This window comes from Scyliorhinus torazame, chromosome 16 (genome assembly GCF_047496885.1).
Source record: "Scyliorhinus torazame isolate Kashiwa2021f chromosome 16, sScyTor2.1, whole genome shotgun sequence".
NCBI lineage: Eukaryota > Metazoa > Chordata > Chondrichthyes > Carcharhiniformes > Scyliorhinidae > Scyliorhinus > Scyliorhinus torazame.
This window is the reverse complement of record NC_092722.1, coordinates 43,423,317-43,567,495: the sequence shown is the minus strand read 5'-3', so window position 1 is coordinate 43,567,495 and position 144,179 is coordinate 43,423,317.

The following is a 144,179-nucleotide window of genomic DNA, read 5'->3' as shown; positions in this document are numbered from 1 at the left end:
CAAAAACAATATCAGTGACCCCATGTCCATTATTTTGCAGGATCACCATCTGATGAGGCCGGGCCATCCGGAATTGCTAACCCCTGCCACTCAAGATACCACCTTGGAGGAGAGCTCCAAGGAGAATACTGATAATGTGTTAGTACCGGTCTCCACAAATGGTTCAGGGAAGGGCAGTGTCAGTCCTGGGAACACTGGCAGTGCCAACCTGGTTGGCAAAGCCAGGATGCCAGGTACAGTGCCCTGGTGCCAGGGCAGCAGTGGCAAAGTGCCAGGTTGGCACTGTCATGGGAAGCGGCCTGACGGAGCCACGATCATGAAAGGGGGGGTCAAGAAGGTAGAAAGGGTGGGAAGGTGAAGGAGCGAATGAAGGGGGGCCATGAAGGGTGGGAGGGTGCAGGGAAGGTCCTGAAAGGAGGCGGGGGGGGGGGCTGAAAGGGGGAGGATTGAAAGGGGTGAGTCTGAAAGGGAGACCCTAAAATTGGGGGTCCCTCAGTGGCCTCAGAGTGGGGTATGCTCATTTGTTTGGGTGGGGGTAGAGGTGGGGGTTGCCCACATGGATTGGATGGGTGTGGGGTAGGGTCACATTCATGCCTGGGTTGTGGTGGGGGGAGATCTCAAGCTAACATTTAGTGATGGTGGAGATTGCCTCTCGTGGGTCGAGGGTTGGGGGTGTTGTCCATGTCTGCCGGGGGTTGCATTGTCCGTGGGTGGGATTGTGGGGGATCCTCAACCTCATTTTGCAATTGGGGAACCCTTTCAAAATAGTGCCTCAATCCCTGAGGAGCCGGTCCGGCCGCCGATTCTAGTTCCTCTCTCCAGAACAAATTCTGTGGATTTACTGGTGAAAAACTCCCCAAGTTTAAAAAAGAATCACTCTGCCAAACCCGCCCATAATGACAGAAAATCATTTTTTGGGCGATTTGCGCCCTTAATTTCTAGACCCGTCAGCTTAACATTAATGGCACCAAAAATAATGGAACCCTTAGTAAAAGAGAAGAGAGAAAAATATCTAGAAACCAAAATTATAATAATGAATAGTCCTGATGGATTTCAAAAGGGAACTAACCTTACTGAAATCTTTGAAGAGGTAACAGAAAGGGTAGACAAGGGGAGATGTACTTTATTTCTAGATTTCCTAAAATCTTTTGATACGGTGCCATGTAAGAGATGAATGAATAAGATCAGGGAGTGGGGAGTTAGGGGAAAAGCAAGAGAATGGATAGTGAGCTGCCTGCAAGATACAAAGAAGAGCAAAGGGATTAAGTGTAGGTGTAAAAGTGGCAGAGCGTGAAAATCAGAGTCTCAGAAAGATCAGTGCTGGGTGCACTGTTCACAATTTACAATAGTCTTTGAATCAACAATTTTTTTAATTTGTGGATGGTACCAAATTGTGGGGTGGGTCATTGCTAAAATGGATAACAACAAGAATTAAAAGAGGTTAATAAATTTTTAGAATGTGCCTATAATTAGCAAATGACTTTCAACATAGGCAAAAGTGCAGGATTTTACATTTTGGTCGGAAATACGCCGGAGGGAATGGGGGTCCATTACAATATCCCACGTGATGCAGAGTGAAGGAACCAGTTCAGGGCGGCACAGTGGTTAGCACTGTTGCTGCACAGCTCCATCGTCCCAGGTTCGATTCCCAGCTTGGGTGACTGTCTGCGCGGAGCCTGCACGTTCTCCCCGTGTCTGCGTGGGTTTCCTCCAGGTGCTCCAGTTTCGTCCCACGATCCAAAGATGTGCAGGTTAGGTGGATTGGCCATGCTAAATTGCCCTTAGTGTCAAAAAGGTTCGGTGGGGTTACTGGGTTACAGGGATAGGGTAGAGGTGTGGGCTTAAGTAGGGTGCTCTTTCCAAGGGCCGGTGCAAACCTGATGGGCTGAATGGCCTCCTTCTGCACTGTAAATTCTATGATTCGATGATCATAAGATAGGTGAGCAAAATTACAAAAATGAAGCTGGGCTTACATTGTAGAATAGGCGACAGACCTGGGGTCGCAGCAGATTGTAGCAGCTGAAAGAAAGCTGCAGGAAGAGGGGTGGGGGGTTTGGCTACAGCCAGCATTTTAAAAAGGTTGGCAGAGTGGAGAAAAATTCCTTCAGATTTCCATGAAAAGAGGAACAAATTGCTGGCCTGATCGCCAGGGAGCCAGCCAAAATCGCAAAAAAGCGTGCAAAAAAAATCAGAGACAAAGAACTATCAGCTGCAGAGGCAACCTGAAGTGGGGAAAAACCAGTTACTGCACGGATCCCATTCAAGGGGCAATGCCATTAAAAGCTGCAACTGCTGCATAGAAAAAACAGACGTGGCCAGAAAATTAGAGGAGCAAGACCCATTTTGGATAAGGAAATAGCTAAATAGCTAAACCAGAACCAAGAGTGTGCGTCTGAAAGAAGATAATTTTTAGGTTGCAGGAGAATGACAGGATGTAATAAGGAATCAGAAGAAGTATAAACTGACAAGTTTTTAAATTTGTCTTCAGTTCATTTTTTAAAAAAAATAATTTTTATTAAGGTTTTCATAAAATATCAACAACAAAATGAAAAAGGAACCCAACAGGGTTAAGTACAAAATATAGTCCAAAAAAGCAACCCTCCATACCCCCCTCCCCCTGTACATAAATAATAAATTAACACCCCGACTTAACACAAAGCAAACATAGCAAATATATACATCCCCTCAGACCACCTCGTGTAAATAAACAAAAACAAAAATAAAGTAAACTCCCCCCCCCCTCTCCACCCCCCCCCCCGCCCCCCCCCCCCCCCCCCCCCCCCCCCGAGTTGCTGCTGACATTGACCAATGTCTACCGTTCTGCCAGGAAGTCTAAGAACAGTTGCCACCGCCTAAAGAACCCTTGTACCGACCCTTTCAAGGCGAATTTCACCCTCTCCAACTTAATAAACCCCGCCATATCGTTGATCCAGGATTCCACGCTTGGGGGGCCTCGCATCCTTCCACTGAAGAAGAATCCTTCGCCGGGCTACCAGGGATGCAAAGGCCAGAATACTGGCCTCTTTCCTTTGATTCATTTGTGGGTGACGCACTTCACAACCAATGTATCAATCAATATTTGATAATATTTGATGAAATATTAAAAGGCTTTGATGGATATTTTAAACTCCTAGTTGTGGAGGGCACAAAGCCTAGAAGAAGGTCTCGCACATCCCCAATAAGGTGCCATGGGCAACAAGAGACCCCAGAGTGAAGATAACAGAAGATCCCAGATTGAAGGAGAAAGAAGACTACAGAGCGAGGGAGACAGAAGACCCCAGAGGAAGAGAGACAATATTGATGTAAACCACAAGATGGTTGCCAACCATGTTCGCGCAGTGAAATTCACAAGCCAAAAAGTTTAATGTAGAAGAAATAAATGGCCGAGAAGCAGTCAAAAGGCTTACAAATAAAGTTTTTTGAAAATTCTGACAATACTGAAACTGTGACAGCAGCTGGCAGGAATGAACGAAAGCTACCCGAGGTAACTGGAAAGAAGCAAAACATGCAAAACGTCAATGAAAATGTTCTGCAAGAAAATGTTTATCAGAGCTAACTGGAAAATTTGAAGCACAATATTCAAGCTGAGTATATACCTTTGTAAACACATGACAAACTGAAGTTTTCAGTGAATCAAGTTGTTAGCGTTCTGAACAAACAAATTTTAGAGGCAGAGCCGAGGTACCACAAAGAAAGAACGAGCCTCAATCCCACAGTTGGCAAATCAAAGTGGGAGTTGGGAAAACCCAAACATGCGTGTGGCAGAACAGCAGGCAGGAAAGGCGCACAAAGATGTTGCAACCCTCAAAGACTCCTTGTTGCCATGAAAAAACATGAGAAGCTAAAAAGCACATTGAACATTTCTTTCAGAAAAAAGCTGCATCGGCACTATCAGTAGCAACAAAGCAATACACTGAAGCTCAGAGTGAGTTGGCAAGAGGTCAATAAGAAAATAAACAGTTGAAAGAACAATTGTTTGTCCTTCAAAATCGAATGCAAAAGGAACGAGTAACCATTCAGCAACATAAAGAAATGAAGACCGTCTTAAACAGCAGCATGGAAGAACAGCAGAGGAAACTCGAGGAGACCCTGCGGAATTACAGCAAAACTCAAGATGAAGTAAGCGAGCTTTGCAAAGAAAAGGAAAATCTGTTGAAGGGCCTACAAATGCTACAAGGATCCTTCAGGTCACAGATTGTTCCTCTGGAAAATTCCGAAGAGTAAGAAAACAAATTTAACGTCTCGCTGCACAAACTGAAGCGCCAGTTGGCAGGGAAGACTCAACAACATTCCATATTTAAAACTAAAAGAAAAAGAAGATCCAGCTGAAATTAAAAAGAGGATGCATTGGAAGGAAATAACTTTCCAAGCTGTCACTGGACAATGAAACCATGAGTACCATAATCACAGAACTGAAAGAAATTAAGACTTCGCTGGAGACAGACCTGGCCAACAGTGAAACAAGAATGAGGGGCAAGGAGAAAGTTCTGTTGCAGCCAGAGAGAGAAACGATCAAAATAAGATTGGAAAATGTAAACCCGACACGGAAGCTCAAGGAACCCGAAGAGGAAATAGCACTGGGTGTCTCAGGCATGTTGAGAACTGAAAATGCTGGATAACTCAGCAGATCTGACAGCATCTGTGGAGAGCGAAGAAAGCTGAGGTTTTGAGGCTGGATGACTCTTTTCCAGAACTTTGACAAAGAGTCATCCAGACTCGAAGCGTTAGCTCCATTCTCTCGCCACACATATTGTCAGACCTGCTGAGATTGCCCAGCATTTTCTGTAAGTGTTTCAGATTTCAACATCCGCAGTCATTTGCTTACACATAAAGTAGAGTCTGTTAAGGAAAACTGGTCAATGTAGAGAACTAACTTTCACATACAGATGATGAGTTTGATGTTGGAACTTCATTGTGAAAAGAGCAAGGAAATTCTTGAACTTCAATCCAATCTGAAGAAATTAAAGATGAGGGGGTGGATTCTCCGCTGGTGAGATTCTCTGTTCTGCCAGCAGTGCACCACCATTGTGGGTTTTCCCATCGGCATGGGGCGGCTATAATGGGAAATCCCATTGGCCAGCGGCGGAACGGAGAATCCCGCTGCCAGTGACGGTGCCCCGCCAAGAGACACTCGGTTGGGGAGGTGGAGAATTCACCCCGAGATGTGCAGTGTGGAAGGGCAAATACAGACTTTAAAAGCAGAAAAGGAAAATCCTGAGAAACAGATTGACAATCGAGCAAGTAATAATCAGTGATCAAAGAAGAAAGGCTCCGAAAGGTGAAGTTGTTAAATGTCTATAACGATTTTGTAGGTAACTCTGAAACACCGACTTCTGGGTCGTCATTCTCCGACCCCCCGCCGGGTCAGAGAATGGCCGTTGGCCGCCGTGAATCCCGCCCCCGCCGAAGTCTCCGGTACCGGAGATTGGGCGGGGGCGGGAATTGGGCCGCGCTGGTTGGCGGGACCCCCCGCTTAATTCTCCGGCCCGGATGGGCCGAAATCCCGCCCAGAAATTGCCTGTCCCGCCGGCGTAAATCAAAGCTGGTATTTACCGGCGGGACCAGGCGGCGTGGGCGGACTCCGGGGTCCTGGGGGGGGCGCGGGGCGATCTGGCCCCGGGGGGGGTGCCCCCACGGTGGCCTGGCCCGCGATCGGGGCCCACCGATCCGCGGGCGGGCCTGTGCCATGGGGGCACTCTTTCCCTTCCGCCTCCGCCACGGTCTCCACCATGGCGGAGGCGGAAGAGACTCTCCCCACTGCGCATGCGCGGGAAACTGTCGGCGGCCGCTCCCGCGCATGCGCCGCATTTCCGCGCCAGCTGGCGGGGCAACAAAGGCCGTTTCCGCCAGCTGGCGGGGCAACAAACGCCATTTCCGCCAGCTGGCGGGGCGCAAATCCCTCCGGCGTCGGCCTAGCCCCTCAATGTTGGGGCTCGGCCCCCAAAGATGCGGAGCATTCCACACCTTTGGACCGGCGCGATGCCCGTCTGATTGGCACCGTTTTTGGCGCCAGTCGGCGGACATCACGCCGTTGGGGGAGAATTTTGCCCCTGAACTCACCAGAATAGGTTCTGAGCTGAATGATGAGATTCGTAAGCTTGCAAAACAATTTGAAAATAAAACAGCGAACAGATGTTTGGCTGAAATTGTGAAACAAGTGGAAATGAAGATTCTGTTTGTGAAATAGCAAACCCAGCAATAGCATGGCTGACACCACGGAAAAAGATAATTTGAGTCCACTCTAGGAACGAACGGTGCCTGAAAAAGCAGACGGGTTGTTAAGAAAGAGAAACGCAACACAAAGTAGCGCAAAAAAGAATCAAATGGTGTTAATCCAAGTGCCAGAAACATAAAGTACCACCACCATTGATCCAAACATGAGTCGGAGACGTAGAAGAACTGTCAAGCCTCAAGGTAGTCTGAATTTATAAAGTCAGAGGCTTGAGGTGGGAAGAAGAGATAGCAAGTAAATATTGTGTTGTAAATAGCTATACTTGGTCAGAAGGGAGGAAAGTTTTCTTTTGTAAAGAAAGAGGGATGTTGTGAGAGCCTGCATGCCATTATAACATAAAGGTGCTCAGCACAGCAAGGATTAACATGGGACAGCAGAGTAGCACCATCCACGGTATAATGTATAAAGTCACATGGTAATGGACTCGGAAAGCAGTCGCGAACGAACCTGAATGGGAGCAGCACCATGTATGACAATAAACTGGGATCTGTACATAGTTTACGATTACCAATCAATGGTTCATCCTTACATGTCTCAATATCTCATCAATGAGACACCAAATGAACCCATTACACAATGGAGAGTGCCAGCCACTCTTATATAGGAGTTATAGAAATGCAAGCCTTTCTTTTTTTTTCTTTATTGCTGACATGGCTTACACATAGTTCCAGATGCACAGACAGCAACCTAAGAGACTGGCAAAAACTGACTAACAGCTTTGAAACAATTGACAACACGAAACAACATAATATTATGGAAAAGCAGCCCTGAATAAAGGGCTATGGTGGAGATGACTGCTTCCAAATGACTGATATACGTTAATTCCTTCTTGTTAACTTGGGTCTCAGGATTCTTGCTGGCATTTTGAGATCACATTAGTCTGTTTCTTGTGGGGAAATAACATTGCATGGCAATTTACACATTTTTGGAAAGGCGTAGATGGATTCTGACTCCTGGACTGCAGCATCGCTCCCCCTTTCCCAGGAAATGGTGATTTTCCACGACTTGTTATACATTTTCTAGCATTTGGAAGTGCATTTGAGGCTGAAAATTGTCCATTCTTGAATGGTGATACAAGGCTGAATTTCAGATATTTAAATAAAACTGGTTATGAGCCTTAATTGACTCCAGATTTTCACACGATTAGAACTTGGGAAACAAAGAGAAACGATATGAACTCAGCTGTCACAGTTCAGTACGACAATAATGTAAACAATAATGAATTAAAAGCATGTAACAGAATGCAGTTATTGAAGCAGACAGAAAGAACATTATAATGGAAAAGGCATTGATGTAGAGAAAGTAATAAGTTGCACTTCTGCAGTGTTCACCAGGAACATTTTACACTGTGTTTTCCAATTAAGGTGGAAAAACATGATAATTAATGAAAAGAATAGTGGAAGAACCAAGTAAACACTGAGGGTAGGACTTTAAGGATGGTGAGCGATCGGTGCTCGCCATCCCACGGCTCGGTGTGTAACGTGCAATCGCTGACTCTCGAACTCCTACTGCCATTTAATACTCAGTTGAGCATTGATTGGCAGTGGGCTGGACTTCAGTGCGTATCTGGAAGGAAGTCCCACTTTGCCATCTCTCTCACTCAATAAACCCTCTCCCCGTCCACTACCTTCTCATCAACCCAACCGTTCGTCATTTCCCTTCTCCTCCCATCCAATTCCATCCCTGCCTCGAACTCTACCTTTTCCCACCCCTTGCTTTCAATTCACCCACTCTACATAGTATCAATTTTCCCTAGTCTGCTCCTGCCCAATTTCAGTGACTGGGATTCTGTTTGTGCTCCCGTGTCACTTCCATCAGAGATTGCTAAATTTGTACTATTGGGGCAGGAGGATGATATCTTCTGACTGTTCACCCATGCGAGATCTTCCAGTCCCACCAACGGTGCACTCCTGCCATGGGTTTCCCAGCTCCATGGGGTGGATCCAACAGGAAATCCCATTTACTTTGATGGGGCCAGAAAATCCTACCGCTGGTCAACAATGGGCTGTCTCCTGCCATCTAGAAATACACGCACGGAGAGGCCAGAGAATCACGCCCACTGTTTCCAACAGAGGTGGGAATTGTGGCCTTCAAAGCTGGGCGTGTATGAAAAGGGAGCAGAGCTCTGAATATTCATCAATCGCTGAACATGGGAAGACCTGGATGAGTGGGATGACGGTTGCTAATGTCACTGATTTCTAGACACAAGTACAAACTGTGCAAACTGTTAAGACAGGGATGGTTTTTCAATCTCTCCGCTTGGCTGGTTTAGTTCAGTTGGCTAGACAACTGGCTCATGATGCAGACCAAGTCCAACAGTGCGGGTTCAATTCCCATACCAGTTGAGGTTATTCATGAAGGCCCCACCTTCTCAACCTTACCCCTCACCTGAGGTGTAGTGATCCTCAGGTTAAATCACCACCAGTCAGCTCTCCCCCTCAAAGGGGAAAGCAGCCTATGATCATCTGGGGACTATAGGGACTTTACTTTTATGGGCGACACGGTAGCACAGTGGTTAACACTGTTGCTTCACAGCACCAGGGACCCAGGTTCGATTCACGGCTTGTGTCACTGTCTGTGCGGATTCTGCATGTTCTCCCCGTGTCTGCGTGGGTTTCCTCCGGGTGCTCCGGTTTCCTCCCACAAGTCCAAAAGACGTGCTTGTTAGGTAAATTGAACATTCTGAATTTTCCCTCAGTGTACCCGAACAGAGGCTGGAGTGTGGCGTCTGTCATGGGGATTTTCACAGTAACTTCATTGCAGTGTTAATGTAAGCCTACTTGTGACACTAATAAAGATTATTATTATTGTTATTATTATTTAAACAATATACTGCATTTCAATTCTTCCTGCCTGTGATAACCCTCACAAGTCCCACGGGAATGACCTAATAGATCTCCCTTTGGGGGCTTGTGGAACTCCCCCGCTGATGAAACCAACACTTGAAAGCCGGCTGGATTGGGGCCGGCACAATCGATAGGCCTGGTTGGGACCCATGTGCTGTGTGCCACTGTGTGGCCCTTTCTTTGACTAGACAATGAACCTGTGTTTGGATCACTTTTTTCAGGTCTCCTGACGCTTTTATACTGCCAAAGTGGACAATTTCACATTTTCCCCCATTATACTGCATCGGCCAAATCTTAACCCAGTAAACCTGTCTATATCTTTTCCAAGCTTCTTAAGTCCACTTTCCAACCTATTCTCCTACCTATTTTTGTGTCACCAGCAAATTTAGCAACACATTCCGTCTCTTCGTCCAACTCACTGATCCAGACTGAGGCTCCAGCACTGATCACTGTGACACCCCATTAGACATAGCTTGCCAACCTGAAAATGACCCATTTATCTCAACCCGCAGCTTCTTATCAGCTAAATAATCCTTTATCATGCTATAATGTTACCCCTGCACAACAAACTCTTATTTTGTAATCACTTTATCCAATGCCTTCTGGAAATCCAAATTCACTACATTTACAGCTTCCCCATCATCCACGTTGCTGATCACTTCCTCAAAGGACTCCAATAAATTACTCAAGCTTGATTTCCCTTTCACAAAACCAAGTTGACTCTGCCTAATTTCAAATAAGATTTTTTAAATGAAACAGAATACCCGCAGGCCTTGTTCATCATGGCCGGGGGTTTCAACTAGGCCAACCTCAAGAGTGTACTGCCAAAATTCCACCAACACATCTCCTGTCCCAACAGGAGCCCCAAGATTTCTCTTAAGATTTCACAAGCATCTGTTCAAAAATGCATATGGGAGATCAATGATGCCTTATTTAGCTAGACTCACAGTCTCTCTCGTGGTGCCAGCCAGGCTGAACTTTGTCCTATGTCCGGTTACCACTGGTGCAGGGTGCCATCATCAAGAGCTCCTGAGAAGCAACCACTACAATTCATCAATAGGAAAGTGTTCCACTCTCTCAATGTATAGCTGGTCTGCAACCACCAGAAGCAGATAATGCACGTAAGTGCGGGGTACCCTGGAAGCCCCAACAACTAGACAGGGTGCTCTTTCAGAGATTCAATGCAGACTCAATTGGCCAAATGGCCTCCTTCTGCACTATAGGAATTCTATTATTCTATGACTCATACATCTTGAGTCACTCGCAGGTGCCTCAGATCTTCAAGGATCCTCAGTACATCTAGAATTGGCTTCTCGGTGACAAAGGTTACCCGCAAAAGATGTGGTTGATGACACCCATTCAGGGGCCACAAAGTGCATTCATTCTGCCACACGCTCATTGACTGAGCAGACCATTGGCATTTTGAAGATGTGATTTGGATGTCTGGATAGGTTGGACAATGTTCTCTAGTATTCACTCCAGAAGGCCTCCCTCATCATGATTATTTACTGCGCCCTACACAACCTGGTGCTGCAAAGGGTGAGATGCCTTTCCATGATGCCAAGATGGGTGAGTTGCATGTGTCCTCTAATGATGAGGATTTTGTAGGTATTGAGGATGATTATGGCGAGGAAGCTGAGGATCCAGCAGAGGCCCGATGAGGCAGACATACACACAAAATGATAATAGTCACCAAGTTCCAGGAGGATGATGACAAAGAGCTGCACTCCTCTTTCACCAGTTACCAACCACCCTGGGTCCACCTCACCACTTTCATTGCTATCATCCTCATCTCAACAAACCACTTCAACACTCTGGCATCACAATGTCCTTATCCTTGGAAGGTGACATAGCCTCAGGAGCGCATGGCCTTTCTGCAATGTGACAACAATTGGAACAGGTTGTTTGGTGAGCAAAGGTTAGATGGCGCAGTCTCTTCAATCCTCTTGTCAACACTTTATTGACTAGGGCAGCCTGCAAGAGGCTGGAGCAGCACTGCTATCTTCTATGCACTCGTGGCAGTGCGGCTCCGAGGTGACAAGGCGCCCCAAGGAGGTCAATCTTCACTCAGCAGATGTCGCCTTGATGTGGGTGGTTGATTTTGATTCCGCACCACAGTTAATTTCACATAGACAAATGTTTGAAACCTCTTCATCATCCCTGGTGCTCAGCGTCACAGACTTCCTCAGGGAACGGTTGTCTGTAACTCTCAGTGAAGGATGCAAGCTGTAGTTCAGTTCACCATTCAATGGACCTCAAATATCACAAGCAGCATATTCTGATATCTATCTGCCTGCCATGAACATACCTCTGTGTGGAGTCTCCATATTTTCCCTGATGACTGGCCATGGCACTTGTACTCCAGGAAATGATGACCTTATGATAAATGTACAGAATTGTAAGGGTTAATGTTATGTGCAAATCAACCACTAGAGGGAGCTAGATGCAGAACTATATAAAGCATCAATGCTAAGCCTTCTGGGAGTGGGTGTTGAGGAGAAGGCTAGAAGACAGACTGTAGGAAACATTATGTGAGTGAGAAGAGATCATAGTTATTGTATTGTGAAGAGATTAGTAGTAGTTGAGTGTAGATTGTATGTTTATTATCAACTGTTTATTATATAGAAGTAAGTGTCGAATCCAATTAAGTAGTGTAAATAAATCTTTAGCTTTGTTTCATATAAAAGCTAGTTGTGGTCTTTGTGAACACTACGCCAACCATCGTCGGATTAGAACCGCAAAGAACACCACAACTCCATCCCGGTCTTTAGGACCCAAATTATTGACAATAAAGAACAAACATCAGGTGTGTTGAAGACTTACTGTGATCCTTTCTCAGGCCTACACAACTTCATCTGTACAGCCTGAGATATGCACACGGAATCCAGGTACACTTATGCTATCCTTAGTTGCACATAACCATTTTTATTAACCACCTGAGAGACGCCAGAGGGTTACTGTCAGGTATACTAGCCACTCCTTATGGCCCAGCACAAAATCTTTCCATCTCCACGTCAGCCATCTGCGGCCTCTGCACACAACTCCCAGTTCACACATTTTAACCATCTAGCAGGAAAGGCAAGGACCAACATGAGTCAGCTAGGTTTAATGCTCAAAAAAAAGGTTGGGAAGTCGGGTGCTAATCTTGGGGTGATGTATAAATGTAGACGCGGACATAGAATCATAGAATCCTTACAGTGCAGAAGGAGGCCATTCGGCCCATCGGGTCTGCACCGACCCTCTGAAAGTGCACCCTACCCAGACCCACTCCCCATTCCTGTAACCCCACCTAACTTATGTGACACTAAGGGAAAAATTAGCATGGCTAATCCACCTACCCTGCACATCTTTAGAATGTAGGAGGAAACCGGAGTTCCCGGAGGAAACCCATGCAGACATGGAGAGAACGTGCAAAGTCCACACAGACATTCGCTCAAGGCCGGAATTGAACCCTGGTCCCAGGCGCTGTGAGGCAGCAGTGCTAATCATGAGAAACATGAGATAATACTGCAGGCAAACAGAAGTGTAAAAGAGCTTAGGTTTTGGCTTTAAAGCCAATGCATATTCAGATTACATGCAGGACAGTTAAAAGTGCCCATGCCCATGAGTGTCGACATTTCATCATCTAAGAGACAAACTGATGTCAATGTCAAGGCATCGGGGACTAAAGCAACCTCCAGGTTCTAGACTGCTGAGTCATCTTCAGATAAATCTTTGATACAGATCTCAGAGATTCCTTCGCCAAGTGCAAAGTTCTTAGAGGCTGACCCTTCATTCACACTGTAGCTGATGATAAGGATGCCTGCCTTATGTACGTGCTGAGTACATCTATCTCAGGGCTTAGGACATGATCTTTATGGGAGGTGAGACGAAATGAAGATGTCAGCGTGTACATATGAGAGAATCAGCGGTAATGTCCCTTGTGATGGTGGCATGTGGGATCCCTTGTGGACTGTAACCCTGCGAATGCCAGATGGGCTTGTGAGAGTGAGTGCTGAGAGTGAGGGGACTTACCCTGGTGGAGCAGATGGGATCATTCACCCTTTCTCTGCACTGGATGGTGGTCCTCTTGTGGACTGAGTTAGCGCTGACCTCACTGGTGACCTGCTCCGAAGTCGGATTGGGGAGGTTGGTGAACCTCCTTCTCCCGTGACTTGCGACAGGTGATTGTAATTGTTTTGAGTTCCTCCCTCACTTTCACCTCTTCATTTATAAGTATTTATTCCTTCTCCAGTGAAGACAGACAGAAAATATCTGCTCAACAGTTATGACATTTCCTTAATTTCCATTGTTAATTCCCCATTCTCACTCTCTAGAAGACCTATGCTCCCTTTAATTACTCTTTTCCTTTTTAAGGTGTTTACTATCTATTTTTATATTTCTAGCTAGCTTTCTCTCATAATCCCATTTTTCCATCCTTTAATTTTTAGTCATTCTTTGCTGATTTTTAAATTCTGTCCAATCTTCTGATCTGCCACTAACCTTTACAGAATTATTGTGTCAGCAGGAGTCCGCACGAGAGACTGAATCTGTTTGTTTTGAACAAGAGACTAGTCGGGCCTTCTCTGCTCTGATCCCGCTCGGGCTGAGCTTTTATGTGGCGTTGATCGCTCTGCTGATGGGGCCCCGCCATACTCAAAGACTCACGGGGAGACTATTTGGTCTGACCCCGTAGGCCTCGTGCAGGTTATTACAAAAATTCTATGCCTTTTCCTTCAATTTGATAGTATCTTTAACTTCCTGCATTAGCCAAGGGTGGTGCAACCTTCCCCTGGAGTCTTCCTTTCTCACTGGAATATACTTATGTTGAGCATTATGAAATATCTCCTCAATTGTCTTCCATTGCAACTCTACTGTCCTATCCTTTAACCTAATTTACCAGTTCACTTCAGCCAGCTCGATCTCCTTAACCTGTTTGAAACACTAACCTGAGGGTCACTCTTCTCACCCTCAAACTGAATGCAAAGTTCAGTCATGTTCTGATCATCATGAGGTTCCTTCACAATGAGCTCATTAATTAATACTATCTCATTGCACATTGCCAGGTCTACAGTAGCCTGCTCTCTGGTTGATTATAGAAGGTGCTGCATTAAGAAATTGTCTCAAAGTCACTCTATGAGCTTATCTTCTAGGTTACCTTTGTAAACCTGATTAATTCAGTCAACCTGTAGATTAACATCACCTTTGATTATTGCAGTACCTTTCTTACAAGTCCCCATTATTTCTTCCTGCATACTCTATCCTACAGTGAGTTTACACAAATGTAACATGTTAGTATTATCAGGTGAAACATTTGAGGAGCCTCAGGACCTAATTTCTGATGTGTTAAGCTAATTAATCTACTTACTACAGGTTGTTTATATTTTGTCATTACAAATTGACATTAGTAGTGAATTACCTTGCAGTCTCTGACAATACTGCCCTGACAGATCAGTGTTAATAATAGGAACTATTACATGCCATGTGACATAGCAATTGGGTGAAAACAAGAAGCTGTCTAAAGGAAGGGTAAAAAAGACAACAGGGATTATCGTTGGCTGTTTTACCAAGAAGAGCCTTCAAGGCTTTGGCTGTGTTTAACTTTGGTGGCCAGAACCCAGAGGACTTGAACGACCATGGTTCTGAGAAAATGCTGGAAAATCTCAGCGCGAATCCCAATTTGGGCCTCTCCTGCGATGCTCCCAGGGCAACGAGATCGGCGGTGGGCTCAGTGGGGTGGCATAATCGCACCCTCAGCATTCCCAACATGAAAGCAATCAGCTTTGTTTATTGACAGCCCAAATAGTCTGACCAAAAACTGTCTCAGTGAGGTACCAGCCAATGATGAAAGGTTTCCCTCGAATGTCACTCCCTTGTCCGAAGTAAGGGTCTCAATGGATTCTCTTCATTATAAGTTTTTGTATCCTCGCCAGTTTTGGAAATTGCAAGCGGATCGCATGACTATCTGGTGTTAATGAGACTGTCCATCTTTCTCATGATCTCACTCCCAGGGTGCTCAGCACAGCTTCTGGATCAAGCAGCTTGTCTGAGTGAATCACCCTTCGCAAAAAACAAATCTCTGGAAGAAATGTTAAAACAATTACCGCTGCAAAGAATTAAACAAAAAATCCTTTCCAGCCTCAGGGCTGTATGGGCATAAACTATCGAAGTGATACACTGATAGGCGGCTGCTCAGAGATACTGTTGCAGGTGTGATTCAAGATATCAAATTTACTATGATGCTGCACTCAAGGTCTGTGAACAACATGTTATCCCACCTTGTAGAGAGGGCCACTTGAAATAGCGGCAGTCCCAGATTCAGCACTCAATGCATAGGTGGAAATTGCAAACATCAAAAGCACAAGTATTGCCTGGGAAGGGAAAACTGTTGCCTGTGAAGAGCAGTGGGCTTCAAGTTCTATGCCAAGGCTTGAGCACAAATTTAGGGCTGGTACTGAGGGAGTACTGCCCTGTCAAAAGGTCCCATCTGCCAGATCTGACATTAAATTGAGGCCCCATCTGCCTGTTCAGGTGAGCGTAGAAGATTCCATGAACCTATTTTGAGAAGGAGCATGATTATCCCTAGTGTCCTGGCCAATATTTATCCCTCGTGAATATCACCAAAACAGATTATCTACTCATTATCACATTGCTGATTGTTTGGAGTTTGCTGTGAGCAATTTGGCTGCAATGTGTCCCACATTACAACAGTGACTACACATTGTTGGAGGAAAACTGCTTTGAAATGCCTGTAGGTTTGCCAACCCTCAAGGACTGTCTTGGGCTCTCCAGGAATGAAAAATCAGTGTCCTACTGTGAGTAACCTGGAAGAAAAATCCTTGCCGCATTTGAAAATGACTGTGGCCGAGAAGTGTGACTCATTTGCACCCAGTTTCTCAGTTCGAAGGGTTGCATTTTAGTTCTAAAATGATGTCCATAAAAAGTTTGCCCACTTCAAGGCTATTTTGGTGAGACTGGGAGCATTGGACTGATGTATATAGAAGGTGCAAATGGTGTTAACACTGATTTGATGCCAGTGTTGCCCTTCTTGAAGTTCAATGTTCCAGTTAGTGTCATCCCTCAAATGCAAATGGAGTATTTGTCCTGCAGCAGGAAGGACCTCCCTCTTCCGCAACCCTCTCCCATCCCCATCACACTTGTGCTAATTAAAGGATCATCAACTACTTTCAGGTTAGTTGTTGATTGTTTTCTACTGGCTCTTACTGCCATTGTATAATTGCTTGCTGGTATCGAGTGCTTTTTACAGTTACTAAAGTCCACAGTGCACATACTGAAGGACTTTGAACTGACTTTAGGTGTCCCGTGAAAAAGACCTTCTCCTACGCATGGCTGCAGAGGTATGCCTATCCCTTGGACTACAGTTAGACAGGAAGATTAAGCAGAGGCAACACAGAGCAAGACAAGCTGCCGGAAGAGGGAGGAGGAGGATCAGGAGGAGTGGAGAAGGGCTCTCAGCAAGAGGCCATATTCAGCCAGCATGTTCAGGAAGCAAAGTACCACCTGAACCTCAGTAGGGAACAGTGTGTCAGACTTCACCAGGTAGATCCTCACTGAAATCTGCCACCCGCTACGGCCAGAACTTCAGCCTCAGAGTAGGGCAAGGATGGCATTGCCAATGGCTGGGAAGGAGACTGTGACCATGAATCATAGAACCATAGAACCACTACATTGCAGAAGGAGGCCATTTGGCCCATCGAGCCTGCACCGACCCTCTGAAAGAGTACCGTACCTAGGCTGACACCCTCGCCCTATCCCTGCCGCACTACAAGGGTGTGGCCCTGGGGTGGCATTAACTGCGGGTCTAGTCCATGGGATGGAGGATGATGACAACCCGCTCTGCGATGAGCTCTGGTGCTCCACATCTGACTCCTGCCCACGGTACCACTTTCCACCGTCCACCTGGGTGATCCCTGCATGCGACTGGCCATTTCATCACATCGGATCCCTGGGGGGCGGTGGTTGGGACAGTTGGGGTGGGAGAGGGTTGGGAGCCCAGCCCACCCACAACATCCACCCATCCACCCCCCACACCCCTTTTCTGGCCAGCCCAGACCAGCCGACCCCGCACACCCATCTGACAGAGCACCAAGGCAGGTTGTAACAGTGTGAACGGGTGTTTAACGTGTACAAATATATACAGATTTGCGCCCTAGCCCCCAAAACTAAACTGTGCCCTGCACCCGTGCCAACTTAACTGGGTCTATCTTTCTGGCCTTACGGGCTGTGTCTCGATGGATCTTCAGTTGGTACATCAGGAATGGAAGTGGCCTGCTGTGATTCCTGCCCTGTAACCTGCGTCTCCGTTGGCGGCAATCTTCTGGGGTGGCCAGGATGGGCCTACCTGCTGCCCGGGCGCCCCAGGTGGCATGGAGCCATCCTGTTCTGCCCGTTGCCCACCAGATGCGCCAGGGACAGGAGGAGGGTGTGTCCCTCTGTGTCTGTGCCATGCCAGCCGGCGCCTGGGCAATGCTGCCGACGTTCCCAGCCATGGCCTGTTGTGGCTGGGCCACGCTCAGGAGCGCCGCTGCAATGTTCAAGTGATTCTGGCATATGGCTGCCTGTGAGACGGCAACTCTATCCTGGGCCTTAGCCAGCACTTGCAAAGAATTCCCTAGGCTTCGGACATGCTGATACAGAGCCAAAACCCTCGTCCCCCCAATGTCTCCACCATGGACATCATCCGTGCGGTGTTGGCCTGGGTGGCATGCACGGTCGGCACCACCTCCTGCTCCGTTACGCGGTTGGACTTCTCCAATTGTACCTGCAGGTGCTGGATGCTCACCGACAACCCCTCATGTAGTCCCAGGCTCTGCGACTGCATCTTCACTATGGATGGAACTGTCCATTGCAGAAGACCGAAACCCGTCTGGACGTCAGATTGTCCCTGGGGTCGGCACGCCCTCTGACCGTCTGCCCCCCTTGGGTGTTCCTATCCCCACCTGATGTACCAGAGCAGCTGTGTGGTGAGCACCAGAAGTTGTCCCAGGAGCCTCTTCACTAAAGTGCCCAACCGAGGTGAGTGTCTCTGGGATGGTGGAGGATGTTGGGCGACAGCTGTGATGGAAAATTTGCATCATCCCCAGACTCAAGCTCCGTGTGTCTTGGGTCTTGTGTCGAGGGCTGCCGACCGTGCTGCTGTCCGTGTCACTGCTTGGCACACGGGGGGGGGGGGGGGTCTCAGGCTGTGGTACTGGCTGGGGGCAGGGGACACCAGGCGACACCAGCAGGACCTCAGGACGCAAGACAAGACCCGTGATTATATCGCAGGCCGGGGGGAGTTGGGGTGGAGGGGGTGAGGGTGGTGTGGGGGTGAGGATGGTGTGGGGGTGAGGGTGGTGTGAGGGTGAGGGTGGCGGAGATGGTGGGGGTGAGGTGTTGGGGGGTTTGATGCATGTGGCTTGGGGAATGGCAACTCAGCGGCATCTCACTTCCTTGCTGCGGCCAACCTCCACCCCGGAGACTGCCCTTTCCTCTGGGCTGCCGACCATGTCCAGGGCCCTCCCCTCCGCTCAGCCACGGCGAGGGGCCGCAGGACCGGTGGTTCCCCTCCAGTTTTCTCCCGCTCCCGGCGGTTATGGGCAGCCTTCTCCTAAGATGGGAAGGGACGGAAAACAACATGAAGCCCAGGGGGTGGATAGCTGGTGGCCTCAGTGGCCAGAGCACCCAGCAATGGAGGCCGGTATGGGTGCTGGCATGTGGTGCAGGGTGGGGGTTCTGCCACCCTCCTGGTGGGGGGTGTGGCGGGGGGGGTTAAGGGTGTGTGGGATGGGGGTTGGTGCCAGGGGCACAATACGGCCCACTCACTCTGGCCGCCGTGAGGAAGCCGCGCAGTTTCTTCCTGTACTGTAGGCCGGTCCGGCTGGTGTTGCAGGTGGCGCCGACTGTCCCTGCCACCTTTGCCCAGGCACGGCGAACGATGGTGGCTGGCAGCCTCCTTCCCGGGCCAGGGTATAGGGTGGCCCACCTCTCCTCCACCACGTTCAGCGGGGTCTCAAGCTCGCTGTCTGTAAATCTCCGCCAAAGTATCCAGCACAGCGTCAGAGAACCTTGAAACATGCTCACTCCCCGTTGCACTGTACTGCACTCTTCTTCCTCCTCAGGCTCTCTTCCACAAACAGTCCCAGCACCTATACCTCTTGTTTAATTAGTGAAGGATAACTTTAAGCGGTGCCAGCCTTGTATAAACATGGGTCCCTATTGAGGTATTCAGCCACTCAGCAGCATATTTGGCACTGGCTCCTCATGGCAGTCATGCAAATGAGAAAGTATCACAAAGTTGGCACACTGGAAGCAACGGGTGCAGGTTAATCAGAACTCACAATCCCTATGCTCGCTCTTGGGTGCTTTTGAATTTTGTTTTCTTCTTTGAACACTCCTGTTTATGAGCTCTATCAATATGGGCGATGGCAGACAGGCTGTCTGACAGCGTGACTAGACACGGAAGGCCATGAAATGTCCGCAACCAGCATTGGAAACCTAGATATAACCCCACAAAGCACTAACCAATAAACTAAACAACAGGATGCATCTACTCGAGGAAAAACATGCCAAGCCCAACACAGTGAATATGAGAATGCGACAATGAGAAGGTCATGCAATATTCCAGCTCACTTGTTTGTAAACCTAGAAATGCGGGGGTGAGGATTTCTCAGCCGTCAACAAAGTGAAGACTCTGGCTGTGTTTGAAATGTAAACACGCCTTCGGCGAGTCAGCTGATTGCAATGGAGGACTGGAATTTGGCAATGCGGTGAGGCTTAGAAGTACATCGGCTTAACTAAGCACAGGCCAGCTGGATCATCTATTGACCGCATCTGGGGTTGCTTTCGTGATGCACTATCAATTACCACAAAGACGAGAGTAGTGGAATAATCGAGGCTTTATTGAGCAAAGATCTTGTGCCTCCTGTAGCTGGAACCAGAATGGCTGCAGCACCGGCGAGCGCACACATTTATACGCCGCCTACTGGGCGGAGCCAGCAGGCAGGGATTTACCCATGTACCTCTATTATATGTGTCTTACCGTAATACATATAATACAGCTAGTGGTGACTATCACATTCCGTAAAATTATCTGGATTCTTTGGACACTGTTCCTCCAAGGCATTGGGAAATAAGGGTCAAATATCCCCATTCGAGAAGGAAAACCCTCAGTGGAAATTGTCCCTGGTCACAGGACACCAAGTATCGAATGAAGAACAATTATTGAACCCAAAGCACAGTCCAGCGAGCTGGGGACACACCCATCCACTCCAGGTACGGCGGTTTGGGCTTTGTTTGTGTTGGATATTGCACAGTAGGACTGGGAGAGGGGGCAGAAATAACAGGGCAGGTGATAATGGTTGGCCAGGGGCAAAATAATGGTTCCTGAAAGCAGCTGCTTTATTTCATTATTAATTTTGTCCATTCCTCCTGCAACAACTTCTCACTCACAGATGGTGCTCTCTCACTGCTCATGCCACCTTTGACCTTTGCACAGGGCTTTTCTTCGAACATGTTGCAAAGATAAACGTCTATTTTTCTTCTGTGGCTTCAACAGCATGATCAACCACGTAGAATGCAGACATCACACTGAGAATCTCCCAGCGTTCCTTGTGAAGGGGTGAGTTGAAATCATTAACCCCCCACTTGTGAAATTTCTTTGCCGTTTGGTTCATCCAAAATTCTAACCCACTCAAGGCCCGATCTGGCATTCTTTCTCAAAGGATGTAGCACGCAGTGTGAAAACCATGCCCCAGTGGTTAATTCTGAAATCACTGCTTTGAAAAAAAGTCAAACATGAGCAGTGATTCATGAGATGCTCAGGGATATGGGAAGAGGTTTGGGACCCATGGGGTGTGAGTTTGAGTTGCAAAGGACTGCTTGAAGAGGTGCTACAGATGCTTACGCCCACTTTCCAGATCCGCGCCACACCATCAGCCACTCCCTTCACAGTACACATGGCATTCTGGGAGGAGAAGGGCGCTCATGGGGACATCCCCAACTCCGAGTCAGTGGTACCCTGGTGTCAAACCAGCTGCTACAATGGCGATCCCTAATTTGGTCAACGTTAGTGCAACAACAGATTTGATTAGTATCGCACTCAATGAAGATGGGGTGTTCTTCTACAAAATGGGCCTTGACGATAGCTAGCTGAAGGGCCATTTCAACAAGTGGCCAGCCAAGGCTCCTTAGGCAGCACCTTCAAAACCCTACCGTCTATAAGGATAAGAGCAGCTGACGTTTGGGAACACCACCACCTGGAGGTTCCCCTCCAAGTCACTCACCATCCTGACTTGGAAATATATCGCCGTTCCGTCACTGTCATTAGGCCACAAATCCTGGAATACCCTCCACAACAGCATTGTGGGTGTACCTATACCTCAGGGACTGTAGCGGTTCAAGAAGGCAGCTCACCACCACCTACTCAAGGGCGACTCGAGGTGGGCAATAGATGCTGGGCTAGCCAGCGACACCCATATTCTGTGAGCACATTTTTTTTAAAGTTGCAGCTGAAGTTATTTTTTGACTGAGGGAAAGTTGGTGGAAGTAGGAAGAGGAGGAGGCAGGAATGTGGAAACCCGGAACCCGTATCAGTGGACGGGACTATGGGGGAGCGGAGCGTGAAGCTCTTATTCCACAAGAACTGCTTTCGGGCCCAACAACGTGAAAGCAAAATATGGATGCTGGAAATCTGAAATATAAAAACACAATTCCACAAATACTCTGGTCAGGCTACATCTCCAGAAGGGGAAGCGGAGTAATGCTTCAGGTCGCCTTTCATCAGTGCTGACTGCCCCTTTGACCTTCCTGAAATGCCTGTCTTATTAGTGCCTTTGCCTGTCCCAGCAATCCCATTCAGGGACTCCCATGCTTAGGTGGTAGAAAGCTGCTGACTTCCACTGGGAGAGATTGCAGAGAGCCTTCCAGAACGATCTCGAGCAGCTCAGAGCCTTGGGTGCAATGTTGAATTTACAGCATAAGCTAAGTGAGCAACTGCTGAGGGCTTCACAGGGGCTTCTAAATATGACAAAAAAGGACTGAATTTCAAGTTTTACTTATTCGATTTAAAAAAGAGATGAGGAAAAGACTCTGTAAAATGAACATTTTGATTCTGATAAGACAAAAATAAATGTATGTGCCTACTCACTTATCTGTCGTATTGAGTTTATAAATCTGAGCAGAAATAACTATCATGCATATCTGTGATGCCCCCTTTTTCCTGACCTCCAACATTCACATGATCCAGTTAGACACTTCGATCACTAAACAAAAGTGCCTTCCATAGCTTTTTCAATGCAGTAATAAATTACTGAAAAAAGAGACATGTCGAAGCTTTTTGTCTTGCACTCAGCATCACACTTTGCAAGAATACAACAAAAATGGAAAACAAGGGGCGGGATTCACCGTTCCTCGACGCCTATTTCGTAATCGGCGATCGGGCGGAGAATCCCTTCTGACTCCGAAATCGGGGCGGTGCCTGTTTAACGCAGACTTTGTATCCTCCGCCCTCACCGAAATGGTTTCATCGCGTCGCGCGCCGCACATCGTTGGGTCGGCGTGCCACCTGAAGGCTCTTCCCCAATGCTCCGCCCCGGATGGGTCAAGTTCCTGACCGCGCGGTTTGCGTGTGAACTCAGCGGTCGGGAACCCGGTGTGGCGGCTGCAGACTGTGTCTAGTGCTGCCACAGTCAGGCACGAGCCGTGCTACTGGCCGGGGGTGCTTCCGTGAGGGCTGGGGGGGGGACTGGTGGGAGGTGGCTAGGAGCTGACCAGTGGGGCACTACCTGGCAGATTGGTTCCGCGCATGGCCGGCGCCATGCATCACGGTGCGATCGGCGCAGGTCATCGCCGTGGGCATGCGCGGCCACAGATCCGGCCATTCTCCAGCTGTTTTTACCGTGGGAGCCGGGAGTTTTACGCGCCGGGGTTGCTAGTCCCTCACCAGTCGCAAGATCGGTGAGGGGTCGGCGACGATTTTTCTCACATAAAACGCCACAGTTTCTCTGCATTCAAAAATGGTGAATCCAGCCCAAAACCTCTGGTGGCGACCAGGAGCTGAGCTGTCACACACAAGGAGGCTCTCTCATATAAACCTCCTATTAGACCTTGCTAATCCAGCAAATGGGCACCAGAACTACCAAAACATACCCCCCAGCTTAATTCCCACCTACCACTCGGCTGACAGAGAGGTCAGCGGGCTGGGGACTCAAAATTGAAACAGTTCCTCGAAGGGCTGGGCATACCAGTTGTGGGGGAGGAAAAGAGACAGGGACTGGAAGCGCCACTGGGACCTGTGGAGACCATGGAGTGCATTCATTCCATGCAGTCAGGGAAGGCACCGGGATCGGATGGGTTCTCGGTGGACTTCTATAAGAAGTTCACAGCAACACTGGCCCCACACCTGTGGGAGATGTTCAATGACTCGCTGTCAAGAGAGGTCCTGCTGCCCGCGCTGTCAGAGGCCTCAATCACACTGATCCCCCCCAAAAAAAGACAAAGACCCGATGGAATGCGGGTCATACAGACCCACGTAACTCCTGAACACTGATGTCAAAGTCCTGGCGGAAGCTCTGGTGAGGCGACTGGAGAGCCGCTTGTCAGAGGTAATTGCGAACAGTCAGACAGGGAACAGCAGATGCCTGCTGAATGTGATTATGACCCCACCATTATGACACCAGAAGTGATCACCTCCATGGATGCCGAGAAGGCCTTCGATCGAGTAGAATGGAGGTACTTCATGGAGGTCTGGGTTTGGGCCATTGTTCACCTTGTGGGTGAAACGGCTGTACTGTTCTCCCATGACGAGCATATGGATGAACACCACCAGCTCAGAGTATTTTCGGTTGCACAGAGCCATGAGCTGGCATGCCCGCTGTCCCCGCTGCTTTTATAATAATAGTAATAATAATAATCTTTATCATCACAAGTAGTACGGTAGCACAGTGGTTAGCACAGTTGCTTCACAGCTCCAGGGTCCCGGGTTCGATTCCTGGCTTGGGTCACTGTCTGTGCGGAGTCTGCACGTCCTCCCCGTGTGTGCGTGGGTTTCCTCCGAGTGCTCCAGTTTCCTCCCACAGTCAAAAGATGTGCAGGTTAGGTGGATTGGCCATGCCAAATTGCCCTTAGTGTCCAAAAAAAAAAGTTTGTGTTGGGTTACGTGGCTTACCTGCTCCTCTCTGCCCCTTGCCAGCATGGGCAAGCAGAGTTTGGAGCCTTCTCGGGATACAAATTAAACCTGGGCAAGAGCAAAATCTTCCCGGGCTAGGATGGAGGTGTGGGCTAAGTAGGGTGCGCTTTCCAAGGGCCGGAGCAGACTCAATGGGCCGAATTGCCTCTTTCTGAACTGTACATTGTATGATTCAATGACTCTATGATTCTATGATAAGTAGGCTTACATTAACACTGCAATGAAGTTGCTGTGAAAAGCCCCTAGTCGCCACATTCTGGCGCCTGTTCGGGTACACGGAGGGAGAATTCAGAATGTCCAATTCACCTAACAACACATCTTTCGGAACTGTGGGAGGAAACCGGAGCATCCGGAGGACACCTTCATAGACACGGGGAGAACGTGCCGACTCTGCACAGACAGTGACCCAAGCCGGGAATCGAACCTGGGACCCTGATGCTGTGAAGCAACAGTGCTAACTGCTGCGCTACTATGCCGCCCATTCACACAACAATGGAGCCATTGGCCATCATTCTTAGATCAGTGAAGGGGTGGATGGGCATTCAGAGTGGAGACAGGGAACACAGAGTTTCACTCTACGTGGATTACCTCCTCCTCTCTGCCTCTTGCCAGCATGGGCAAGCAGAGTTTGGAGCCTTCTCGGGATACAAATTAAACCTGAGCAAGAGCAAAATCTTCCCGGTGAACCCCTATGGGAAGGAGCTGCTGCTGTTCAAACTGACGCAAACCACGTTCAGGTACCTGGGGATCCTGATGGCTCATGACTGGGATGGCTCCATAGGTGGAACCTGTCCAGCCTGGTGAGGAGGTGAAGAGAGACCTATGGCAATGGGACTCGCTCCCAATGTCCCTGGTAGGAAGAGTGCAGATGATAAAAATGAACGTGCTCCTAAGGTTCCTCTTCTTATTTAGATTGCTCCTGATCTTCATCCCCAAATCCTTCTTCTCCAGGGTGGACAAACTGATCATGGTCTTCGCCTGGGCTGTAAAAAACCCTAGGATATGTAAAACCGTCCTACAAGAGGATGGCGTATGGAGGGGCTTGGCTCTGCTGAACCTCCTATTGTACCACTGGGCAGCGAGTGAACACACATAGGGTGCTTGTGTGGCTGGGAGAGACGGAGACGGAATGGATACAGGTAAAGGAGATCTCCTGTACTGGGACGTCCCTATAGGCACTGGCTACCACCCCACTCCTATTCTCAGAAGCCAAGTACTCACGCAGCCTGGTGGTAGCAGCCACATTAAGGACCTGGAACCAACTCAGCCTCAGTTGCATCTGTTGCAGACCCTATCTGCAGAAACCAGGGACGGATTCTCTGGTCCGCCAGCCATGTGTTCCTCGTTGACGCGCCCTCGCCGGTAGCGGGATTCTCTGTTCCCGCCACCTGTCAATGGAATCTCCCATTGTGGCTATGCCATGCCGCCGGGAAACCTGTGAGCTTGGGTACACAACTGGAGAATTCCGCCGGCGGAGAATCCCACTGCATAGATTTGTCCCTGCGAAAATAGACACTACCTACAAAGCGGGGCTGACAGTCAGAGACCTGCACGTGGATGGCAAAATGGCAACCCTGGGGGGACTAGCAGAAAAACTTCAGCTCCCAAAAGGGAATGACCTCAGTTACCTGCAGCTATGTAAGGAGACTACAATGTTGCCCAGATACCTCGACAAACCCTACTGGATAGGCTATTAGCTCAGGACGAACAAGGGGATGCTAAATGTGCTGATACATTTGGACGGCAGTTAGAAGAGGTAAGGACCTCACTGGACGAAACACGAGAAAGATGAGAGAAAGAACTGGGCATGGTGGCACAGTGGTTAGCACAGTTGCTTCACAGCTCCAGGATCCTAGGTAAATTAGCATGGCCAATCCACCTGACCTGCACACCTTTGGACTGTGGGAGGAAACTAGAGCTCCCGGAGAAAACCCACGCAGACACGGGGAGAACGTGCAAAATCCACACAGCCACCCAAGGCCGGAATCAAACCCGGGTCCCTGGCACTGTGAGGCAGCAATGCTAACCACTGTGCCACCGTGCCGACCACCACACATACATCTATCAAGATAGCGGATACAGATGTGAATATGATCACTACACCTGAGAATATTACAGAGCCTGAAATCCTAGTTGAAGGAAATAGATATACAAAGTCCAATGATCTTGTTCTCTGGAGTGCCTTGACTGAGGATGATATTTCATTCTGGACAGAGAAAGGTCTCTCAGATTGAATGCCAACATTGGATTGACCCATTTGAGAAATCGAAGTGGCCATTCACAAATCAAATAGGATGTTGTTCTAGAGGGTCTATTTCATTCAACGAAAGTTAATGGTGAGAAATACAATCGAGAGTGGCTGGTGTACTCTCCAACAATCGGTTGCGTTCACTGTTTGTCTGCAAACACCTCTCAACATCATTGACAGCACAGGCGAAGCCCCTGTAGGAATTCAAAATCACCAGAGCTCTGAGGATCGTAGAAGAGCTTTGTTTACATATCTGATGAGGCAATGTGGGTTAACCTTTGGATTCACACCTGAAGGAACACGTGAAGTAGGAGTAAGACTGCTGAAGGCATGCACGTGAACGTATCATTGTGGTTGTGTGCGCAACAGTAGAATCTGGACTTGGTTTTAGAGGAGGCAATGAAGAATTTGCCTCACCAGATAACAGGAACTTTCTTGGTTTGATAGAACTCATGGCGAGGTTGATCCATTTGTTGCCATCCATAGAAATCATTATAAAAGCAGTGGACCTGGAAAGCCTTCAAACTTGTCTGAAACAGTAGGTGATGAACAGATAAAAGAAAATTACTGCGGATGCTGGTAGGGCGGAAGGGTAGCAAAATGATTAGCGCTGTTGCTTCACAGCGCCGGGTTCGATTCCCGGCTTGGGTCACTGTCTGTGTGGAGTCTGCACGTTCTCCTCGTGTCTGCCGGAGTTCCCTCCAGTTTCCACCCACACGCCCCGAAAGACGTGCTTGTTAGGTGAATCGTGTTATGGGTCCGGGTTTACAGAACCCCAAAGTGTTTCATGGAGTTCAACCGACCCACAACTTTTAATAGATTGTGGTGTGGGAAGCACACGGCGTACTCTCCAGGTGTGATACAGCAGAGATGGACAAATGGTTTTTAAAACAAAACAATGTTTATTCTATGAACTCAATGTAACCTTTAAAAATCAAACATTGAATATCTTAACATCCATTACTTCAAAGATAACCCCAAAAGACTACAACACTAAATAATCCTTCAAACTGTTCCTTTAAACATCCAAAAGGCTTCAAACCTTCAAAACAGACATGAGGTTACATTCAATATATTTATAGTCTTTGGATTTGCAGACATCAACAGACCAGCTCTGTGTTCCTGCAGCTCTCAGCAAAACACACAGACACTCCCAGCTTTCTCCTCAAATGGCAACCAAAAGCAGAAATGAGCTCAGCTCCCCCCACCCTCTGACATCACTCCAGTAATATGATCAGCTCCATTTCTTAAAGGTACATTGCTTAAACATCCATTTCTTAAATGTACTCTCACATAACAATTGGACATTCTGAATTCTCCCTCAGTGTACCCGAACAGGCGCCGGAGTGTGGCGACTAGGGGATTTTCACAGTAACGTCATTGCAGTGTTAATGTAAGCCCACTTGTGACAATAATAAAGATTATTATAATAATTATTATCTGAAACAAAAGCAGAAAATGCCCGACAATCTCAGCAGGTCTGGCAGCATCTGTGGAGAGAGAAGGGACTTGTCGTGCCTGGATTACACTTTTAGGTGATGTACCCGTCCAGTTTATGGCTGAAAATGAAAGAGGATCTATTTTGGATGGCCGGAGAAAAACAGGATACTTCAGTTTGTCAGTTGACTCCCCATCAACTCTTCCCCGTGTTGATCAATTAACTGTTATTGTAAGATATATGTCACCTGGTGATGATTTTCTCATTGAACGCTTTTTAACATTACTTTCTAGGGGCTGGTTTAGCACAGTGGGCTAAACAGCTGGATTTTAATGCAGAACAAGGCCAGCAGCGAGGGTTCAATTCCTGAACCGGCCTCCCCGATCAGGCGCCGGAATGTGGCAACTAGGGGCTTTTCACGGTAACTTCATTGAAGCCTACTTGTGACAATTATTGCGATTATTATTAAATTAGAAAATGTTTGTGGCGAAAGTATGGTCAATATGGTGCTGGATTATCTGGGGAATTAGTTGTGAAGTTAACTTCAGTAAGTGCAGTAGACAGTCACATGACAATGCAGCCAACCTGGCAGATAGGTACAATGTCATGCAGCAAAAACCTCCAGAGAGAGAAAACGAACGTTGGACATTCACTGAATCTTATTGGCTTTGTTGCAGTTGGTTACTGCTTAGGTGCAATACATTTCTGGCTGTTGTGTGACCAATGTACTCATTCTCCTCTGTGGCTGCAAAACGCTGGTCAGCACTCAAATCATTTTTGGGTCCTGATTCCACCGAACCAAAATATCTCTCTGACATTAGGTGGGAAGCACTTGCAATGGCTACTTCGGCCAGAGCCGTGAGTTACGGTTCAATTATTGATACTCCAAACAGCTTCATGCCGCTGGAAAAGAGTGAAGGAGAGAAGCTGGCATGCAGCAGGAGTAAATGGAGGAATTAGAAGTTGCATACATGGAATCATTTGTTAGATCAGTTCCACAAAATCACCCAAAATCACCCAATCCCTCCAGAATCCATGGATAGCCTTTCGTGCATGTGCAAAACTTTACAGGTCTTTTGTGAGGGCCACGAAGAATCCAGCACGAGTTGAAGGATAGAAAGAAATAACATTTATTTACAATAACATATAGATACAACAGCAGCAGCAACTCCCTTGCTGCTCACTCCCCTCTGAGGCCGAGAAAAGAACAACGATGCGAAGAAGTGTCAGTTGGGGCGGGAGCCTGTTGAATTGCGTGCACCTTCTCTGCGACTGGGTGCAAACCTTCGCGGTCCACCCAATAACCCAGGTAGACTACTTCCTTCGCCTGAAAGACGCACTTTGTGCAACGTAAATGGACTCCAGCCTCTGAAAAGCGTTAAAGGACAGCCTCCAAATTTTCCAAATGTTCCTGCTCCGACGTCCCTGTAATCAAAACGTCGTCTAAGTAGATAGCGAACACTGTAAACCTCTCAAGATGCCCTCCATGTGTTGCAAAATAGCGTAGGCAGAGGATACCCCAAAGGGCAACTGTATATATTCATACAGGCCTGGTGTGTATTAATAGTTACATATGGCCGGGAGGCAGGGTCCAGCTCCAACTGTAGGTAGGCGTGACTCATATCTAATTTTGTGAACGTGAGTCCACCTGCAAGCTTCGCATAGAGATCCTCTATGCGAGGCATTGGATATCGGTCGAGCCGGGAAGCTGTATTCACTGTAAGTTTATAGTCACCGCACAAGCGAACTGTGGCATCTGGCTTAATTACAGGTACAATTGGTGCTGCCCAGTCAGCGAAACGGACAGGCCTGATAATACCCAAGGTCTCCAAATGAGTGAGTTTCCCTTCTACCTTCTTGAGCAAGGCGTAAGGCACCGGGCGCGCCCGGAAATAGCGCGGCGTGGCTCCTGGTTCGATTTGGATATGGGCTACGGCCCCTTTTATTTTCCCCAAACTGGGCTGGAATACATCTGGGCACCGTCCTAGCCCCTCAGTCAACCCTCCAGAACCTGTTTGCCGCAAATGGCGCAACCAGTCCCGACCCAACAGGCTGGGCCCATGGCCGCGCACCACGATAAGTGGAAAACGCCCCTCCTGGCGTCCATAAACAACAGGGGTCATCGTAGTTCCTGCAATGTCCAATGGTTCCCCCGTGTAGGTGGCCAACCTGGCTTGTGTGTCGGTTAATGTAAGGGTCTGTATACCCAGCTTGCTGTGGTCGAATTTCCTCTAGGCGATCACGGTGACCGCTGAGCCAGTGTCCAACTCCATCACAAGCAGGTGACCATTGACCCATACTGTCACCTTAATGGGGGCCACACGGGGAGCTGCCACACAATGCAGCTGCGGGCAGTCGTCCTCGGGAGTAGTTGCCGCAGGTTCATCCAAATGGAAGGTACGGCCCCTGTGCTGGCCCCAGTTTCTGTCGGAACGACAGCGCCTCTGGCACTCCCAGGACATGGGGTTGGCGCCGACATGGTCATGGCTCCTCATCCATTGGTTCTGGAGAAGGCTCCCTTTGGGGAGGAACGCCCGACGGCTACTGGCGTCAACCCAGACGTCGCCTCGCCCAAGGTACCGCAGGGGTGCGGGGAGACGCTTTTGGACAGAAGGGGTTGCATCCCAAGGTGTGCACCTCCATTCCCTGTAGCTCCTGCACTCCCTGTTCTGCGCTCTCTCGGGACAATACTATTTGAATGGCCTGTTGAAAAGTCAATGTTGGCTCAGCTAACAACTTTCTCTGGGTGGCCGCATTGTTAATACCGCAAACCAAATGGTCGCGTAACATTTCAGACAAGGTCTCACCATAGTCACAGTACTCCGCAATCCTGCGTAGCCTCGATAGAAAATCGGCAAGGGATTCTCCTGGGGTCCTCTCAGCGGTATTAACCCAGTAACGCTGGACTATCGTGGACGGGGTTGGGTTAAAATGTTGCCCCACTAAGTTCACAAGTTCATCAAATGCCTTGGTGCCCAGCGCAGCTGGGTATGTAAGGCTACTAATCACCCCAAACGTATGCAGGCCGCAGGTGGTGAGCAAAATTACCACCTGGCGCTCGTTTTCGGTGATGTTGTTTGCCCGGAAACAGTAACGCATCCGTTGTGCGTACTGGTTCCAACTTTCCAGCGCAGCATCAAAAACATCCAAACGTTCATACAGAGGCATGGTGTATCGAACAAAAATCCAGGGAGGTGGCTTCAGCAGCGTAGACAGCTATTCACTTTAACCCTCATCGCCAGTTTTGTGAGGGCCACGAAGAATCCAGCACAAGTTGAAGGATAGAAAGAAATAACTTTTATTTACAATAACATATAGATACAACAGCAGCAGCAACCCTCTTGCTGCTCACTCCCATCTAGCTGGTTCCAAACTGGCCAGATTTATTTCTGCAGGGAATCTGTGATTTCTCCACCCCCCTCATTGGGGAAGCTCATACTCCCAAAGGATTGTGGGATTGCCATTAGTCCCCAGCCAGTGGTAAGCAGGCAGGTTATTACAACGTCACTCTCTCACTTCTTGAAAGAAACCTGAGAAAGTAATGTGTGGTGATGGTGGGAAGGAGAAGGGGTAGAATGGGTTAGGATGGGGGAGAAATCTTGTAAGGGGTCTAGATTGAGGGCTATGGTGTCGGCAGCATTGCCACTGGCTCTGAGTAGGCATTCAGAGAGCCCGGTGGTGCAGTCCACGGTGAAGATATGGAATCAGTTGAGGAGGCATTCTAGGGTGGAAGGGATGTCTGTGCTAATGCCGCTGTGCGAGAATCATGGGTTTGAGCCGGGGGGGGGGGGGGGGGGGGCCTGGGGGTGGGGATAGTGTGTACAGGAGGTGGAGGGAATTGGGGCTGGCCAAGGTGAGGGATCTCTAATTAGAGGAAGGGTTCGCCAGTCTGGAGGAGCTAAGGGAGAGGGTAGAGCTGCCGAGGGGGAGTGAGTTCAGGTATCTGTAGGTCAGGGACTTCGCGCGAAAGGTCTGGAGGAGGTTCCCTCGGTTGCCGGGATACACTCCGCTGGAGCGACTGCTGCTTCAGGATGTGGAAGGGGAGGGAAGAATTAGGGATATATACAAATGGCTGGGGGAGCAGGGAGGTGAGCGGGTGGTGAAGATCAAGGCAAAATGGGAAGGAGATTGAGAGGGGAGATCAATTGGGGAGCATGGAGTGAGGCACTCTGTAGGGTAAACAGGACCTTCTCTTGTGCAAGGATGAGCCTGGTACAGTTTAAGGTGGTGCACAGGGTGCATATGACTTAGGCGAGAATGAGTGGGTTCTTTCAGGGGGCAGCAAATGAGTATGAGAGGTGCGGGCGGGGACCAGCCAATCACGTGCACATATTTTGGGATTGTGAAAAATTGGGAAGATTCTGGGCGGGAGTGTTCGCGATCTTAGCCAGGACAGTGGAGGGGGGAGTGGAACCGGACCCTTTGGTGGCGATATTTGAGGTTTCAGAGAAGCCAGAGCTCATGGAGAGGAGGAAGTCCGATGTCGTGGCCTTCGCCTCTCTGATTGCACAACGACAAATTCTACAAGAGCGGCGGTCGGCATCGCCACCTGGGGTAGCGGCTTGGTTGGGTGACCTGTACGACTTCCTGCGATTGGAGAAGGTAAAGTGTGAGTTAAGGGGCTCTGCAGAGTGGTTTGAGAAAAGATGGGGGATGTTTGGGACTGTGTTTGAGGAGCTGTTCGTCGCAGGGGAGGGAGGGGGAGAGGGAGGGGGGTGAAAAAGGGTGAAAAAAGAGTACAGGCAGTATAGTTGATTGCTGGGAAGTATGTTTCCCGGGGTGTTTATGGGTTGTAACCTGTTTTGATACATGACTATAATAAAATACATTCTTTCAAAAAAAGAAAGCTGAGAAAACTTTGATGACATTGAACTCAAAGCAAAAGAAAACCAGCCTGATGTAGGTCACAGGAGCGCAAATAAAAGGAAAATAATAAAAGAAAGTCAATGATGGGGATGCACCGACTGCCGATGAAATGCTTTCTCCAAGAGACAAGTTTTGAGTGAAATTCTTTATTCCTATGATGGGTGCATTTGAAACCAACATGAAGAAAAGAGCAATAATATACAAACATTTTGAAAAAACTGTGAAGGCGTAAAGCTTCTTCTGAAAGATTATCCTGATGCTGCTGATCAGAGAATCAGAGAATCCCTACAGTGCAGAAGGAGACCAGTCTGCCCATCTGAAAGAGCACCATACCTAGGCCTGCTCCCCCAACCTAACCCCGTAACCCAGTAATCCAACCTAACTTTTTGGACACTAAGGGGCAATTTAACATGGCCAATATACCTAACCTGCATATCTTTGGATTGTTAACATTCTTGAAGAAATTAAACACTTCCAAGCTGACATCAAGGAAAGTTATTCAGTTAAAGGAACATTACGCCAGCAGGACTTGTATCAAGTCATCACTCTGTAGCAAGGGCAAATGATAAGACTGAAGCATTGTCCCCAGGGTCATAGTTGTCAGCCTTCAGCAAATTTAATTCACTCCACATTTATCAAGAAATGGCCAAAGCACTGGATGCTACAATCACCCTGACAATATTCTGGCAATACTACTGAAGATTTGTGCTCCAGAACTTTGCTGCACCGCTAGCCAAGCTGGTCCAGTACAGCTACAACACTGGCATTTACTCAGCAATGTTGAAAAGTGCCCAGGTATGTCTTGTACGTAAAAAACAGGACAAATTCAACCTGACAAATTACTGCCCCACCCGTCTACTCTCAATCATGAGTGAAGTGATGGAAGGGGTCATCAACAGTGCTAGCAAGCGGCATTTACTTAGCAATAACATTTCCACTGACACTCAGTTTGAGTTCTACCAGGGTCACTCAGCTCCTGACCTCATTACAACCTTAGTTCAAACATGAACAAAAGGGCTGAATGCCAGAGGTGAGGCATTCAAGGCAACATTTGATCGAGTATGGCATCAAGCAAGGAGCCCTAGCAAAACTGGAGTCAATGGGAAGCGGGGAATATTCTCCACTGTTTTCAGTCATGCCTAGCACAAAGGAAGATGGTTGTGACATTTGGAGGTCAATCATCTTAGTTCCAGGACATTATTACAGGAGTTCCTCAGGGTAGTGTCCTAGACCCAACCACCTTCAATTGCTTCATCAATGACCTTCCTTCCAACATGAGGTCAGAAGTGGGGATGTTCACAGATGACTGTACAATGTTCAGCATCATTCGCGACTGCTCAGATAATGAAGCAGCCCATGTCCAAGTGCAGCAAGACCCGGACACTATCCAGGCTTGGGCAGATAAGTGGCAAAAACATTCACATCACACATGTGCCAAGCAATGACCATCTCCATCAAGAGAGAACTTAACCGTCACCCTTGACATTCAATGGCATTACCACTGCCGACAACATTCTGGGAGTTAGCATTGACTAGAAGCTGAACTGGACTAACAATATAAATACTCTGGTTATCAATGCAGGTCAGAAGATAGAAATCCTGCAGCGAGTAGCTCACCTCCTGCCCCCCCAAAGCCTGCCTACCATCTACAAGATGCAAGTCAGGAGTGTGATGGAATACTCTCCACTTACCTGGATGAGTGCAGCTCCAAGACAGTGAAGAAGCTCGACACCATCCTGGACAAAGCAATCCACTTGAATAGCGCCCCATCCACAAGCTTTCACTCTCTCCACCACCGACACACAGTTGCAGCCGTGTGTACCATCTACAAGATGCACTGCAGGAACTCACCAAGGCTCCTTAGGCAGCACCTTCCAAACCCACTACCACAACCATCTAGAAGGACAAGGGCAGCAGATCCTTGGAACACCACTAACTGCCTCGTTCCCCTCCAAGCCACTCACCATCCTGACTTGGAAATATATCATCATTGATTCACCGTCACTGGGTCAAAATCCTGGAACTCCCTCTCTAATAGCACTGTGGGTGTACCTACACCACATGGGCTTCAGCGGTTCAAGGACGAAGCTCACCACCAAATTCTCAACGGTGATTAGGGATGGGCAACAAATGCTGACCTAGCCAGCAGCGCCCACATTCCAAGAATTAGTATTTTTTAAATCCAAGGGAAAGTCTGTTGGCTTTACCGCGTGCAGAAGCTCTTTCTGAATCTAATGGTTCAAGCTAATCGGGGAAAAAGGTCATTACTGCAGCTGAAAACCATCATGAATGAACTGGAGACAGCAATCCTGCAAGAAAAGCTGTCTGCACTAAGCATTTTGTGCACCGAATATGATAAACTTTGTTGCTTATCATTTGAGGGCATCCCCAGTGACATTGCTGCTAAAAAATCATTTTAAAAATGTTTCAAGTTTTGTGTAGGTTTTATTGTAGCATCTATTTACTGAGTGTCGACCTGTGTAATTGCTCTTGTGTTACTGTAGATTTCATGCTCATTAAGAAATCTGTAAGTGTTTCAAAATGCAAATAGGCTTTTTGCAAGATATAGAATTGTATTATTAGTTTTTCATTGCGCCTCGCCTATGTATACTGTAAGGTTCCTTCCTGTTTGTTCCTGTTTATTCCTTGTTTAGTCCCTTCTTTCCCCTGTTTTTTATTTCCGCTGTTACATTTTTGATCCATGGATGTTTATTGTGACTTTAAGGCAAAGCCGCTGTGCTGTTCCGGACTGACGTTAGGGATGACTCGGAGTGATTGATTTTGCTGGGGGCCAATGAATGCACCCAAAAGCCGGTGTTCTGCCCGTTAACATGTGGTGATTGGCTCTGTTCGCAGTGAAATGGCTCAGAAACCTAAAGAAGTTTCAGTTTTGGCTTTTTAGCAGCTAAGGGAGAACAGTTCTCTCTTCCCACTCTGTTTTTCCAGACATAACCAGCAAATTCTCACGAAAAGGTCACTGTGGGAACCAACTCTCTCTCTCTGCAGAAAAGGGCTGATTCCAGGTATTGCAAACTGCAAGGAAGATCATTATGGGCTATAGACCAGAGACTTCAATCCACACTCATACTGTGAACAAAGTGCACTGAAAAATTCATCATCTGAAGCAAGGACATTTATCTTTGGACCCTAACCCTTATTATTTGTACCCCTTTCTGTGTTTATCTGTTTTGTGTGTGTGGATAGAGGATGGGGCAGTTGAAGGGAGAAGTCGGCTTTAGCTTGGTGTTAAGCAGCTGTACTTACTACGTATTTCATATTTGTTCTTGTTATATATAAACAATAATTGTGGGCATGATTCTTCGGCTGTGCCCGCCCGCTGACCGTAAATCACTGCCCAAGGTCAACTGACCTTTGCCTGGTCCCCGCTCCGTCCGTGTCAATCTTGCGGTGGGCACGGCCGAAGAATCCAGCCCTGTGTATAAACTTACAAACCTGATGACTGTAATTTTTGAACAGCCAAGGGCCAAAGAATTCTTAGTTAATGTTAACTTGTGTTGTGACCCCGGGACCTGGGGGGCTGGAATTGACTGCGCACTAGCCCAAGGTGTCTGTGGTATTATCAGGTATTGCAGCACCCGAGAGGCTGAAGTCCATTGGTTAAACCTGGGGGTTTACCATTGGCTGTATAGTGTGTAGCTCCTCCCTGATAGGCGGGGTATAAGAGTCGGTGCCGTCCCAGCAGCCCTCAATCTGTACCTGAGCTGCTGGGGAACAGTTCTAGTCTATTAAAGCCTTCAGTTATGCTTTAACCTCGTCTTTGCAGTTATTGATCGTGCATCAATTTAATAGACTACAACTTAAGTTGAAAGGATGGATCTCCGAATCAAGCCAGAGTGTCTGCAACTCAGTCCCCACGCGGCGAACTCAGCGGTGATTTTCAAGCACTGGCTGGCATGTTTCAAAGGCTACCTTGAGACGGCTGGAGGCATACCCTCGGTAGAGCAGAAACTGCACCTCCTGCACTCAAGGGTAAGCCCTGGGATCTACACCCTCATCGAGGAGGCGGAAGACTTTGATGCAGCAATCGATCTTTTTAAAGGAAATTATATCCGCCCGGTAAATCAGGTCTACTCACGTCACCTGCTTGCAACAAGATGACAAAGCCCCGGGGAATCGTTGGAGGAGTTCTACCGCTACTGGTGCTGGACAGAAGCTGTGGCTGCCCGTATGTTTCGGCAAGCGAGCACATGGAACTCCTAGTCCAGGATGCCTTCGCAACAGGTATGAGCTCCTCAGAGATCCGCTAGCGTCTTTTAGAGAAAGACACCCTGGGACTTAGAGAGGCATGGGCCCTGGCAGGGTCCATGGACGTTGCCTCCAGGAACGCACAATCCTATGTGCCCGACTGTGCGGCGGCCCCCTGGGCAGCGTGGAATCCCGCAGCGGCAGCCCCACAGGCCTTCCCCGTGTCCCCGCAGGCCTGCACTGAAAGGCGACCCGACAACTCCGCTAGGCCCCGCTGTTTCTTCTGCGGGCAGGCAAAGCACCCCCGCCAGCGCTGCCCGGCCCGCACCTCCATCTGCAAAGGGTGCGGCAAAAAGGGCCAATTTGTGTGAGTCTGTCAGGCACGAGCGGTGGCCGCGGTCTCCAGCGACGATTCCGGACTGCCACAGCAAACTTCTCCCCGGGCCCCTGGCGGCCAGCAATCACCGCCACCCCCGTATCCTAGGGTCACGTGCGGCCCATGGGCATCGCCATCTTGTTCCCCGGACACCACGCTGGATGGATGGGCGCCGCCATTTTGTTCATCCCCGACCACCATGTGCGAACCATGTGAGATGTCATCTTGGATGGGGCCCCAGGATCCCAGCCCGGCCGACTACACACTGCCCGATCAAAACTCACAACTCCTGCGTCTGGCCTCGGTGACTCTGGACCAAAATCGCCCTCGAACACTCTCAACAGCAACAACGACGGTCTTCATCAATGGCCAAGAGACGTCCTGCCTGATCGACTCTGGGAGCACGGAGAGCTTTATACACCCTGACATGGTACGGCGCTGTTCACTTTTTACCCACCCTATAAATCAAAGAATCTCCCTGGCCTCCGGTTCCCAATCAGTGGCGATAAAGGAGTTCTGTCTGGCAAACCTCACAGTCCAAGGAAGGAAATTCAACAATTTCCACCTTTATGTCCTTCCGCACCGCATCGCGGCTACACTCCTGGGGTTGGACTTCCAATGTAACCTGCAAAGTCTGACCTTCAAATTCGGCGGCCCTATACCCCCCTTACTGTCTGCGGCCTCGCGACCCTTAAGGTCGACCCGCCTTCCCTGTTTGCGAACCTCACCCCGGATTGCAAACCCGTCGCCACCAGGAGCAGACGGTACAGTGCCCAGGACCGGATCTTTATTAGGTCAGAGGTCCAAAGGCTACTGAGGGAAGGGGTCATTGAAGCAAGCAACAGTCCCTGGAGAGCCAAAGTAGTGGTGGTAAAGACCGGGGAGAAACATAGGATGGTCATTGACTACAGTCAGACCATCAACAGGTTTACGCAGCTGGACGCGTACCCTCTCCCCCACATATCGGACCTGGTAAACAGGATCGCGCATTATAAGGTCTTCTCCACAGTGGATCCCAAGTCCGCCTACCACCAGCTACCCCTCCGCACGAGCGACCGCAAATACACGGCTTTCGAGGCAGATGGGCGGCTCTATCATTTTTTAAGGGTTCCCTTCGGTGTCACTAACGGGGTCTCGGTCTTCCAACGCGAGATGGACCGAATGGTTGGCCGGTACGGCTTGCGGGCAACGTTTCCGTATCTCGATAACGTCACCATCTGCGGCCATGACCAGCAGGACCACGATACCAACCTCCGGAAATTTCTACAGACCGCTAAAATCCTTAACATTAACGTACAATATTGATAAATGCGTATTTAGCACCGACCGTCTAGCCATTCTCGGCTACATAGTGCGAAATGGAGTTATAGGCTCCGACCCTGAATACATGCGCCCCCTCATGGAGTTCCCCCTCCCTCACTGCCCCAAGGCCCTGAAGCGCTGCCTCGGGTTTTTTAGTTACTACGCCCAATGGATCCCTAACTACGCAGACAAAGCCCGTCCCCTGATCCAGTCCACAACCGTCCCCCTGTTGATGGAGGCCCGCCAGGCCTTCAGCTGCATCAAAGCAGACATTGCAAAGGCCACGATGCATGCCATCGACGAGTCCCTCCCCTTCCAGGTCGAGAGCGATGCGTCCGACGTAGCTCTGGCCGCCACCCTCAACCAAGCGGGCAGACCTGTGGCCTTCTTCTCCCGTACCCTCCATGCTTCCGAAATCCGCCATTCCTTGGTCGAAAAGGAAGCCCAAGCCATCGTAGAAGCTGTGCGACATTGGAGGTATTACCTGGCCGGCAGGAGATTCACTCTCCTCACTGATCAACGGTCGGTGGCGTTCATGCTCGATAATGCACAGCGGGGCAAGATAAAAAATGACAAGAACTTGCGGTGGAGGATAGAACTCTCCACCTATACCTACGAGATCTTGTATCATCCCGACGAGCCTCATGATGCCCTATCCCGTGGCACATGTGCCACCGCACAAGTGGACCGCCTCCGAGTCCTCCACGAGGACCTCTGCCACCCCGGGGTCACTCGCTTTTTTCACTTTGTTAAGACCCGCAACCTGCCCTACTCCATCGAGGAGGTCAGGACAGCCACCAGGAACTGCCAAATCTGCGCGGAGTGCAAACCGCACTTCTACCGGCCAGAGAGGGCACACCTGATAAAGGCTTCCCGTCCCTTTGAACGCCTCAGCATGGACTTCAAAGGCCCTCTCCCCCCCTCCGACCGCAACATGTACTTCCTGAACGTGATTGACAAGTACCCCCGGTTCCCATTCGCCATCCCCTGCCCCGACGTGACCGCAACCACCACAAGGCCCTCCATAGCATCTTTGGGTTCCCCGCCTACATACATAGTGATAGGGGGTCCTCCTTTATGAGCGACGAACTGCGTCAATTCCTGCTCAGCAAGGGCATCGCCTCAAGCAGGACGACCAGTTACAACCCCCGGGGAAACGGGCAGGTCGAGAGGGAGAACGGAACGGTCTGGAAGACCGTCCTACTGGCCCTACGGTCCAGGAACCTCCCTGTCTCCCGCTGGCAAGAAGTCCTCCAGGAGGCCCTCCACTCCATCCGGTCATTGCTCTGTACGACCACCAATCAGACACTCATGAACGTCTCCTTGTCTTCCCCAGGAAGTCCTCCTCCGGGACCGTGCTCCCGACCTGGCTAGCGACACCCGGACCCATCCTGCTCTGAAAACACGTGCGGGCACACAAGTCGGACCTGTTGGTCGAGAGGGTCCATCTGCTGCACGCTAACCCCCCATACGCCTACGTGGCGTTCCCTGATGGCCGACAAGATACGGTCTCCCTACGGGACCTGGCGCCCGCTGGAACCCCACGCGCACCCCAACCACCGCCCCCCCCCCCTCCGCAGCACCTCACAGGAGGATCAGTCCTCCCGCCGCTCCTGCCTGTGCCCTCCCCCCCACCGACGCCCCATACAGGCGCCCCCCTCCCAGGTCAACCGGTTTCCCCACCAGCGCCGTCTAGGGGTGACGAAGCTGCCATGGAGGCCGAAGCCACGCTCCCGGAGTCGCAGACGCCTGGACCCCCACCGGAATCACCACCGAGGCCCAGACAATCCCAGAGGATGACCAGGGCACCCGACCGACTGATTGCTTCATGTTAACCGATCTGTAACTGTAAATAATAAACACTGACTGTATATATCTGCCATGACTGTAAGTATCCTCTAAACACTGTAAGGAGGTATCACGGTACCTCCATATCTGATCATACCATGTTGAATACAGTTGTAGCCACTGGCCACCACCCCCGCTGGACTCTTTTTTAACAGGGGGTGAATGTGGTATTATCAGGTATTGCAGCACCTGAGAGGCTGAAGTCCATTGGTTAAACCTGGGGGTTTACCATTGGATGTATAGTATGTAGCTCCACCCTGATAGGCGGGGTATAAGAGTCAGTGCCGTCCCAGCAGCCCTCATTCTGTACCTGAGCTGCTGGGGAACAGTTTTAGTCTATTAATACCTTCACTTATGCTTTAACCTCGTCTTTGCAGTTATTGATTGTGCATCAGTGTCATAACAATATATGGAAATATAAAGCTATAATATTTCTATTTTCATTGTTCTTTCTATTGGAATAATGCACTTTTTTTGGCACTGTTATGGGTCCTCTTAAGCGTTAAAATCTGGCCCTGCTTCGGGGCGAGTTTGGGGAGCAAGGAGGTGGTCCAACTGCATCTATTTGGCATGGATTGTAGCTGTGTGTGTGCTCGATACAGCTCACAGGTAACAGCAAGGACACTGGCGGAGCAGCAGTGGTGGGAGGGTGAAATTCAGAGAGAGAATAGCAGGTTTGTGATCTATGGCCACCTCACCAACCCTAATAATCTGATGTAGCACAGATTGCTGGATTGCTGGGAGAGTGTAATGGTGCACTTACACAAACTTCATTGGAAACAGAAAAGGTATTTATTGATAAGAAAAACTGCACAGCAGCCATCCCTAATCTGTTGTATGTCTTTTGCCTTTTAGAGGACTCTGCCCCTTGGAATGATTACCCACTCTGCATTCCAATTGGTCTCCTGTGCCAGGTGTCCCTTACTCTGCTGTGTTGCCCTTAAAGGGACAATCACCACAAATTGCCGAACCGTTTAACTCCTTTATACAACCTTCAATAACTAAGTTACTCAGTCCTAAACTCTAACTAAACATTATTTATTGAGTTGGACAATTAGAAATCGAACCTTTGAGGGCAGCGACATAATTCTGTGGTCTGAGATGCTTCCACAGGATTGACATTAAGAGGAACTGCAAATAACGGGTGCCTCTTCTGTCACAGGCAGCTCACTGTTTCCACTGAGATATCTGTTATGTCGCTAACAGGTCAATCAGATACTTTGGTGCTTACAGGTCCAAAAATATTTCTTGATGGCAACACGGACTGCTGAGACATCTCTCTACTCATCAGGTGGCCAATGTGTTTACGAACAATCCGTCTCCCCATGTCTACTTGTTATGTAAGGGGTCTGGTTTTAGAGACAAAGGTTCCTGATCTAACTTAATCCACTATTCATATTATGACACCATACTTAATATGGGTTATTTATGTTTCAGTGGTGATGGCTCATTAATAAGATCCTGAGGCTTGTGTGTTTAAAAAGAAATACTTTTATTGGTGGACTTTAACTCTGTAGAGTTCCAAATATGGTCTTGCATGGAGTTATTCCATGCAGGCTTGTTTCTTACCGACTTCAGTTGTGGACTGTTCTCTGACCATGTGACTACATACATTTCTCGGTGGGAGGTGCCACTCTCTAGTCCCACGTTAACCCTTGCTCTGCCTGTAACATATATGTTACAATGCATGCAGGCACATACCATCGCAATACAACAATGTCTTGACAGTTCTTTCACAATCATTGTCTGTCACGTGTGAAGGAATGGTCATGGCACTCTGTTTCTGGTACTTAGGTCATGTGATAAAGTTTCATCTCTTGCCAGCATTTCGACTCGGCATCTTTTTCATCGACCATTTTATCATATTGGTTCTAGTGCTTTTCCATTAGCGTGACCATTTCAACAATCTTGTTCTGGCATGCAATCTCAGTTTCTTTCTCTGTCTGAATTGCTGATTCTGCTGCCAATTTCAATGTTTCACCTCGTCAGTTAATTTCTCATGGCCAAGCTTCCCTTCTTGAAGCTCTTATTCTCCTGATTCAATTATTCACTGGACTTGTTCTTATTTTCTAGTTGCCATTTCATGAAATTCAGCTTATTCTCCTTTGTCTCGTTAATTTCGCCTTCTTAATTATATTTTGTATATTTTGCAGTTTTTTCTCAGTTTAAAATTTGCTGTCGGACATTTGTTGGTTTAAAGTCTTCTCTGGAGCTTTATTTCTTTTTGATAATTCCGCTTTATGTTCAATAGTTCCTAGCTTCTTTTGTTTTGAAATTTCTGCATTTCTTCCAAAGGAAATCCATCATGTTCTTTCTGGACATGTACATTTCACAAATGGAACCTTCATTTCTACTTGTCCTAAATTCAGTCAGACCCTTTTGGCTTTGCTGTTGAAGCAGAGCTAAACATCTCTGATGAAGTGTTGGCTTGTTTCCATTCTGCAATTCTCTCATTGTTCTTCTTGTAGGGTCTTTCATTGCCCTCCTTCTGAAATCTTTAATGCCTCCTTCTGGGGTCTTTCAGTGTCTTCCTTCTGAGGTCCTTCATTGCCCTCTTTCTGGGATCTTTCAGTGCCCAGCTTCTGGCATCTTCTATTGCCTCCTCTTTGAGGTCTTTCTTGCCACCTTTGAGGTCTTCCGTTGTCTCCTTAGGTCTTCTGTTGCCTCTTCCAGGGTCTTCATTGCCTCCTCTGAGGTCTTCTATTGCTTCTTGCTGGAGGTCTTCATTGTCTCCTCTGAGGTCTTCAGTTGCCTCTTGCTTGAGTCCTTCATTGCCTCATCTGATGGCTTCTGTTGCAGCTTCCTTGAGCTCTTTGTTGTCTATGAACCTTTTTTGAGAGATACCACCTGGGGTCTTCTCTACTTTTCCTGTCCATTGCCATTTGTTCCTTCTTATGGTTGGCACATAAATGCATTGCCTCTTTAAATGTATTACCTATTTAAATACACTACCGCTTTAAGACCACCATCATTTTTCCTGCTGTTAGCCACTGCTGGGTTTCTATGTGTGTTTTCCCCGCGTTTTTGCAGTTTTTGCGCAAACCTGGTTGCTCGTTTTTGAATGTTTACAAATTCACTTTTACAGAAGGAAAGCCTTTCTGTTGATTTATTTTTCTTCTGGCCATTTGGTGCGTTTTTTTCTTCTTCTTGATGTGCCTTTTTTTTTAAAATCACGTTCGCTGGCACTCAAGTTCCCATAGGGCAGTTGTTTTTAAACAGGTTCATTTCTTTTTAAAGTTTGGCGACTTCTCTGCTTTTCAAAACTTCAGAACTTCTCTCTTTGAAATCCACCACTGCAGCGATTGCTACCATACAACCCCCACAGGCTCTGCTCAGATCAGGAGCCTGTCAGTTTCAGCCTCTTGATTTCCGCGTGCTTCTGGACACCTCGCTGCAGTTCCTTGGGGCAATTTTCTTCTTCACTTAAAGCCTGTTTTCTGTGTGCTCGTTTTTAAAAAGAACTTTGCAGCAACTCTGTTTTGTATTTAACTTCAGTTCTTTTTCTAAACTTAAAGGCACAGCTCTTGCTTCGCAGGGTTTTTTTCTCTTGATTTTGTTTTTCTCTATTCTTTTCTAAACTTTTGACTCCCCTGGCCAATTCTGGTTTGTTCTGTATCTGTCTTCAAGGCCTGGCGATATCTCAACATCTGAAATAGACTTATTCACCCAAAGAGGGACACTCGGGTGAGTACTTTTTTTTCAATCTTCGATTAAAACAGGATACTGACAGGTGTCAGGCCAGAGGCAGTGTCATGATAATTTATCCTCGTCGCCAGATGAAATGGTGCACTTTCACAGACATTAGAAATATAAAAGGTATTTATTAATAAGAAGACCTGTACAGGAGCCAGCAGTCACACAGCTGCCCTGATCCAGTACATGTCTTCGGCCGAAGAGAAAACTCCCCCCCTCACCCACTTGGGTGAGTACCCACAATGCATTTCGATTGGTCCCACAAGGCAGGTGACCCTTTCTCTGCTGTGTTGCCCTTAAAGGGACAATCACCATAAATCACCACAGAAAGCCTGCAAATGCCCCTTAGAGCACTGTGATCTGCAATCCTGGTGGCACCAGTCTGTCTACGTAGAAACAAGCATTGATGTAATGATGCTCATCTGATCTTCCACTGCAAAACTGAGACATTGAGTGATTTCCACCTTTATTGGGTGAGTGCAGCTCCGCAACACTCAACCATCGAGGACAAAGCAGCCCACTTGACTGGCACCCATTTCACAAACACTGACTACATTCACCACCGACACAGTAGCAGAAATGTGTACCACCTTCTGGATACACTGTAGGAATGTACCAAGACTCATTAGCATCTTCCAGACCCACAACCACTACCATCTAGGGAACATAGGAACACCACCAGCTAGAGGTTCCCCTCCAAGCCACTCACCATCGTGACTTGGAAATATATCGCCGTTCCTTCACTTTTGCTGGGTCAAAATCCTGAAACTCTCTCCCTCATAGCACGGTGGGTGTACCTACACCACATGGACTGCAGCAGTTCAGGAAGGCAGCTCACCACCACCTTCTCAAGGGTAATTAGGGATGGGCAATAAATGCTGACCTAGTCATCCCTTGAATGAATGAAAAAGGAACTGCAGTGGAAGTGAAAGCCTCAGCCACAAGGCCCGAGATGATTAAGGGAAGATTATGAGAGGAAAGAGATTTGTTAAGCAGCAAGTTGTTAAGATTTGGAATGTGCTGCAGATTTTATAGTAACTTTCAAAAAGGGATTGCAAAGAGAAATTTCCAGGGTTTTGGGAAAGAGCAGGAGAACGGGATAGGTCTTTCACAGAACTGACACATGGGTGATGAGCCGAATGGCGCCATCTATTCTGCCCCATTCCATGATAAAGGCATTATATAACTGCAATGTTCCGGTGTTGTTACAAGAGATCCTTCATTTGGAAAATGGAAATTGGTGCAAGAGTTGAAAATAATAATAATCGCTTATTGTCACACGTAGGCTTCAATGAAGTTACTGTGAAAAGCCCCTAGTCGCCACATTCCGGCGCCTGTTTGGGGAGGCTGGTACGGGAATTGAACCCGCGCTGCTGCCTTGTTCTGCATTACAAGCCAGTTATTTAGCCCAGTGTGCTAAACCAGCCCCAGGTTAAATGGAAAAATGGTCAAATAAACAAAACTATGTATTATCCTCTTGACATATTACACACCCCACTACCTTCCTGACCCCCAAAGCCCAAGAAAGCAACTTTGACATAAGGGGCGGAATTCTCCCCTACCCGGCGGGGCGGGGGGTCCCGGCAGGATGGAGTGGCGGGAACCACTCCGGCGTCGGGCCGCCCCAAAGGTGCGGAAGTCAAGGGGCCAAACCCTCACCTTCAGGGCTAGGCCCGCGCTGGAGCGGTTTCCGCTCCACCGGCTGGTGGGAAACGCCTTTGGCACCACGCCAGCCGGGGCCGAAAGGTCTTCGCCAGGCGACGCGGGTCCGCGCATGCGCGGGAGCGACAGCGGCTGCTGACGTCATCCCCGCGCATGCGCAGGGGAGTGGGCCTCTTCCGCCTCCGCCAGATCAACCCGTGCCCCCCCCCAGGACCCCGGAGCCCACCTTGTCCTGCCGTTCAAAAAGTGGTTTAATCCACGCTGGTGGGACAGGCATTCCAGCAGCGGGACTTCGGCCCATCGCGGGCCGGAGAATCAGCGCGGGTGGGCCCGCCGACCGGCGCGGCGCGATTCCCGCCCCCGCAAAATCTCTGGTGGCAGAGACTTCGGGACACGGCGGGAGCGGGATTCACGCCAGCCTCCGGTGATTCTCCGACCCGGCGGGGGGTTGGAGAATCCCGCCCCTGATGTGCATTAAAAATGTGTGTAACAATCTTCAGTCCCTATTACTGTAATCAATAATAAGATGCACCTTAGTATTTGTGTCAAATGTTCATTGTCACATGAATAAGGAGGAACACTATAATTCCATTAATTTGGCCACTTTTCACAGACTGGCTTTCAGCCTGAAATAGTGAAACACGCAACAGAGAGAGGAAATGCAGGCTACGAATCTGAAGATCAATAAAAGCTCGTCAGCGCGAGAGCTTTTCATAAATTTGATGGGAGTTCTATCAAAGTGACAATTTTTATTTTGTTGCCGCAGCCTCTGATGCTAAACATAATCACCTCCCCCACTCCCTTCATTGATCTTTCCAGCTAAACAGGGGGACTGCTTTTATCTCTGAATGGTTTGCAGAAGAATGCGAGATGGTGGTGGTGGGGGGGTGGGAAGCTTTGGAAAGATTTTGAAATCATTAAACTTTCATTGGTGAATGGTTGTCGAGATGAAAGGGTAGGTCACTGAGAGATCCACGCCAGGACAGAGCGGGCATTGAGGCTTTTCGTCACTATTCCCCAAGCCACCTACTGTGTCAAGGACAGACACCGTGCGCTGCTAAGGTGAGCATGGCGTGCATGGTTTGTGGGAGCCTTTCAGGGTTTTGTAACACATGGATGTGGCTGAGTTCACATCTGGGTTGTTGAATTCAAAAGCACGATCTGTCCAACAACATTAGGAATGAAATCAGTTTCAGTCAAGGGGAAACAGCATCTCGTAAAACCATTTACATGCTGCAGAATCTCGGCTTCCATTCACAACGTTACTGGTTCAAGTATGCGCTAGTACATCTAGGTGCTGCAATATATCAAACCAATGTTGTTCTTATTGAGAAAGCTGGGTACACAGAAGGCTCACGGAGCAAGTCACCAACACCCGCACCCCTCCCCCACCCTCCAAACCAGCATTGGAAAAGTGCAAATAAACTGAGGTTAGGAACTAGAGTCAACCATTTAGATTGTCAAGCCTGCTTCATCAGTCAATTTGTGTACCAAAGTATTCATGATTCTAGAATCATAGAATCATAGAATTAACACTGCAGAAGGAGGCCATTTGGCACATCGAGTCTGCATCCTCCTTAAGCCCACGCCTCCACCCTATCCCCGTAACGCGTAACCCCACCTAATCTTTTGGACATTAAGGGACAATTTAGCACGGCCAATCCACCTCACGGGCACATCTTTGAACTGTGGGAAGAAACCGGAGCACCCGGAGGAAACCAACACAGACGAAAGTGCAAACTCCACACAGTCACTCGGGGCCGGAATTGAACCCAGGAGACAGTAGTGCTAACCACTGTGCCGCCTTGCCACCCCAGATTCTATAATACTTTTATTATTTTGTACTTTATTTTAATTTTAATTATTGTCTATAACTATTGTCATGATATCCATATTAACATATCATGGTGCAATCACACACACACACTGATGGACAGGTAGATGGACCAATCAACACACACGCAACATCACAGCCAATCACGAGTGAGAGCACACGCACTATAAAACAGGGAACACCACAGTTCCCGCTCATTCCACCAGGAGATAGCTCAGAGCACAGAGCTCACAGCGTGCCACTCAGACATACACCATGTGCTGAGTGCCTCTCTAAGATAGTGCTAGGGCTGGGTCCACTGGTGAAGTACGAACCACAGCCAGAAGTTAACAGTTGTTATTATCCAGAATAATAACACAGAGTTGTACTATCTACAACCGTGTTGGTTCGTTTGTATCTCGGACCACCCAACACGACAACTATGTTATGAATCATGACTTGATAAACTTTCATCGTCATCACAATTTGGCACCTACCACCATGTGGATGTTTTAATAAACAAATTATTTATCTTTCTATTACCTATCTGTCTGTCTGTCGGTCCGTCCATCTATCTATCGAGCTTATTTGTATCTTGACACAATTTATCCATTTTTAAAATTTATTCTTGGGATGTGGTAATTGCTAGCTCGGCCAGCATTCTGTACCAATATCTCATTGACCTTGAGAAGGCGGTGGTGAGCTCCCTTCTTGAACTACCACCGTACATGTGGTGTAGGTACACCCACAGTGTTGTTAGAGAGAGAGAGTTCCAGAATTTTGACCCAACGATAGTGAAGGAACCCAGATATAGTTCCAAGTCTTTCAATGATACCTGTCAAACCCATGACCTCTACCACCTAGAGGAACGAGGGGAATAGGTGCATGGGAACCCATCTGCAAGTTCCAGTGTGTGATTTGGAGGGGAACTTGCAGATGGTGGTGTTCCCATGCACCTGTTCCCCTCATTTATCTAGGTGGTAGAGGTCATGGGTTTGACAAATACCATTGAAGGAGGCTTGTCGAGTTGCTTCATTCCCTGTCTCTTAACACCCTTACCTGATTAAAATATTAATCTCTGCTTGGAAATTTTCAATTGACTGCAGCGGTTCAAGAAGGCAGCTCACCACCTCCTTCTCAATCAACGCTAAGCCTCAGCAACATTTTGGTGCAGAGAGTTCCAGATTTCCCCTCCCCATTTCCGCCTACCTTTTCCGAAAGGAAGTACTTCCTGACATCACCCTTGATCAGCCAAGCTCTATTTCCAGTTCATTCCCATGTACTGTGATAGGTCCTGAGTTATAAAAGCTAGTGGATCACAAGAGTACAGGAAAACTGATAGTGTTCCACAGTTCTGAAGTCAGATGTGTTAGAGCAGCACTGGGTGGGACAACCCCTGCCTCAGCATAGTGAGGAGACAGGTCGGGGAAGGGACTTATTAGAGATTGTAGTTGGAGTTTAAGAACGACAAGAAAGATAATTTTTTGGGCGGGATTCTCCCAGCCCTGCATCGGGCCGGAGAATCCCTTCGAACGGGCCTATGCCGCCCCGACGTCGGCATGCGATTCTCCGCAGTGCGGAGAATTGGCGCCATTGGCGCCGGGGTGGTTGGTGCGGCGCTGGTCGCGGGCCGCTCTATGCGGCCGACCCACCAATTCTCTGGCCCGATTGGACCGAGCGGCCGTAGGAAAAGAGCCGAGTCCTGCCGGCGCCGTTCTGACCTACTCTGGGCTGGCGGGACCTCGGTGTGTAAGGGCCAGGTGAAGGCCTGTGGCGGGGGGGGTTCCGACCTGGGGGGGGGCCTCCGATGTGGCCTGGCCCGCGATCGGAACCCACCGATCGGCGGGCCGGCCTCTGTGGCTGGGGGCCTCCTTTCCTACGCGCCGGCCACTGTAGCCCTGCGCCATGTTGCGACGGGTCCGGCACGTTGAAGGAGGCCACTGTGCATGCGCGTGTTGGGGCCAGAATCAGACCCGGCACCCGGCATTTACGACGGCGTGGACACTCTGCCGCGGGATTGGAGAATCCCGCCCCCCATCTTTGCATTCATTTCTTGCTTTGACAAAAAAAGTCTCTTTTTACAACAATTCTGTACTACCAGACGACAATTGATAAAATAGAAACCGAAGGATAGGCACTCGCCACTGATCTCGAAAACCGTTGCCCACAAACGTCTAATAGTTTATTTCCAAATCGCAGTTTAAATTCTGAGCGCTGAGTGAAGAGATCTCTAGGCATCCAGCAGCAGTGATGTCATCAAGAGCGTAAGCAGTCACATTGAAGTATTCTCACAGACAGCAAACCAGGGATAAAGCAATCGATTATCCCGCATATTTAATTAAAATTTTCAAATAGCGAAATAAGTATTTATAATTAGATTTAGATAAGACTATTTTTAAAAAGAGTTATGAGATGCCAAGTGTGGGGTTGAGCTTTGCAGGCTAGGAAAACCCAGGTTCAATTCACAATTGTTGTTTTCAATGAATAGGAAAAGAGGGGCATGTTAACTGACCCTGGGGTGGTCAAGGGAGGACAAAAGCTAGTGCAAGTTTTCTGTTTCCCACTGCAATTCAGTGGTCCCTGCCAGAAAGTGAGGGTGAGATTGCACTTCACTGTGAAGCTGTATGTGTGTGTGTGTGTGCCAGCTATCTCTGAGTCAGAAGGTTGTGGGTTCAAGTCCCCTCCAGGATTTAGACACAAAAATCAACGCTGGTGCGTCAGTGCAGGCTGAGGGAGTGCTGCATTGTTGGAGGGGCTGTCCCTTGGATGAGACGTTAAACTGAGGCCCTGTCTGTCCTCTGAATTGGGCTTAGGACCTCCCAGAAGTAAACTATTGGGTGAGGTACTGCAAGTCAGCTGGCATCCGCAGGACCTCCAACATCACCTGGGAAATGAGGAGGGGAGACATTTAGAGAAGGAATTGAAACGGATAAGAGACAAAACCTGAAACCTTACCTGGTTATTGTCTAGAGATCTTTCCCAAAGTAAATGATCAAGGTTTATAGAGAATTTGCAATTTAATTTGATTAATAGAGCCGTCTTGTAAAGTGACAGGATCTGTTTGTCCAAATCAGACCGGGCTGAGGTACTGAAGGAGCTGGTGTATAACCTGTTAGCCTGACAAGATGGACGACACTGTCAAACATACACTATTAAGAAATTACACAGCAGCTTTTTCTGCTTCAGAAGAGGCCAGGGAAGAAACAGCTGTGCCACACAGCAGATTATTGACTGAGATTTTGAACTAGCCCCAGCTAATCCAGTGCAAAGAATTTCCACAGTGATCTGTCCACAGGCTCAAGGAGAGCAGATATTGATAGCACCTTGCTGAAATAGTGGTCAAATGCAGAAAGCCCAGATTCTACCACTAGTTAGAGCTGAATTAGGTGAGGAATCTACAATTGGCTCCATGTCCTCGACATTGGAAGGGCACCAGGGCGGGTGCCCCTGATTGCTATCCAATGGACCCATTCTGGTCAGAGAGGATGCAATTAAGCTTAGGTATATCACTCCATCCTGGCGTGATTAAATAGCATATCAAACTTTACTCACAGTTCTGGAGAATATAGGGCAAAAAATATATGGTAAATAAGATCTGCTGCTGTATATCGACCACATGATTCTCTTCCCATTCGCTACTTCTTCTTAGTCTTTCGGTATATCATTCTATTTCCTTTCCTCTTACTTGGTTTACTTTTGAAAGCAGCTAAGCTAATTGCCTTAACCACTATCTGTGGCAGCGAATTCAACTCATTGAGCATTTAAATTTCTCATAGTTCATAATGGATTTACTAATAACTATTTTGTACTTATGGGGCTGGATTCTCTGATCGCTGATGCCGAACCCGCGTCTGTCGATTGGCCGGAGAATCAAAGTTCCCAACCGGCCGAGTTACTGACGGCGTCAGTCGCATGTGGTCTCATCCGTCGGGAACACGGTGTAGCGGCTGCGGACTCAGTCCAGTGCCACTACAGTCGGGGGAGGGCCCATCCGCGGGCAGGGGAGGACCTCATAGGGGCTGGGAGCATGGCGGGGGGGGGGGGGGTCCGGGGTGCATGAGCCGGGCGAAGGGGGGGACTATTTTGCGGGCTGGGTCCGCTAGCGGCTGGCGCCGCGTAACATGGCGGGGCCACGGACCTGGTAATTCTCCAGGCCATATCGGCAGCTAGAGCCGGGTGTTCTACGCTGCCGCATGCTAGCCGTCGGCTAAATGGAGGATCGGTGGCCGTTTTACGCCAGTTGTTCTGTCATAAAATGCCACCATTCCCACGCTGGCATGGGGACATAGCCTCAGAACCAGATAATCCAGCCCTCGACCTCTAGTTTTCGATTCTCCTACAAGTGGAAACTGTAATGTGTTCACCAGGTAGTGTATATCTTATATTCCTGATTATCATTGAACAATGCAGAGAAGACAGTAGTTCCAAATCCATAACAGGTATATTGGTAAAACCTTAATACATCTCAGAACTTACAGGATTTTCTATATATGTACATGGTCTCAGCCCAGAGTCCAAGTCCTTTCCGGAACATGTCAGTAATTAACTCTTAGCTCGACCCACAGATTGAAGCAATCAAGTGCTATTATATCAACCAGAGAACTAACTAACACAATGGCCGCGATTTAACCAAATGGGAACAGTGTCCCAAAACAAGCACGTTTAGCCGTGTGTTTTCTCTGGCTTGCAGCGCCAAGAAACACAATGGTGTCTAACGTTACTCGGGTTAAATACGGGGACTCAGTGGGGAATGTGGGGCCAGGGCTGCACTTAGTCCCATTTCCTGTACTGAAGGAGTCCCACTCGCTGAAACCCCTCAGTGGAGGGATGGATCGGGATGCCATTTTTAAATGGCGCCCCGATCTCTCAAACCCCTATCACAACCCCTGAACCCCTCCAAGCCTCACCTCACTGTGGAACTTACCCCAAGTGTATACTGTCCAACCCATTACATTTTAAAGACCTCTACCAGATCCCCTCTAAGTCTTATCTTTAAAGAAAAATTCCCTAACCTGGTCTGTCTTTCCTGGCATAGGCGATAGGTAAATTATGAATATCGGTGATCATTTATCCTTGTGGAGCATCTTTCTTGACTTTTCTACAACATGAATAACCCTTTAGCCCTGCTCTCTGCTTTCTATGCTTTAGGCAACTTTCAATCCATTCAGGTACTTCTACCCAGACGTCACATGCCCTAACCTTTGTCAATAGACTGCCATGTGGTACCTTAGCAAAAGCTTTTTGAAAATCCAAGTATCGAACGTCGACTGAATGACCCTTTCTGCCACCTTTTCAAAGAATTCTATCAGGTTAGTTAACAGGTTAGACACAGCCCATACTGACTATTTCATTGTATTTTCTGTCTCCAGATGTTCTTCAATCACTTTGCTTAGTATTGATTCCCGTCTCCTTCCTATCACTGACGTTAAGCTGACTGACCTATGTTTATCAGGTTTTGCTCTATCTCCCTGATGATGTGACAATCCAAGCAACACAACAATGTGCTTCTACATATTTTTGCATTTGGGCAAATTCACCGCAGTCACGCTCGTAGTGGGGAGCTGTGCTGGATTGCAAATCAGATCGTGCCCCCTTTGAGTGGGAATCCCTGCTGGGAGCAAAGGAACCAATCAATTTGCTCTTTTGTGTATATAAAAAATGAAACCATGTTTAGCAAACTTGTTTCCACAGAGCTGGCAGCATTTTTAATGACAATTTGACAACTTTTCCTGTTGAATAATTGAAGTTGGACAAGCGTTTGTGAATTCTTAGAAACCTCTTGTTGTATTTTAACCATTCTCTAAAGGAAGTATGTACTGAACTAGAAACTACCACTGAATTATACCTCATAATTAAGTCCCAATAAATCATCATCGTATCAGTTGAGCAAGTCGGACATTGAACTCCCTCCCCCCCCCCTCTCACCGTTATGGAGACTCACTCAAAGAGACTGTGGATAGGATAACTGCTGCAGTCCACGTAGTGTATGTCATTATATTCAGGTAAACATCATAGCACATACATACACATACATACTGATGGACAGATCAATGGACCAATCAACACACACAACACGACAGCCAATCACAGGCAAGAGCATACACAGTACAAAACAGGGAACACAACACTTCCTGGGCACTCGAGCAGGAGACGGCTCAGGGCACAGAGCTCATTACAAGCCACTTAGACATCCACCATGTGCTGAGTGCCACTACAAGATAGAATTAGGAATAGGTCCACAGAATCAAGGGTCATGATCGAACCTCAGTAAACAGTTTACCAGTGTAAATAGATGTTTGAAATAAAACTGCGTTGTACCATTCGCAACCGTGTTGGTTCGTCTGTGTAGCAGAGTACCCAACACTTCGGTGTAGGGACACCCACTATGCTAGTAGAGAGGGAGTTCCAGGATTTTGACCCAGTTACAGTGAAGGAACGACAATGTATTTCCAAGTCGGGATGCAAGGTGTCTTGGAGGGTAACATCCAGGTGCTGGTGTTCCCATGTATCTGCTGCCCTTGTCCTTCTTGATGGTGGTTGTCATGGGTTTGGAAGGTGCTGCCAAAGGAGTCTTGGTGAATTCCTGCAGTGCACCTTGCAGATGGTCCACACGGCTGCTACTGTGCGTCGATGGTGGGGGGGAGCGAATGTTTGTGGAAGTGGTGCCAATCAAGTGGACTGCTTTGTCCTGGATGGTGTCGAGCTTCTTGAGTGTTGTTGGAGCTGCACTCATCCAGGTAAATGGGGAGTATAAGAATAGTTTAAAGTCTGTCAAGAAAGACTGAGTAAGATGGGGCAAGTTTCTCAAGTGAAAAGAAAGCTGTGGGTGACCTACTAGAAGCCTTTGAAATTGTGTGCCAGTTTAAGGGAGTTACTGTAGGGCGGGATTGACTGCGCAACCCGCCGTGTGTTTTTGTCGGCAGAGGCGGCCCACCAGCGGGATTTTCCGGTCCCGTCGTTGTCAACGGTATTTCCCCTTAACTGAAGCCCTTGGCGCCGAGAAAGCAAAGAACAAAGAACAAAGAAAAGTACAGCACAGGAACAGGCCCTTCGGCCCTCCAAGCCAGCGCCGACCATGCTGCCCTTCTAAACTAAAATCTTCTACACTTCCGGGGTCCGTATCCCTCTATTTCCATCCTATTCATGTATTTGTCAAGATGCCCCTTAAACGTCACTATCGTCCCTGCCTCCACCACCTCCTCTGGCAGCGAGTTCCAGGCACCAACTACCCTCTGTAAAAAACTTACCTTGTACATCTCCTCTAAACCTTGCCTCTCGCACCTTAAACCTATGCCCCCTAGCAATTGACCCCTCTACCCTGGGAAAAAGTCTTTGACTATCCACTCTGTCTATGCCCCTCATAATTTTGTAGGCCTGTATCAGGTCGCCCCTCAACCTCCTTTGTTCCACTGAGAACAAGCCAAGTTTATTCAACCTCTCCTCATAGCTAATGCCCTCCATACCAGGCACATCCTGATAAATCTCTTCTGTACCCTCTCTAAAGCCTCCACATCCTTCTGGTAGTGTGACGACCAGAATTGAACACTATACTCCAAGTGTAGCCTAACTAAGGTTCTATACATCTGCAACTGTATAATTGCATCTCCTCTCGGGTTTGTCACTAATTGGCTGAAAAGTTTCACTCGACACATTGCATGAATTTTTCTCCCTCAGTTCCCCTTATATTTTTTGATTCCCAGTTGATTTTAGAATAGTTAAAGTCTCCTACAATTATTGCCCTCATCAGTGGAGCTGGGATATCCCGCCTGCATGAACAGCCGGTAAATTCTACCCATAACGTCCACATGTGAAGGAGTCCAAAATCAGAGGTGGTAAATATAAGGTGGTCATGAGTAAATCCAATCAGGGTCTCGAGCGAAACCTCTTTTCAAGAGTGATGTGAGAATGTGGAACTCACTGCCATGGTGTAGATCAGCTGAATAAGAGAGGCTAGATTTGGAAAGCAGCCCCTGCAAACAATTTAATTTCAGGCTGCAGCTCCACATCGTCTACATTAAGTGAGCAGAACAGCCTGTGGCGCATTTTTTGTGTTCATCAAGAACACCGACCTATTGCAAAAATGTCGAAATGAAGATTTCAGTGACATTTGTGCAACACTTGCTTTTCTCTCCTTTAAAATGCTCAAGTCCATTATCAAAGATTTTGTAGCCGAGCGCTTAGAAAACCGTGGCAGGTTCGGACAGAGTCAGCATGGATTTACGAAAGGGAAATCATGCTTGACAAATGTGCTGGAATTCTTGGAGGATGTAACTAGTAGAGTTGAGAAGGGGAGTCTGTGGATGTGGTGTTTTTGGACTTTTAGAAGGCTTTCGCCAATGTCCCACATAAGAGAATAGTGTGTATAATCAAAGTGCATGGGATTAGGGGTAGTGTACTGAGATGGATAGAAAACTGGTTGGCAGACAGGAAAAAAAGAATAGGAATTAATGCCTCTATTTCAAATTGGCAGGCAGTGACTCGTCTCACTAATTGGGGGGCCACTGGTGGGGCCTCGCTGGGGGGGGGGGGGGGGGGGGGGGGGGAGGGGTCACCCTCATACTGTGCGGGAGGGGGGATGTGACCCAGAAAATCCTGGGGGAGGGGAGGCTGAATTACATTGCTGGGGTGGAAGAGCTATCGGACCTCGCTATTTTGAGCGGGAAGCCCGACAGCGGGATTCCCGAGGATCCCTCACTATGCATAAATTTGCTTGGCTGAGGATTGTGACTTGCTTCCTGATTTACTCTCCCAGTTTGATCGCAAATCAGGTGTGATTCAGCTCTGGCGGGAGAACATGCGGCTGGATTCTCTGATTGCCGACTCCAAAGTCGCATTCGGCAATTGGCCGGAGAATCCATTTTGACGCTGAAATCGGGGGCGACGCCGTTTTTCGGGGACTCCGGGTGGCGGCTGCAGCCTGTGTCCAGCACCGCCACAGTCGGGGCGGGAGGGGGGGGTTCCGCTGGACAGGGGGGGCTTCGGCGGGGGCTGGCGTGGCTGGTGAGGGGTGGTCCAGGATGGCGAGGGGGGTTATAGGGGGGCACTATCTGGCAGGCAGGCTGGGTCCACGCGCGGCCGGTGCCAAGTCGTACGGCGCAACCACTGCAGGTCGACGCCTTGCGCATGCCCGGCCACGGACCTGCCAATTCTCCGTCAGTATTTGCACGTAAAGCCGGGGGCTTTACATGGCGTGGCTGCTAGCCCCCCACCGGGTGGCGCATCGGTGCGGGGGCGGCGTTGACTCTTTGGTCATCAGACTAGACACATGTTCCGGACATAGCCTCAAAATCGGAGAATCCAGCCTACAGTCTCCCCAACGGAGAATCTGCCCTTTCCCTCAGCAAAGATGCTCTTGCTCCAGAGGGAGTGCAGCGAAGGTTTACCTGATGGATTCCTAGGATGGTGGGACTGACATACGAGGAGAGATTGAGTTGGTTAGGATTGTATTTGCTGGAGTTTAGAAGAATGATGTGGGATCTCATAGAATCCTATAAAATTCTAACAGGACTAGACAGGGTAGATGCAGGAAGGATGTTCCCAATGGCAGGGGTGTCCAGAACCAGGGTTCACAGTCTGGGAATACAGGGTAGACTATTTAGGACCTAGATAAGGAGAAAAGCCTTCACCCAGAGAGTCACTATCACACAAAGCAGTTGAGGCCAAAACATGTATGTTTCCGAAGAGTTAGATATAGCTCTTGGGGCTTAAGCAATCAAAGGATATGGGAAGATAGCGGGAACAGGTTACTGAATTGGATGATCAGCCACGGTCATAATGAATGGCGGAGCAGGCCCAAAGGGCTGAATGGCTTCCTCCTGATGCTATTTTCTCTTTCTCTGGCATGGCATGGCCATTCCGAATGGAAGCAAGAAATGTTGGTTGTTTTTACTTACAATGTTCACAGTGCAATTTTAACACTCTGTTGTTATTTAGTCATTTATGTTTGTTTTGACAAACCAATTTTTAGGAACAATTTTATTTCACTCCTACGGTAAGTTCATTTTTAAAGTGTCGCATTGACAGTATTTCATGGTTGAGATGTTACAGGATGAAAGAAGACATGCCAGCAAGATTAGGAGGCTCCTGACCATCTGCAGGCTTTGGCACCTTTCTCTGCCAATGAGAGAGGACAACTGCCACAACTTGCTTTGGGTCAATAGGGCAAATATTCACCATCTGCAGCAAACGGTATCTGCAGCCAACTTGCAATGTAAGGGTGGTACTGCCAATGGTTGGCAAGGTCACCTCTCTCTCAACTGGTATACCTCAGCTTGATTCCCAACTAATACTCCCACACATTGTTTAAAAATGCATTCATGGGATCTGTGTGTTGCCGGCCAGAGCAGCATTTATAACCCATCCCTAAATGCCCTCAGGAAGGTAGAAATTAGCTGCTTTCTTGAATCACTGCAGTCCAGGCCGCGAAGGTACTCTCACACTGTTACTAGGTAGGTGTGGTATTATCACACATGGAGACAATGCAAGGGTTAATGAAATGTATACAGACAGCCTCTAGAGGGAGCTAGTCCCATGAGTATATAAGGGACGATGCTAAGTCTTGTGGGGCAGATGATAGAGAAGGTGGTAGCAGGAGGGGTGAGGAGTTAGCTAGAAACAGACTGAAGGAAGATAGTGAGAGAGAGCAGATAGTAGTTTAAACTCGTAGTGCGTTTAAATGTAGATGAGAGCAGTTTGTGTTATTTGTGTCAATTGGATGTTTCTGTGGGATAAGTGTCGAATCCAGTTAGTAGTGTTAAATAAAGTAGCTTTGTTTGTTAACAAACTGTTGTTGTTTGATCAATAATCAGAATCTTTTTTTATTGTCACAAGTAGGCTTACATTAACACTGCAATGAAGTTACTGTGAAAAGCCCCTAGTCGCCACATTCTGGCGCCTGTTCGGGTACACAGAGGGAGAATTCAGAATGTACAAATGACCTAACAGCATGTCTTTCGGCACTTGTGGGAGGAAACCCACGCTGACATGGGGAGAATGTGCAGACTCCACACAGACAGTGACCCAAGCCGGTAATCGAACCTGGGACCCTGGGGCTGTGAAGCAACAGTGCTACCCACTGTGCTACTGTGCTGCCCTGCACACTACACATCAAAGCCATCCAGGTCAAGTAAAGCAGAGAACAACACAATAGGGAGTTCCAGGATTTTGACCCAGCACCGATGAAGGAATGGCAATATATTTCAGTATATAGTCAGGATGGTGTGTGACTAGGCAAACATGCAGGAGGTACTGTTTCCACGTGTACTCTGCTCTTATACTTCAAACTGGTTGAGATCTCGTGTTTAGAAGATGCTGTCGAAGGAGGCATGGTGAAGTGTTGCAGTGCACCTTGTAGATGGTACAGGCTGTTAGCCACTGCCCACCCGTGGTAAAGGGAGTGAATGCTTAAGGTAGAGGATAGGGTGCCACTAAGCTGACTGCTTTGTTCTGGATGGTGTTGAGCTTCTTGAGTTTTATTAGGGGTGCATTCATCCAGGCAAATGAAGAGTATGCCATCATGCTCCGAATTTGTGTCTTATTGAGGATGACCAGAATTTGGGGATATAGAAGGTTAGTAACTCGCCACAGAATACCCATTGCCTGACGTGCTCTTGTAGCCACAGTATTTACATGGCTGGTGGAGTTAAGTCGCTGATCAATGGTGGCCCCAGGATGCTGATGGTGGGGTATTTGGCAATGGTAATCCAGTAGAAAGTCAAGGGAATGTTAGAGATGGCCATTGCCTGGCACTCGTGGGTTGTGTTAAGATTCCTTGGCCTAAAAAAATACCATTCCATTCAGAAAACATTATGGTCTGCAAGTCAGCACTTTGATACAACTCAATCCTTGCTATTCTAACACAGTTTGAGTCAATTCCGGAATAAAACCTCCTCGGAAGCAATGAGGAACAATTGTCTTCTATCTCAATAGTGACTTTTTAAGAAGTTAGATCTTAGCAATAAACTGTTTATTCACAAAAGCTGATCTTAATTGTGCCAGTTTGCAAGTCGTGCATTGTTGGTCTGAGGAATCGGATGATCTCCTACGGGACTGCTTAGAGTCAGTGGACTGGTCAGTATTTGAAAACTCTGTGACCAGCCTGAACGAGTACGCCACTTCAGTAACTGACTTCATTAGTAAGTGTGGAGAAGACTGTGTGCCAAAGAAGCAAATCCGCATGTTCCCCAACTGGAAACCCTGGATGAGCAGTGATATCCACTGCTTGCTGACGTCTAAGGCTAAGGCCTTCAAGTCAGGCGACCCTAACCTCTACAAGAAAGCCAGGTATGATCTAAATAAATCCATCAAAGATGCCAAAAGACAGTACCGGACCAAGCTCGAGTCCCAGGCTAGCCACACGGATCCCCGCCGTCTATGGCAAGGTCTGCAAGACATAACGGGCTACAAGATGAAGGCATGTAAAATCGTCGGCTCCAATGCACCCCTCCCTGATGAGCTCAACGCATTCTATGCCCGCTTTGAGCAAGAGGTCAGCGAGAGCGAGCCCTCCACCCCAGAAGCCGGGAATGAACTTGTATCTGAGATCACCACTGCAGACGTCAGAGCAACTTTCTCGAAGGTCAACCCACGGAATGGACCTACCTCGTATAAAGTTGATCTTTTCTCTACACCTTGCTGTAACTGTAACATTATATTCTGCAGCCTCTCCTTCCTCCCCTATGTACGGTATGCATTGTTTGTACAGCATGCAAGAAACAGTACTTTTCACTGTATACTAATACATGTGACAATAATAAATCAAAATCAGTGTATTTTTTTCCTGGACTAAATAAACCTAATTCCTGGCACCATCATTCCAAGTGTGTCTCTTCTTGGCTGGTTCCTTCCTTCTCTCTATATTAGCTTGTCTTTCTCTTCCTGCTGGTGAAGCAAAATCAAAGAGACATTGTCAAGAGAGCCAATATTTACATGAATGTACTTCAGTTTGCATAAGCCTCAGGTCTGACTCTGTGGGTGCTGCCCGGACAGTAGCACCATATTCTTGGCAGCCATTTCAGCCCGCATCATGTTGGCCATTTTCATATTTACGAAAGCTGAGTTCCACACGAGCGCTGCAAGTAGCAATCGGTGCCCGCTGGGCATGCAGATTGAAGGACCTGCGCTTGTATTTCCCCACACTTTACCCAGCTGGCAGCATGAGAACACAGAGACCTTGCTTCCTAAATATGTGCCAAGACAGCTACTACTTCACTGCATCGGAATTACCCTACATTAGATTTTATACGCTGACTGATATCTCCTGGCATTGCTCTAGGCGTTGGCTGAGGTGTCGAGCATCAGTGCATTGCTTAGCTGCAAAGTGAATCTGTGTTTAAGGCCATTGCTTGCCTGTGGTCAGTATGTTATTCTCTAAGTCTGAATAAAGATTGTAGACTTCCAGTTAACACAAATACTTTATGCAATGGGTTTTTTCTGTTTCCAGAGCTTAACTAGATATAATACAGACAAGAGGTATGACCAGTGAAGCTAAGGTAAACTGCCTATGCTGAGCTGTCTCTGTCTGCTGCTGCTCACTAGCCCTGTGCTTCTGAAAGAGGCGGATCCTACCTTGGGCTGGACCCTTTATACCCGTCTCAGATGCTGCCCTCTAGTGATGCTGTGGCTGTTACATCTGTCTGCAGTCCCTGGTGTATGTGCAGATGTATGTACAGATGTACAGATCACTACATCTCTCCCCTTTTATTTGACATGTTTTTGAGACTGGCCTCAAGAAAACTGTACATAACAAGCGGTGAGAACATGCAAATCTGCACACTGTGAAAATGATAAAAGTAATACAGAAACAATTAACGGTGTTGTGAGTCCATCGTGAGAAATGTCCATATTCATCTTGTGCGTGTATTAAAGTGTCGTTACAAATCTAGCTGGTCGGGTGCTACGGCTTCTGCTGGAGCGTCTTAACGGTGGTAGTAGGGATGATGGTTTGATGTTTGGCGTTGTGTGGCGAGGAACATCCTGTGGACAAATGGACTCGGTCAAGTCCAGTGTGGGAAATACTGGCATTGTAGGTCGAATCTCTAACAGATCCCGGCGGTTACGGCGAAAAAGTACTCCTGCAGCCGATTTGACAATGTAGGACTGCGGTGCCTCCTGCCTGATCACCGTGGCTGACTCAGACCATCCGCCTTCTGAATCCCTGATTCTGATGGTGCCATCTATTGTCAGTGGCTTGAGTGGGATCGCATGTTGATCGTAATATAGTTTTTGTTTGGAGCATAGTGCCTCCATGTCATCAAGAACCGGTGCGTTGCCGGGGTCTCGGAATTGCTTTGCCAGTAGGGTTGTCCGGATGTCTCTGCCGAAGAGCATTTGCGCTGGCGACAGTCCTCAGCTTAATGGGGTTGCTCGGTACGATAGCAGAGCGAGGTTGATGTCGGAACGTGACTCGGCTGCTTTGCTGATGAGTCGTTTGATGATGTGGGCACCTGTTTCCCCTGTTCCATTTGATTGCGGATAGCGATTCTGTGTCGCACCGTCGCCTGACCTCGACTTTTTCCCGTGTTTGTGATATCGATTCTGTAAGTCATCATTCGTGAAAGCTGTTTTGCTCGTTTGTTCTGGAGCAGATGTGAATTCGTGAAATTCTTTATCATGCCATGGCATGTTTGGAGTCTTGTCATTGTTTCACAGTGTCCTGTGGCATTGTCCTTCACGTGCAGAGTTGTACCACGTTGTACAGGTCGTTGTTTCATTGTTGTTGTTTCTGTCGTTTCTGTCTTGGTTGTTTTCATTGGTGTTCTTGTTGTTCTTTTTGTTGCGCTTGTTGATTCTGTTTTCATTGTTTTCGCTTTTATTCTTGTTCTTTTTCTTGTCGTGCTTGTTGTTTCTGGGATGTTTCTTGTTGCTTTTGTCGTTCTTGTTGCGCTGCATGTTGTTTTTGTTGTTGCTGTTGTTGTTCTTGTTTTTGCTGTGCTTCTTGCGGTTTTTGTTGTTCTTGTTGTGCTCAATGAGTGTGCCATGTGGATGATTTGAGGCATTGTCACAGTTATTGGTGTCAGTGTCCTTTGTGGTATCTGCTACATTGAGCATTTCTTCTTGAGAATTGTGAGAATGATCTGATGTTGCATTGATGCTGGTGACATCAGTCATTTGTGGTGGATTTGATTCCTCTTCTTTGCTTACTTGGTACTCCTCTTCTAGAGTCATTTCTGGTTCACTTGAATCATCATTGAGTTCTTGGTGTTCCTCTTTTGGAGTCATTTCAAGGTCACTTCAATTATCATTGATTTCTTGGTGTTCCTCTTTTGGAGTCATTTCAGGTTCATTTGAATCATCTGTGATCTCTTTGTGCTCCTTTTCTGGAGTCAAAACCTTCAGGATTTCTATTGACGTGGTCTCTCTGGACTCTTGGTGCTCCTCTTCTGGAGTCAAATTCTTCAAGATTTCAATTGACGTGGTCTCTCTGGACTCATGGGTGGCAGTCCTCTGATTATTGAGTGCTTCTGTGCAGACGAGCTGAGATATGTCAGTTTCGCTGTGATCCTGCACATCCAGTATGGGAATTGTGATTTCTTCGTCACCTGTCTCACCTACAATGGGTAGACATTCAGTGTCTTCTTCTGGTGGCTCAAATAAGCTTGATAGATCTTCATGGTCTTGTACATGCATGGTGTTCGCTATGGAGTATTTGCTTGCTTCCATTTTTGAGTCTGTCACCGAGCTGTCTGTGGAGGCTTGCGTCACTCTCTTTGTGGAGGCTTGCGTCACTCTCTTTGTGGAGTCCTTCATCGCTCTCTCTGTGGAGTTTGTCATCGCTCTCTCTGTGGAGTCCTTCATCGCTCTCTCTGTGGAGTCTGTCATCGCTCTCTCTGTGGATTCGTGCAGTGTTCTCACTGTAGAGTCGATCTGTGCTCTCTCAACCGAGTCGTTCTGTGCTCTCTGTGTGGCATCGTCTTCATCTTGGGTATTGCTGTCATCCAATGTACCGACGATCTGCCGTGGCACCATGGTATTGGATTCATCTACGTATTGAGCTTTTCAACAGTGTTGCTGATGCTGTGATCAGGATTTCCGAATAACTCAGCCATGTCTGAGCAGTATTGTGTGTATTGTTCATAGGACAAATCATCGATTTTTGTTTCGGAGTTGTGATCGTTCTCTTCATGTTCAATGAACAAATCATCTTCTTGTGTGGAGGCTGGGACCCTTTGTGGTGCGTGGACCACTCTCTGGTTCTTGGTGTCAGGTCGCAGCATAATCCTGCACTCACGAGTCGGGATGTCATATATGCTGGGCTGCAGATTTCCCACTCCGAAGAACTCATCGTCGGGGTCTTCATGGTACAACACCTCTAGTTGCGGTTCGGATTTGGTACTGGGGTAGCCATCTCCCAAGGTGAAATCTTCATCTGAGTCGTAGTCTACAAGGACTATATCATCTTCTAGGGCAGTGCTAACTGCTTGTTCCAGGGTGTTGTGAAAGTTATTTTCAACTGCTGGTGTAAGTTCGGGCATTGTTCTGTCTTTTGAGGCAAGAAAATTGGGTTTTGCAGCTTTAAATTTCTTTTTGTTCATTTTCGTGCATTTCCCTTTTAAGTGGGCGTGGTCCTGGTCCTCTGACATCATGGCGCTCGTGACATCATGCGTAGGACTCGATTGCCCATGCGCACACCGAGTTTCCTGTATTGTGCCCTCTTTTCGCAACTGAGCATGTGCGGCTCCTTTACAAGATGGCTGCCGTTCAGAGCCTCCGTCTTTCTCCGATTCAACCCTGCCTCCGCCTCGTGGTGAGTGTTCATGCCAATTTTACCGATTTTGTTTTCTAAATGATGATTCTGTGTGTGTAGAGACTCAAAGTTCTGATTTTGTTTTTGTTCATAAGCAAGGCATTTTTGCATCGTGATTTCAAGAGTTAGATACTTATTTTGTGAAAGTTCTTCCCTCAAATTTTTATCAGATAGTCCAGAAATTAATTGATGCATTATCACAGTGTCTCTGAAATCAGCATAATCACAGCCTTGCGGTATTAACTTGAGATTTGTAATAAAATCAGTGATGGGCCCTCCGTTTCTCTGACAAGAGTTAAATCTTTCCAGCATCTCACCGGACTGACTGTTACAGCGTTCAGCAAATTGTTTGAGTAAAACGTCTACTTTGGTGCTGTCCTCACCTTCTAAGTAATTAAAGCAATTATAGATTTCTCTAGCTTCATGCCCTCCTGTTGAGAGTAGTTGAGCTATTTTCATTGCGTCAGAGGCAGTGCTTAAATCATTAGCTGTGATAAGTATTTGGAACAGCTGTTCAACCATTTTCCAGTTATAACTTAAATTACCGGTTGTTTCCAGCTGCCATGGAGTTTCAACAAGTTCCATCGAATCAGTTAGTCATTGAGGATCCATTTACTGCGAAGTCTTCCACAGTCGAATATCCGGTTTAAGTTTTTCTTCTCTTGCTGGTGTCCAGCTATCTTTCTGAAATCACTCCTGGTATCATATGTTATTCTCTAAGTCTGAATAAAAATTGTAGACTTCCAGTTAACACAAATACTTTATGCAATGGGTTTTTTCTGTTTCCAGAGCTTAACTAGATATAATACAGACAAGAGGTATGACCAGTGAAGCTAAGGTAAACTGCCTATGCTGAGCTGTCTCTGTCTGCTGCTGCTCACTAGCCCTGTGCTTCTGAAAGAGGCGGATCCTCACTTGGGCTGGACCCTTTATACCCGTCTCTGATGCTGCCCTCTAGTGATGCTGTGGCTGTTACATCTGTCTGCAGTCCCTGGTGTATGTGCAGATGTATGTACAGATGTACAGATCACTACAGTCAGTGGGTAATTTGACCAAGTAAGCAAGCCCTGAGGTTTAATTGCTGCCAGATGTTTCTTTCGACTGGCTGCTACTTTTAAATGTCCTGCTCTTTTCCTTGCTGTGGGCGAGGAAGACTGTCAAGTAAAGAGTTAAGGGTTCGGCCAATTAGACAATGATGTCAATGATAATGGAAGCATGATGTCAGGGTCAGATGACCAAGAGGTTGAAAGGGAGTAAGTCAGAGAGAGCACTCTGTGTCCATAGGATAGTGCACTTACCATGAGGACTTGGATGTCAATAGTTCTGAATAAATCGTCTTTAGGAAAACTAAATGTAGACTATCTCTGAGTCATTCCTAGAGTATGCAAAACCTTGTGGTAAATAAAGACTTGCTATTGACATACTCTAGACTACGAGCCTACTACGTGGTGTCTGAAGTAGGATTCTTCAATACACATGAGGTGTGGAATTTTACCAGAATTTGGCAAAGTGTCAGGCTCCGACAGAAAACCGGTGCGTAACTCTCCAGTAACACAGACCAGTTTTCTTGCCAAATTTTGCTCTTCGGCAATAAAAAGTGGTTTACCCCGTCATTTTGACAGGGTGGGGTCTCATAGAGCCGGGAACTTACTCCAAAGAGATCAGGGTGCCATCTGCTGCCTAATGGCCGCTAGCCCCTACCACAGAGGTATCAGTGCAACCCCCCCCCCCCCCCCTAACATCCACCACCAGCATTGAACCTCCCACCAGCACCGCAGAAGTATATCCGCCACTCTCTGGGCACCACATATCAATGCACCCCCCCCCCCAATGGCTCCCCCTCCCACCCCCAGGGTTACATTTATCTCTGAGCCCCCAGAGGGATTTCCTCAACTGCCTCACGCCTGGCCCAACCTGTCGGAAACCTCGCCGACATGACATTACGTCAGTGAGGTATGAATATTTAGTGAGAGGAGGGAAATCATGTGACGGGGAGGCGCTAATAATATTTAAACCATTGCAAGACTGCTGAAATTAGGTTCATGCTCGTGGGCATGCACCTCATGATGCCGCCAACGAGGGGCTAGGAAAATCGGGACACGCAATCTCTCCGGCGAGAATCGCATTTCCTGATTCCCGTGGCATTTTCCCACCCCACAAATTGGGGTGGTTGTTATGCCACCCATTGCTTAGAATGGGCTGGTAATAATCTGTATCATGTGGGTGTGCAAGAAATTGGGGCCTTTCACAAGCAGTTATTTTCTGCAATTAATAAGATTTTCTAAGCTGCATTGATTGGCCCGAAATATCTAAATGATTTGACCTCTGAACTGAGGGTTCAGGCTGTCATGTTGACATTCCTACGCTGTTCAGATAGTATCCTCCCTTCTCTCCCACGTGTTTTGCAAAGACATGGATATGGCCCTCAGCCAGATGGAAACAGAAGACCATACAGGTAAAGAGCAAGAAGCCAAACCATTGTGGCAACCCCAAGCAGAGGGCTGGATTATCAACGGAAGAAAAAGCAGCAGAAAATAACTGTCTTTTTCTGTTAATGATTTCGACAGTGTGACAGCCGAAATGTCAGATGTGCACTAGGTCCAAGACCTTTATACAGGCCCTGAATCTCCTGTGGTTTTTGTCCATAATTAGTTGAACAAATGGCTTGTCTTTTACCTCGGCCAGTTCTTACAGTCAGAAAGACATCATAATAATAATAATCGCTTATTGTCACAAGTGGAGTGATGTTTCTGAACCAAGCAATACTGACAGGCATTGCTGTAATGATATTAGAGCTAACAGCCTATAACAGGATGTAAAATCAGCAGGATATACCTATTGTAGTATCCTGAAAGACTGGCGATCACCAAGTAGATCAATGAATAATCGGTTCATTAAGGTAACTATATGAAGAGAGTGATATAATGGTTACCGTGTTCCATGACTCCAAACTCCGATCTAACAGTAAAACCCGTGCTCAGCCCCAGGATTTGTGCACTCCGGCCAGATTGGCTGAACAAGGCACAAGATCCTCCGAGAACTCTCACCCTTAAAGGGGCAATACAGCGCAGTACATCGTGGGCCGAAGGGCCTGTACTGCGCTGTATTGTTCTATGTTCTATGATAACAAATCCCTCCCCCTTTAAGTTCCAGATTAATACATTACAATGGCACTAGAACTAGTTACAATATTCTCCAACAAATGGATCTCAACTCAGTCCCTTATACGGTAAGTCGGTTTGGGGACTTCCTGACCTTTTGGCAGCTTCGTAGTTCACTAGCAGCTGCTCCCGCAGTAGAGGTAACTTCAGTTTGAACCTCAATGGGTTGACTCACGACTTGTAAAGGTGTGTCCGTGTGGATAATTTCCCCAGCTCCCCCTGGAACATTACTGGGCTCTACCTCGGGGATGACTTGCTGCAACATTACTTTTTTCCATAGCAATAACACTGACAGGCGTACTAGGGGCGGGTTCGTCCACTGGTTCTGTGTGTGATTCTCTCTTTCTCAAATGGTCCAGATGTTTCTTCATGTTAATCAACCAGGAGTAACACAGACTGCAACTGGATGCAGTTGTACTTGAAAGTAGACTCCAAACTTTGGTGTTGGTTCAATACGCTTTATTGAACTTGTTAAGTAGTGCACACAGTTTGCTGTGGGGTTGACACTCTACTAATCTAAGCGTGCTTATTATAACTAACTAGCCCAGACTGGCTCTGAGCCACGTGTAGAAGGTGCTAACTGATATATACACCCTGACTGTCACTCCAGTTGTCACCAGTTGAAAGAGGCAGAGTGTTGATGCCTCGTGTGTTTTATAGCGGGAGACCACCTTCTAGCGTTCTGCCTGGTGATTGGTTGTGTTCTGTCCTGTGTATTGATTGGCTGTACTGGGTGTCTGCCACTGCCTGTTTGTATCTCATTATGTGCATGAGTGCATATCATGACATCTCTCCCTTTTTTAAAAAAAAAATGTTGGTTGCTTGGAGCATATGCGACTGTATTTACATGTAGAACTATTTACATTAAATGGCGAGTGGATGAAAGTGAGTGGATGAATATATACATAAGAGGTGTCTAGTGTGCAGATACAGAACAAAATTTAGAAGATAAATGTCTATAAGTCCAATTTTTGGGGCTTGCGTCTGATCCTTGTCGACCGCCTGAGAGGTGGAGGTGGGGACGACGGTGCCTTGACAGGCGGGATTGCTGCCAGATTGGTGGCCTCGTGGTGCGAGGTGGCCGGAGGAGCTACAACAGCATATGGAAAAGTAGGATCTGGTGGTGGGGAGGCAACTTTGCACATCGCCCTTCTGTTGCGCCTGACAATGGAGCCATCAGCCATACGAACTACAAACGATCTGGGAGCAGCCTGTCGAACAACAACAGCTGGAGCTGACCAGCCTCCATCAGGTAGCTTGATCCGAACAGCATCGTCCGGAGAGAGCACAGGCAAATCAGTAGCATGAGCATCGTACATCAGCTTTTGCCGGTTCCTGAGTTGCTGCACCTTTTGCAGCACTGGGAGGTGATCCAGGTCTGGTAAATGTATGGCTGGAACAGTCGTCCGCAGGTCTCTATTCATGAGGAGTTGAGCCGGAGACATACCGGTGGACAGAGGGGTTGCCCTGTACGCCAACAGCGCAATGTTGAAGTCAGAAGCAGAGTCTGCAGTCTTGCAGAGCAGTTGCTTCACTTTATGGACCCCTTTCTCAACCTTCTCGTTGGACTGCAGGTAGTGTGGGCTTGAGGTGATGTTGAATTGGTACGACTTGGCGAAATTGGACCACTCTTGGCTGTGGAAGCAGGGACCATTGTCACTCATGACAGTGAGTGGAATGCCATGCCTGGCAAATATCTCCTTGCAGGCCTTGATGACTGTCCTTGATGTGAGGTCTGACAGCTTCACAACTTCCGGGTAATTTGAGAAGTAATCTATGATGAACACATAGTCACGCCCATTGGCGTGAAAAAGGTCGATTCCCACCTTGGACCACGGAGAGGTCACGGTCTCGTGTTGCTGGAGTGTTTCTTTTGTTTGAGCAGGCTGGAAACGCTGGCAGGCCGCACAATTGAGGACCATGTTGGATATGTCCTGGCTGATTCCAGGCCAATAGACAGCCTGCCGGGCCCTGCACCTACACTTTTCGACACCTAGGTGTCCGTCGTGGATTTGTTTGAGCACTGAGCTCTGCAGACTGTGAGGAATAACGATACGATCTAGCTTGAGGAGGATCCCCTCGATGACCGACAGGTCGTCCTTGACATTAAAGAACTGAGGGCATTGCCCTTTTTGCCAGCCATTTGCAAGATGGTGCATTACATGCTGCAGAAGAGGGTCTTTGGCAGTCTCTTCACGAATGCTGATCACTCTTTCATCTGAGGCTGGGAGGTTGCTGGCACACAGCTGCACCTGTGCCTCAATCTGGCGGATGAAGGCAACCTGTTCACAGGGCGAGGTGATGGAGCGGGACAGGGCATCCGCAATTATCAGCTCCTTGCCTGGTGTGTATACTAACTCAAAATCGTACCTTCGGAGTCGAAGGAGAATGCGCTGAAGCCTGGGTGTCATTTCATTCAAGTCCTTATGAATGATATGGACCAAGGGTATGTGGTCAGTCTCCACTGTGAATGTAGGTAGACCGTAGACGTAGTCATGGAACCTTACAATGCTGGTTAGGAGGCCCAGGCACTCTTTTTCTATTTGGGCGTACCTCTGTTCAGTGGGAGTCATGGCCCTTGACGCATAAGCAACTGGACGAGGAGTCATCCCTCTGGAGGAGCACCGCAACAATGTCGTCCTGGATTTTTGTTTCCCTGTCCAGGTCAAAAAACGCTTGTACCGGAGCAGTGGCGAGCTTTGCTTTGAGCTCAAACCACTCTGCTTGATGTGTGGGTAGCCACTGGAATGCAGTGGACTTCTTCACCAGGTGCCTGAGAGCCGTGGTGTGTGAGGCCAAGTTGGGAATGAATTTTCCCAAGAAGTTCACCATTCTGAGGAAGCGTAGTACCGCCTTCTTGTCTTCCGGGGTCTTCATGGCGTTAATGGCCTTGACCTTGTCTGAATCTGGTCGCACACCCTGCTGGGATATCTGGTCGCCCAAGAACTTGATGGATGACGTGCCAAAGGAGCACTTGGCCTTGTTCAGCTTGAGGCCGTTTGCATGGACACGTCAAAAGACTTGTTTGAGACGAGATATGTGTTCCTCGGGGGTTGTGGACCATATGATTACATCATCTACGTAGACACGCACACCCTCAATGCCCTCCATCATCTGTTCCATGATCCTGTGGAAGATTTCAGAGGCTGAGATAATGCCGAACGGCATACGGTTATGACAGTGTAAATGGTGTGTTGAACGTGCAGAGCTTCCTGCTGGACTCGTCCAGTTGTATCTGCCAGAAACCACGCGATGCATCTTGCTTCACGAAGAATTTGGCATGTGCCATCTCACTGGTTAGTTCCTCCCGCTTCGGGATCGGGTAGTGTTCCCGCATTATGTTCTGGTTAAGATCTTTGGGATCTATGCATATCCGCAACTCTCCTGAGGGCTTCTTCACACAGACCATCGAGCTGACCCAGTCAGTTGGTTTGGAGATGATGTCCTGGTCTTGGAGCTCCTGTAGCTGTGCCTTTAAACGTTCCATCAGAGAAGCATTAGGGCAGCGTGCTGGTGCAATGGTTAGTGCTGCTGCCTCACGGCACCGAGGTCCCAGGTTCGATCCTGTCTCTGGGTCACTGTCCATGTGGAGTTTGCACATTCTCTCCCTGTGCTTGCGTGGGTTTCACCCCCACAACCCAAAGATGTGCAGGGTAGGTGAATTGGCCACGCTAAATTGCCCCTTAATTGGAACAGAAGAATTGGGTACTCTAAATTTAGGGGCAGCATGGTAGCATTGTGGATAGCACAATTGCTTCACAACTCCAGGGTCCTAGGTTCGATTCCGGCTTGGGTCACTGTCTGTGCGGAGTCTGCACGTTCTCCCCGTGTGTGCATGGGTTTCCTCCGGGTGCTCCGGTTTCCTCCCACAGTCCAAAGATGTGCAGATTAGGTGGATTGGCCATGGTAAATAGCCCTTAGTGTCCAAAATTGCCCTTAGTGTTGGGTGGGGTTACTGGGTTACGGGGATAGAGTGGAGGTGTTGACCTTGGGTAGGGTGCTCTTTCCAAGAGCCGGTGCAGACTCGATGGGCTGAATAGCCTCCTTCTGCACTGTAAATTCTATGATAATCTATGAAGCCGGCACCCAGCGTGGTGCATGGATTATAGGCGTGGTATCAGGCCTGAGTAGGATCTTGTAGCAGTATGGCAGAGTGCCCATTCCATCAAACACATCCGGATATTGAGCAAGGATGTCATCAATGTCAGCCTGAAGATCCACATTGGAAGAAGACATGGCATGGACTTGCTGTACGAGGTTGAGTAGCTTACATGCATGGGCACCGAGCAGGGATGCCTTATCAGGCTTGACGATTTCGAATCGCAGTGTGACATTGATGGTCTTGTTGGAGACACATAGATGACAAGATCCTAGTGCAGTTATGGCATTGCCATTATAATCGAGGAGCTTGCAGGCTGGCAGAACAATTTTGGGTTGCTTTTTAATGCGGTCAAAATCAGCTTGAGAGATGAGATTGGCAGAAGCACCCGTGTCCAGCTTGAACTGGATGCTGCATTGATTTATGTGCATGACAGCACCCCATTTGTCTGCCGTATCCACATTGAGGATAGATAGGCGTCTTGCTGAATTTGAAGAGGCATACCCACATGTAGTGATGATGCCCACACGATAGGGGGACTCCAGGCAGTCGTCCTCTGGATCCGTAGTGCTACCAGGATCAGAATCCGGTAAACCTTGCTGTACACATCGAATGCGCTTGCATTGGAATTGGGATCGCTGGCCCTTTACTGGTGGTGCAGACCTGCACAAGGCTGCATAATGTCCAGGCTTCCCGCAATTTAAACATCGCCTGCCTTTTGCAGGGCATTGCCGCTTTAAGTGGGCGGTGCCGCAGTTCGGGCACATCATGCCGTTGATGTCGTTATGCTCCGTGCGTCGTCGCACATGCGCAGTGCGGTCAGCCGACGTTCGCACCTGCGCAGTTTGGTTTTCAGCTCCTTCGTTCTCCCGTTCGTGTTGCGCATGCGTGGGGCCCGGGTAAAGTGCGCGAAATGGCCGCCTTCATCGATACTGAGGCGCTGCATCCGGGCGATGGCCTGTACACTCACCTCGTGGGAGGCAAGTTTTTCGTATTCTGCCGATTTGAAATGGGAGTACCGATTTCTCGCATGCTCATGCACTATACACGTCTCGATTGCGACTGGCAGGGTCATGTGCTTAATTTTAGAGGAGTTGCTCCCGCAAGGAATCGGAGTGCACCCCAAACACGATCTGATCCCTGATCATAGAATCATCGGTTGCACCATAATTGCAGGACTGCGCTGATATACAGAGATGAGTTAGAAAGGATTGGAATGGTTCATTCTTACCCTGAAGGCGTTGCTGGAAGATATAGCGCTCAAAGGTTTCGACTTCACAGTGACTCTCGAACTTCTCCAAAACAGTCTTGAATTGGTCTTGTCCTGGCCGTCGGTAAAATTAAGCAAGTTGAAAATCTGGATGGCTTGGTCCCCCGCAGTTGATAGGAGCAGCGCGTTTTTTCTGGCATCGGCCGCATCCTCGAGGTCAGAGGCCTCAATGCAGAGAAGGAACCTTTGCTTGAAGACCTGTCAGTTGGCGCCGAGATTGCTGAAGGTCCATAGCTGTGGAGGGGCCTGGATCTTCTCCATGCTGCTGGAAGGCACTTGCTGGTCGTCACAGAATCACTCGAGGTAAACCACCTGAGAGATAGTAGACTACTGGTACCATGTTGTGTTAATCACCCAGGGATAACACGGACTGCAACCGGATGCAGTTGTACTTGAAAGTGGACTCCAAACTTTGGTGTTGGTTCAAAATGCTTTATTGAACTTGTTAAGCAGTGCACACAGTTCGCCGTGGGTTTGACACTCTACTAATCTAAGCGTGCTTACTATAACTAACTTGACCAGACTAGCTCTGAGCCACGTGTAGAAGGTGCTAACTGATATATACACCCTGACTGTCACTCCAGTTGTCACCAGTGGAAAGAAGCAGAGTGTTGATGCCCCATGTGTTTTAGTGGGAGACCACCTTCTAGTGTTCTGCCTGGTGATTGGTTGTGTTCTGTCCTGTGTGTTGATTGGCTGTAATGGGTGTCTGTCACTGCCTGTCTGTATCTCATTATGAGTGCATATCATGACAGTTTCTTCACCCTTTTTTCTTGGGCATCTACCACTTACAACACTGGGTCTGTTCAGGCCACGACCATTCCAGGTACCAATTCGGACCAGCACCAAAATTCTTTACATATACCAAGTCGTCCATCTCAAATAGACATAGAACATACAGTGCAAAAGGAGACCATTCGGCCCATCGTGTCTGCACCGAACCACTTAAGCCCTCACTTCCACCCTGTCCTCGTAACCCAATAACCCCTCCTAACCTTTTTGGTCACTAAGGGCAATTTATCATGGCCAATCCACCTAACCTGCACGTCTTTGGACTGTGGGCGGAAACCGGAGCACTCGAAGGAAACCCACGCAGACGGGGGGAGAACGTGCAGACTCCGCACAGACAGTGACCCAGCAGGGAATTGAACCTGGGACCCTGGTGCTGTGAAGCCACAGTGCTATCCACTTTTGCTACCGGGCTGCTGTTCTGTCAGTTTTCCCCGAGTCGTGATGTTTCTTCTGTGTGTTCTGTTTTGTCTCCAACCTCCCCGCCAAATTCAGAAATATCAGATCCAACCATGTTCTAATACAAGCCGGTGGTGACATGGAGTGTTGTTCTATCGGTGAGCAGGAAAATGGCCAATCTGGTTTGTAGAGGCTGATGACTGCTTCTTCATGGCGGCTGTGAATATTTGTATGGCTCTCTCAGCCAGTCTATTTGAAGCAGGGTGGGTAGGGAGCGGTTTGACTATGTTGAACGTCGTTGGTTCTCGTGAAACGTTGAAACACTTCACGAGCAAAAATAGTCCCATTCTCCGAGACCAGCACCTTGGCCAACCCGTGGGTGGCAAATGTCTGTCTAAATTTTCCATCGTTGCTGACGAGGTAGTGGACTTCATTTTGTGTATGTCTAACCACTTGGAGTGAACATCAACAATAAGCAAGAACATGGAGCCCATGAATGGGCACATAAAAGATGTGTCGACCTGGTCACTCCAAAAGGTTCACTCGGGCTGCAGACGGCAAGTTTTTCTGCATTTGACACTGGTTACATTGTTTCTCTATGTTGCTATCCAACCCGGGCCACCAGACATAACTGCATACGAGCATCTTCAACTTTGTCATCCCAGGATGGATACAGTGTAGCTCTTACTATAATAGATGTCTAGTGGGAGTTGGAATGACCACCCATGCTCCTCATAAAAATACGCCATCGTCACAACTTAACTTGGTTTTTCTTATCTGAAGGGTCTTAACTGCTCAGACCTGTTATGAGTCCAGCCGTGGAGGACCATGTGTTTGACTCGATACAATATAGGGTCCTTTTGGATCCAAAATTTGACATGTCGCGCTAACACTGGCAAAGTATCAAGGAAGTTCAAAACCAAAATATTTCTTGTGGTACTGGCAGAGGTGCTATACGTTTGGGTAGGGGAAGGCAACTTAAAGCATCTGCATTTAAAATGTGTGTGGGCAGCCTGCGTTGAAATGTATACTCGTAGGCTGACAACAAAAGAGCCCTGAGTTGAACCCAGGGAGGGAGAATGGAAGCCACCTTGTCCTCATTGCCCATCTGTCCCCCTCCCGTGCTGCTGTCCCTGACCTCATGTCTGACCCCCTGGGCCGACACCCTCCCCCACACCCCCACCTCCCCCCTCCTGCTCCCCAAGGCCAAGTTACCCAAGCACTTCCTTTCTCTCAGTGAATTCTACAAGATGAAGTAGCATAGAACTCAACCGCTTTGCGCGAAATCCTCAGTGAACCTGTGAAATACATGTTACTTGGCTATAGCTGACATTTTAATAAAGTGTCCCAGAAAGTTTGCTGTTTTCCGAGATCCACATCACAGCTATCGCAACAAGTGAACATGAAATAGTGAGTATTACTTTAAGTGGCGCTTGAAAGTGACAGCAATACCGTGTTTACTCGCAAACAGCTGGTCGCTGTTCGAGAGGGCATTGGCAGAGGCTCCAGCCACCAAAATGCTGTGCAGTCACTTTAATGAGACGAATGGGCAGTCTAAAGGGCAAGCAGCCCCCCCCCCCCCCCCCCCCACCGCCCCGACCTCAGCACAGGAAAGCTCAGGGACTCTGGAGGCATATCCAATGCTCTGATGAAATCCACAAAACCTCTTTTCTCCGTCGCACTCTGCCTCGTCTTCCAGACAGGCTGGATTCTCTGTCCCACCGCGCCACTTTTCTGCCCCGACCCCCCGGCGGGATTCTCCGTTACGCCGGCCGGTCAATGGGGGGCGGGATTCTCTGATTCTGGGGCGAAGTATTGATGCCGTCGTAAAGGCCGGAGCGTTTTACGACGGCATCAACTGGCCCCCAGCAGCAGTGATCCTGCACTGCACAGCAGCCCAACACGGCATTGGAGAGCCTCACGCTGCACCAGCTGCCGATACGGGCGCCAGAACGGGCGCCACGGGTCCATGTATGCGCAATACGGACATCGCAAGTTCGCGCATGTGCATGGGTTGCCTTCTCCGCGCCGGCCCCGACGCAACATGGCGGAGAGCTACAGGGCCCGACGCAGAGGAACATAGGCCCCCACCAGGATAAGTCCACCCACCGATTGGTAGGCCCCTATCGTGGGCCAGGCAACCGTGGAGCCCCCCCGGTGGAGCCCCCCCCCCCACTCCCCCCCGGGGTCGGATCCCCCCTCCCTCCCACCAGGCCGCCCCCCGCAACATGAACGCCGAGGTCCCGCCGGGTAGGACCACGCGAGAATGGCACCGGTGGGACTCGGCCTAACTCAAAGAAAAAGAACAAAGAAAAATTACACCACAGGAACAGGCCCTTCGGCCCTCCAAGCCTGCGCTGATCCAGATCCTCTATCGAAAACTGTCACCTATTTTCTAAAGATCTGTATCCCTCTGCTCCCTGCCCATTCATGTATCTGCCTAGATACATCTTAAATGATGCTATCATGCCCGCCTCTACCACCTCCGCCGGCAATGTGTTCATGGCACCCACCACCCTCTGCGTAAAGAACTTTCCACGCATATCTCCCTTAAACTTTTCCCCTCTCACCTTGAACTCGTGACCCCTAGTAATTGAATCCCCCACTCTGGGAAAAAGCTTCCTGCTATCCACCCTGTCTATACCTCTCATGATTTTGTAGACCTCAATGAGGTTCCCCCCTCAACCTCCGTCTTTATAATGAAAATAATCCTAATCTACTCAACCTCTCTTCGTAGCTAGCACCCTCCATACCAGGCAACATCCTGGTGAACCTCCTCTGCACCTTCTCCAAAGCATCCACATCCTTTTGGTAACGTGGCGACCAGAACTGTACGCAGTATTCCAAATGTGGTCGAACCAAAGTCTTATACATCTGTAACATGACCTGCCAACTCTTGTACTCAATACCCCTTCTGATGAAGGAAATCATGCCTTATGCCTTCTTGACCACTCTATCGACTTGCGCAGCCACCTTCAGGGTACAATGGACCTGAACACCCAGATCTCCCTGTACAACAATTTTCCCCAGGGCTTTTTCATTTACCGTATAGTTCGCTCTTGAATTGGATCTTCCAAAATACATCAGCTCGCATTTGCCCGGATTGAACTCCATCTGCCATTTCTCCGCCCAACTCTCCAATCTATCTATATTCTGCTGTATTGTCTGACAGTCCCCTTCACTATCTGCTACTCCACCAATCTTAGTGTCATCTGCAAACTTGCTAATTAGACCACCTATACCTTCCTCCAGATCATTTATGCATATCACAAACAACAGTACGGATCCCTGTGGAACACCACTGGTCACAGTTCTCCATTTTGAGAAACTCCTTCCACTATCTGTCAGACACTCTCTATCTCCTGTTGCCTAGCCAGTTCTTTATCCATCTAGCTAGTACACCCTGGACCCCATGAGACTTCACTTTCTCCATCAGCCTACCATGGGGAACCTTATCAAATGCCTTACTGAAGTCCATGTATATGACATCTACAGCCCTTCCCTCATCAATCAACTTTGTCACTTCCTCAAAGAATTTGATTAAGTTGGTAAGACATGACCTTCCCTGCAGTAAACCATGTTGCCTATCACTGATAAGCCCATTTTCTTCCAAATGGGAATAGATCCTATCCCTCAGTATCTTCTGCAGCAGCTTCCCTACCACTGACGTCAGGCTCACCGGTCTATAATTACCTGGATTATCCCTGCTACCCTTCTTAAACAAGGGGACAACATTAGCAATTATCCAGTCCTCCGGTACTTCACCCGTGTTCAAGGATGCTGCAAAGATATCTGTTAAGGCCCCATTTATTTCCTCTCTCACTTCCCTCACTAACCTGGGACAGATCCCATCCGGACCTGGGGACTTGTCCACCTTAATGCCTTTTAGAATACCCAACACATCCTCCCTCCTTATGCCGACTTGACCGAGAGAAATCAAACATCTACCTTAACCTCAACATCTGTCATGTCTCTCTCCTCGGTGAATACCGATGCAAAGTACTCGTTAAGAATCTCACCCATTTTCTCTGACTCCACGCATAACTTTCCTCCTTTGTCCTTGAGTGGGCCAACCCTCTCTCTAGTTACCCTCTTGCTCCTTATATATGAATAAAAGGCTTTGGGATTTTCCTTAACCCTGTTTGCTAAAGATATTTCATGACCCCTTTTAGCCCTCTTGATTCCTCGTTTCAGATTGGTCCTACATTCCCAATATTCTTCCAAAGCTTCATCTGTCTTCAGTCGCCTAGACCTTATGTATGCTTCCTTTTTCCTCTTAGCTAATCTCACAATTTCACCTGTCATCCATGGTTCCCTAATCTTGCTATTTCCATCCTTCATTTTCACAGGGACATGTCTGTCCTGCACTCCAATCAACCTCTCTTTAAAAGCCTCCCACATATCAAATGTGGATTTACCTTCAAACAGCTGCTCCCAATCCACATTCCCCAGCTCCTGCCGAATTTTGGTATAGTTGGCCTTCCACCAATTTACCACTCTTCCTTTAGGACCACTCTCATCTTTGTCCATGAGTATTCTAAAACTTACGGAATTGTGATCACTATTCCCAAAGTAATCCCCGACTGAAACTTCAACCACCTGGCCGGACTCATTCCCCAACACCAGGTCCAGTTTGGCCCCATCCCGAGTTGGACTATTTACATACTGCTCTAGAATGCTCTAGAAAACCCTCCTGGATGCTCCTTACAAATTCTGCTCCACCTTGACCTCTGACACTAAGTGTATCCCAGTCAATGTTGGGACAATTAAAATCTCCTATCACCACCACCCTGTTGCTCCTACATCTTTCCATAATCTGTTTACATATTTGTACCTGTATCTCACGCTCGCTGTTGGGAGATCTGTAGTACAGCCCCAACACTGTTACCGCACCCTTCCTATTTCTGAGCTCTGCCCATATTGCCTCACTGCTCAAGTCCTCCATAGTGCCCTCCTTCAGCACAGCTGTGATAGCCTCTCTGACCAGTAATGCAACTCCTCCACCCCTTTTACCTCCCTCTCTATCCCGCCTGAAGCATCGATATCCTGGGATATTTAGTTGCCAATCATGCCCTTCCCTCAACCAAGTCTTAATAATAGCAATAACATCACACTCCCAGGTACTAATCCAAGCCCGAAGTTCATCTGCCTTACCTACTACACTTCTTGCATTAAAACAAATGCACCTCAGACCACCAGTCCCTTTGCGTTCATCATCTGCTCCCTCCCTACTCTTCCCCTTAGTCACGTTGACTTCATGATCTAGTTCCTTACAGGCTTTAGTTACTACCTCCTTACTGTCCACTAATCTCCTCATTGGGTTCCCATCCCCCTGCCACAATAGTTTAAACCCTCCCAACAGCGTTAGCAAAAGCACCCCCAAGGACATTGGTTCCAGTCCGGCCCAGATGTAGACCGTCCAATTTGTAGTAGTCCCACTTCCCCCAGAACCGGTCCCAATGTCCCAAAAATCTGAACCCCTCCCTCCTGCACTATCTCTCAAGCCACGCATTCATTCTGCCTATTCTTTCATTTCTACTCTGACTACCACGTGGCACTGGTAGCAATCCTGAGATTACTACCTCTGAGGTCCGACTTTTTAAACTTGGCTCCTAACTCCCTAAATTCTGCTTGTAAGACCTCATCCCATTTTTTACCTATATCATTGGTGCCTTTATGCACCACGACAACTGGCTGTTCACCCTCCCCCTTCAGAATGTTCTGCAGCCGATCTGAGACATCCCTGACCCGTGCACCTGGGAGGCAACATACCATTCGGGAGTCTCGTTTTCGACCACAGAACCGCCTATCTACACCCCTTACAATTGAATCCCCTATGACTTTAGCCCTTCCACTCTTTTTCCCGCCCTTCTGTACAGCAGAGCCAGCCATGGTGCCATGAACCTGGCTACTGCTGCCTTCCCCTGGTGAGCCATCTCCCCCAACAGTATCTAAAACGGTATACCTGTTTTGGAAGGAGATGACCGCAGAGGACACCTGCACTGCCTTCCTGCTTTTTGTCTGCCTTTTGGTCACCCATTCCCTTTCTCCCTCAGCAATCCTAATCTGTGGTGTGACCAATTCGCTAAACGTGCTATCCACGACCTCCTCAGCATCGCGGATGCTCCAAAGTGAGTCCACCCGCAGCTCCAGAGCCGTCATGCAGTCTAACAAAAGCTGCAGCTGGACACACTTCCCGCACGTGAAGGAGCCAGGGACATCAGCCACGTCCCCGAGTGCCCACATTGAGCAAGAGGAGCATAACAGGGGTCTGAGATCTCCTGCCATTTTTAATCTTAAACTTAACTTAGTCCAACTATAATATCAAATAATAGATAAATGAAAAAGGAAAAAAAGAAAGAAAAATTGTTACCATTCACACAATTTAAAAAAAGAAAAAATAGAAATAGAAAAACTGTCACTTGACAACAGTTCCTCCACAAACCACCTTCTGGATACAGTGACCGCAATGCACTGATGCAAATTTTCCCCGCAACAGCCAATCAGCGGTTCCGCTCTGCTGCCCTCTGCTGGATACTTGCTTTCACTTGAACACGGAGGATGTCTTGCTCAGGTACACCTTCTGGATACAGTGACCGCAATGCGCTGATGCAAATTTTTTTCCACAACAGCCAATCAGCGGCTCCGCTCTGCTGCCCTCTGCTGGATGCTTGCCTTCACTTGAACATGGAGGGTGTCTTGCTCAGGTACACCTTCTGGATACAGTGACCGCAATGCACTGATGCAAATCTTCCCCGCAACTGCCAATCAGCAGCTCCGCTCCGCTGCCCTCTGCTGGACACTCGGTGGGCACTCAGCCCATCGCGTGCGGAGAATCACGGAGGGTGGAACCGCAATGAGCAGCCCTAGACTGGCGTTGCGCTGACCACACCAAAGTGACGCCGACCGCATTGCGTGAATCGCGCCCTCCCCCTCCCCCCCCAGCGATTTTCTGACCCGGCGCTGGGTTGGAGAATCCCGCCCGGGGTTTCCCATTGTGGGGCAGCCCCACGCCATCGGGAAACCCCTGGGCGCCAGCGAAAGGGAGAATCTCGCCGGCGGAGAAACCCGCCTAACCCGAGATCGAGAACCTGATTCGCGAATGAGTGTGTGACCTCCTTGGCTGAAAACTACTTTTGTATGTGTGGATGTATCCTTGAAGCACCCAAACAACTTCTGAGATGGTGCGCAGCACAGTCACCGAGGAGGAAACACGAGCGCATCCATAGTCTTCTTCAGTCAGCTTACGTCCAATTTTCCACCCTCCTCCTCATTAGAGATATAACCTCCCCCCTTATACTTAGCGCTGTCTGTACTACTGGGTAACCTGATAAGGAACCTTCAATAGAAATTTCAAACACAGTGGCACTGGCTGTGATTTGCAGCTCCACAGATGCTGTTAATATACCCACAGGCACTCACAGCAATCATGACTAATTGGAGAGCAGCTAGGTCTGAACTGGACTCTGGTTCTGTCTCTCTCTCTCCCGCCTTCTCCTTTCCACATCCTCCCTGGAGTCACCCAGCCCTTTTTCAATGGTGGGCCTAATCTTTAGTCTCGGAAAATTGTAGGTTGGCATTCTTGCTTCTCACCATAAGACCATAAGACATAGGAGCAGAATTAGGCCACTCGAGTCTGCAGGACCACAGGACATCCCAAAGTTTACTTGCCAATGACCTACATTTGAACTGTAGACACTGTTATGTAGGAATCATAGCAGTTCTTTTGTGTACAGCAAGCTCCCACAAACAGCGATGTAACAATGAGCAGATTTCAGCGCAGTGTTAATGTTAGCCTCCTTGAGACACTAATAAAGATTATTATTATTATTTTAATTTGAAAAGAATTGGCTTGCCAGATGAAATAATGGTCAGCGGACCGCAAAACTCTTCTGAAACTCAGGGTATTCCTTTACCACAATCATGACCCTCTCTCAAGACTGCGCTGTTCCATGTTGAGATACAAGTTAACCAAAAACCTAAAAGACTGTTGACCTTTATCTCGAGGAGGCTGGAATACGACCCCCCCCCCCCCCCCCATCCGCTCGCACTCCCTAACTGTGCAGGCCCCTAAAGGGGGTTATATTTGAAAGGGCACATTGGGGATGTAGCAGAATTATACCAGAGCCTAAAGGGAATGATTATGACGACAGATTGCATAAATTTGTATTCACTTGAGTTTGGAAGGTTGAGTGGTGATCTAATTGAGATATTTAAAATAATGAAAGCATTTAACAGGATAGAAGAAGGATAAATAATAGAAGTAAACGGTAGGCGAAATTCTCCACCACGCGCAAACCACAATCAGGCGGAGAGTTGGGCATCCGGACAAGATTAAGGTCTGCGCTTGGAGCAATTCGGGCTCCATGCTCTGGTCCCTCGCTCGTGGTGGTAACAAGGTTTGTGACCCGCGTCGGCGCCAGCGGCATTTGCATGCATTTAATTCTGATTAGAGGGTTGGACACTGTCTGCCCCACCCTTCTGCCATGCTCCATCCCTCTCAGGCAGACATCTCCCGGGTGTGAATTACTACAAATAGTTACTTTTTTTTTAAATTTAGAGTTCCCAATTCTTTTTTTTCCCCAATCAACGGGCAATTTGGCATGGCCAATCCATCTACTCTGCACATCTTTGGGTTACATAGAATTTACAGTGCAGAAGGAGGCCATTCGGCCCGTCGAGTCTGCACCGGCTCTTGGAAAGAGCACCCTACCCAAGTCCACACCTCCACCCTATCCCCATAACCCAGTAACCCCACCCAACACTAAGGGCAATTTTGGACACTCAGGGCAATTTAGTTTGGCCAATCCATCTAACCTGCACATCTTTGGACTGTGGGAGGAAACCGGAGCACCCGGAGGAAACCCACACACACACGGGGAGAACGTGCAGACTCCGCACAGACAGTGACCCAGCGGGGAATCGAACCTGGGACCCTGGAGCTGTGAAGCAATTGTGCTAACCACCATGCTACCATGCTGTGGGGGTGAGACCCATGCAGACACGGGGAGAATGTGCAAACTCCACACGGACAGTGACCCGGGGCCAGGATCGAACCCGGGTCCTCAGCGCCACGAGGCAACAGTGCTAACGACTGCGCCACCGTGCTGCCCTTACTACAAGTATTTACAAATGTGGACTGGGCGCCATGGCGTGGACTGGGCGCCATGGCTGTGAAGGGGGAGTGGGAGGCTGAAAGAACACTGAAAAACCATTGAAAACTTGCTGGGGAGGGCTGCCCGGGCTGGGGGCATTAGCGGGTAGTGCCTTGGCGCCAAGTCCGTGGACTCAGGATGCCCCCTCAGGATCGAGGTGGCCTAGCTCAGACCACCATCGCTGCAGTCTGTCTTTTAAACACACCTCTTTGGTGCTACTTACATGCTCCGGGCTGCTCACACTGCTGCATGTGTCCTTTAAATGCTCAGAAGGCCTCTGGTCATCTGGGAGCCTACCCAGGCTGCCCCTCTGGACACCCTCATACCCCAGCTTTTTCTTCAAGGGCCAAGCTCATTCAGGGGGCCCCACCAGGTGTTGGCACTCCTCAGAAGCGCTGCCCCACTGCAGAGGAAGCAGGGGATCAGCAGAGCTCACCCCAACCAGAGGACACCTGCACCTCAGCCTTTGGAAACCTCCCAGGTTCTTTGCCCCTCTAGGGAAGAGGGTCAAGGATGTCTCGGAGCGGCTGCAGGGCATTCTGGAGGGGGAGGGTGAACAGCCAGCTGTCGTGGTGCATATAGGCACCAACGATATAGGTAAAAAACGGGATGAGGTCCTCCAAGCTGAATTTAGGGAGTTAGGAGTTAAACTAAAAAGTAGGACCTCAAAGGTAGTAATCTCAGGATTGCTACCAGTGCCACGTGATAGTCAGAGTAGGAATGACAGGATAGCTAGGATGAATACGTGGCTTGAGAGATGGTGCAAGAGGGAGGGTTTCAAATTCCTGGGACATTGGGACCGGTTCTGGGGGAGATGGGACCTGTACAAATCGGTCTGCATCTGGGTGGGACCGGAACCAATGTTCTCGGGGGTGTGTTTGCTAGTGCAGTTGGGGAGGGTTTAAACTAATGTGGCAGGGGGATGGGAACCGATGTAGGAAGTCAGTGGGGACGGAAACAAAAGGCAGGAAGGGAGAGTGTGTAAAGCATGACCAGAGAAAGCAGGGCAGAGAGCAAGGAAAGTCTACATTAAACTGCATTTATTTCAATGCAAGGGGCCTGACGGGCAAAGCGGATGAACTCAGGGCATGGATGGGCACATGGGACTGGGATATTATAGCTATGACTGAAACATGGCTAAGGGAGGGACAGGACTGGCAGCTCAATGTTCCGGGGTACAGGTGCTATAGAAAGGATAGAACAGGAGGTAAGAGAGGAGGGGGAGTGGCATTTTTGATTAGGGAGAACATCACGGCAGTACTTAGAGGGGATATATCCGAGGGTTCGCCCACTGAGTCTATATGGGTGGAACTGAAAAATAAGAAAGGAGAGATCACCTTGATAGGACTGTACTACAGGCCCCCAAATAGTCAGCGGGAAATTGAGGAGCAAATATGTAAGGAGATTACAGATAGCTGCAAGAATAATAGGGTGGTAATAGTAGGGGACTTTAACTTTCCCAACATTGACTGGGACAGCCATAGCATTAGGGGCTTGGATGGAGGGAAATTTGTTGAGTGTATTCAGGAGGAGTTTCTCATTCAGTATGTGGATGGACCAACTAGAGAGGGGGCAAAACTTGACCTCGTCTTGGGAAATAAGGAAGGGCAAGTGACAGAAGTGTTAGTGAGGGATCACTTTGGGACAAGTAACCATAACTCCATTAGTTTTAAGATAGCTATGGAGAATGATAGGTCTGGCCCAAGAGTTAAAATTCTTAATTGGGGCAAGGCCAATTTTGATGGTATCAGACAGGAACTTTCAGAGGTAGATTGGGGGAGACTGTTGGCAGGCAAAGGGACGACTGGTAAATGGGAGGCTTTTAAAAATGTGTTAACCAGGGTTCAGGGTAAGCACATTCCCTTTAGAGTGAAGGGCAAGGCTGGTAGGAGTAGGGAACCCTGGATGACTCGAGATATTGAGACTCTGGTAAAAAAAAAGGAGGCACATAACGTACATAAACAACTGGGATCAAGTGGATCCCTTGAAGAGTATAGAGATTGTCGAAAGAGAGTTAAGAGGGAAATCAGGAGGGCAAAAAGGGGACATGAAATTGCTTTGGCAAATAATGCAAAGGAGAATCCAAAGAGCTTCTACAGATACATAAAGGGAAAAAGAGTAACTAGGGACAGAGTAGGGCCTCTTAAGGATCAACAAGGACATCTCTGCGCAGAGCCACAAGAGTTGGGTGAGATCCTGAATGAATATTTCTCATCGGTATTCACGGTGGAGAAAGGCATGGATGTTAGGAAACTAAAGGAAATAAATAGCGATGTCTTGAGAAGTGTGCATATTACAGAGGAGGAGGTGCTGGAAGTCTTAAAGCGCATCAAGGTAGATAAATCCCTGGGACCTGATGAAATGTATCCCAGGATGTTGAAGGAGGCTAGGGAGGAAATTGCGGGTCCCCTAACAGAGATATTTGAATCATCGGCAGCCACAGGTGAGGTGCCTGAAGATTGGAGAGTGGCGAATGTTGTGCCCTTGTTTAAGAAGGGCAGCAGGGAAAAGCCTGGGAACTACAGACCGGTGAGCCTAACGTCTGCAGTAGGTAAGTTGCTAGAAGGTATTCTGAGAGACAGGATCTACTAGCATTTAGAGAGGCAAGGACTGATTCGGGGCAGTCAGCATGGCTTTGTGCGTGGAAAATCATGTCTCACAAATTTGATTTGAGTTTTTTGAGGGGGTGACCAAGAAGGTAGATGAGGGCAGTGCAGTAGACGTTGTCTACATGGACTTTAGCAAAGCCTTTGACAAGGTACTGCATGGTAGGTTGTTGCAGAAGGTTAAAGCTCACGGGATCCAGGGTGAGGTTGCCAATTGGATTCAAAATTGGCTGGACGACAGAAGGCAGAGGGTGGTTGTAGAGGGTTGTTTTTCAAACTGGAGGCCTGTGACCAGTGGTGTGCCTCAGGGATCGGTGCTGGGTCCACTGTTATTTGTGATTTATATTAATGATTTGGATGAGAATTTAGGAGGCATGGTTAGTAAGTTTGCAGATGACACCAAGAATGGTGGCACAGTGGATAGTGAAGAAGGTTATCTAGGATTGCAACGGGATCTTGATCAATTAGGCCAGTGGGCCGACGAATGGCAGATGGAGTTTAATTTAGATAAATGTGAGGTGATGCATTTTGGCAGATCGAATCAGGCCAGGACCAACTCAGTTAATGGTATGGCGTTGGGGAGAGTTATAGAACAAAGAGATCTAGGAGTACAGGTTCATAGCTCCTTGAAGGTGGAGTCGCAGGTGGACAGGGTGGTGAAGAAGGCATTCGGCATGCTTGGTTTCATTGGTCAGAACATTGAATACAGGAGTTGAGACGTTTTGTTGAAGTTGTACAAGACATTGGTACGGCCACACTTGGAATACTGTGTGCAGTTCTGGTCACCCTATTATAGAAAGGATATTATTAAACTAGAAAGAGTGCAGAAAAGATTTACTAGGATGTTACCGGGACTTGATGGTTTGAGTTATAAGGAGAGGCTGGATAGACTGGGACTTTTTTCCCTGGAGCGTAGGAGGCTTAGGGGTGATTTTATAGAGGTCTATAAAATAATGAGGGTCATAGATAAGGTAGATAGTCAACATCTTTTCCCAAAGGTAGGGGAGTCTAAAACTAGAGGGCATAGGTTTAAGGTGAGAGGGGAGAGATTCAGAAGGGCCCAGAGGGGCAATTTCTTCACTCAGAGGGTAGTGAGTGTCTGAAATGTGCTGCCAGAGGTAGTAGTAGAGGCGGGTACAATTGTGTCTTTTAAAAAGCATTTAGATAGTTACATGGGTAAGATGGGTATAGAGGGTTATGGGCCAAGTGCGGGCAACTGGGACTAGCTTAATGGTAAAACCTGGGCGGCATGGACTGGTTGGGCCGAAGGGCCTGTTTCCATGCTGTAAACTTCTATGATTCTATGACTCTATGATTCACCAGTGATCCCCATGCCACCGGACCACCAGTTGTCTCCTCCTGGTGAGACTGGCAGTGCTGACTGCCTCTGCCATCACCTCCCAGGCACTGTTCAGGAGGGCAGCCTTGAGTCTGCAGCCCACACTGGTGGAGAGAGTATCTCTCGGCTCCTCAGTAGCATAGAACTGTGGGAACACGTCGCACTTCCGCCCTTGGAGGGCGTGTCTTCTCTGCGCCATCTTGGTGGCTGCTGTGAGCATATGCTAAATGGAGCACTTAAAATTAGCTCCAGCTGCCAGGAGGCCCACTGGACCAGGAATGGCTCTGAAAGTGCTGGCCCATTAGCATGTCCTGAATTGCTCCAGAAACATCGCCCCCAACAGGAACACAAACCACACGCAATTCAGTCCCAGAGTCAACACTCAATCTCCCAATTGGAGAATTTCGCCTGCTATTTCCTGTGGTGGGGGATCCATAACAAAGGAAAACAAACTTAAAATTAGAGCGCGACCGTTCAGTACTGAAATCAGCTTTTTTACAGAAAGGGCTAATTGGAAAGTGAAATCTCTGAAGAAGAGTCACACTGGACTCAAAACGCTAACTCTGTTTCCCTCCCTACAGATGCTGCTGGACCTGCTGAGCGTTTCAGGTATTTTCTGTATTTATTTGTGAAATTATCTCCCTCACTTTACCCACCCCTCCCTGACTCCCACCCCCAAAAGGCTGGTCGACAGTCAATTGAAATGTTCAACTTGTCATCGACAGATTTTTATTAGCTAAGTGTATCCAGAGAGATGGTTCGATGGTGTGTATCTCCTTCTCCAGCAGTCCCTTGGATTTGAGGATGACTTGCTTCCACTCCGGGGGTGGGGTGAGGGGAGGGTGGGTTCTGCACTGGCTGAATAGTCCAACCCTGGAGCTGCAGACGCTGCCACAGGTGGGGCAGGTGGTGATCGATGAGTGAGTGGGTGGGACACCATGGATTCTGTGGGTTCTTTCCGCTGCTTACGCTTGGCCTCCACGTGCTCCACTCGGTGACACTCGAGGTGGTCGGCATCTTAGCGGATGCTTCTTCTCTCGTTTGCATGTTCTCGGGAAAACAATTCCCACGTGTCAGTGGGGATGCTGCATTTATTTAGGGAGGTTTTCAGAGTGTCCTTGAGCCATTTCCTCTGCCCTCCTAGTGATCGCTTGCCATTGCAGAGCTCCGAGTAGAGCACTTGTTTCAGGACTCTTGTGTTGGGCATGCGGGCAATGTGGCCCATCGCAGCTGGTCGAGTGTGACCAGTGCCTCGATACTGGGGATACTGGCCTGGGGAGGATGCTCACGTTGATAAGCCTACCCTGCCAGTGGATGTGCAGAATTTTCCAGAGGCAACTCTCCAGGGATTTGAGGTGTCTGCTGCACCTTGTCCATATTTCTGAAGCAGACAGGGGGGCGGGGACCACAGCTGCACTGTAGACCATGAACTTGTTGCTGGGATTGAGGTCTTGGTCTTCGAACATTTTGTTCCTCAGGCGTTCGAAGACTGCACTGGCACGTTGGAGTCGATGCTGGATTTCATCGTCAATGTCTGCTCGTGCTGTGAGAGGCTCCCGAGGTATGGGAAATGATCCACACTGTCCAAGGGTTCACCGTGGGTCTTGATTGTCGAGGGAAGTTTTGTGTGACAGGAACGGCCTGGTAGGGAACCTTTGTTTTCCGGATGTTTAATCTGAGGCCCATTCTCTCATGCGCCTCGGTGAATGTGTCGACGATGGTTTGTAGTTAGGCCTCTGAGTGCGTGCAGACACAATCATCTGTACTGTAGCTCGATGACAGAAGTTGGGATGGTCTTGGTTCTGGTCTGGAGGCATCAGACTTTGAACAGTTTCCACTTGCCCTGTAGGTTTGTTCTACTCCGACGGGGAGCTCCATGGTGATGGGGTGGAGTGTTGCCGCGAAGAAACTGGAGAAGAGCATTGGTGAAATGACACAGCACTGCTTGACCCGAATTTGTACTCATATCGGGTCTGTGGTGGATCTGTTGGTGAGGATCACAGTTTGCATGTCATTGTGGAGCAGGTGGAGAATTGTGACGAATTTCTGCGGGCAGCCAAATTTGAGGAGGACGTTCAACAATTCTTCACGCTTGACGGAAGTTGAAGGCCTTTGCCAGATTGAAGAAAGTCATGGACAACAAGTTGGTGCTGCTTCCTGCACTTTTTCTGGATTTGTCGCGTGCTGAAGATCATGCCCATTGTGCCTCTTGATGAGCAGAAGCAGCATTGAGACTCAGGGAGGAGCTCTTCAGCCATAGGGAGGAGGCAGTTGTGGAGGATTCTTGCAATGACCTTTCCTGTGGCGAACAGTAGAGAAATCCCTTGGTAAATTCCGTCATCAGACCTGACTCAGTGGGGTAGGCCCCTCGGCATTCAGTTGCCTGTGGCTTGTTCCTCTCGCTCGGGTTTTGGTGGAGCTGCCAGTTCAGGAACGTCTTGCGTTTGCGGTCTAGAAGATCTTGGATGTCCTGATCATTCTCGCCGAACCACCTTGGTGTTTCCTAGTCGAGAGACCAAGCAACTTCTCGCAAGTTCTGACTATGATGGCTTTTAGGACCAGGCACTGTGGGTATTCTGTTGCTCTGCCTCATTGATTGTCGCCAAGTTGGCTGTGAGGTGCTGACTGAATAGGTCTTTCTTCTCAGGGTCTTTAAGTCCAGCGGCATTGAGTCTCCTGCGGCAGAATTTTTTCTGACTCTGCCGGTTTGGGGCCAGGTTGATGGAGGTGATAGAGCGCACTAGTCGGTGGTCAGCACATCAGTCATTGGCACCGGACTTGGCTCAGGTGATGCGGTCATCTTTGTGGTCCCTCGCTCATATGGTGACGTGGTCTGTTAGGTGCCAGTACTTGGAGTGGGGGTGTTGCTAGGAGGTCCCTTGTCTCTCTGGCGCAACAGGGTGTTCACTCTGACAAGGTCATGTTCTAGGCATTGCCCCAGGTAGACTCAATTAGGGTTTGTCCATATGGAGCTGATCAGCCATGGTCCAACTGAATTGTAGAACTGCCCTGATGTGGCTGAATGGTCTACTCTTGTCCCGACGTGCCGAATCATCCTCAGTATACATCTTTTGAGCTACAGTTTAAAAAGTACACTGCAGCAGAGTCCATTGGAACATAGTTCCTTGTTCTCTTGGTAACAATTCACACCACATTTGAGCATTTGCCATCTTGCCACCGTTGTGAAGGTGGGGCGAAACCACTGCTTTAACCAAGGGGTCATTGATCAATGGGCTCCCATACCATATCAGTGAAGATTTATCTGTCCAGGGATAAATGTTGCTATGAAAATTATTTTAATCTCATCACCAGTAACATGTCCAATAATGCCAATGCCAATGGTAATTAGCGATTTGAACTCTTGCCAGCTTAACTCTTTGCACTGCTCATATCTTCACAAGCCCAAAAGGGTGCCGCACATTTTGTGATGCAAGTTGTTCTCACTTAATATGCAGAGGCTGCTTTTTCAGTTTCGCTTGTTGTTTGAGCCTGGCTCTAACCTGCGCTGTGCTGCGATGATCAAAGGAAACAAATGAGCTGGCAACTGGTTGTGGCCTTACCTTATTAGGATAGCAGAGTCGGCCTTTAATCTGACAGAGCAAGCGGACTCCAGAAGGGAATCTCCCTAGAGCTGAGCTCGGTGATTGAAAGAAAAACTAGAGGAAAAGTTGCTTCTTTATCTAGGGCTCAGATATTTGTTTTGAGACTGTGAGCAGGATGATGAACTGGCCTCATTTATTCGCGCTCTTCCCAATGCTGGTTGCTGGCAATACTACACTCATGAACATGATGCACTTGTTTCCTTGCCTCAGGCAAACACTCACTGCACAGATTTGCTCTCTCCCACCCCCAGCACAGCTGTGTCCTGTTACTATGCTGGAAAACGAGACAGATTGAACTTCAGATAAACAGGCAATGACATTTCCTTAGTCAAATAGCAGCATTTGGTAATTCAACATAATGAGGCGATATTCATTAAATACTTAAGTTACTAAAGCGGGGACCTTGAGCTGAAATGCCAGTTTAGTCCGTGTTCACACAAGACGCCATTTTGTTGGAGACCTTGCGAATATGGGCAGCACAGTAGCACAAGTGGATAGCACTGTGGCTTCACAGCGCCAGGGACCCAGGTTCGATTCCCTGCTGGGTCACTGTCTATGCAGAATCTGCACGTTCTCCCCGTGTGTGCGTGGGTTTCCTCCGGGTGCTCCGATTTCCTCCCACAGTCCAAAGACGTGCAAGTTAGTTGATTGGCCATGATAAATTGTGGGCTGCACACCTTTGGTGGAAGTATGCTTGAGAATACCAAAGATATGGCTTTAGAAAAATTGTATCGAATCAGCACTTGAGTGCTAAACATGCTGGAGTTGAAAATTGATCTTCCCTATTTATTGGACACAAGAGGCACACTCTCTGACCTAAACACACCAGTCCTATCAAAGGTGGGCAGCGGAGAAACGTGCAGTTCCAATTCCATTACCGTGGTTGTATAGTGGGGCTGAGTGGGGGAACATTGTTGGTTTCTGCTCCACACTAACTGCCTCTTCCGTCCAGTGTTATGAACAGTGCCATGCTGAGAATATGTGGTGGAGCCCGTTTGCTACTCTGAAAGGCAGGCTGTTCCTCTTAAAGGGTAGCTGCACTGAATATTGTTGCTGGAATAGAAAATGTGGAAACAGGGAACAGAGAGAGCTAAAAGGTAGACAGTTCAGTGCTGGAGGCGTTCGTGTTGCAGATGGGAAGAAGGATATGCCATGGATCGGCAGGAGACCCCAGGGACAAACCTCAGAATGGATTTGGAGCAGATCAATTCCCGGAGTCAGGTTCCCGAGGATGTGACAGCAGTGGCATAAGAAGTCAAATGACCTAACGCAGGTGGTTAAGGTTAGTGAATGCATCTTCACATTGTACCTCTCACCCATCACACCAACCTCTCAAAGCACCACATCGCCATCACTCAGCCAGCCGCACTCCCTGACACAACAGGACTCACGCTTAACCTTGACATGCTTCACCTCGCCCTCACATACCTTCAAATGATACCAACCTCACGTCCACCTCTTGTTGCCTCCATATACCTCCAGCTGTTCAGCTATAGTCGGGTTACCCTCATACCTGACTTGTTGAGGGGTTAGGGGCAGGGGGGTGGTTGAAAGAAACCTTCAGTGATTGGGGGTGGGGGGGGGGGCAAGTGGTCCATCAGGGGTCAAGGGTTGGGAGTGTTGCTTATGTCTGTGTGGGATGCGGGGGACCCTCAACCTCACTTTGAGATTGGAGCACCCTTTCAAAATGGCGCCCGATCTCCGAGGAGCCGGTCTGGCCGGTGAGTTTTGTTCCCCGCTTCAGGAAAATTCTAAGTTTAGGATTTCTGGTGAGAAATTCCCCAAGCCTCAAAATTAAGTGTGGGTGGATCTCACCACAAAAGCCGACAGGAATCACCCTGCCAAACCTACCCAAAATGACACTTAGTCATGCCCCATGTCCAGGAACCAGAGGCCCAGGTAAGTTCAAGGAGTTCCAGGGAAGCCTTTGGGGTCGGGAGTTTGGGGGTGGGGGGGGGGGGGGGGGGGGGGGGGGGGGGTGGTGGTGGTGGGGGGGGGGGGGGTGAGGAGTTGCGCAAAATGCAGAGATGATTGGGGTCTTGAGGGAGATGATATGGAGAGAGCAAGGTCTGGAGGGCACCGGATCTTAGGATGGGAATAGGAACATAAGTTCAGAAGAGAGCTTCAGATGGAAGCGCTCCCCCCTCCCCCCACCCCACCTTTCCTGTCTGAGATGTAACTTAGTTGAATTTCGGGCTTCCCACATGGAAGTTCAATCTTCCCACCAGCCTAAAAACTGAGGCTAGGAAACGGCTTTTAAATGGCCATTAGTTGGACATTTAAGGGCCTCAATGAATGAAATGAAAATCACTTATTGTCACAAATAGGCTTCAAATGAAGTTACTGTGAAAAGCCCCTAGTCGCCACATTCCGGCGCCAGCTCGGGAGGCTGGTACGGGAATTGAACCATGCTGCTGGCCTGCCTTGGTCTGCTTTAAAAGCCAGCTATTTAGCCCAGTGTGCTAAACCAGCCCCTGGTTTCAACCATTTAGAGCAAGGGCAGGCTTTCTGCCTGAAGCCTTGCCGACCCCAGCTTAAAATCGTTACGTGGACTTGGCAGGCGGGAGCCCAGAGGTCCCACATGGGATACAGGGTGATTTGATACGGTGGATTCATAATTGGTTAGTGGTAGGAGACAGAGGGTGATGATAGATGGCTGTTTCAGTGCCTGGAAGGCAGTGACCAGAGGCTGACCACAGGGATATGTGCTGGGTCCCCTATTGTTTATCAGTTATATAAATGACATAGATGACTATGTGGGGGGTGGGATCAGTACGTTTTGCATGACACAGAAATTGGCCGGTTGGTTAACACTGAGGTTGAGTGTCTCGGGTTACAGGAAGATAAAGACGGGATGGTCAAATGGTTGGATAAGTGGCAGATGGAAATTAACCCTGAAAAGTGTGAGGAAGGAGTCATTTAACAAGGAAGTATACTATGAAAAGTCTGACACTGGGAAGTTCTGAAGAACAAAGGGACTTTGGCGTAGTTATCCATAGATCTCTGAAGGCAAAAGGGCAGGTTACTAGGGTGGTGGCACTCGCTTTTATCAATTGAGGCACAGATTGCAAGAGCAGGGTAATGATGGAGTTGTATAGAACTTTGGTGAGGCTGGGGCACTGTATGAAATTCTGGTCGCCACATTCTAGGATGTATGTAATTGCACTGGAGAAGGTGCAGAGAAGATTCACAAGAATGTTGCCTGCGTTGGAACATTTAAATTATGACGAGAGGTTGGATAGGCTTGGGTTGTTTTCTCTGGAGCAGAGAAGACTGAGGGATGACCTGATTGAGGTGTACAAGATTATGAGGGACATGAACAAGGTGTATAGGGAGCAGCTTTTCCCCTTAGTTGAAGGGTCAGTTACGAGGGGACACAAGTTCAAAGTGAGGGGTGGGAGGTTGAGAGGGGATTTGAGGAAAAACGTTTTTACCTGGAGGGTGCTGACGATTTGGAATGCACTGCCTCAGAGGGTGGTAGAGGCGAGATGCCTCACATCCTTTAAAAAATACCTGGATGAGTACTTGGTACGCCATAACATTCAAGGCTACGGGCCAAGTGCTGGCAAATGGGATTAGTTGGGTGATGTATCATCAATAACGACAGAAGATGAGTTGAGAGTGAAACTGTGGCTTTAATTACCTTAAAGATACCTGCTGGCAGCCAGCCCCAGACTGAAGGCAGGGTCGGAGATTGGTCACCTTTATACCTGAGCCCGAGGGGAGGAGCCACAGGCGGAACCAGCAGGGGCAAGTCCAGGCATATTACATACAGCAGGTATAATACAATACAGTGGTTTACCACATTCACCCCCTGTTAAAAAGGAGTCCGGCGGGGGTGAAGTGGATGGGTTGAATTATACATTGAATCTGTCGGGGGCTTTCACTTTCACCTGTGACCGCCGCAGTCTCGGCTGTGGTGTGGATACTGGTGTCAGATGAAGTGTTGAGGCCTGTGTGCCCAGGAGCGTGTCGATGAGTGCCTGTCGATGGACCATGAGGCTCTGGCGTGCCATGCATTGGGACTAGCGGAGTATGCCGTGGCCCTGGTAGCAATGAAGGGAGAAGGTGTAGGGTCAGGGGTAGTGGTGATGGTCACTGGGGAACCTGTGGGTGCCAAATCCCGAAGGGAGACTGTGTCCTCCCGCCCGTCATGGTGTGCCACGTAGGCATATTGGGGGTTAGCATGGAGGAGACGGACCCTTTCGACCAGGGGATCTGACTTATGACTCCACGCATGCTTCCGGAGGAGGACGGGCCCTGGGACCGTCAGCCAGGGCGGGAGCGAGACCCATGAGGTGGACTTCCTGTCACATTGGTGGCGGTACACGAGCGACCGGATGGAGTGGAGCGCATCGGGAAGGACCTCCTGCCAGCAGGAGACAGGGAGACCTCCAGACCGAAGGGCACGAAGGACGGCCTTCCAGACCGTCATGTTCTCTCTCTCCACCTGTCCATTCCCCCGGGGGTTGTAGCTGGTAGTCCTGCTTGAGGCGATGCCCTTGGTAAGCAGGTATTGACGCAGCTCATCACTCATGAAGGAGGAACCCCGATCACTAAGAATGGTGTTGGGGAAACCGAACAAGGTGAAAGAGGCTGTGCAGGGCCTTGATGACTGTGGCAGAGGTCATGTCAGGGCATGGGATGGCGAAAGGGAATCGTGAGTACTCATCAATGATGTTGAGGAAGTACACGTTACGGTCAGTGGAGGGGAGGGGCCCTTTGAAATTGACGCTGAGGCACTCAAAGGAGTGGGAGGCCTTTACCAGGTGTGCACTGTCTGGCCGATAGAAGTATGGTTTGCACTCCGCACAGACCTGGCAGTCCTCGATGGAGTAAGGCAGGTTGCGGGCCTTGATAAAGTGGAAAAACCGGGTGACTGAGGTCATTGGGGAGGGTACGAAGTCGGTCTACTTGTGCGCTGGCACATGTACCGCGGGATAGGGCATCTGGGGGCTCATTGAGCTTCCCAGGTCGATACAAGATATCATAAGGTGGAGAGTTCGATCCTCCACCTTAGGATCTTGTCATTCTTGATCTTGCCCGTTGTGTGTTATTGAACATGAAGGCGACCGACCGTTGGTCAGTGAGGAGAGTGAATCGCCTGCCGGCCAGGTAATGTCTCCAATGTCGCACAGCTTCCACAATGGCTTGGGCTCCTTTGTCGACGGAGGAGTGTCGGATTTCGGAGCTCTGGAAGGTACGGGAGAAGAAAGCCATGGGCCTGCCCGCCTGGTTGAGGGTAGCGGCCAGGGAAAAGTCGGACGCATCGCTCTCCACCTGGAACAGGATGGATTTGTCTACTGCGTGCATCGTGGCCTTGGCAATATCTGCTTTGATGCGGTTGAAGGCCAGGCGGGCCTCAGCCGTCAGGGGAAAAAGGGTGGATTTAATAAGTGGGCGGGCCTTGTCCGCATAATTGGGGACCCATTGGGCAGAGTAGGAAAAGAACCCCAGGCATCTCTTCAGGGCCTTGAGGCAGTTCCAGAAGGGGGCGCATGCGGTCGGGGTCGGGCCCTAGGACTCCGTTTTCCACAACGTAGCCAAGGATGGCGAGGCGGGTTGTGTGGAAAACGCATTTCTCCTTGTTGTAAGTGAGGTTCAGGAGCTTGGCGGTGTGGAGGAATTTTTGGAGGTTGGCGTCATGGTCCTGCTGGTCGTGGCAGCAGATGGTGACATTATCGAGGTACGGAAACGTGGCCCACAAACCGTACCGGTCAACCATTCGGTCCATCTCCCGTTGGAAGACCGAGACCCCATTAGTGGCACCGAAGGGAACCCTTAGGAAGTGGTCAAGCCGCTCATCTGCTTCGAAAGCAGTGTATTTGCGGTCGCTAGGGCGGTTGGGGAGCTGGTGGTAGGCGGACTTTAGATCCACCGTGGAAAAGACCTTGTATTGTGCGATCCTGTTGACCAGATCGGATATGCGGGTACGCGTCAAGCTGCGTATACCTGTTGATGGTCTGGCTATAATCGACGACCATCCTATGCTCCTCCCCGGTCTTTACAACCACTACTTGAGCTCTCTAGGGACTGTTGCTCGCCTCAATGACACCTTCGCTCTGTAATCGCTGGACCTCCGACCTAATAAAGATCCAGTCCTGGTCACTGTACCTTCTGCTCCTGGTAGTGACAGGTTTGCAATCCGGGGTGAGGTTCGCAAACAGGGAAGGCGGATTGACCTTGAGGGTCGCGAGGCTGCAGACAGTGAGGGGAGGTATAGGGCCGCCGAATTTAAAGGTTAAAGCTTTGGAGGTTGCATTGAAAATCTAACCCTAGGAGTGTGGCAGCGCAGAGGTGGGGAAGGATGTAGAGCCGGTAATTTTTAAACTCCCTTCCCTAGACCGTGAGGTTCGCTATGCAGAACCCCTTGATCTCCACTGAATGAGACCCGGAGGCCAGGGCGTTTTTTTAGTTAACTGGGTGAACGGGGAGAGAACAACACCTTACCGTGTTGGGGTGTATGAAGCTCTCCGTGCTCCCAGAGTTGATCAGACAGGATGTTTCATGCCCATTGATGAGCACGGTCGTCGTTGCAGTCGAGAGTGTTCGGGGCCGAGACTGGTCCAGGGTCACCGAGGCTCGGCATAGCAGAAGTTGGATGTTCTCCTCGGGCGGTGTGTGGTCATCCGAGTCGGGGTCCTGAGAGTCCAGCCAAGATGGCGGCGGCCACTAGTCGCACATGTCTGGGGATGCACAAGATGGCGCCGCCCATCCATCACACGTCGTGTCCGAGAGACAAGATGGCGGCGCCCGGAGGCCACACATGGCCCTGAAGGAGGAAGGTGGTGGCGCCCGCTGGCCGCACGTGGCCCGTGGAGACGGTTGTGGTTGCGGTCCCAATTCGCCTCCGGAGACCGCAGTGACCGCCCGGGCCTGGCATACCGCCACGAAGTGGCCCTTTTTGCCGCATCCTTTGCAGAAGGATGAGCGGGCCGGACAGCGCTGACGGGGGTGCTTGGCTTGCCCGCAAAAATAGCAGCGGGGCCCCCCGGGGTTGCCTGGCAGTCTCGCAGCACAAGCTTGTGGGGGGATGGGGGATACATCGGAGTCGGTCGCGGGGGGGTTCCGAACATTCCTCCATACCGCAAGGGGCTACTGCGCGGTCGGGGACATAAGCGCGGGCGTTTTGGGAGGCCACATCCAGGGAGCTAGCAAGGGCCCATGCCTCGTTGAGGCCTAGTGTCTCTTTCTCCAGCAATCGCTGGCGGATTTGGGAGGACAGCATACCTGCAACAAATGTGTCCTGGATCAAAAGTTCTGTGTGGTCACTGGCCGAAACTTGCGGGCAGTTACAGTTCCTCCCCAACACCAGGAGCGCACGGTAGAACTCCTTCAGCGATTCCCCAGGGATTTGTCGCCTCGTCGCTAGTATATGTCGGGCGTAGACCAGGTTTACAGGGCGAATATAGTGTCCTTTCAGCAGATTCATTGCGGCATCTTAATCGTCCGCGTCCTCGATGAGAATGCAGATCTCTGGGCTCACCCTCGAGTGCAGAACTTGCGTTTTCTGGTCCTCCGTGGGTGTAATTGTGGCCGTCCTGAGATATCCATTGAAACACGCCAGCCAGTGCTTGAAGGTTGCCGCTGAGTTTGCAGCGTGGGGGCTGAATTGCCGACACTCCAGCTTGATTCGGAGCTCCATCTTTAAAATCTAGTGCAATAAATTGATGCTCGATCAATAACTCCAGAAGCGAGATTGGAGACAATTGAAGACTTTATTACACTAGATGTTTCCCCCAGCAGTGCAGGTACAGAAGGCAGCTGCTGGGGAGACACGGGCTCTTATACTCCGCCTTACTGGGCGGAACTAGCAGGCAGGCTTAACCAATGAAAACACTACCTCCTACACCAATGGTCTTACAGCATTACAGGGTACTGTAATACCTCTAATACCGACTACCACAAGCGTAAAATGGCTGACAGGCACCACAGCGCCGTACTAAGGATGTGCTGCATTGCCGGAGGTGCCATCTTTCGGATAGACCTTAAATCTGTCCTGTCTGCCTTCTCAAGTAGATGTACAAGATCCCATGGCACTATTTCAAAGAAGACTTGGACAGTGCACCCCGAGTCAATATTTATCCCTTAACTAACATCAATAAAGAGCAGATTATTAGGGTGTAATGAATTAGACCAGGCCTTTGAGATTGGCCAATTAGAATACAAGTTCCCTAATTAGTAGCCCAATCAGGGAACCCCTTTCTCTGTATATAACAGGGAGTGTCAGATTCTCTGCATTCCCAGTGGAGACAGCAAGTGGGATGCACCTGGTTGTACTGCTGTTGTTAATGAAAGGAATTCTGGTGAAGGGACTTCTCCCTCAGTGGACACAGGTTATCATGTTGCTGTCTATGGAAGATTGTTTTGTACGATTTGACAGCAGCATTTCCTACTTTATGACAGTTCCTCAAGCTCCAAAGTATTTTGATGGTTGTAAAGTCTTTGGCAACATCCTGAGGAGGTGCTATATAAATGCACGTCTTTTCTTTGTAGTAACTTTTATCTATGTTGTGCCTTGAGGGAGGATATGACCCAAAGTGCCTTGCATTGAACCGAAACCAAGCAGGGAGAGCTCAAGGAGAAGACTGACGGTTCTGCCACTGATAGTGGAATAGGGGGAGTCGAGGATATCAGAAGAGGAGAGAGTCAGAATACCAACGGCCATCGAATACGGTGTCAGGTCTCAGACGTAGGACAGAGGTAGATTTGTAGATGAGGACACATATTTCTTAGATATGATGCAGGGGGAACAGGGAGACATTAGAAAATGGCACGGACCAGATTGATGGACCAGCGGCAAAGATTTTGACAGCATGAAGGGCAGTGAGATTTTGGGCCTGTCGGAGTATGTTGAATGTGGAGCTCTGAAGATTATTCGTGAAGGCAAGCTAAAGCTTTCTCTTTGATGGGATTTCCACCAGCTGGGGTGACTGTAGCCATCTGGGATGGCCACTTCCGACTAGGTACAGAGAAACTCGCAAAGCCTAGTGGGTAAAATGGACAAGCCAAGACTCAGGCAGGCTCAGAGCCTGAAATGCATATTTGTAAGCAAGAAGTCCAGAAGGTATTGAAACTGACTAATTAGCATTTTAATGGGGCCGATTAGCATTTGATGGCCCATCTTCACCAAAACAAAGGACTGGTACTCGAGCAACCGGGACAGTCCCAGACATTTTGGCGCCACTCCCTGTTCAAGAGAAACGCAAACAACAGGGTCACTGACTGCTTGGGACACGCCCAGCCATCCAGATCCCCGCCCACTTATTGGTTAGGAATTGAACGGAGTGATCAGGGATCACCCAATTAGTAAAGCCCAAATCGAAGGACCGCCCAAAAGAGCGCAAAAACCCCCAAGTATAACAAGAGTCCGCCACATGTTCATCCTCTCTTGGTCCTGCTACCTCGGTCACGGCCATCTCCACGTGCAGCAACACCAGAAGCATGTACAAGTTCCAGATGGATGAGCCCAGCTGAGTAGCAGTTACTCCTTCGGACTCGATAGATCCAGAATCGAACAGCGGCCACTGGTCTCTGACCTAAGCCGGGTGCCCAAAGTTAAGTACAGGTTGTCTTAGTCGATAGGTGTAGTTAACTAGTAGTGTTTATGTTGCATGACTAATTCTGTGTAAATAAAGTACACTTGACCTTGAACTAACTAACTGGTGTTTGGCTCTTTGATCGATAGCCGGTTGAAACTTGTGGTGGTATCATTTGATACCTGGCGACTCTAAGCAATAGGACTTAGATAACATAGAAAGAAGGGCAAATTCACTGATTGCCATAATTGGAACAGAGCCACAGCAAGGACAGAGGAAAGAGTATAGGAAAGAACTCGCAACGTGACCTCCGGTTCGTCATCAATAACATATTCATAGGCAGCGTAAAGCACTACCAGCATTCTCGTCTGGAGGTCAGCGTATCATAGAATTCCTACAGTGCAGAAGGAGGCCATTTGGTCCATTGAATCTGCACCGACCCTCTAAAAGAGCACCCCACCTCAGCCCAGTCCCATGCCCTATCCCCGTAACCCCACATAACCTGCACGTCTTTAGGCACCAAGGAGCAATCTTCTAGTGTGGCTAATCCACCTAATCTGCACATCTTTGGACTGTGGGAGGAAACCGGAGCACCCGGAGGAAACCCATGCAGATATGGGGAGAAAATGCAAACTTCGCACAGACAGTGACCCAAGGCCGGAATTGAATCTCAGTTCCTGGTGCTGTGAAGCAACAGTGCTGACCACTGTGCCGCCGATGCGCGAAGGAGTAAAATAAATGTGCATCCTGCAGCAACATAGCATGGCAGTACAGCCGTCTGCCACACCTCCCACTACAGTCTGGTCACAAAATTGTCCCGTAATGCAGAGCATACCTGGAGACAATGCAAGTGTGGATAAGCGGTTCAGTGGGAGTTTGGAAGCAACAGAAATGGGCATTGCTTCAGAGGCAGTTTTGGTGATGGGGTTTGAAGCTAGCACACTTAGAGTTATGCATCCCCTGGTTCCATCTGATCAGACAGATGAAATTAGCAGCTTGGATGGAGCTCAATAAAATGGCAGAAATTCTGTCACATCTATGAGTTGACGTTGAATAGACAGCCTAAAGACACATCTCAAGTCAGAGGAAGTGGATGGATCGAACTGGGATTAGCACAGGGGAGCTGAACCCTTGTCTGATATGTCGACAAGATAACCATGAACACATAACTAGCAGTCAGAAAAATTCTGTTCTGTGGAGAAATTGTTCATGAGAATGCATTTCTCAGTTTGCGCACAGTGGGAATCTTCCTCCAGTCCATGTTTACATGGGATTCCTGCAGAGGATCGAATTGACTCTGTGCACCACAATTGCCTTTCACATCTAAATCTGTTCCCCGTGGAATAACTTTAAAAGTGAAGGTTGCTCGTGGATCCCAAGAAATGGAATTTGTGGAATGTCTAAGAGATTTTTTTTGGAGCAGCTTGTGACAGAGCCTACTAGGGAACAGGCAATTCTGGATTTGGTGGCGTGTAATGAGGCAGACTTGATTAGGGAACTTAAGGTGAGGGAACCCTTAGGGAGCAGTGACCACAATATGATGGAATTTATCCTGCAGTTTGAGAGGGAGAATCTGCAATCAGATGTAACAGTGTTACAATTAAATAAGGGTAGCTACAAAGACATGAGGGAGGAGCTGGCCAGAGTTGATTGGAGAAGGAGCCTAGCAGGGAAGACAGTGGAACAGCAATGGCAGGAGTTTTGGGGGATTATTAGGAAGGCACAACAGAAATTCATCCCAAGGAGGAGGAAATATACTAAGGGGAGGACAAGGCATCCATGGCTGATGAGGGATGTCAAGGACAGCATAAAGGCTAAGGAAAAAGCATACAAAGTGGCGAGAATTAATGGGAAACCAGAGGATTGGGAAGCCTTTCAAAGCGAGCAGAGGACAACTAAAAAAGCAAGAAGGGGGAGAAGGTGAAGTACGAGTGCAAGCTAGCTAGTAATATAAAGGAAGGTAGGAAGAGTTTTTAAAAATATATAAAAGGTAAGAGAGAGGCAAAAATAGACATTGGACCACTAGAAAATGTGGCTGGAGAAGTAATAATTGGAAACAAAGAAAATGGCAGATGAACTGAATAGTTACTTTGCATCAGTCTTCACGGTGGAAGACACCAGTGGGATGCCAGAGCTCCAGGAGAACCATGGGGCAGAGGTGAGTGCAGTGACCATTACTAAGGAGAAGGTTCTGGGGAAACTGAAAGGTCTGAAGGTGGATAAGTCACCTGGACTGGATGTACTACACCCCAGGGACCTAAAAGAGATAGCTGAGGAAATTGTGGAGGCATTCGTGATGATCTTTCAGGAATCACTGGAGGTAGGAAGGGTCCCAGAGGACTGGAAGGTGGCTAATGTAACACCACTGTTTAAGAAGGGAGGGAGGCAGAAGATGGGAAATTATAGGCCGGTTAGCCTGATTTCGGTCATTGGTAGGATTTTAGAGTCTGTTATTAAAGATGAGATCGCGAAGCACTTGGAAGTGCATGGTAAAATAGGACTGAGTCAGCACGGCTTTGTCAAAGGGAGGTCGTGTCTGACAAATCTGTTAGAGTTCTTTGAGGAGGTAACAAGCAAGTTAGACAAAGGAGAATCAGTGGACGATATTTATTTAGATTTCCAGAAGGCCTTTGACAAGGTGCCGCATAGAAGACTGTTAAATAAGTTAAAAGCCCATGGTGTTAAGGGTAAGATCCTGGCATGGATAGAGGATTCGCTAACTAGCAGAAGGCAAAGAGTGGGGATAAAGGGGGCTTTTTCAGGATGGCAGCCGATGACTAGTGGTGTGCCTCAGGGATTTGTGCTGGGACCACAACTTTTTACAATATGCATTAATGATCTGGAAGAAGGTACTGAAGGCACTGTTGCTAAGTTTGCAGATGATACAAAGATCTGTAGAGGGACAGGTAGTACTGAGGAGGCAAGGGGGCTGCAGAAGGACTTGGACAAGCTAGGAGAGTGGGCAATGAAGTGGCAAATGAAATACAATGTGGAAAAGTGTGAGGTTATGCACTTGGGAAGGAGGAATCAAGGCATAGACTATTTTCTAAATGGGGAAATGCTTCGGAAAGCAGAAGCACAAAGGGACTTGGGAGTCCTTGTTCACGATTCTCTTAAGGTTAATGTGCAGGTTCAGTCGGCAGATAAAGAGGCAAATGCAATGTTAGCATTCATGTCAAGAGGGCTAGAATACAAGACCAGGGATGTGCTTCTGAGGCTGTATAAGGCTCTGGTCAGACCCCATTTGGAGTATTGTGAGCAGTTTTGGGCCCCGTATCTAAGGAAGGATGTGCTGCCCTTGGAAAGGGTCCAGAGGAGGTTCACAAGAATGATCCCTGGAATGAAGAACTTGTCGTATGAGGAATGTTTGAGGACTCTGGGTCTGTACTCGTTGGAGTTTAGAAGGATGAGAGGGGATCTTATTGAAACATACAAGATACTGCGAGGCCTGGATAGAGTGGACGTGGAGAGGATGTTTCCACTTGTAGGAAAAACTAGAACCAGAGGACACCAGCTCAGATTAAAGGGACGATCCTTTAAAACATAGATGAGGAGGAATTGTTTCAGCCAGAGGGTGGTGAATCTGTGGAACTCTTTGCCGCAGAAGGCTGTGGAGGCCAATTCACTGAGTGTCTTTAAGGCAGAGATAGATAGGTTCTTGATTAATAAGGGGATCAGGGGTTATGGGGAGAAGGCAGGAGAATGGGGATGAGAAACATATCAGCCATGATTGAATGGCGGAGCAGACTCCATGGGCCATGTGGCCTAATTCTGCTCCTATGACTTATGGTCTTATGCTGTGGGACAGCACCATGCAACATTTCGAGTTGGTATCCCAAGGCTCTGTTCCGTGCACTGCAAAGCTTCAAGCACCGAGTTCCCATTTTCAGTTGTATAGTTACAGCGAGGTGATGAGTGAAGATATCAGGCTACCAGGGGAGGAAACGTTTGCCAGAAAAGAGTTGCCATTAATATAAGGCCTGACTGATCTATCACACCTCATATTGGAGTATAGAGAGTTGTCAGCCGGTGAGGGCAGGCCTGATTTAAGGGGGAAGCATTATTACCCAGAGAGGTGATGGAAATAAAATGAGGAACCTTAAGGTGTCATTAATGGCCCAATCTGGAAAGACAGTCGGTGACGGATGAGTCAATCTTCTATTTATTTACAGAAACAATACATGCATATACCTCCCACTTTCAGTAAGTGTATCTTCATCCCTGCTCAATTAAAACCCCAATTAACACCATTCATGAGTAAATAATTAAATACAATTGATGTACAAATGACAATTAATTTCTATTCCTCCCTCTAATTTTGTTAAAAGTATGTTACACTTTGCCCATAGGTGTCTCCCCCCTGCACCATTCCCCACACAATAACATTCCTGGTGTTCCTGAAAGCCAGATGTTTGAAGAGGGACAACAAAGTTCTCGGATGACTCATCCCATCTCCACACCCACAAAGGCACATAAGTGAAACTTGACACTTCTCAGGATGGTGGGTCCGCTCCCCACCACCATCCAACGCCAACGCACCTCAATGATTGGTGGGCCCCACCATTAAAAATAGGATCAGCACTAAACCCCTTTTAATAACGTTCCATTCCTTTCCTTAAATTCTCTTCTCGTGCACTCTATTTTCTCCTGTGTAATCACCAAATGGAGAACAATTTTAATTACGCAGAGTGGAGTCACCTACACAACTGAGTGGAAATAGCTTCCAGAACAGTTTCCATAACTAACAGGATCTTGAGCTTTTTAAATCCCCTCTAATCTGCAAAAATGGCTGAGTGCACAGCGGATTAGCTTCACAGTTGGCAAACACAATGATGATCATTACCCTTCACCTTGAGAGCCCCGCAGGCAGACATTGCAACGGTTGCTTTCCCTAATGGGGGTTGCGTGTGACTGCCAATGGACACAAGGCAAAGATGGGGGAGGATGTGCTGCTAAAACTGCAACTGCATCAATACAACTCCCTCAGTCACAAAATAAATCCCGTGAAGGATGCATTTCAGTGAGGGACTGGACAAGCCACTATTGGCACTGTATATCATTGAGGAGACACCGGGTGGTAGAAAAGCAAGGGGAAGAGGAAACAAATTCACAAAAAAATGATGAATTTTGATTTGCGGTGTTTAGAGAGCAGGGGTGGGATTCTCCGTCGGCCGACGTCTGAATCAGGAAACGTAAATGGGTGGGGAATCAGTTTTGACGCCAGAATAGTGGCGGGCGCTGGTGTAACGCCAAATTTTAATTCTCCGGTGCCTCGTCAGTGGCGTCAATGCTTTCCACTCTGTACGTACAGTAAACACTGTTTGCATGTCATTAGTGGGCCTGACCCGGTATTCTCTGGGGCCTCCGCGATTCTCCGCCTCCACTGGGGGGAATTTCCGACGGTGAGGTTCACTTGTGCTTCTAAATATCGAGAAACAGGCACCGTGGCTGATGTGGGAGAGAGAGAAGGTAGGACATGCAGAGGCGCGACCGTGGGCTGCCGAGCTGCCTGACACTGGCCGAGCTGGGTGGGTGAGAGTGGGCGGCCTGGCAGGGCCGGGGTGATGGGGTGATGGGCCATGGGGGCCTCACGGGACTGGGATGGTGCCCAGGCATGGGCCACCATTGCCGTGGCCTGCAAAGCAGCCATCTTGTTGTGCAGCCCACTGACCACACACCTTGGCCCCTGGTTCAGTAGAGTGACACCAATCATGGGTGCCCCCACCCCACGATCCCCCCTCCCCACCCTCTGCCATACCCCTCCCCCCAACCGGCCACCACCCGCTGGCTGGGCGTCGTGTGGCTAGCCCAAAGGCAAAGCCCACAGTAGACCCGTTAGGGAGGGGGGGCTTCAGATGGGGAACGCGGAGCGTACTGCTGGCATGGGCAGCACCAACCAATGGTACCCCTTGCAGTGGGGATGGGCACCAGGGCTAGAGGCCCCCACGATGTCAGGCAGCGACAGGGACAGAGGTGTGGGGGAGGGGGCGGAACATGTGGCAGCAGAATCTGCAGTGCCAACCGGAGCCACAGTACAGCCTGTTGGACCTGGTTGGGCACGGAGTTTTGCACCATGCTAACATGTTGGCCTTTCACCCCCTACAGACAATAGATATTGGAATTCAACCAGCAATGGTGGCCTTCCTGCTGGTCGCCACAGCACTGGGGGGTGCCCTGCGGCTGTACGAGCTGGAGCTGCTCGAGGGGGAGGAGGAAGCTGCAGCAGCGGAGCCTGGCCCAGAGGGACAGGAGGCAGCTGCTGAGGATGGAGAGCAGGGCGCCCAACAGGCCGAGGAGGAGGTGCAAAGGAGGCGCCACATGAGGCCTCGTGTGTACCGGCATCTGTCGTTCAAGGACATGCCAGACCGGGCATGCCGGAGACTCCGGCTGAGCCGGAGGACAGTGCGACATATCTGCCAGATCATGGTGCAACTGGCACTGCGGGAGAATGGGGGGTGGGGGGGGTCACCTGGTCCTTGTGGCCATCAAGGTGATGGTCGCCCTGAACCTCTCTACAACGGTGTCCTTCCAGGCGCCAAGTAGGGACCTGTAGGGAATCCCACACAGCTCGATGCACAGGTACATCTGTGCCATCATGGATTCCCTAAATGCCCAGTCGGCAGAGTACATCCATTTCAATGTGGACCAGGCCCATCAGGATGACCAGGCAGCGGGTTCGCCACCATCGCCGAGATGCCCCGGATCCAGGGGGTGATCAACGGGATGCATGTCGCACATTCGAACACCTGCAGATGACAGGCCGATCTTCACAAACTGAAATGGGTTTCACTCGATGAACGTGCAGCTGGTGTGTGACCATCAGATTGACATGATGCATGTCTGCGCCCAGTACCCGGGCAGCGTGCATGATGCCTTCATCCTGGCACACTTGACAGTTTATGGCCCCTTCGAGAGAAACCACCCAGCTTTGGGGGGGGGGGGGGGGGGGGGCGGTTCCTGGGCGACAGGAGTTATCCACTGCGTCCATGGCTTATGACACCTCCCCGGAGAGTGCAGACCGATGCAGATACCTGCTTGAATGATGCCTATACCGCGACCAGGGGCGAGATTGAGCAGTGCTTTGGTGCCTGGACACTCCAGTATGGCGCTGGGAGGGTCGGCCACATCGGGGTGGCCTGTTGCGTCCTCCACAACATTGAGCAGCGGAGGGTGGGCAAGACATGGAGCCCAAGGGGGGGTGAGGTAACGAGTGTGTAGGAAGGGGGTTAATGCCAGGGGCACAGTGCTACCTACTCACCCTGGCCTGGTTGTGCAGAATGGCGGCAGCTAACAGTCTCCTTCCCGGGCCGGGGTACAGGGTCGCGCGCCTCTCCTCCACTGCGTCAGCAGGGTTTCAAGCTCGCTGTCCGTAAAATGGGTTGCTGCTCTCCTCACTGCCATCTTGGTGGCTGGGATGGTGTGCGTGGGGAGTGAAATGTGTGTATGCAGCTTGATATGTTGGGTGTCCTGGATCACAAACAGGTCACCAACACTGGAAGTGGTGCAACTCCATTTTATTATAAGGTTAACTATATTAACATACTTGAACTGTGGGTAAATGCAATACCAGCTTTAACTGTTGACCCTTGCCTAGCCCTAACCAGGTGATACACTCAGCACATGGCGAATGTCTGTGTTGCAGGCTGTAAGCTCTGTGCTCCGAGCTGGCTGCTACTACAATGAGCGGGAACTCTCCTGTCCCCTGTCTTTATAGTGCGTGTGCTCTCACTGGTGATTGGCTGCGGTGTTGTGCATGCTGACTGGTCCCACTGCATGTCCATCAGTGTGTATGTGTATGTCTGCACCATAATATACTGGTGTATATTATGACATCCCCCCTTTTATATAAAGAACATGTGCCTGCGTGTCAATAAATATTGTGTAGTGAATGTACCTGACTATGTGTGTGCGTGTTATTTACATGACTATGTACATGAGGCTAATCTACTTACACGGGAATGTGCCTGGTGCAGAGAAATAGGGTGTCACACCAACAACGAAATGAACATTATATACAAACTACTGGAACGATGAAACAGGATAACAGAGCAGATCAAAGAGTCTAACATTGTAAAACCCATAAGTCAAGTCTCTGAGGTGGGCGACAAATTCTGGTTGGCCGCCTCAAGGGTGGGTCAGGAGCCACCGGCTGAGGAACGGGCTGGGCCACGGCAGAGTGAGCAGGATGCAGAGTATTCGGAATCTCCACATAGTCCAGGTTGGGGACAACAGGAGTGCGTGGCACCGGTGGAGGATCACGTAGCGAGCATGGAACGAAACGAAGGGCACGCCGATTGCGGCGGCGAATGGAACCATCTGGCAGACGAACCAGGAACGAGCGGGGAGACACCTGCCGAAGAACCACAGCAGTTGCAGACCAGCCACCCTCCGGGTGATGGATGTGGACGTTGTCATCCGGCGCCAGAGCAGGGAGATCAGGCGCTCGAGCGTCATGTGCCGCCTTGTGTTGTGCACGAGACTGTTGTATCCGCTGAAGGACCGGAATGTGGTCAAGGTCTGGGACGTGAATGGACGGCACCGTGGTCCTGAGGGTGCGACCCATGAGCAGCTGGGCTGGCAACAGGCCCATGAAGAGTGGGGCCGAACGACAGACCAGCAGGGCGAGGTAGAAGTCGGATCCTGCATCAGCATCCTTGCAGAGGAGCCTTTTGATGATGTGGACGCCCTTTTCCGCTTTGCCATTGGATTGGGGGTGCAGGGGACTGGATGTCACATGCACAAAGTTGTACCTGCTGGCAAAGTTGGACCATTCCTGGCTCGCAAAGCAGGGGCCATTGTCCGACATCACAGTGAGTGGGATGCCGTGACGAGCAAAGGTCTCCTTGCAGGCATGGATGACCGCCGATGATGTGATGTCGTGCAGGCGTACAACCTTCGGGTAGTTCAAAAAATAGTCTACAATCAGAACATAGTCCCTGCCGAGCGCATGGAACAGATCAACGCCTACCTTAGACCAAGGGGACGTGACCAACTCATGGGGCTGTAGGGTCTCACGTGGTTGGGCCAGCTGGAACCGCTGACAGGTGGGGCAATTGAGCACTGTGTTGGCGATGTCCTCATTGATGCCGGGCCAGTACACAGCCTCTCGGGCCCTCCGTCGGCACTTCTCCACACCATCGACTACTGCCAGATCGTCTCTGATATTGTAGAACTGCAGGCATTGGCCCTTGAGTCACCCGTCCGTCATGTGGCGCATAACACGCTGTAGTAGGGGTCAGCTGCAGTCTCGCGGCAAATGTGGATAAGGCGTTCATCTGTGGCCGGCAGATTGGAGGCCGTGAAGGTCACATGGGCGTCAACCTGGCAGACAAATCCCTGTGGGTCACACAGGGTGTTGACTGCCTTGGACAGAGTGTCGGCTATGATCAGGTCCTTGCCCGGGGTGTATAGGAGCTGGAAATCGTACCGCCGAAGTTTAAGCAGAATGCGCTGGAGGCGAGGGGTCATATCATTCAGGTCTTTTTGTATAATGTTGACCAGCGGGCGATGGTCGGTCTCAACAGTGAATTGGGGGAGGCTGTACACGTAATCATGACATTTGTCGACCCCAGTCAACATGCCCAGGCACTCCTTTTCGATCTGCGCGTAGCGCTGTTCCGTGGGGGTCATGGCACGTGACGCATGTGCAACGGGGGCCCATGATGAGGCCTCATCGCGTTGCAGGAGCACCGCCGCAATGCCGGATTGGCTGGCATCTGGTGAAATTTTTGTTTCCTTCATGGGATCAAAAAATGTCAATACTGGGGCCATGGTAAGCTTGGTCTTAAGCTCCTCCCATTTGCGCTCGTGGGCAGGAAGCCATTGGAAGTCTGTCGTCTTCCTGACCAGGGTCCGGAGAGCTGTGATATGGGAGCCGAGGTTGGGGATGAACTTCCCCAGGAAATTGACCATGCCCAAAAATCGGAGGACCGCCTTCTTATCCGCTGGCTTCTGCATGGCCGTGATGGCTGCCACCTTGTCCGCATCCGGCCGCACACCCAACCGGGAGATGTGGTCCCCAAGGAACTTGAGTTCCGTCTGGCCAAAGGAACATTTGGCTGTGTTGAGGCGAAGGCCTTGGTCCCGTATTTGTTTGAAAACGCGCTGGAGGCAACTGATATGCTCCTGCGGGCTGGTGGACCAAATGATTATGTCGTCAACATAGATGCGCACACCCTCAATGCCCTCCATCATTTGCTCCATGGTCCGGTGGAATACTTCTGATGTCGATATAATCCCAAACGGCATCCTGTTGTAGCAGTATCTGCCAAACGGGGTATTAAAGGTACACAGCTTTCTACTGGACCTGTCCAGTTGAATTTGCCAGAATCCTTTCGAGGCGTCAAGTTTGATGAAGATGTTGGCCCGAGCCATCTCGCACGTGATCTCCTCGCGCTTGGGGATAGGGTAATGCTCCCTCATTATGTTGCGATTCAGATCCTTTGGGTCAATGCAGATCCAGAGCTCGCCGGAAGGCTTCTTTACGCACACCATGGAACTGACCCAGTCGGTTGGTTCCATCACTCTGGAGAGCACTCCTTGGTCCTGGAGGTCCTGCAGCTGCTGCTTGAGGCAGTCCTTGAGGGACTCTGGGAGGTGCATGAACCACAGGCGTGGCGTCTTGTTTGAGCAGGATTTTGTAAGTGTATGGAAGCGTGCCCATGCCTTTGAAAACGTCGCGGTGCTGGTCGATGATGGCATTGAGTTGCGCCCTGAAGTCCGCATCCTGGAAGGCAGACGTGTCCTCTGGAGAGAGAGAGTGTACTTGTTGAACGAGGTTTAGGAGTTTGCACACCTGTGCGCCTAGCAGAGAGTCCTTCGAGTAGCCCACGATCTCGAAGGGAAGAATGGCTTTTCGCGAGTTGTGCGTCACTTCGAGTTGGCATGAACCGGTAGCAGGAATGACATTGCCATTGTAGTCCACTAGTTGGCAGGTCAACGGAAGAATGGTTGGTTTAACCCCAAGGGTCTGAAAGGCTGACCACGCTAGGAGATTAGCAGAAGCACCAGTGTCCAGGCGGAATGGTATCTGGGATCGGTTGACCGTCAGAGTGGCACACCACTCGTCGTCTGGATCAATGCTGTGCACCAACAGCGGCTGGTGGTTTTGATTCGGGGACAGCCTGTTCTTTGTTATAACAGCGACTCGAAAAGGCTCCCTTGGGTCCTCGGTGTCACTGATCTGCGGGAAGTCGGAATCGGACTCGGTGAACGTGGGTTGAATTGCCCGAACGTTTCTGCGAGGCTGGCTGAAGCGATGCGATTTGGCAGGCTGAGCTGCTCGACAGCAGGCAGCATAGTGGCCAAGTCTGCCACATCATAGGCATTGTCGCGATTTTGCAGGACATTGCCGCTTTAAATGGGCGAAGCCACAATTGCCGCATGTCGTGACGTCAGTACGCTCGTTGCGCAACCATGCATGCGTGGTGCGGTCCTGCGTGGTGCGCACCTGCGCATCACGTTCCTCCACGCCACCGTCCCCTCGTTTGGCGCGTACAAGCGCAGGAGGCCGCAAAAAGCACGCGAAATGGCCGCCCTCATCCAGGCTGCCGCCTTGGAGGTGTTCAATTGTTTGGACCCGTTCCGCCTCATGGGGACCTTGCTGCGCCGTTTCAGCCGCCTGTATGTGGGAGTACCGGCTAGTGGCATTTTCATGCAGGACACAGGTCTCGATGGTACTCGCTAGGGTGAGTTGCTTAATTTTGAGGAGTTGCTGATGCAGGGGGTCCGACAGAACACCAAATACGATCTGGTCGCGTATCATGGAGTCGGAGGTGGGCCCATAGCCGCAGGACTGAGAAAGGATGCGGAGGTGTGTTAAAAAGGGATGGAAAGGCTCGTCCTTACCCTGCAAGCGCTGCTGGAACAGGTGTCTTTCGAAGCTTTCATTGACCTCTATGCTGAAGTGGGTATCGAATTTGAGGAGAACCGTCTTGTACTTTGTCTTGTCCTCATCATCTGTGAATGTGAGGGAGTTGAAGATGTGGATGGCGTGACGCCCGGCCGTGGAGAGGAGCAGAGCAATCTTCCTGGTGTCCGAAGCGTTCTCCCTGTCCGTGGCTTCGAGGAAGAGCTGGAAGCGCTGTTTAAAAATCTTCCAATTGACCCCGAGATTGCCGGCGATGCGGAGCGGCGACGGCGGGTTGATGTTCTCCATACTTCAGGATACCGGAATGCTGATTAGTTGCAGGTGGGTCTCAGAAGTGCTAGTATGCAACCACTCCTTGTACCATGATGTGTTGGGTGTTCTGGATCACAAACAGGTCACCAACACTGGAAGTGGTGCAACTCTATTTTATTATAAGGTTAACTATATTAACATACTTGAACTGTGGGTAAATGCAATACCAGCTTTAACTGTTGACCCTTGGCTAGTCCTAACCAGGTGATGCACTCAGCACATGGTGAATGTCTGTGTTGCAGGCTGTGAGCTCTGTTCTCCGAGCTGACTGCTACTAGAATGAACGGGAACTCTCCTGTCCCGTCTTTATAATCTCTGCAAGACGTGCCAGATCATCGACATGGATACCACCATTACACGTGAGAACACCACCCACCAGGTACGCGGTACATACTCATGCGACTCGGCCAACGTTGTCTACTTCATACACTGCAGGAAAGGATGTCCCGAAGCATGGTACATTGGCGAGACCATGCAGACGCTGCGACAATGAATGAACGGACATCGCGCGACAATCACCAGGCAGGAATGTTCCCTTCCAGTTGGGGAACACATCAGCAGTCAAGGACATTCAGCCTCTGATCTCCGGGTAAGCGTTCTCCAAGGCGGCCTTCAGGACGCGCGACAACGCAGAATCGCCGAGCAGAAACTTATAGCCAAGTTCCGCACACATGAGTGCGGCCTCAACCGCGACCTGGGATTCATGTTGCATTACATTCATCCCCCACCATCTGGCCTGCGAAATCCTACCAACTGTCCTGGCTTGACACAATTCACACCTCTTTAACCTGGGGTTACCCCATCTCTGGATCTGTAAAGATTTAATCACCTGCTAATGCTCGTATTCCAAGCATTGTCTTGCATCTTTGAATTTGTCTATATATGTGTTTCTGGAACAGACCTCTTCATTCACCTGAGGAAGGAGCAGCGCTCCGAAAGCTAGTGACATCGAAACAAACCTGTTGGACTTTAACCTGGTGTTGTTAGACTTCGTACTGTCTTTATAGTGCGTGTGCTCTCACTGGTGATTGGCTGCGGTGTTGTGTATGCTGATTGGCCCCACTGCATGTCCATCAGTGTGTGTGTGTGTGTGTGTCTGCACCATGATATACTGGTGTATATTATGACACAGCTGAAGCTTGTCAGCCCCCTGAGTGTCAATCGCAACCCTGGCACCGTTTCGCATTGGAATCGATTGTGTTCCACGTAGCGCCAGTGCTAGCCCCTTAACGGTCATTGAATCGGTCCAGTGGGCGCCAATTTTGCTGTCATAGAAGTCCATGAATCCTGTCCAGGCGTCAACACTAAAGGCGGGATTCTCCATTGCCCGGCGCCGATATCGGAATCGCCTTTCGGGTGGAGAATCCCTTTTGACGCCAAAATCGGGGGCGACGCCTGTTTTTGGATGCTCCGCCCCCTCCAAAATGGCACCATCAGGGAATATGCCGCACGCTGTTGGGAACGCCTCAGGTCATCACTGAAGGCCCTCCCCCGATGTCCCACCCCCCGATCGGCCGAGTTCTCGATGGCACGGGACACGAGTGCTCTGAGTTTTCGTCAACCTCACGTGATGGCTGCAGCCTTTGTCCAGCGCCGCCACAGCCGGGGAGGGAGAGCCATTCCGCTGGCTGGGGGGGGGGGGGGGGGGGGGGGGTGCTTCAGTGCAACTGGTGGGAGTGGTCCGGGGGTGGCGAGGGGGGGGTACAGGAGGGCACTATCTGGCAGGTCAGATCTGCGCGTGGCCAGCGCCATGTTGTACAGTGCGACTGCTGCCTGCAGGCCATCACCGTGCAGATGTGTGGCCACAGACCCGGCCATCTTTGGTGCGGGGGCTGGGAGTTTTACTCGGCACGGCTGCTCACCCATCACCAGTCCCGGAATCAGTGAGAGTTCGGTGGCAATTCTGGCGTCGTAAAACGCCATTGTTTCCACACTGGCGTTGGCACTTAGCTGCAAAATCAGAGAAACCAGCCCTTAGTCTTAAGAAGGGAGAATTCCGCCGCACATTTTTCAATATTGAGTCAGAATATCTTTTTTGTTTGCTTTCCTGAACTTATTATTCTTGGGTAGGACGACAGCCTGTTATCTCACACATGTAGTCAATGTTCAGTTGTGACTCTAAGTGGTAAACGTCAGCAAGGTATTCAGCAACAGGTATGTCACAATTTGCGATTGTCAATTATTTTAGCATGGAAGGATTTATCTGCAATTTATTTTGAAGGACTAAGTTAAATTTAGGTCCACAAAGGTTTCGAACATAGCTCACAGAAAGCAGGGGAGATGTATGGTCATGTTTGGTGAACTGGCTCTTGGCATGCTGCCTGCCTTCTGTTCTAACAATGGGAGGATGTTCAACATTGCCTCTGAACTACCTAGGCCCAATTGCTTGAAGAACACCATCCGCTCTGAAAATAGCATGGCTCAGTCACCAGCAGTCTCCCTTCAGGGGGCGGTAGCTGGTTTAAGTTGGCAGTAAACCAAGGATATGCTGCCTTCACTCCTGTGCAATGATGTGGTTGCCAGGCAATAAGGGGAAGAAAGTCAGCCCAGACCTGGAGAACTGGACGAATTCCATAGAAAAGGAAATACCCAAGAACAGTGGGGGCTTTTTGTTTGACCCACTGACCTATTACTATATTTCTGAAGAGAAATTCAATATCAATTTGTGTTGTGGTGAGATTTAGTTGCAATGTTTATTTATTTGCTCACTCAGCACTTATAAAAATATACTCGTGCAAAAGAGCCAAATTTGTCTGTGAATTCATCCAAGCTCTGGACAATTATAGGAGTGCTGATGAGGACATACACAAAAAATAATGCCTTGCAGTCTATATAATGAGGGGCAGGGAATCTCATTGTTACAGCTCCAGCTCCCACTGCTGTGAACCTTGATAACGGGCAGTGTGGGTGTACTCCTGGGTGTAGGGGATGTGAGGTCCACTTACATGAAGGACCTGACGGAATATCAAAGGCAAACCTGAAATCTGTCAGTGGGGGACATTTCTGACTCTCTTCAGGGGTACACTTTACAAAACCAAAGAGAAGAAGCAACCTTAACTCAATTTCCTTCTCCTTAGTTAATTGAATCCACTCAAATGGAAAGAGAAATACTTGCATTTATATAGATCATCACGATACCATCAAGATATCTCAAAGATCTTCACACAATGTTATTTTTGAATGGTGTGCAACATCTACTTTTCAGTAAGTGCCGTGTTCAAGTTTATTACGAACTTTCAGCCAATACTTTATATTTTAAAAACCACAAAAGGGGACAACAAGATGGCTGCCCAAGGATCTCTTGGGGATTAAAACATGTCCCTGTCTTCAGAGGAAACAAAGGAACCTTTCCAGACTGATGTTGACTCAATGCTTTTTCCTGAAAATAATTCAAAACGGTAAGTTCGAATCAAACGGATCATCCAAATTCAAAGACATTAGGGCTGGGATTTTCCGACCCCGTCCCAGCAGTTCACATGGTGAGACAGGCATGTTTGTTGCCTGCTTTCAAAACAGTAAGAAGCTATTCTTTAGACAAAAATCGATCAGATTCCACTGGAAACCATCAACCAGCTGCACAAAATCCAAACAGCTAAGATAATAATCATCAATGCCTTGAAAGTGGGAGATTCCTACAGATAGTAGCATTTTCCTCAACCTGTTCCAACTTCATGTTCATCTGAGAACCAGCCACCTGATAATTCAGCCACATGAAACCTCTCAGCGTACTGAGAATTCTTCACATTACGGGACCGCCATATAAACTAAATCATCTAAGAAACTGCAGTCCTGCGATGAAAGAGTCAGAGATAATAACAAGTTGCAACTGTAAAGTTTTACCCTCATCTGTATCTAATCTTTGTGTGAGCGATGGTGTGGATTAGTTGGGTGAGTGAGATGTTGGATTTTTAAAGCTATGGGGCATGTGTGTGGCAATAAATCACCTTCCTTATTTTAAAATTCACAAAAACACTTGCTGTTAGAATTATTTAAATTGGGGCAATTGCACGGAGTCGAAGAATTCCGACAGTGCAGAAGGAGGACATTACTCTTTACAACAGACTGCAATGGGATTTTTCACATACACCTGAACAGATGGAGTTCTCATTCAAAAAGGCCTCAGCTATTAAAAAAGAAAATTCCAATTGAGGGCTGATTTAGAGTTGCCAATGCATTTGCACATCCTTGGGTTGTGGGAGTGAGACCCATGCAGACACAGGGAGAATGTGCAAACTCCACATGGACAGTGACCCGGGTCCTCGACACCATGAGGCAGCAGTACTAACCACTGCAGCACCCTGCCACCCCTTAAAAAGGCCTCAGCTTTGACGATATGGCATTGGGGAGTCGCCCACGATTATGTGTGCAAGTCTTGGTGCTGGACTCCCATCCCCCCAGTCTGAAGCTCGGAGTCAAGAGTGTCGGACTAATTTCATTGAGGTGAACTAACAGTACAGATTGGGATAGATTCTGAGGTCTGCCGTCCCTGAATGGCTCAGTTTCACAGCTGAATTTACCAACTAAAACCTTACAAAAGATTAATGATAACCATTGACTAGACAGTTTTTGATGTACAATGATCCCCAATAGTTCTGCAAATCTACATGCACATTAGCCACTGCAGCATTACACACAATGTACTAAGTATATAAACCCCACCAGTAGCTGGGGCTTTTAACGCATCAGAAGTGTTGTGTTCGGCACTTCATCACTTAAGCCTCTATTTTGGTCAAGGGGGAGATCAAAACTGAAGTTGCTGAGGTATCAAAAACATCACAGTAATGCCAGGGCACTGAATGAGCTCTACTAGGGGAATACCTATCTCAGAATGGGATCTTTGAAGATTCTACTTTCCCTTCTAACCCAAAGGGACCCAGAACTGTGCACTTCTCTTTCACCCCTGAGGGGGAAAGCAATTCTTCTGAACTGGAATCTTCAAATGAATTGTCAATCACTGTTCTCTGAGAAAACTGCAAATTCCCTCTGTTGTAAAATGAATGAGGTGTTACATATGACTCGTCACTCACTTCAGCTTCGAGTGAGACAGGCTCAGGTCTGAGGAGCAAAGAACTAAATGGAAATGACTGCCAGGTGGTTATTTGGGGCCCGGCTCTACTTGCCATTCAGAACTACCTCTGGATGAATGCCTGCAGTTTGTAGCAAGCCCTGCAGTCTGTAGCAAGATTATGAATAGTGCATTTTGAGCCGGTGGATTTGTTGCAGTTTGCAACACCGAGCTTTAACATTGAGCTTGAATGATTCCAGGCCCATGGAAATGGATTTGGAGGCGGTGTTGGAGGGGATTGTGTGGTGCCGGGAAAGCAATGAGATTCATTGCCAGGACGGCTCCCTGACTGCGAAGGGTAAACGGAACCTCCTCTTGTGCAAGGATGAGCCTGATACAGTTTAAGGTGATGCACAGGGTGCATATGACTCGGGAGAGAATGAGTGGGTTCTTTCAGGGGGTAGCAGATGAGTGCGAGAGGTGTGGGCGGGGGCCAGCGAATCACACGCACATGTTTTGGGGTTGTGGAAAACTGGGAAGATTCTGGGCGGGAGTGTTCGCGATCTTAGCCAGGACAGTGGAGGAGGAGGTGGACCCAGACCCTTTGGTGGCGATATTTGGGGTTTCAGAGAAGCTGGAGCTCATGGAGGGGTGGAAGGCCGATGTCATGGCCTTCGCCTCTCTGATTGTACGGCGACAAATGTTGCTGCCGTGGCGGTTGGCATCGCCACCGGAGGTAGCAGCTTGGTTGGGTGACCTGTACGACTTCCTGCGATTATATAAGATAAAGTCTGAGTTAAGGGGCTCAGCAGGGGAGTTTGAGAAAAGGTAAGGGATGTTTATGACCGTGTTTGAGCTGTTCGCCGCAGGGGGGTGGGGGGGGGGGGGGGGGGGGTGATGGGGGGGGTGAAAAAGGAGAAAAATCTGTACAAACTGTATAGCTGACTATTGGGAAGTATGTTTCCCGGGGTGTTTATTTGCTGAAACCTGCTTTGATACAGGTTTGTAAAAAAATGCGTTTAAAAAAAAAGGCGGCTCCCTGACATTGCCCCACCTCTGCTCTATGCGCCGCCACGCCCCGCCCCCCCCCCCCCCCCCCGGTGATTCTCCGCCTGGGATTGGCTGAGTGGCCACCCAAAAAAGCCCGAGTCCCGCCGGCGCCGTTCACATCTGGTCTTACCTGGCGGGACCTCGGCATCCATCCTGTCGGGGGCGGCCTGGTGGGTGGGGCCTACCGATCGGTGGGCCATCGTCTCCTGGTGGAGGCCGCTTTTGCTCTGCACCGGCCCCTGTAGCCCTACACGCCATGTTGCGTTGGGGCTGGTGCGGAGAAAGAAGCTACCACGCATGCGCGCATTCGCGCCGGTCGCAGCGCGCATGCGCAGACCCGCAGCGCCCATTTGACGCCAGTCGGCAGCTGGAGCGACGTGTGTCACTCCAATGCCGTGCTGGCCGCCTGTAGGACAGAGGATCGCTACACTTAGCGGTCCGATGACACCGCCGTTAAACTCTCCAGTTTTTACGATGGCGTCAACACTCTGCCGTCAGATGAGAGGATCCCGCCCAATGTCTTTGTGCACATTCTACAGCGGAGATGTTAACTGGGATCCACATGTGTTGAGAAAGAAGAGAAAGCGAATGCTTTAAATTTCTTTCTATTAATATCAGGAATAGTTTCTAGGTAATTGCTTCTTTTGAATCCGCAGTAGGGAGAACGCAAAGATGTAAGTAGCAATTACAGAACAAGGTTTATTTTGATACAATTACAATACTCCCCCCACTCTCCTCAGGGTCTCCTTCCCCAACCTGCAGCTAGGTCAGGGTTTTTATACAACTGGGGCTCTTCTTGTAAAGGGGAAACTCCACCCCCTTAAAGGGGAAGTTCATATTCTGGGGATGTCATGGGAAATCGTATGGTCCTGTTCCCTGGACCTCAATTGGGGTTACAACAGTTTCAAAACACTTTCACGAAAAAGATCAAATTACAAATACGCTCTTCACGCATTTACAGGCTGGTTGCACACTGGGTGATATCCTCCCGCCCTGAAAGATGAGGCCCATTTTTCCAACAGACCTTCGGCCCTTGTGCTCTCAGCAGGGCTAACCTCCACTTCTTGCCCTAGAGTTCTCACCAGTCACAGAGGTAAAGCCCAGGAGCTCATAGGACAAAGGTCGATTGGTGTTAAAACACAAAGCAGGCCTTGCGCAATATTTACCCTCATTACAAAAAAAAACACAATTAGCTCCACATCAGGTGATGCTAAAAGGACCATATATCCACACAACAAAGAAAAGAGGCCGAGGGCCGTTACCTCCCACCTGTACATCTGCAGCAATGCAATTATAGGGCACTGCCGTTTTTAATTTGGCTTCAATTCAAGAAGCTCTTGATATTTACTGTTTCCCCAGAATACGCAAAACACATCCGCTGTGCTTCTACTGGAGGTCGAATTGTTTGGCCCCTGCTGAAGATATTTGATGCGCCGGTCTCCAGTTTCCTCCAGCAAGTACTATGAGTTGCTTTTGCTCCTCCTGAACAGCGATTCCTGTTCCCTTTGTCTCAACTTGCACAGATTTGAAAGGCCAGCAATATTGAATGGATTGACATCCAATTAGAACCATCGCTGGTTGGTATCACGCATAGATCTGCTCAGAGGTTTCTTGTAATTACTCACTTCATTAACAATTCGCCTGAAGCTTTCAACCCAGCCAGTGTGTTAATGTATGCTGATGACACCACTTCTTATATCAGGCACCTTCTGTTTGTGATATCTCACTGGAATTATCACATGAATTATATGAAATCAAACAATGCGCTGATTTAAAAAAAATACGCCTGCTCTCCTGAATTTGTGATTCAGTAATTAACAACTGTTGGTGAATCGGGAAAGGCTGGCGAAAGGGCAACGTCTGCTGGAAACAAAGGCGAGGTAAATCCAGAGGTTTGATGGCGTCGAGCTGGGATTTTAAACAATTAATTGTAGGGGGCAGTAAGGGCTGGAGAGTAGGAGAAAGAGAGATAAGTCCCAATGCCAATACTGGGTGGATACAGGGAGGAGGAGGGGGGACGGCTTGGGCTGTGCATTTGGGGTTTAGAAGATCATGAGCCTGGGGAAGGAGGCAGGACAACAAAAAGTTACATACACAGCGTCTTGAACATCATAAAATGTCCCAAGGCGTTTCACAGGAGTGTTATAAAGTTTGACACCAAGCAGATAAAGATATATTAGATCAGATCAGTGCAAGATAAGTCAGGGAACTAAGTGTTTAATCTTGGGTTCGGGGTCAAATGCAGTTTCTTCAGGATTTGCCTGTTACCCAAAGAATGCAACCATAGACCATCATTCGTAAAAAAAACATTTGTTTATTTACAGATCTCCATACATCTCAGTTTGCTACACGAGATTGTATTTCAGTTTCCTACCAGATTGCAATCTTTTAATCATGTGACATTGCATCATAGTTATATCAGTTACATCTGTATGTTAACCCTTGACTCGACAGTAGGCTCTTCTGTCTGAATGTTGTTGCGAATGTTTCAGCCTTATCTTTAAACACTGATGTGCTGGGCTCCTCCATCATTGAGGATGGGGATAGTTATGCAGCCTCCAGTGAATTGTTTAATTGTTCACCACAATTCGCGGCTGGATGTGGCAGGACGGCAGAGCTTAGATCAGATGTGGGATCACTTAGCTCTGTCTATCACTTGCTGCTGATGCTGTTTGGCACGCAAGTAATCCTATTTGTAGCTTCAACCGGATTGACACCTCATTTTTAGGTATGCCTGATGTTGCTCCTGGCAATCCCTCCTGCGCTCTTCATTGAACCAGGGTTGATCCCTGGCTTGGTGGTACTGGTAGAGTGGGGGATATGTCAGGCCATGAGGTTACAGATTGTCACGGAGTACAATCCTGCTGCTGCTAATGGCCCACAGCAGCTCATGGATCCCCAGTCTTGAATTGCTAGGTCTGTTCAAAGTCTATCCCACTGAACAGACCTAGCAATTAACTGCCACACAACACGATGGAGGGTATCCTCTATATGACAACTTCATCCTCACAAGGACTATGCAGTGGTCACTCCTACTGATTCCATCATGGACAGATGCATCTGCAGCAGGTAGGTCGGTGAGGATGAGGTCAAGTAAGTTTTTCTATTTTGTTGGTTCCCTCACCACCTGCAGCAGTCCCAGTCTAGAAGCTAATCCTTTAGGTGGTATTTTGACTTAATTGAAGTCCCCGACCCAGAGTACATTCTGTGCTCTTGTCACCCTCAGTGCTTCCTCCAAGTGGCCTTTAACATGGAGAGTTACAGATTCATCAGCTGAGGGGGGTAATCAGCAGTATTACTGGGGTAATGGTATGAGCATGAGTTTTGGGTGCTTATAGATAAATTCATGAAACCCACCACATACCATGAAGCCTGAAGTATCTGGACTTCCTTCCCACTCCCTACCCATCATACCAGCTATCTGATCTTGCCACCCCAGCAACCGTCCAGCAATTCCAGGAATCTCTGGAAATGGGACATCAATCTCCTGGAGCAAATCTGGAGACCAATCATAGGGACATTGTAAAATATTCTTTGAACTCTTGCATTGATTGGAACAATATTAGTGATTGGGGAGAAAAGAACTGTCCCAGTCAGCAATCATTCAATCAGATAACGAAGCACGTGTGCTTTCCAATTGGTGGGCAAGGCGGGACATTGTGATGATGAACTGGTCCGGCTACCAATAACATGAACATTGAGATGCACCGCCCCCGCCGCCCACCCCCCCCCCCCCCCACCGGTCCCGTATCCCTTAATTCCCCGAGGGACCAAAAATCTGTCAACCCAGCCTTAAATGTCGGCAGCAATCACCTTAAAGGAGCAGAGAGATACAGAAGCAAAGAGGTTTAGTGAGGGACTGCCTCAGCTTAGGGCTCAGCCAGCTGAGGTCCTGGTCGGCAATTCTGGAGCAATGAAAATTGGGAATGTTCAAGGAGCCAGAATTGGAAGAGTGCAGAGATCTCAGTGGATTTTGGGGCTGGAGGAGATTACAGTGATGGGGGACAGGGGGGAACAAGGCCATTTGGGAACCTGGAAATAAGGGTGAGAATTTTACATCGCAGATCAGCAAACACAGGGACGGTGATCAGTGAACGGGAATGTGTTTGAGTGTGTGAAGACCCAGGAGGTCAAGGTCACAGGCAACGTCTGCTATGGCGACACATACACACAGTATAAGCCCCAGTCGGGCCTAGCAGGATTGCGATCCCAGTCCAGGCCGGCATTTACACAGTCTAATTACGAGCTCCAGCTGGGCGAGCCTCCGCCCACTAGCAAGGAAACTCATATTTCCACGTGTCCCATGGGAAGATCAATTAGGTTATCCCCGTGGGCCTCGTGAGGATTATTACAGAGTGGATATGCGCAACAAAGTTTTGGATGAACTCAAGTTTATGGAGGGCAGAAAGTGGGAGGCCAACCAGGAGGGCATTAATCTGGTCAAGTCTAAAAATAACAAAGGCACAAGTTAAGGTTTTTAGCAGCCAATGAGCAGCCAAGCAGTAAATAGAAGTACTTGGGGACTCTCCCTTTTCACCCGATTAACTGTTACGCGATATTAATTTTGGATGTAATTGGATGAAGCAGGTAAATCGTGCTTATTTAAGAAACTATGTTCGTGTCGCAAGAATAAATGGGCACTATTAGTTTGCAATTCTTTATTATTACCAGACTTCGATGATTGTAATATTGCTTGATCAAATTTAAATATCTTCTGCTCACTAATGTGATATTTTTGTGTAATGGGTCCAGAAAATTAGTCTCTTGTGCTCACAGAATTTGGGGCCCATTGTTCAGTGCTGCCATTAATTAATGCTTCAATAATTTACAACCAGACTCCATACTTTACTGTTACATTGACAGGCTGATGAGCTAATGGTCATCCTCCACTACCCAAGAGTATCCTCTGAACCGAAAGATCACACAAGGCTGAGTGGAGATCTGAATTATTGGACGGAGCGCTTTCTCTTTCCTCTATGTTCATTCTCTGGAAGCGTTGGCTCGTAATGGGTTGCAGCTCCATGTGTGCTGTCACTCCCCTTGTCTGGAAAAAAAAACTATTTTTCAGGTGTCAGTCTTGATACTAAGCGCTGGTAGATTATTGAACGGACGAGATTGATCCTAACATCACATTGCGAGTGATTTTTTTATTTTATTTTACACACAGACTTGCCACTGAAAGGAGGTTAGGAGCAAGATTCCTGGCTAGTTTTCCATTCTCAAAATTGAAGTTAGAGAGGTGGGGGGGAGGGGCAGGGGAGTTATTCAATATATCATGCCTGGAGTAATTGTTAGCCAAATGACGTATCATGTCACAAGGTATAATTTGGGCGCTGGCTTAGATACAAACAGCTGCAGATGGGTATTTTTTAAAAATATATTTTATTCAAGCTTTTTGGCCAAACATAACAATACGTAGTGTTTCTTTTACACAACAATAAAGCAATATAAATAACCGTGGCCAGTTTTAAACAAATAAATAAATAATATATAAACAAAAACAAAAGCAAAACTACATGGCAACTGCCTTGTCCAAAATAAATACTCTCCAAAAATACAATCCAACAATCCAATATACAATTACATATACCAAATACCTATACATATACAATAACATCCCTGAGAGTCCATCCGATACCTCCCCCCCCCGCCCTTCCCCCGTCTCCCCCCTGGGTTACTGCTGTTGTCTATTTCTTTTCCATTCCCTCTATCTTTCTGTGAGGTAGTTGACGAACGGTTGCCTCCGCCTGGTGAACCCCTGTGCCGAACCCCTTAACACGAACTTAATCCGTTCCAACCTTATGAACCCTGCCATATCGTTTATCCAGGTCTCCACCCCCGGGGGTTTGGCTTCCTTCCACATTAACAATATCCTGCACCGGGCTACGAGGGACGCAAAGGCCAACACGTCAGCCTCTCTCGCCTCCTGCACTCCCGGCTCTTCTGCAACCCCAAATATAGCCAACCCCCAGCTTGGTTCGACCCGGACCCCCACCACCTTCGAAAGCACCTTTGTCACCCCCACCCAGAACCCCTGTAGTGCCGGGCATGACCAGAACATGTGGGTGTGATTCGCTGGGCCTCTCGAGCATCTCGCACACCTATCCTCTACCCCCCAAAATTTACTAAGCCGTGCTCCAGTCATATGCGCCCTGTGTAGCACCTTAAATTGTATCAGGCTTAGCCTGGCACACGAGGACGATGAGTTTACCCTACGTAGGGCATCAGCCCACAGCCCCTCCTCAATCTCCTCCCCCAGTTCTTCTTCCCATTTCCCTTTCAGCTCATCTACCATGATCTCCCCCTCGCCCCTCATCTCCCTGTATATGTCCGCCACCTTACCGTCCCCCACCCATGTCTCTGAGATCACTCTATCCTGCACTTCCTGCATCGGGAGCTGCGGGAATTCCCTCACCTGTTGCCTCGCAAAAGCCCTCAATTGCATATATGGAAATGCATTCCCTTGGGGCAGCCCATATTTCTCCGTCAGCGCTCCCAGACTCGCAAACGTCCCATCTACAAATAGATCTCTTAATTGTACTACCCCAGCTCTTTGCCATGCTCCAAATCGCCCATCCATTCTCCCCGGAACACACCTATGATTGTTTCTTATCGGGGACCGCACCGAAGCTCCCGTCCCTCCCCTATGCCGTCTCCACTGCCCCCAAATTTTCAATGTAGCCACCACCACCGGGCTTGTGGTGTATTTCTTTGGTGAGAACGGCAACGGCGCCGTCACCATTGCTTGCAGGCTAGTCCCCCTGCAGGACGCCCTCTCCAATCTCTTCCACGCCGCTCCCTCCCCTTCTCCCATCCACTTACACACCATTTAAACATTGGCGGCCCAGTAGTACTCGCTGAGGCTCGGTAGTGCCAGCCCCCCCCTGTCCCTACTACGCTGCAAGAATCCCCGCCTCACTCTCGGGGTCTTCCCAGCCCACACAAAACTCATAATGCTCTTCTCAATTCTTTTGAAAAAAGCCTTCGTGATCACCACCGGGAGGCACTGGAACACAAAAAGGAATCTCGGGAGAACCACGATTTTAACCGCCTGCACCTACCTGCCAATGACAGGGACACCATGTCCCATCTCTTGAAATCCTCCTCCATCTGTTCCACCAGCCGTGTTAAATTAAGCCTATGTAATGTACCCCAATTCTTGACTATCTGGATCCCCAGGTACCGGAAGTCCCTTGTTACCTTCCTCAACGGTAAATCCTCTATCTCTCTGCTCTGCTCCCCCGGATGCACCACAAATAGCTCACTTTTCCGCATGTTCAGTTTATACCCTGAAAAATCCCCAAACTCCCCAAGTATCCGTATTATCTCTGGCATCCCCTCCGCCGGGTCCGCCACATATAACAACAAATCATCCGCATACAGAGAGACCCGGTGTTCTTCTCCCCCCCCTAAGTACTCCCCTCCACTTCCTGGAACCCCTCAGTGCCATGGCCAGGGGCTCAATCGCCAATGCAAACAATAACGGGGACAGAGGACATCCCTGCCTCGTCCCTCTATGGAGCCGAAAATAGTCAGACCCCCGTCCATCCGTGACCACACTCGCCATCGGGGCCCTATACAGCAACTGTACCCACCTGATATACCCGTCCCCAAAGCCAAATCTCCTCAACACCTCCCACAAATAATCCCACTCCACTCTATCAAATGCTTTCTCGGCATCCATCGCCACCACTATCTCCGCTTCCCCCTCTGGTGGGGGCATCATCATTACCCCTAGCAGCCTCCGTATATTTGTATTCAGCTGTCTCCCCTTCACAAACCCAGTTTGGTCCTCATGAACCACCCCCGGGACACAATCCTCTATCCTCGTTGCTATTACCTTGGCCAGAATCTTAGCGTCCACATTCAGGAGGGAAATAGGCCTATAGGACCCGCATTGCAGCGGGTCTTTTTCCTTCTTTAGGAGGAGCGATATCGTTGCCTCTGACATAGTCGGGGGCAGCTGCCCACTTTCCCTCGCCTCATTAAAGGTTCTCATCAGTAGCGGGGCCAGCAAGTCCATATATTTCCTATAGAATTCAACTGGGAATCCGTCTGGTCCCGGGGCCTTCCCCGCCTGCATGCTCCCAATCCCTTTCACTACTTCCTCCGTCTCAATCTGTGCTCCCAGTCCCGCCCTCTCCTGCTCCTCCACCTTAGGAAATTCCAACTGATCCAGAAAGCACATAATTCTCTCCTTCCCATCCGGGGGCTGAGCTTCATATAATCTTTCATAAAATGCCTTGAACACTCCATTCACTCTCTCCGCTCCCCGCTCCATCTCTCCCTCCTCATCTCTCACCCCCCCCTATCTCCCTCACTGCTCCCCTCTTCCTCAGTTGGTGGGCCAGCAACCTGCTCGCCTTCTCCCCATATTCGTACTGTACACCCTGTGCCTTCCTCCATTGTGCCTCTGCGTTACCCGTAGTCAACAAGTCAAATTCTACATGTAGCCTTTGCCTTTCCCTGTACAGTCCCTCCTCCGGTGCCTCCGCATATTGTCTGTCCACCCTCAGAAGTTCTTTCAACAACCGCTCCCTTTCCCTACCTTCCTGCTTTCCTTTATGTGCCCTAATAGATATCAGCTCCCCTCTAACCACTGCCTTCAGCGCCTCCCAGACCACTCCCACCTGAACCTCCCCATTATCATTGAGTTCCAAGTACCTTTCAATACACCCCCTCACCCTTAAACACACCCCCTCATCTGCCAATAATCCCATGTCCATTCTCCAGGGTGGACGCTGTTCTTTTTCCTCCCCTATCTCCAGGTCCACCCAATGTGGAGCGTGATCCGAAATAGCTATAGCCGTGTACTCCGTCCCCGTCACCTTCGGGATCAGTGCCCTTCCCAAAACAAAAAAGTCTATCCGTGAATAAACTTTGTGGACATAGGAGAAAAACGAAAACTCCTTACTCCTAGGTCTGCTAAATCTCCAGGGGTCTACTCCTCCCATCTGCCCCATAAAGTCCTTAAGCACCCTAGCTGCAGCCGGCCTCCTTCCGGTCCAGGACCTCGATCTGTCCAGCCCTGGGTCCAGCACCGTATTAAAATCTCCACCCATTACCAACTTCCCCACCTCTAGGTCCGGGATACGTCCTAACATACGCCTCATAAAGTTGGCATCATCCCAGTTTGGGGCATATACGTTCACGAAGACCACCGCCTCCCCTTGCAATTTGCCACTCACCATCACGTATCTGCCCCCACTATCCGCCACTATGGTCTTTGCCTCAAACATTACCCGCTTCCCCACTAGTATAGCCACCCCCCTGTTTTTTGCGTCTAGCCCCGAATGAAACACCTGCCCCACCCATCCTTTGCGTAGTCTGACCTGGTCTATCAGTTTCAGATGCGTCTCCTGCAGCATAACCACATCTGCCTTAAGTTTCTTTAGGTGTGCGAGTACCCGTGCCCTCTTTATCGGCCCGTTCAGCCTTCTCACATTCCACGTGATCAGCCGGGTTGGGGGGCTCTTTACACCACCCCCCCCCCCCCCACCCCCCACCCCCCCCTTGTCGACTAGCCATCTCCTTTTTCAATCCAGCTCCTCACCCGGTTCCCACGTAGCCGTATCTCCCCCCAACGGCGCCCTCCCGCCCCGACCACCCCACCCTATACCAGCTCCCCCTTCTCCCCAGCAGCAGCAACCCAGTTAACCCCCCCCCCCCCGCTAGATCCCTCACGAGCGTAATTGCACCCCCCATGTTGCTCCCAGAAGTCAGCAAACTCTGGCCGACCTCGGCTTCCCCCCGTGACCTCGGCTCCCACTGTGCGAGGCCCCCTCCTTCCTGCTTCCCTGTTCCCGCCATGATTACCATAGCGCGGGAAAAAAGCCCGCGCTTCCCATTTGGCCCCGCCCCCAATGGCCGGCGCCCCCAGCTCCTCATCCTCCCTCCCCCCCTCCCCCAGGACATGGGGAAGAGAGAAAAGTTACAGGGTCGCAGGATTGACAACTTGGGAAATTATCTCTTCCCCCTTTTCCCCCTCTTCACCCCACATATTCGCCCCACCACTTTGTCCCAAACGTTCTTTTTCTAGCCCGCTTATTCCAGTTTCTCCTCGACAATAAATGTCCACGCCTCTTCTGCCGTTTCAAAGTAGTGGTGCTTCCCTTGATATGTGACCCACAGTCTTGCCGGCCGCAGCATTCCAAATTTAACCTTCCTTTTGTGCAACACCGCCTTGGCCCGATTAAAGCTTGCCCTCCTTCTCGCCACCTCCGCACTCCAATCTTGATAAACGCGGATCACCGCGTTCTCCCACCTACTGCTCCGAGTTTTCTTTGCCCATCTGAGGACCATCTCTCTGTCCTTATATCGGTGAAATCTCACCACTATGGCTCGAGGAATTTCTCCAGCCCTCGGTCTTCGCGCCATAACTCGATAGGCTCCCTCCACCTCCAACGGGCCCGTCGGGGCCTCCGATCCCATTAACGAGTGCAGCATCGTGCTCACATATGCCCCGACGTCCGCCCCTTCTGCACCTTCGGGAAGACCAAGAATCCTTAAATTCTTCCTCCTCGCATTATTCTCCAGCACCTCCAGCCTTTCCACACACCTTTTGTGTTGTGCCTCGTGCATCTCTGTCTTCACCACCAGGCCCTGTATGTCGTCCTCATTCTCAGCAGCCTTTGCCTTCACGACCCGAAGCTCCTGCTCCTGGGTCTTTTGCTCCCCCTTTAGCCCTTCAATCGCCTGTAATATCCGGGCCAACAGCTCCTTCTTCATCTCCTTTTTAAGTTCTTCCACGCAACGCCGCAGGAACTCTTGTTGGTCAGGGCCCCATATTAAACTGCCTCCTTCCGGCGCCATCTTGCTTTGTGCCTGCCTTCCTGGCCGCTGCTCTAGAGGATCCACCGCAATCCGGCCACTTTCCTCTCCTTTTTCCATCCGTGTCCAGGGGGGATTCCCTTCTGGTTTATCGCACAGTGTTTTTAGCCGTTAAAATTGCCGTTGGGGCTCCTATTAAGAGCCCAAAAGTCCTTTCCACCGGGAGCTGCCGAAACGTGCGACTTAGCTGGTCATCGCCGCATCCGGAAGTCGCAGGTGGGTATTTTAACATCAATTTAACCGTTATTTACCACAGCTTTCACCGGCAAGCAACAACATGATCATTGATAGGCCGAATGGCCACCTTCTGCACTGTAGAGATTCTACGATCTTGATGGTAGAGTCATAGAATTTACAGTGCAGAAGGAGGTCATTCAGCCCGTCGTGTCTGCACCAGCCCTTACAAAGAGCACCCTACTCAAGCCCACGTATCTAGCCTTTCCCCGGAACCCAGTAACCCCCACTTAACCTTTTTGGACACGAAGGGCAATTTAGCATGGTCAATCCACCTAACCCGCACATCTTTGGACTGTGGGAGGAAACCGGAGCACCCAGAGGAAACGCACGCAGACAAGGGGAGAACGTGCAGTCCCTACAGACAGTGACCAGCTGGAATCGAACCTGGGACTCTGGATCTGTGAAGCAACTGTGCTAACCACTATGCCACCGTGCTGCCCCACTATGCTACCATGCTGCTCTTAAGAGGTCACCACACTTCAAACCAGCTGTGAAGTCCTAACAACAAGACGCAGTGATGACTGCTGTCCTGGAAGCTTCACCTACCGGAGTCTCAAGTGGAGGAATCACCACAGTTAATCATAACTGCACGATCACCATTCCAATTTTCCCACAAGAACTATTATAAATTACACGTGTTAGGTGGTCATGGCTCTGTAGGCAATATTCTTACCTTTGAACCAGAAGGTTGCAGGTTCAAGTCCCACTTGAGTACTAAATTCTAGGCTGAGTGCAGTACTGAGGGAATGTTGCACCTTTGAGAGGTGCTGTCTTTCATTTGATGATGAGAACAGTCTTTCCTCTCAGGAGGATATAAGGGATCCCACAGCACTATTTTGAAGAAGAGCAGTAGAGTTATCCTGGCCAATATTTATCCCTCAATAAACATCACAAGAAAGGTGATCTCGACGTTATCGTGTTGTGGTTTGCGGGAGCGTGCTCTACGCAAATTGTCTGCTGTGTTGTCTACATTGCAACAATCAGCACACTTATAAAGTACTTCATTGGTTGCAATGTGCTTTCGAACATTGTGGTCGTGAAAGGTGCTATATAAATGCAAATATTACTTTCCCTCAGTTTTCATGTGAACTTTATTACAGATGTGTTACGACACCCTGGGCTAATGCACGGTCAATTCCAGCCCCACGTGACCCGGAGCGGCAACCACAATTGAAATTAGCTATCAATTCTCAGAAAATGTCGAAAGTCTTTGGTCTTTGTCTGCTCAATAAATAGTCACCAGGTTTGTAAATCTAAATGCAATTAATTTTTATTAATAACATTAATTTTAATTAAATATACAGGAAATGTCATGATATCCACATCAGCATATCGTGGTGCAATCACACACACACTGATGGACAGGCAGTTGGACCAACCAGCACACACATAACATCGCAGCCAATCACCAGTGAGAGCACACGCACTATAAAACAGGGAACACCACAGTTCCCGCTCATTCTACCAGGAGATAGCTCAGAGCACAGAGCTCACAGCGTGCCACTCAGACATAGACCATGTGCTGAGTGCCTCACAAAGATAGTGATAGGGCTGGGTCCACAGGTTAGCTGGCGAAGCACAAACCTTAGCCAGCAGTTAGTAGTTGTCATTTTTTAAGACAATAAAACAGTGTTGTACCATCTACAGCCGTGTTGGATCATTTGTGCATCGGAACCCCCAACACGACATGATACCAGTAGTGGAAGCTAACCAGCGACTGTGAGACCTACCTGCACCCTTTCAGAAATCCGCTATCCTGCTCCATGGAAAACATCAGCCCGCCGCAGCCGCTCCGAATCCCTGGAAAACTTGGCGTCAACTGGAAGCTGTTTAAACAGCGCTTCCAGCTCTTCCTGGAAGCCACAGACAGGGAGAATACATCGGACACTAGGAAGATCGTTCTCCTCCTCTCCATAGCGGGGCAACACGCCATCCACATCTACAACTCCCTGGCATTCGCGGAAGGCGAGGACAAGACAAAATACAAGACGGTGCTTCTAAAGTTCGAGGAACACTTCAGCGTGGAAGTCAATGAGAGCTTTGAGAGGTACCTCTTCCAGCAGCGCCTGCAGGGTAAGGATGAGCCTTTTCAATCTTACTTGACACAACTCCGTATTCTCGCGCAGTCCTGCGGCTATGAGACCACCTCCGACTCCATGATACGGGATCAGATAGTTTTTGGGGTTATCTCGGACACCCTGCGCCAGCAGCTCCTCAAAATTAAGCGCCTCACCCTAGCGACTGCCATCGAGACCTGCGTCCTCCACAAGAACGCGACCAGCCAGTACTCCCAAATCCAGGTGGCCGAAACGGCATGGCAGGGATCCTACGAGGCGGAGCGGGTCCAGTCGATCGAGTTCCTCCCGGCCCGCGGCCCGGACGAGGGCGGCCATTTCGCGCGCTTTCTGAGGCCTTCCGCGCTTGTACGCGCCAAAAGAGGGACGTGATGCGCAGATGCGCTCTACGCAGGACTGCACCACGCATGCGCGGTGGCGCAACACGCCATGACGTCACGACTTGCGGCAACTGTGGCTCCACCCACTTAAAGCGGCAATGACCGGCCAAAGCACGACAATGCCTCCGCTGTGGCAGGATGGGCCACTACGCTGCCTGCTTTCGAGCAGCTCAACCTGCCAACGCTCAACAATTCCGCCAACCTCGCAGGGACGTGCGGGCAATTCAGCCCCCATACACTGAGTCATATCCTGACAGCATGCAGCCCAGCGATACCGAAGACAGGGAACCCTTCCACATTGCGGTAATCCACAAGAACCGGATGTCCCCAAGTCGGAACCACCAGCCGCTGCCCGTGCACAGCATTGATCCGGGCGATGAGTGGTGTGCCACCCTAACGGTCAACCCGAATTCGTCGCCCACCTGATAGACTTGATTTATGAGCCTGTTAGCACATTGGACTTACTGAATTGTTTTACAGTTCTGTTAACGTGTTTCTTTCTTGTCGTTCCAGAAGTTCTCTCTCGTCGTTTGCTGATAGCATTTGTTCTGTTATTGGTACAATCTCATTGCTCTGTTGCAGCCGACACCTTCCTCTGTATATAGTTTAGCCTCATGTACATGTTGTAAATATTGCACACACATACTCAGATGCACTCAGTACACATTTCTATTTGTTAGCATGTAGGCACATATCCTTGTGAAAGGGGGGGGGGATGTCATGATATCCACATCAGCATATCATGGTGCAATCGCACACACACTGATGGACAGGTAGTTGGACCAACCAACACACACACAACATTGCAGCCAATCACCAGTGAGAGCACACGCACTATAAAACAGGGAACATCACAGTTCCCGCTTATTCTACCAGGAGATAGCTCAGAGCACAGAGTGCCACTCAGACATAGACCATGTGCTGAGTGCCTCACAACGATACTGATAGGGCTGGGTCCACAGGTTAGCTGATGAAGCACGAACCTTAGCCAGCAGTTAGTAGTTGTCATTGTTTAAGACAATAAATCAGAGTTGTACCATCTACAGCCGTGTTGGATCATTTGTGCATCGGAACACCCAACACGACAGGAAATACAACTGGTTAACTATTACCTAATTCCTACCCCCCTCCTCTAACTCACCCCATCCCTCTAACACACAAGACAGACAAACACAAAGAGGAATGAGAGGTGTAAAAGAAATGTGAAAAGTAAAAGGCTACAAGTATCTGTTTCAGATGGGTGTCTTCCAGGTTGATTCTTTAAGCCCAGGCCTTCAGTTGGGTGTTCTTGCTTTCAGTCTGTAATGGTTTTCACTGTAAGTTCATCAGGATCTTAAGACTTCTCTGCAGTCTCAGAAACAGCAGGCACGAAGCGGTTTAGGAGAAAGAGAGAGCGAGAAACTCCGAGCTTCTTCTCTCAGCGTCCAGTACCTTTCTGTCTGGGTTCTCTGAAAATTTCCCACCTGACTGAAATTACTGTCTATCGCCGGGCAGAATACAGTCTTTGGTTGGCTGGTGGCCAATGGATTTGCCAATCGAACAAAATCCCCCCGATTACCCGGGTGCCAGAAGGTCTGAGCTCTTCTGTTCAAAAGTTAAATCTTCAAAGCACGGTGTGCTATTTTGAAACTTTGATTTCCTCACTTCCTCTGCTTGCTTTAAAGGTATGTATCCATTAAAGATCCAAAGTGATAACGACAAAGTGAAAGTAATGGGAAATAAGGGGGTCAACAGGAAGGACCCTCATGGGCGTCTTAACAGATCTTCTGATGTCCTTGCAATCGGCAGGAGTAGACATAAATGACCTTTCACTTGGCATATTTTTCCCCTTTCTGATAACTATCCAATGTTATGAGTCATTCCATGCACAGACGTCTGGACCCCCTTTTATATAATGTAACCTCAGTGCTTCCCTCGATACACAGGCTTCATGCCCGCATAGTACATTTAAGAGATGGAATTAGTACTTTCAATATTCTCAAACCTGAGCCGTAGTGCTTTGTTTTTAAAAAAAGTCAAATGTTAACAGTTCTTACAGTTACAATTTAAAAGTAGCCCCCCCAAAAAACACACTAAAAGTTCTCCGCTGAGAATTAATCAGATCTATTCTCGCATCCCAAGCTCTGACATTCAACCAAAACTATTATCCATTGCAATTTATTTTAATGGCTCTGCCTCTGATTAAGATCAGCTGATGCACCATGCGTTACATTTACTGACTGGGCCTTCAGGGCGGCCCGAGTCTGTTATTTCGATTTGATTATTGGGTTTGAAATCCCTACTGATGGAAACCTAACCCCCTTCTACAGCTGTTCAGAAAAAACTGAGGAATGCAGGCCACGGACGCAAATTAGCGTCTCTAACCAGCTGCTCGCATTATCAGATTTTAATAAACTGTTTACTAACACTGTTTTCAAATGCAGAGTGAAATACATTTTGACGGCAAGCCCTGTCATCCTTCATCATAATGAGCACTGAAATGGTGTCAGGAAGGATTACAACATAGTGTTGCGATTGACAGTGGAAAGACAAACTGCAGCGAGATAATAATTCAAACTACTGGTGAAGATTAGTTTGTCTCCCTGGATTAAGTGTCAGGGGTTTTGAAGTTTTCACTAGAATAACATCCACCATTACCAAATGCTATTTCACAATGATGGCTGCTCAAAACCCTATTTGCAGTCTTCAATGAGAGCTTTAATGATTTTCAGGGATGCTTCCTTAATGTAATGGAGTTATCCAGCAGCTGCTTTCGTGTTGTGTTTAGATTTACAAACTCCCTCATGCATAATTAGTCGAGCTAGTGTTAGTCAGATATCTGAATGCTGAATTTTTACCCAATCCCCGTTTGTCATGACAGAATGTGTGGAAGGTTCTGACTTCTCCTTGGTCCAGTTGGGAATGTTAGGACGTGTTCTCCCATCAAATCTCAGAGTCACTTCTCTGGTCCTCATCATTTCTTTGATGTCAACAATACGATGTTCACCTTCAAACAACCGCGCAACCTCAAAGAAACCATTGTTTGCAGCAAACTACCCAGCCTTCAGGCCAGCAACCACGACACCACACAACCCTGCCATGGCAATCTCTGCAAGATGTGCCAGGTCATCGACATGGATACCACCATTACACGTGTTACGGGAGAGGCGTTTTCAGAACCCCAAAATGTATCATGGAATTCAACCAACCTCCTCCTTTAATGCTATTGTTGCTTTTCCAAGCACACGGCTTGTTCGCTAGGTGTGATATTACAGTTATGGACACGTGGGTTTTTAAACACAACGCAATGTTTATTCCATGAACTCAACTTAGCCTCTTAAATAAACATTGGACCTCTTAACACCCCTTACTTCAAAGATAACCCCGAAAACATTACAACACTAAATAATCCTTCAGTTGTTCCTTTCAACATCCAAGAGAGACTTAACACCTTTAAACAGAAACACATCAGGTTAAAGGCTTTACTATTAAGAGTTTAAATCACCCAAATGATCCAGAGATAGTCTTTCATGGCAGAGATCACAGCAAATCCAGCTCACTGCAAACACAGACACACACCCAAGCTCTTTTCCTCAAAACTGAAACTTCAAAATGGCTGAACTGAGCTCAGCTCCACCCACTCTCTGACATCACTGTTTTCTTAAAGGTACATTGCTTAAACATCCATTTCTTAAAGGTACTCTCACAAGACACACGAGAGAACAACACCCACCAGGTACACGGTACATACTCGTGCGACTCGGCCAACATTGTCGACCTCATACGCTGCAGGAAAGGATGTCCCGAAGCGTGGTACATTGGCGAGACCATGCAGACACTGCGACAAAGGATGAATGGCCATCGCACGATAATCGTCAAGCAGGAATGTTCCCTTCCAGTCGGGGAACACTTCAGCAGTCAAGGGCATTAGACCTCTGATCTCCGGGTATGTGTTCTCCAAGGCGGCCTTCAGGACACGCGACAATGCAGAATCTCTGAACAGAAACTTATAGCCAAGTTCCGCACATGAGTACGGCCTCAAACGGGACCTTGGATTCATGTCGCATTACATTCACCCCCCAATATCTGGCCTGGGCTTGCGAAATCCTACCAACTGTCCTGGCTTGAGACAATTCACACCTCTTTAACCTGGGATTACCCCTCTCTCTGGATCTGTAAAGACTTAATTACCTGCAAATGCTCACATTCTAAGCATTGTCTTGCATCTTTGACTTTGTCTATATATGTGTTCCTGGAACATACCTCTTCATTCACCTGAGGAAGGAGCAGTGCTCCAAAAGCTAGTGATTTGAAACAAACCTGTTGGACTTTAACCTGGTGTTATAGGACTTCTTACTGTGCTCACCCCAGTCCAACGCCATCATCTCCACATCAAAAATACGATGGGCATTGCATCCAAAATGTTATATTTTTCCTCTTCTGAAGCATTCTGTGTTCTTATATCTCCTTTGCACATAGGTCTCTAGTCTCATTCTTAACTAGGGCTTCAAAGTTAACTATAAAATCTTCAGGCGTCCCGAGAAGGTGATCCAAACACAGGTTCATTTTCTAGTCAAAAGAATAGGCCGCAACGCAGCACCTAGGTTGTAACCGGGAGAAATGGGTGACCACCAGAAAGGGCAGGCAGTCAGTGCAGGAATCCCCTGTGGTTGTCCCCCTCTCAAACAGGTATACCCCTTTGGATACTGTCGGGGGGGGATAGCCTATCAGGGGAAAACAGCAGCAGCCAGAGCAGTGGCACCACGGCTGTCTCTGTTGTTCAGCAGGGAGGGTCAAAGCGCAGAAGAGCAATAATAATATAGCAAGAGCAATAGGGGCAGCACGGTAGCATGGTGGTTAGCACAATTGATACACAGCTCCAGGGTCCCAGGTTCGATTCCCCGCTGGGTCACTGTGCGGAGTTTGCACGTTCTCCCCGTGTCTGCGTGGGTTTCCTCCGGGTGCTCCGGTTTCCTCACACAGTCCAAAGATGTGCAGGTTAGGTGGATTGGCCATGCTAAATTGCCCTTAGTGTCCAAAATTGCCCTTAGTGCTGGGTGGGGTTTCTAGGTTATGGGGATAGGGTGGAGGTGTGGACTTGGGTAGGGTGCTCTTTCCAAGAGCTGGTGCAGACTCGATGGGCCAAATGGCCTCCTTCTGCACTGTAAATTCTATGTAAAAGGGGACTCTATAGTCAGGGGCACAGATAGGCACTTCTGTGGACGTGAAAGAGACTCCAGGATGGTATGTTGCCTTCCTGGTGCCAGGGTCCAAGATGTCGCCGAACGGGTAGAGGGCATCCTGAAGGGGGAGGGCAAACAGGCAGAGGTCGTTGTACATATTGGTACTAATGACATAGGCAGGAAGGGGCATGAGGTCCTGCAGCAGGAGTTCAGGGAGCTAGGCAGAAAGTTAAAAGACAGGACCTCTAGGGTTGTAATCTCGGGATTACTCCCTGTGCCACGTGCCAGTGAGGCTAGAAATAGGAAGATAGAGCAGCTAAACACGTGGCTAAACAGCTGGTGTAGGAGGGAGGGTTTCCGTTATCTGGACCACTGGGAGCTCTTCTGGGGCAGGTGTGACCTATATAAGAAGGACCGGTTGAATCTAAACTGGAGAGGTATAAATATCCCGGCCGCGAGGTTTGCTAGTGTCACACGGGAGGGTTTAAACTAGTATGGCAGGGGGGTGGGCACGGGAGCAATAGGTCAGAAGGTGAGAGCATTGAGGGAGAACTAGGGAATAGGGACAGTGCGGCTCTGAGGGAGAGCAGACAGGGAGAAGTTGCTGAACACAGCGGGTCTGGTGGCCTGAAGTGCATATGTTTTAATGCAAGAAGTATTACGGGTAAGGCAGATTAATTTAGAGCTTGGATTAGTACTTGGAACTATGATGTTGTTGCCATTACAGAGACCTGGTTGAGGGAAGGGCAGGATTGGCAGCTAAACGTTCCAGGATTTAGATGTTTCAGCCGGGATAGAGGGGGATGTAAAAGGGGTGGTGGAGTTGCGCTACTGGTTAGGGAGGCTATCACAGCTGCACTACAGGAGGACACCTCAGAGGGCAGTGAGGCTATATGGGTAGAGATCAGGAATAAGAAGGGTGCAGTCACAATGTTGGGGGTTTACTACAGGCCTCCCAACAGCCAGCGGGAGATAGAGGAGCAGATAGGTAGACAGATTTTGGAAAAGAGTAAAAACAACAAGGTTGTGGTGATGGGAGACTTCAACTTCCCCAATATTGACTGGGACTCACTTAGTGCCAGGGGCTTAGATGGGGCAGAGTTTGTAAGGAGCATCCAGGAGGGCTTCTTAAAACAATATGTAGACAGTCCAACTAGGGAAGGGGCGGTACTGGACCTGGTATTGGGGAATGAGCCCGGCCAGGTGGTAGAAGTTTCAGTAGGGGAGCATTTCGGGAACAGTGACCACAATTCAGTAAGTTTTAAAGTGCTGGTGGACAAGGTTAAGAATGGTCCAAGGGTGAATGTGCTAAATTGGGGGAAGGCTAATTTTAACAACATTAGGCGGGAACTGAAGAACCTAGATTGGGGACGGATGTTTGAGGGCAAATCAACATCTGACATGTGGGAGGCTTTCAAGTGTCAGTTAAAAGGAATTCAGGACCGGCATGTTCCTGTGAGGAAGAAGGATAAATACGGCAATTTTCGGGAACCTTGGATAATGAGAGATATTGTAGGCCTCGTCAAAAAGAAAAAGGAGGCATTTGTCAGGGCTAAAAAGCTGGGAACAGACGAAGCCTGTGTGGAATATAAGTAGGAAGGAACTTAAGCAAGGAGTCAGGAGGGCTAGAAGGGGTCACGAAAAGTAATTGGCAAATAGGGTTAAGGAAAATCCCAAGGCTTTTTACACGTACATAAAAAGCAAGAGGGTAGCCAGGGAAAGAGTTGGCCCACTGAAGGATAGGCAAGGGAATCTATGTGTGGAGCCAGAGGAAATGGTGAGGTACTAAATGAATACTTTGCATCAGTATTCACCAAAGAGAAGGAATTGGTAGATGTTGAGTCTGGAGAAGGGTGTGTAGATAGCCTGGGTCACATTGAGATCCAAAAAGACAAGGTGTTGGGCGTCTTAAAAAATATTAAGGTAGATAAGTCCCCAGGGCCTGATGGGATCTACCCCAGAATACTGAAGGAGGCTGGAGAGGAAATTGCTGAGGCCTTGACAGAAATCTTTGGATCCTCACTGTCTTCAGGTGATGTCCTGGAGGACTGGAGAATAGCCAATGTTGTTCCTCTGTTTAAGAAGGGTAGCAAGGATAATACAGGCCGGTGAGCCTTACTTCAGTGGTAGGGAAATTACTGGAGAGAATTCTTCGAGATAGGATCTACTCCCATTTGGAAACAAATGGACGTATTAGTGAGAGGCAGCATGGTTTTGTGAAGGGGAGGTCGTGTCTCACTAACTTGATAGAGTTTTTCAAGGCGATCACAAAGTTGATTGATGCAGATAGGGCAGTGGATGTTGTCTATATGGACTTAAGTAAGGCCTTTGACAAGGTCCCTCTTGGTAGACTAGTACAAAAGGTGAAGTCACACGGGATAAGGGGTAAGTTGGCAAGGTGGATACAGAACTGGTTAGGTCATAGAAGGCAGAGAGTAGCAATGGAAGGATGCTTTTCTAATTGGAGGGTTGTGGCCAGTGGTGTTCCGCAGGGATCAGTGCTGGGACCTTTGCTGTTTGTAGTATATATAAATGATTTGGAGGAAAATGTAACTGGTCTGATTTGTAAGTTTGCAGACGACACAAAGGTTAGTGGAATATGAGGACTGTCAGAGGATACAGCAGGATTTAGATTGTTTGGAGACTTGGGCGGAGAGATGGCAGATGGAGTTTAATCCGGACAAATGTGAGGTAATGCATTTTGGAAGGTCTAATGCAAGTAGGGAACATACAGTGAATGGTAGAACCCTCAAGAGTATTGAAAGTCAGAGAGATCTAGGAGTACAGGTCCACAGGTCACTGAAAGGGGCAACACAGGTGGAGAAGGTAGTCAAGAAGGCATACGGCATACTTGCGTTCATTGGCCGGGGCATTGAGTATAAGAATTGGCAAGTCATGTTGCAGCTGTATAGAACATTAGTTAGGCCATACTTGGGGTATAGTGTTCAATTCTGGTTGCCACACTACCAGAAGGATGTGGAGGCTTTAAAGAGGATGCAGAAGAGATTTACCAGAATGTTGCCTGGTATGGAGGGCATTAGCTACGAGGAGCGGTTGAATAAACTCGGTTTGTTCTCACTGGAACGACAGAGGTTGAGGGGCAACCTGATAGAGGTCTACAAAGTATGAGGGGCATAGACAGAGTGGATAGTCAGAGGCTTTTCCCCAGGGTAGAGGGGTCAATTACTAGGTTTAAGGTGAGAGGGGCAAAGTTTAGAGTAGATGTACGAGGCAAGCTTTTTTTACACAGAGGGTAGTGGGTGCCTGGAACTCGCTACCGGAGGAGGTGGTGGAAGCAGGGACGATAGTGACATTTAAGGGGCATCTTGACAAATACATGAATAGGATGGGAATAGAGGGATACGGACCCAGGAAGTGTAGAAGATTGTAGTTTAGTCGGGCAGCATGGTCAGCACGGGCTTGGAGGGCCGAAGGGCCTGTTCCTGTGCTGTACATTTCTTTGTTCTTTGGGACTACCGATCGTGCCGGTCCCAATTCAGGCCGGCTTTTAAGTGTTAGTTTCATCAGCCCCAGCTGATAGGCCTCCACCTATATAGTCTGAAAATAAGCAATGATGAACATCAAAACGAGAAGGATGCAGGAAACGTCTGTCCAACGTTGGGATTCTCCTATTTTAGTCTTGGTGCATGTTGAAAAGAGACACTGTGCTGCTGAGTGATGAACTAAAAGCCATCAACATAATTACTAATTCTAGTCTATTTTTGCCGCAGGCTTTACTTGTGCCTTTCATCTCCAAACAGTGTTGTAACGTTCCTCTAATGGCTCCATCTCATAATAATGTTCCTCGTGTAGCTCTGGCCGCTTTGATCACCGATAGCAACTATTAACGAGCCTCTCAAAAATATGCTTAACCTCATCTTGGCGGGACTGCTTTCAGATTTAAGTAGCGGTGGGAAAGATGGATTGCAAAATGGCTCCGGAGAAATCAAAATAACCATTTATTTGTTCGGGTTTCGAGTTCTCCTGCGGCCTGTGCTGCTCAATGGTCTCACGCCAAAGAGACACCGACAAAGTCAAATGGTTACAAGGATGCTTGTAGACGTCACAGCATTGTCTCATACTCTCCTATCCACAAGACCACAAAGTTCCTGGGAATGGGCAATTAAATGAAAAAAATCTGACCCTCCTACCACATTCAAAGTGAGACTGTTGACTTAATAAACCAATTAAGTCATAATAGGCGCCTCTCCTCGCTGCTCTGCTGTCATGTCCTAGGTTCTCCTGTTCTTGAGGAAAGACAGCAAGAAACAGAGACTGTTATCATGGAGTGAGGTGAACCAGGTTGTGCATGCAACCTCTCATTTGTTTTCCTGTGCATCGGCCGTGATTCTAATTACACCAAACATTTCATGTATAACTTTAAAAACTAATTAGCGTTTTCTTTTTTGACCTGCTCAATGTAACAGGTGAAAAATATCTCCGCAGATTCCGGCACATGCGAATCCCCATCCTTTCATTAGTTCTCACCTTCAAAACAAATTTAAATTGACGGTGAACTTGTATTCATGCCTGGAGGGGGTGGGGGAAAAGGGCTTCTCTTTCTAGCTGACATGAGAGCAGATTTTCCTCTCATTGCCCAAGTGCTTAAAGATTTTCCACACCCCCTCCAGGCAGCAACCTCCAACCAATCCTTTACACTCAAATGGCGTCTGGAGAAAACTCTGCCTTATTGACTTTATTTTGCCGTTTGATCAGCATGGGATACTGATTTCCAGTCTGAATTTTTTTCACAGCAAAATGTTTGGTAAAAGATGCATTTTTGCTACATAGTCTCGCTTCATGCACCACCCAGAACCCAAAGGCCATGACCTACGCCCAAGTTTCTATTTGAGCAGCTTTAACAAATCAGTAGTGGCGATGCGCCAGGATAGCCCGGAGTGAAAGAACGATTGATTCTTCCCTGTGGACAGTACGCAGTCTTACAACACCAGGTTAAAGTCCAACAGGTTTGTTTCGATGTCACTAGCTTTCGGAGCGCTGCTCCTTCCTCAGGTGAAGGAGGACCTGAGGAAGGAGCAGCGCTCCAAAAGCTAGTGACATCGAAACACACCTGTGGGACTTTAACCTGGTGTTGTAAGACTTCGTACTGTGCTCACCCCAGTCCAACGCCGGCATCTCCACATCATGGCTTCCCTGTGGAGACACGGTCTGGCAACGCCTTGGTTTGGAAGTTCTAGCCTGTGTTCCCAAATCCCTCCTTGGCTTTACCCTTCCCTATTTTTGTAATCTCCTCCAGTCCTACAAACCCTTCGGGATTTCTGCGCGCCTCCAATTCTGGCCTCTTGTCCATTCGCGGTCTTCGTCCCACCACCGCTCGGGGTCATGTCTTTAGCTGCTAAGCCCCGAGCCCTAGAATTCCCTTCCTAAAATTTTCCATCTCTTTAAGGCACTCATTAACACCACCCTCCTTGACCAGAGCTGTTGGTCATTTCGGGGTGACCAATGACGATTCCGAGGCGAGCGGATAAAGAGAAACTCGTTTTATTACAAAGTAATAATATGGACCTCTTCAGGTCCCAGCCGGTCTCAGATGTCGGTTCCAAACCTTGCCGACTTTACATCACAGGTTATTAGAGTTTCCATGAGCTCCCAGCCCCTCAGCAGGGGAGCTCGTACCCAACAAGACTCGTGTGGAGACTAATTGCTTCTACCCCGGAGGTCTCGTGTTGGTTATAACAGCCACCTGTCCTAAGGGGTAGAATTTTAAAGATGCTGACTCTCAAACTCCCACAGCCATTTAACGCTCACTTGAATGTTGACTGGAAGTGGGCGAGTCTGCCCCTGGAAGGAACCCACAGATGGGCCGACAGTTTTTCCACCCAGCCAGGCACAGTCCTGCGGTGGCCAGAAGTGTGACTGCAGTGCTCTGCCTGGAACTAAGTCCCGGGACTGTTGGAAAGATAAGGCTGGGGGTCCTGGGGCGAGAGGGTAGATGACACCTAGCATAGCTGCGAAATGGGTTTGGGGGACGGGCGGCCATGGCATCAGGGTTAGGCCAGTGGGGGAGGGGTGACAGAGCTCCAATGTCCCTCGGGGTAGGACACTCCCAACTCTGAGGGGGTCTTCAGAGTGAGGTGGCCTCCCCACCTCCATTTCCTACCCGAGTTGAGGAAAAGTGTAAATGTCACTTTCCCACCCTTGCCGCACCCGCCAGCCTAAAATTGAAGCTGAGCGGGAAAAGGCCATCGAGTGGTCTTTTGGGGGCATTAATTGGTAGAAGGTTAGGATCCCCGCCTGGCGCCCTGCCCGCCCAAGCGTGAAATTGCATCTGGGTGAGAGGGTTCCCGGGGGGTGCCCCTCCTATAGTAGCTAGCCTCTTTAAGAGGGCGATCTTCTGGTGGTGACCCGCTCATCCAATCGGTAATTAGCACACGGGATCACCCCATCAGAGCAGGGGCTCTCAGTTCGATCCTTGAGACATGACTGGAAGATTGAATCTGCATCACCCTGTAATTAGTTGTATTAATAAACGTTATAGTCCGTTCATAACTGGTGGAGCTTAATTATTAATTTGGCAACGCGGTTTAAAAAAAAAGCCAGCAAGTGCGCTTGCAAGATCTTCAGCTCTGAACCTGGTCCAGTCAAAGTCAAGTTTGCGAAGTAAGAAAGAGCTGCAGAGGTGCCTGTATCTGCCAGAGTGCATCCCTTCGATTTCTCCACTGAAGATTGGATATGGTATGTTGAGCGATTAGAAATTTTCCTCAAAGCAAACGGAGTTGAGGAGGAGGGAAAGATAAAGTACTGAGATGTTTTAGAAAGCAGGAGTTCGCCTAAAAAGGGGAAAATGCAACTTCCAGGTCAGGTACCGTGTGGATGTCCAAGGACTGCATCCTCTGGAG